This window comes from Rhamphochromis longiceps, linkage group LG7 (assembly GCF_057381845.1).
Source record: "Rhamphochromis longiceps isolate RC_006_pf linkage group LG7, R_longiceps_female_GT1.1, whole genome shotgun sequence".
Lineage (NCBI taxonomy): Eukaryota > Metazoa > Chordata > Actinopteri > Cichliformes > Cichlidae > Rhamphochromis > Rhamphochromis longiceps.
In genome coordinates this window covers 42,920,779-43,064,957 of record NC_140563.1, presented here as the reverse complement: position 1 = coordinate 43,064,957, position 144,179 = coordinate 42,920,779, and the positions used below count along the sequence as shown (strand labels likewise).

General features: G+C 39.6%; 1 protein-coding gene across 1 annotated transcript; it reads right to left on the bottom strand.

Moving 5' to 3' along the window:
• Nucleotides 1-69,522: 69,522 nt before the first annotated feature.
• Nucleotides 69,523-128,836, bottom strand: trabd2a (TraB domain containing 2A). The gene is made up of 7 exons (XM_085413750.1): nucleotides 128,110-128,836; nucleotides 126,225-126,785; nucleotides 100,928-101,074; nucleotides 100,276-100,450; nucleotides 75,225-75,315; nucleotides 73,193-73,465; nucleotides 69,523-70,894 (listed from the first exon to the last, which is right to left on the bottom strand). The coding sequence occupies exons 1-7, from the start codon at nucleotides 128,212-128,214 to the stop codon at nucleotides 70,687-70,689; spliced, it is 1,560 nt and encodes a 519-aa protein (XP_085269876.1). The 5' UTR covers nucleotides 128,215-128,836; the 3' UTR covers nucleotides 69,523-70,686.
• Between the last annotated feature and the right edge of the window lie 15,343 nt (nucleotides 128,837-144,179).

The window sequence follows — 144,179 nt, the reverse complement described above, 5'->3', positions numbered from 1 at the left end:
ATTGTTTTCCTTTAAAATGATGACGTCAACTTGCTGGTGATGGATGCTCGAATAGGTTGCGCGTGAGACTCCATTATCAGCAACATCTGGTATGAATGTGTAGGGAGGTATGCATGTGAATGGACTGTGATGGACTGACGACTAAAAGTTTTGACTAACTTGATACTGAGACAATGACTGCACCCACTTTAGGATTAGTAAATGCCAATAAACAATTCATAAACAATTCACCCAGCCGACAAGAGAAGGGTGGATGCTTCGCTTTGTTTTGTTTTGTTTTTTCAGGAGCAGGAGGATAAGAGAGACTGGAGGAGGAGACTCTAGCTTCACATAAGTATGAACTGCAGACTTAACACTGTGGTTGCTGATTTTGAGTTACTGATGTTTGCATTAAGAAAACTGTGCTATATTAGCTGTGTTTTGATTAAGGTATCATGTTATATTATTGGGAATGCCAAATGCTACAGTGGAGAAGACTTTTGATACCACTCATGACTGGAATATGTTATTATTAACCATAGCAGGCCACTGTAAAAAGTCAATTAAATGTTATAGAGGAAAATCGCCAAAATTGAACAATACCTATGAATGACTGGCCACATTCAGAATAGAGATATGCAATAATAAACATTGGTCCACATGATTTAGGTTCTCACTTGAAATAGTAAGTTATTAAATGTAGAATATAATCGACAGGGACATTTGATAGGATGTGGTACTGCAAAAGAACAAGAGCAAAGTAAATAAAGAAAATATTGTGTTTAGTTTGGATAAATTCAAATTAAAATGTACCATTACACTCAGAGGATCAATATGAAATAAAACATATGCAAAATTTGTAGGAAGTACATGACTGATAACTGTTCTGTCCTGAGCGTTTGTTTCTAGAGCACCCACTTGACCACACCAACAGTTTCTCGCCACCGAGGAGGGGTACTTGCAAAAAGAATAAAATAAAAATCTGAGTTTAACAAAACATTTTAAATGTAAATATCAAGCTTACCTTTCTTTTTCCATGAAATGTGCTTGTGGGCACGCCAGCCATTTTGAAAAGGTGGGCAAAACAATTGGCAAGGCCACACCCCCACACATGTGATATAATTTTAAAGGTACTGTTGCCCTCTCTAAGAAACATCAGGAATTAGAGGAGTGGCAAGTAGAGTATGCGAGCTACAAGCAAAAACTAAAATGTGTACTACAGTGTGCAAAAATGAAATACTGGGTCATCAGGGGGTCATGAGGGACATTTATAAAACTAAAAGTCCCACTAACCTTAAAGTGCACTTGAAAAGCCCACACAAGAAGGTTAACCTAGCTTACCTAGAAGACCTCATCAGGGGGAGCACACTCCCCCTCCTTGAAGAGCTCACCCACTCAACCCGCATCCCTAGAAAACAGCTAATCCCAGATAAGGCAGCGTGATGTATCCCGAGACAACAGGACTGGGACATCTAAATAAAGGTGTGAAACAATCGCCTTCAAAAGGTTATCAATTCACTTGAACCAAAATTAGGACCACTCGGTGCGGCAAGAGTTAATAGTTATTAGTCTCAACACCCAAGGATAACCAGAAGAGTATGACTGATATGATGGAACTGGGATTTTGTTACACTTAATTTTTGCAAAACACAAATAAAACTAAATTGAAACTAAGGATTTTCAGAAAATAAAAACTAAACTAAACTAGCAAACAATTGGTAAAAACTGATTAAAACTGATGAAAATTGCAAAACTATTACAACCCTGGTCCAGACTAAGATGGTGTTGGACATCTTCAGGGCAGAAAGGGGTTGGTGTGACCAAGGTGTGGTTTGGCTTGTTGTATGTACATTTCAAAATGTTACAGCTCTGGATGGACCAGTTACCGGGGCATGGAAGGATGACGGACTTTATTACATGAGGAGAAGGGACATTTTTGGGATCGAAGATCCTCAGGGATGACAAGGCTGGAGCAACGCTCCAATGAATTGACACATGGGAGTGTGTCAAAAAGGGGGAAGTTGGGTCCGAACATCAAACAATGGTGATATGAAAATTTCTATGAGTTTATTTTTGTGTTTAATAAATTAGCTATGGTAAAACTTAAGCTTATAATGTGTTAGACTTAGAAAGGGTTCACAAATTTTTGATTTCTTTTACACACACATAGATTATGATTAGAATAGGTCCTGAACATAATATTTTAAACCAAATTTGAATCATTAGAAGAACAATGGATAACAATATTAGATTATCAAGGCTAGGGAGAGAGGTGTTTTGGTTTTCTGTCTCTTGCAGAGAAAGGAACAGACACCAGACGGGGACCCGGAGATGTGAGGACCCTTCACAGCAGGGACAGATGTAGGGACTGCCGAGACAGCAACTGGGGTCAAGTGTCATGACGTTTGGGCTCCTGGAGAAGATGGATCCCACAAACACAGCAATAACCATGAAGGGGTTGGCGAAAACCAGGAACACCAGACCAACGAGGTTCGAGAGGCTCTTGGCAAAAAGGGGGACACGCCGGTGAACCCAAAACACACAGATCCTTGTTTGAAATCGGGGTAGAATAATCCCCAGAACTGTGCAATGACTAAAGGGTGGTCTAACCCCGGAGGTCGAAGAAAGAAGCTGAGAATCACCCAACTGGAAGACACTGGTAGCTGCAGCAATAAAAATAAAGGTTAAAAGCTCCTTAGACAGAGGTTCTAGTCTAAGTACATTTGAAAGGTATAAGGGGGCATTAAAATGGGAGTGGAAAACTGGAGCACCAAAATAAAGCTGTGGGAGAATTGGGGAGTGATGGGAGAGTCATCTGTAACTGCTGTTATGGTTGTAAATCTAACTTTGCTTGCATCTGAACTGCGTGAACACAGAGGTCATCCCACATATGGTCCACCCGTTAAAGGGGGACAGAGGGCCTCAGGATCAAGAAAACTTGGACCTTGCAACGCTGAAGTGCTTGTTATTAGTGATCTCTTTAATGAGAGATCAAAAGAGGGTATTGTGATATTATTCTGTTATTATATGTTACCTTATATATGTAATCAAAGTAGTTGAATTAGAATACTGCTGTAGATCATATTATACCCTTTAAAATAGAGTGTGGGATCTGTATGTAGTTTAGTTCTCATTATACTTTTGAGTTAACAGAACATATTCACATATTAGTTCATTAGATAAATGTGCATCACTCTGTATCCTTGATCTGCTGGGAATGTGTTACACTGTTTTCTTGACATGCTTAATTGTTGAATCATGAAGAGAAGGTTGTAAGCAGGAGACTCTGTGTCTAAAGACAGGGGAGATAGATAGACCACATTCCACACCCCCACCTTACAGAAAGCAGAGAAACAACTGCCGAGGTCATAACTTAGGCGCTGTAACAGAGAAAAAATGTGATGTTTTGGCTTTTACGACTAGCTGGGGGCCACTAGAGACTATAAAAAGCTGAGCAACCCGTCACCATTTTGAGACATGTGCCTGACCCTCTGGTAGCATCTCTCCCGTCCGGACGTTGTAATGCTCTGACTGTTGAATTGTATGGAAATAAATGATTGTTGATTGAGCATTGATACACCGAGTATTGTCCTTCCTTCAGCCCAAAGATTCAAAGAACTGCGTGTTTTCAACAAGACTTAAAAAAAAAAAATCATACTTTGCCTGCTTACGATCGTTCATCACTGGAGTTTATTTTTAGCTACAGTAGTGGCCTAAGTCAAAGTTTTACTCTATCAAATGAAATATCTCAAAATCTCTCTTACTGGCACAAAATTGTAACACAGCCATCGTCATTTTTTGATCATGCCCTTCTTCCGACTCTGAGGACAAAGCGGACATGGCAGCTGGACCCACTCATATTGGCTGATTCAGACTTTGTGAAGTTCATTACAGAACAAATAGATTTTTTTTGACAGGTAAATAATATGGATGGCATCTCAGCTTCGACCCCCTGGGAGACGCTTAAAGCGTATCTCAGGGGACAGATTATCTCTCATTCTGCTTATATGAGGAAGAAGAAGTATAAGAAGATTGAGGAGTTATCCTTAGAAATCAAGACCCTGGATGGACTCATATCTGGTTCTCCGACCCCTGATTTGATTAAGAGGTGAGTGGCCTTACAAACTGAAATTGATCTATTAACTACTGCCCAAGCAGAGAAGCTCATTTTAAAATCCGTAGTAGGTTGTATGAAGAGGGAGATAAACCGTCCAAATTATTAGCTAGCCAGCTCCGCAAAAAAGCAGCATCCTGTGTTATTTCACAACTTATCTTATCAGATGGCTTATCAACTGAGGATCATCAAGCTATTAACAACTATTTTAGAGAGTTTTATGCTAAATTATATTCCTCAGATTCAGCACCAGCTCAAACTAGGTTTTCTAATTTGAATATTCCTATAATTAACTCTGACTCGAAAGAACAATTGGAGCAAAGTCTGACACTGGAAGAAATTAAAAATGCAATAATGTCCTTTCAGAGTGGAAAAGCCCCTGGTCCAGATGGGTTTCCAACTGATTTTTATAAGAAATTTATGGACAAACTTGCCCCTCTTCTACTCTTGGTTTACACGGAAGCAATCGAGAATAACATTTTTCCGCCTACGCGTTCTCAAAAGCCATTACACTCCGACTTGAGAAAATTCTTCCTATATTATTTCAGGGGACCAGACTGGGTTTGTCCAGGGTAGACAATCCTATTTTAACCTGAGGCGATTGTTTAATATCATCTATACTGAGGCTGATACTCCATCCCCAGAAGCAGTAATATCGCTTGACGCTGAAAAGGCGTTTGATCGGATTGAGTGGGATTATCTTTTCACACACTTTGGTTTTGGTCCTAACTTTATTCATTGTATCAAGCTCATTTACACTAATCCGACTGCTTCAGTCTACACCAACGGTATCTCATCAGAACCTTTTCCTCTTGTCAGAGGGACCAAGCAGGGGGATCCAGTGAGTCCAATACTTTTTGTTTTAGCTATAGAGCCACTTGCAATAGCTCTTAGAAGCAATAATAGTATACAAGGTATCTCGCGTGGTGGCATAACTCACACTGTCTCACTATATGCAGATGATTTGTTGTTATATGTAACAAATCCAATCACGTCTACCCCTGAAATCCTCAGAGTCTTACAGGAATTTGGATTTGCCAAACTGCGCACACATTATTGGGCGGCGAATCTCAATACCATCTCTCTATGGCTACAGGACTGGAATGATCAGATCCCTGCGTGGCTACAGATTGAAAGGGTCACAAGCAGGCCACATTCACTCCCAGCTTTACTCTGCGCACGCCTACCACCTAATAATGTTAAAGATAACATAACTGTTACTCAATCGCTACGCATTGTAAATCAGTTTAAAAAACATCTGGGTATTCAGAGTATTTCTATTCACTCTCCAATAATACATAACCATCTTTTTCAACCATCCTTAATGGATAATGGCTTCAAACTTTGACATGACAGGGGCATTCACAGTATTGAGGATTTGTATATTAATGATACGTTTTCTAGCTTTGAACAACTATTTAAAAAAATTTGGTCTGACTAATAACTATTTTTTGCTATACTTGCAAATCAGAGATTTTATATGTAAAAAGGTTGCCAATTTTCCTACTCTCCCCCCTCCTTCCTGTTTGGATTCTATACTAAGGGTCAATGAGATGGGAAAAAAGGCAGAATGTCATTTATTTACTCACATATCATGGACAGTTGTAACATGTCTATTTCATACATTTGAGAACAGTGGGAGAATGATTTGGGTGCCCAGCTGTCTGACGAAGAGTGGGATATGGCTCTTATCAGGGTCCATTTGTCTTCTATATGGTCAAGACACTCCCTAATACAATTCAATGTGTTACACAGGTTACATTTTTCAAAAGCTAAACTAGCAAAAATATATTTCAAAACATAGACCTATCATGTGAGAGATGCAAACAGACTCTAGCTACTTCCCTTCATATGTTTTGGTCCTGTCCGAAAATTGCTGCTTTCTGGTCATCATTTTTTGAAGTCACCTTATCCACCACCACTGGATAAGTGATGTTATGCAAAATGTCGAACTGGAAAAAAATCAGATGTACTCTCAACGGATCCGTCAGCAAATTCCACACAACATGGGACCCTCTGTTAACATACATCAACAATCTACCTGGTCTGGAACTGGAATCTTGAATGTTTTGTTTGCCCTAGAACGGTCCTGTAAAAACAATTGAGAGGTGCACCGCCCTTTTTTTTTGTGCTGTTGTTGTTTTTCTGTTTGTTTGTTTCCCTTTTTCTGTCTTGGTATTATCTATCTTTATGATCTGTGGGGATTGTTGTTTTGTGGTTATCTGTAAAATAATAAGAATGCTATGTATGATAATTGGAAAACTACAAATAAAGCGTTGAAAAAAATTTGTAACACAGCCAAGTTTGTAATGAATGATTGAAGCTCACTTTTTCCATTTGCAATGAAAACAGCTAAAATTGGGGAAAATGTGTTTTCCACATTTTCTCAGTTCTTGGAATCATTATTGAAAACCAGACTGTAATTTCCTACATACAGATGTGCCCTGTGCTTAATTTATTGCAGTCATTGCAGACAATTTTTTTCCCCCCATGAACGCTCTTCTTCTCTTTGAAAGTGGAACTATTTTTGGCTAATAAGTTGTTTCTGTTCGAGGCACACACACAATTCAATCACAGTTGTTTATATGAGTTTTTCTGCTGCTTTTGCCTTTTACTAAACATTTGGCCACCAGTGTTAAGGTCGTTACAAAAAAGTAATGAATTACACATTACTTGTTGTTTTTCTTACAAGTATTATAGTATGATGCTAACCCTAACTCACCATAATACACTATCCATTATATAAATGAATTGTCTCATAACTACCAGTTAACAAAATAAACCTTAGGCTAATCTGTCCCACACACCAATACAAATCCCTAATCTAACGAAAGCACACATGTCGTCTTTTTTAAATAGTTGAACACCTGCTGTGTTCATACATAACTATATATTTGCAAATGTGTTATATATATAATGTTGTTCCTCAATGTAGTACAGTGACGTGTTACATAACTGAAAAATATAGCATGTGTACTTAATGTAAATGTAAAATGTTACTCCCAACACCGCTGGCCATAATATAAGATGCCTTGTCTGCTGTTACTGAAGGTGTGTTTTATTTTTTTCGCATTGTGACGTTTTAGATTAGCTTCCATCACAGAGGCGAGTCATAGACAAAAGTCATGACGACTGCAATGTGATGGGTCACAAGAGTCAGACAAACTGATCAATTATAAGAGAAGTTCTGCATTTAGCTTGCAGACAACATAAATTTAGAAATCCTCCTTTGATAAGGAGTCTTTCCACTACCACTCTGTGGTCGGCACTATGAGAACCGGCATTTCCTCCAGCTCCAGCATGAGGTTAAGCTTCTTTGCTTTGAGAATACACCAAACAATTGTTGGATGAATTGTGACAAAATTTGGTACAACATTCAGTTCTACACTGAATAAATAGCAATTGCAATCCCTTGTCCAACACGTTGATTTATGGCCCAAAACGAACACTAGTCTTTAAAGGTGTGCTTAAATAGGCTCTTTTGCGTGTTTCTAATTTGCTAATTCAATAGCTAATTTATTCCCAAGAATATTCAAAGGACAAAGATGCTGCTGGTCCAAGTAAATAAAGATTGTAAGCCAAGGTTGGCAAATAGCCCATGAGAGTCTTATTTCCCTCAAAGCTCACTATTAAAGCTGGGCCAGGATTACTAACAACACTCTCTCATGTTACTTCAACATATGTCCAAGCACTGTTAATGAAGCTACGCTTACACACTGAGCATGCACAATCTGCACGTTCAGTTCTATGAACCCATGTGATTATGTATATCATTAGCATAAAACGTCACTAGCTGCTATAGTTTGAATTAGAAACATGCTATCTTTTTTAAAATAAAACGAGAAAAACAGTACTACTTGGTAAGCCTGCTGCCATTCTCAGTCAACAATAAATAAAGTTTGGATCGTTTGACTAGCCACCACTTGTCACTTTCCATCTGCATATATGGATCATGTCTCATCCACCACTGGGAATGTATAGCTGTGTTACTGAATTGAAACCTTCAATTGGGTCCTCTGGGTGCCATTGCAGCCATCAGAGCATGTAGCTACAGAAAAAAGAAGGATATATGACAGCTCCAGCCAGGGCTGGACTGGGACAAAAAAATCGGCCCGGGCATTTTGACTAGAGACCGGCCCACCAAAAATGTGACGTCATTCAGGGGTAAAACCGCAAAGGATTCTGGGAACTTGTGGCAAGAGGTACTAGCGCATGCAGGCTTTCAATTGAATTTAGTTACACAGCGATAAAAAGAAACACAAAAAATGGCAAGAAGCTGTTGTATTATTAACTGCAATAGACGGTATTGTACCAAAAAGTGATTGTCTGCCAAAAACTGATTTCCGGTATTTGCCAAAAACTGATTGCTCGTATTTAAATTGCTATAAGTAACTTGTTGGGCTATAATATGTGAAACATATGTCAAATGCATCCCTCATGGATGACATAAAGTCATCTCTCCATCTCCATCTCTCTCTGCTGCTCTTCTGTCTCCTCTGTCACAGACTTCTCCACTTTTGATGATAAATCAGCCTGGTGCAACATGTAAGGATTAGCACAATTTGTTAAGATTTTGAGGAGTTTGAGAAACTAACCTTAAGCATAAAATAAAATTTACTATCAGTAACTTCATAGCACCCGCCCAGCAGTATATAAACTCCGTCATGCATGCCGTCATGTACGCAGTACCAGTTATTCTAAGCGACTATGTCACGGTCTGCGGAGGCAGACCGTGCGGAAATGTGTGTGGTGGACCCAGGAGCGAACACAAGCGAGGATGCAGGAGTGGAGTTAAACAAAAGCGAGCCTTTTATTCTGGCTGATGAAAGGAACAAAACAGAGTGAGGGCAGCATAAGAGTAATAGTTCAAACAGAAACCTAAACTGGACATAAACTAAGGAAAAGCTATGGCTGGAGATACGGAACACAGGGGGTGGTAACACAGACGACGCGACACAGACTACATGAAACACAGAGACTAAATACACAAGAGGGATGATCAGGGGAAGTGGCCACACATGGGAACACAGCTGACACAGATAAACATAACAAGACATGGCAGGAGTAAACAACACTGACGGGAGACTGTCAAAGTAAAACAGGAAGTACACAGGTGCAAACAGGAGGAGAGAGAGAGCGCGGGCATAGTGGGCTGGGGAAACATGGAATGAAACAAGGAGGGGAGATGAGGGCTCACAGATACATAGAGGGGCACACAGGGGATAAAAGTCACAAGGGGAAGTCAAATAAGGAACAACATAACAGGACAACTTAGGAAACATGGCCTAAATAAGGAACGAAATACAAAAATATAAGAAACTAAGAATACTGGGCCCACATGGCCCAGGACCATGACAGACTGTAAAAAGTCAGCACAACGAAAACAAACTACAGCTAAACTTGGCTTATATCTGACACAGATAGACAGCAGGTCATAACTTCTTTTTCTTTTTCTTTTTTTTGTGTGTGTCCCGTTTGGATCTTTAGCCATCAGAATTGTTGTCTTAAGGCCAAGAAAGATGCCAAGCGGATTTATTTTACCAAGTGGATCATCATGGCCTTGCCATATTGGTCCATTTGATTGACTTTTATTATAATTATGAATTTATTTTATTTTCAGTTGCTACAAACGGGACAGACATGACTGGGGGATAGGACAGGGAGAAAGAATGAAAGAAAGAGAGGGAGAGAAAGAAAACCAAAGGGGAGAAGAGACGGTGAGAAGGGGGGGAAGAAAGAAAAAAACAAACAAACAAAAAAAAAAAAAAAAAAAACACCTGGGTCACCTGTATGGAGAAAAAAAAACAGAAGAGAAAGCAAACAACAAAGAGCAACATAGTAAAAAAAAAATTGGCACCATCACAATAAACTAGCTAGCAGTAAATATCAGTAGATACTAAATAATAAACGATATTGTGCAGCACGCAAGATAGACAGCGCACAATGTGCTTTGAGGCAGCAGCCAAGAAAGCTGTAGTCCGCGTCTGTGAACACCCGCGTGTACACCTGTGTGCATACCTGTGTGGATCAGCATGCTTGCATTCCAAAGGTTTGTAACGATCTGCTAGGGAGCGTGGGGAGCCACAGCCCCGTCCTCCAGGGCATGAAGCAGGTATGGAGGAGATCAAAACTCCAGACATCCAGAGGCCCCCAGAACACAAGAGACCAAGGAAGACCAACAGAGGGGCAGCCGCGCCACTGTCCCAGTAAGAGCTGAGGAGAGTCCCAGATGAGAGCTCACTCAGCAGCTGCGGAGCAGAAGCCAGGGGGAGTTGCAGTGACGCGCCCGTGAGCTCCGCCGGCAGCCAGCCGCGCCTGAGTGACCGAGCCCCAGGCCGAGAGGCCGGGGGCACCCCACCTCCAAAGTGGCCCGAGCGAGCCCCAGGCTCCAGGCCCCGATAAGCGGCCGCCAAGGAGTGAGCCGGTGTGTACCCGGAGGCCCACCCCCAGACACAAAGAACCACCAACGCACCGATGTCTGAGGGAGTCCGCCACTGGCAGGGGAAGTGGTGGTGGGTGGAGATAGGCCTCCAAACCTTGGAGGGCCTGAGATGTCCCCAGAGAGGTGGCGTCTGACACCCAACCTGACATATAGACACAGACATACAGGCACACACAGATACAAACATCCATTCCCACCCTCATGCTCTCATATGCACTTACTCCACACTCAACCAACGTGGAGACAGACATAAAGAGACACTGTACACACGATCACACTCCCCAAGCGTACTCTACGAACCGGGTCTAGGTACCCTTGCCCCTGGAGGGGGGAACTGCACCCAGACCCAGGTGGTGTTACCCTTTTCCCTGCGGTGGGGAGAGGCAGACCGCCCCGACTCCGCAGCAGCAGGGAGGCCCCACACTCCAGACCGCAGTCGGACGGCCAACTCCTCCTAGGGATAGGCATTACAAGGGGGGGGGGGGGGGGGGGGAGTAATTTCTGGCAAAAAGAATAAAAAAATAGCCCATAGACACTGTCTGAAAGGATGGACATGAGTAATAAATTTCACCAAGAAATGACTGAAGTCCTTGCGGCTGCCCTCATGGTTGACTTGAGAGACCAGTGAGCTTAAAAATAACTTGTTTACAGTCAGTTAGAAGGTCTTCAGGTGATTCTTGTTTTGCACCGAGTCTGGCAATACTGACAGGTCATTAAAATAAAAAGGTCACAAATCATCATCCCATCTTCTTATAGGCACTTATATTTTGGCTTGGATAAATTGAGGCTTCAGGTGAATCATATTTATTAAATAAAAGAATAACATAATTTGACAACAAAACAAGTAGCTGAGCGCAACTGAGAATCTTTTGTTATTCTAATTAAATTTTATTTATGCTTTTGTGACACTTTACCAGCAATATTTTAATATACAAATAGGAGTAGCTGGGGATTAATCAGTAACCTTAAGGTCACAGTATTACCTTATTAATTATGCAATATCTCAGAGTCACTCGTTGATAATTAGTACAAATCCTCAAGGTTATGAAAGTAGGACATATATACAGGCGTATACAGTAGTATTCTGAGCTATCCATACATGATTGCAGGATGGTGAAAGCCCAACAGGTAATCATTACACATATTCATTCAGGTAATTTTGAATATGTGAGACTAATTTTATGAGTTGTTTAAAAATGAAAATGTGAATTTGTAGGATTGAACATTATTGATTTGTGCTTTTCCATCTTCAGAGATTCATGATCAAGACCTTTGTTTTTGCTGAGTACCAAACTGTTAACTTAAATGAATGCATATAACATAGCATGTAACATGAATGGGGGAAAACTAATAAAATAATAATAAATACTTTGACCAGTAAACAAATTTATTGGACAATTTATTGAATCCATCTATGTGAAAAAAATCAAAATTTAAATTACAATTTTAAAATAAAATAAGTTTAATTATTCAATTTAATAAAGTGTGGACCTTGAGCTTTCATTCAGCAGGATTTACAGAAATTTTGCATTTGCTATTTAGGAATTAGTTCCCCATTTTCAGAGGCTGAAAATTAATTGGACAGCTGCTTGACAAGCAGTTTTATAGTTAAGTGAGGCCTGCACCCTTGTTATTTCAAGACTAAGATAAGATAAGATAACCTTTATTAGTCCCACACGTGGGAAATTTGTTTTGTCACAGCAGGAAGTGGACAGTGCAAAAGTTATGAGGCAAAAATTAGAATACAATAAGAATAAATACAGTACACAACTGTACAGAATAGAATAAAATAAAATACTATATACAGTAGAATAAAATAAAATAAATATACAATAAGATAAAAATAGAATACAAATACAAATACTATATACAACTGAGTAAAAATACAACGATGACAGAAAGGATTATTGCACTTAGTATTATTGCATATGTATGGATGTGTGTGCTTGATCAGTTAAAGTCTTTATTATGGAGTCTGACAGCAGTGGGGAGGAAAGACCTGCGAAATCTCTCCGTCCCACACCGTGGGTGCCGCAGTCTCCCACTGAAGGAGCTGCTCAGTGCTGTCACAGTCTGCTGCATGGGGTGGGAGATGTTGTCCATCAGGGATGACAGCTTAGCCGCCGTTCTCCTGTCACTCACCACCTCCACTGGGTCCAGAGGGCATCCTAGAACAGAGCTGGCCCTTCGGATCACCCTGTTCAGTCTCTTCCTGTCCCCAGCAGAGATGCTGCCGCCCCAGCAGACCACACCATAAAAGATAGCAGAAGCCACAACAGAGTCATAGAATTTCTTCAGGAGTGGGCCCTCCACTCCAAACGACCTGAGTCTCCGCAGCAGGTACAGCCTGCTCTGCCCTTTCCTGTAGAGGGCGTCTGAGTTATGAGTCCAGTCCAGTCTATTGTTCAGATGAACACCAAGGTACCTGTAGCTGTCCACAGCCTCAATGTCCATACCTTGGATGTTCAGTGGTTGCAGTGGAGAATGCTTGTGCCTGCGGAAGTCTACCACCAGCTCCTTGGTTTTACTGGCGTTGATCTGGAGGTAGTTCAGCTGGCACCAGTCCACAAAGTCTTGGGTCAGACCTCTGTACTCCTTGTCGTCCCCATCAGTGATGAGGCCGACTATTGCAGAGTCATCAGAGAACTTCTGCAGGAAGCACTGGGTGGAATTGTGGGAGAAGTCTGCAGTGTAGATGGTGAAGAGGAACGGAGCCAGAACCGTTCCCTGTGGGGCCCCCGTACTGCAGACGACCCTGTCCGACACACAGCCCTGAGTCCTCACATACTGTGGTCGGTCGGTGAGGTAGTCCAGGATCCAGGTAGTGAGGTGATGGTCCACTCCAGAGTTCACCAGCTTGTCCTTTAGAACCGAGGGAAGAATGGTGTTGAAGGCACTGGAGAAATCAAAGAACATGATTCTCACAGTGCTTCCAGCGGTCTCCAGGTGAGTGAGGGAACGATGTAGGAGGTGAATGACGGCATCATCCGCTCCAATGCCAGGCTGGTAGGCAAACTGAAGTGGGTCCAGTGATGAGCTTATTAGGCGCCGAAGCTGAGCCAGGACCAACCGCTCCAGGGTCTTCATCAGGTGGGATGTCAGAGCCACCGGCCTGTAGCTGTTGAGGTCCTTGGGGCGTGAAGTCTTTGGCACTGGTACAACACAGGAGGTTTTCCAGAGCTGTGGGACTCTTCCCAACCTCAGGCTCAGGTTGAAGAGGTGCTCCATCACCCCACACAGTTGGTCCGCGCAGGACCTGACGACCCTCGAGCTGATGCCATCTGGACCCGCTGCCTTCTTGCCATTAATCCTCCTCAGTTCCCTCCTAACCTGGGTGGTTGAGAGACTAATCAAAAACCAAAGACTAATCAAAAACCAAAAAACAGAAATAATAACTACGGTATTTAAAGATTTGAATTCGTATTTTATATCTTTTCGGTGAAATTTCACATATGAGGCCCAGAGAAATATCAATGCACGTGTAAAAGGCCACCATTACACTGAAAAAACAAAATAAACCCATCAGAGAAATGCTAGATATTTAGGAGAAACCTGATGCTTTCTTAAAAAGAAGAAATGCACTGGCCAGCTCAGCAACATCAAAAAGCTTAAAAGATCACAGAGGACAACTAAGGTGCATCATGACAAAATAGGAAAACAACTTCACATCTAGCCAAGTCAAGAACACTCTCAATGAGGTCGGTGTAGCATAGACAAGGTCTACAATCAAGAAATGCCTTCAGGAATGGAAATACAGCTTGTTTACAACAAGATGCAAACCACTGGTTGCATTCAAGATCAACAAGGTCAGATCTTTCTGTAAAAAGATCTTTGGACAGATGAAACCAAGATTTACTTGTGCTACTATTCTGCAAAGAGAAAAGTGTATACCACATTATCCGTCTAACATGACATTCCACAATAATTACCTAATACAACAAAACACACCTTTCAGCTTTTCATGTATTTTGAAACTTTTTTTTTTCCAAGACCTGGAATATAAATGTGCCTGTGACTAAAGCGCTTTGGGTCAGCTTCTGTTGTTTAAATGTGCAATGGGCTATAAATAAAACAGATATAACTTTCAGCACAAAAAGGTTTTCGATCCAATACCATCATTGGTGTCAATAGTATCAATATTTAGATCGATCACCACCTCTACTGCTCAGTTTAGATCAAATGGTGCAGAACTGTTCAGACAGCCCTTCACAGTGCAAATGGATATAGACCCAAAGCATACTGCAAAAGCAACCCAAGAGTTTCTCAAGGCAAAAAAAAAGGATATTAGATACAAAACCTAAGAAAAAGAGACCCCAAATTAAGCAGAAATTGAAGTAAAGACCTAGCAGAGCGTCTCAGAGAAGAAACGTAGTATTTGGTGATGTTCGTAGGTTCTAGACTTCAGGCAGTAATTAACCTTAAAGGATTTTAATTTTAAAGTATCATAACATAAAACTGTGCTAGTCCATTTTGAGTCACTGATAATGAGACTGTTTATAAAAATGGACGTAATTCATGAACAGTTAATATAATATTAAATTGTTGTACAAAACCCTTAAATTGAAGCTGAAAGTTTGCACTTTAATCACATATTGATTCCTTGACTTGATTACACTGTGGTGGTGTGCACATCCAAACGCTTTGTTCCACAAAGACACAATTTTCCCCTTATTTTCTTTTTGGCATATGATCTCTTAAGTATATTTCTCTATGTTGTCATATAACAGTGACTTTAAATATCATAACATTATATTGTTAGAGAACATTTAATATGGGGGACTTCTCGACCCATTAAGCTACTAACAGAGGCCGTGCAGTTTTCTAATCATCTGATTAACAGGGTTCAGAAAATAGGTTGAAGTAAAATCGGAGTCAAATAAACAACCTAATCACATTGAGTTTACCTGCCTGAAAAATTCAGGGGCTGAAAATCTTTGAAATCTTGTGGAAAGAACAAAATAAGATAACAATGGTAAGTGAAAATCACCAATCCTTTAATATCCTGTCTCATTTGCAAAAAGAAATACACTTGGTTTATACATTTGGCTTTTGTTCCTTTCAAATATCCTTTCAGCTGTCGAAGTGTCTATGACATCGCACGTGTAATTATATTTTATATGCAGCTGTTGTGACACTCATACTCCAATTCATAATATACTGAACAGAAACTGGAAGGTTACTGGATGTAAGTGAAGATAATGTACTTTTTCTTCTGTGGCAAGGCAACCCTCTCAGGCCCAAATGAAGTTTATTGTTGCTAATGCACAACCAAGCCCTGCAGTGGTACTTCTGAGTAAAAAAAACTCATAAAATATGTATGTGAGGTAATCAGGTTGTTAGTTCTTAACTGTTGCAAATCTGCAACGTCTGCCTGGAGAGGGTTAAAACCACTGGGCACTTTATAGTTTAATAGTTTAATGGAACACCTTAGATTCTACTAAGAAATAATGGATGGATGGTCTGGAAAATTTGAGTGGCATTAAAAACAACAGCTTTTTAGGCTGGATACACAGCTCATTTGTCTCTAGTGCTTAAAAAAATATTTTTTGAGACATACTGGTGCATATCATCGGTTTATCAGAGTGTAATTCTAATGTTATCTTCCACAACCTTTGTATAATTACATCAAGTACCAATCTGTTTGTTTGGGTTGTGTTTGTTTCTCAATATGCTGCTCTACTGTTGCTTTTGCTGGCAGCAGCAAAGAGTCTTATAAGAATACATCACACAGCTTTCTTTGAGACACAATATGTGTTTTTGAGAGGTGAACTTTCTGAGCTCGCATCTGTTCTGGGACATAAACAGTGATAGATCCAACCCCAAGAATAATGGCAGATGGTCACACACACACACACACACACACACACACACACACACGCTTTTCTTGTAGTCCTTTTACAATTTTGCTGAATGGAATAATAACTAGTATTCCAAAAATGTTTGAATCTGTCATGAACTAGCTGTGTGGAGGCAGATGAGGACCCAAACACAAAACTCACAGAGACAGAAACTGAACTCAAAATCACTGCTTTATTGCAGGCTTCACAAAGAAACAGAACTAAACTGGGAATGCTAACAGAAGACCAAGGGAACACAAAAAGACACACAGGTTCAGGGGGGAGACATTGACGACGCGACACTGAACTGAGGGAGAAATGCACATAAATTCACAGAGGGTTAACGAGGGAAGTGGGAGCACACGGGGAACACAGCTGACACAGATAATCGTAACGAGACAGGGCAGGAGTGAACACAACATGACGCATACTGACGAGAGACTGTCAAAGTAAAACAGGAAGTACACAGAGGTTCAGACAGGAGGAGAGAGAGCACAGACATAACGGGCTGGGGAAAACATTAAATGAAACACGAGGGGGAAACGAGGGCTCACAGATACAGAGAGGGGCACACAGAGGGTAATCAAATAAGGAACATCTTTAACAGAACCTAGGAACCACAGCATGAGGAACAAAATACAAAAATACAAGAAAACTAAGAATGCTGGGCCAACATGGCCCAGGACCATGGCAGAATCAGGCCCATTTTGGGTAACAAAGCAAAAGGTGATGGAACCTAGCAACTCATACTAATCATATTTTAAATACTCGCATGAAAAAATCTGTTTCTTTTTATTTATTTGTAAGCTCCTCTTACATTTATCAGTGTAAGTGCTAATATTGCAAGAGGAACACTATCAGCACTGTTAATATTAGACAAAAAATAAGGTTTTAAATGATGACTTCATTTATTTAAGAGGAAAAAAATATTTGCAGAATTGTTTTAATTCACCTGCAGTGGAGTGTTTTTGAGCAGGAAGCCCCAGTTAAGGTCAGACTTTGACTGAAAACTTCAAAAACTTACTTTTTCACTTTTTCGCATAAGATCAGGTAGTTTTCTCTTGTGAGCAAGCACTTAGCGACAACGGCAAGGAAAAACTGCCTTTTAACAGGAAGATATCTCAGGCAGGGAGGGCTTGAAGGGACAGAGACAGGACAAAAATAACTATTAAATGCAGAGCTGTCATAAATTAAACCCTCTTTCTTTAACTAGGATGTATTTAAACAATTTTACAACCAGATGAGGATCAGAATAATTTCTATGACATGAAAAACATAAAGCTGTAGAATTCAAAGGTGACTTTCTTTTCTAAAATGACTATGTAACCCCTGAAGGGAGGGCACCGTCTTAAAACACCTTATAGCGGTGCAGGATAACATAGATCACTATGAAACACTTAGGGGTAAGCCTGCCCATTAACTTACATGTTTTTCAACACAACAACTGTTCTGTTTACTGATGCTGGCATCAGTAATGGCACCGTAGGCTATGGCCAACACAAATGTAAGTGGGCAGTTGGCAGTGCTGCAATCTCATTTCACAGAAAGCACAAGATTTCTTTTTGCTCAAGGAAAAAATATCTTTAAACTTTTTGAGCAAAGGAATTCACTTGGCTCCACATTTTAGTGTTAATATATTTTATCATTTACAACTTATGATTTCGAGCCTTTAAGTAAATAGTCCATGAGATACAGAATGCCTTTTGTTTTATAAAATACACAAATTCTACACTTGAAATCACAAGATGGTTTCGCTGATCAAACTTTACTGTTCATTAAGCTTTCCTTCTACAGATATTGGGGAAAACGATATGGATAAAAATATTTTAAGCATATAAAATTTATATTTATACATATTTAATCGCGAAGAGAATAAAGGTATAATATATGCAGCTTGTGTAGTGATACTGGATACAACAAATGATAAACCTTCATTATGATTCAAATTCAATGTTCAAAGCTGGACAAAATTTGGCCATTTTCACTCATTACTTCGCAAAACTTTTGCGAGATCCCGAGTTTGAAGTTGAAACTCGGGATATAAAAGATATAAAAGTTGAATTCCAACAATGGCGGCAGCTACTTAGTTGTAATATTACTCTTTCTGGGTCACAAAATACACTTTTAAGATATTTTGAGGCGTGAATGTAGTTGTGTAAACGTCCGATACCTGCTCGGTTTACAAGACATCACATATTTGCAAAAGTGCTCCGACGTTTTCGGAGATCTGACACCCACTAGCTCGAAGCTAACGGGAGGTCGAGACCTACTACAGCCGGGAGGAACACCACTTTCCCAGCACATCGTGCCTCGACCTCCCGGTCGGCTTCGAGCTGGCGGCCTCTGAAGAATGCGGCTAAAACTTTTGCGAGATCCCGAGTTTGTTTTGCGAGATCTTGCAAAAGTCCGTCTTATTTTTTTTCTCTCCCATGTCCCCTGTGGGGCTCCGTATTTTTTAGTATTTTGGTTTGGCATTTCTTTCTTTATTTTGGTTATGTGAAATAAAATATTCAGTTGGTTTACCATTTTAAATCTTTTAGGACAGCTGAATACAAAGCTGTTGCGTTTTTTTCTTTGTAATATACACAATGATGCATGTAATCTGAATCTATTAAGAATACACAGTACAAAAGTGTCTCTCCAATTTCAAATTCTCCTCTCCATTTTTCTTTTTTACAAATCCAGCACTCACTTGGATTTCACATAATGACAAATGTGACTATACTGATTACAACTGTAAAGGGATCATGTGGCTCACAGCAGTAACTGCACATTAGTGCCTCTGACAGGGTACCTCAAAGAATGAAGTTATAATCACTGAGAGCTGACTGATCAACTTTATGATGCCTGAATTACGGCATCTAAGAGAAGGCAAGATGCTGGTTGTGTAAACTCAAGAGAGGAAATAGTCCATAGTGATCTTGAATGTCATTTGAAGGTACAGGAGGTGGTTACACACATAACTATCTTCGTATATATCAAATGTGATGTGCATGTGTAGGTTTTTGTTGACAGTTAAACAGCTCACCAATCAGCCCCCAGCAGCTGAACTGCTTCAATTAATCACTGCAGAGTATGAGATGAAAGTCTTAGAGCACCTCCCATTGATACATATGTAGCCGAGTGGTAAATTAATAATAATATTTTCCATTTCAGTTAACCAAATATCCATTTAAGGTTCAAAAAGGGGTCTTAAAATGTTGTTTCTTTGTTTCCATGTATGGTAAGACAAGAATGTTATTGGGTAATTTAATGTTATTGCTTGTGCTATTTCTTTGGTTATCTGCATGTTGTGTGCACTTGAAGCTGTTAATTTTATAGGTTTGTGTAGTTGCATATTGTGGTCACTGGGGGGGGGGCAGTGCTTAAGGGTTAACTGCAGTTTTCCAAAAAAAACTTAACAAGAAATGCATCTTGGGACTTCCTGTTTACTTTTCTTTTTGTTGTGGATGTGGAACGGGAATGTTGTGAAGGAGTTAAATTGTTGGACCTGTATGTGCAGCGTGGAGCGGCCATTTTCTCCATGCAAGGGATAAGCTGCGAGATCATCTGTGTGCTCCAGTATTGCAAGTGAGCTGAGATTTCTGTGGAATACAGAGGCCACTGCCGTATTTTTGTATTTTGTATTTCATTTCATTTCTTTTATTCCTCGTATTGTAGTGGCGCATCTTTGTTTAATAGGTTATTCTGTTACTTTGCCACGTTACCTCTCGTGCTGTAGATGTTCAGTACAAGTCCATATGGCCGCTGTTTGACAAAAGTAAAGGTCAAAGGACATTTTTTTTTGTTTATCCAGTCGTGATTGACAATAAAACTGCACATTAAGAACCCCAGTAATTGTGTCCTGCGTGGCTAACCATTTCCCAGGCTACACATAAAATTTGCTTGGAGCATAAGTAATTGATTTTTTGCAATGGATGCATAACTCTTTCTTATGTATGGTCAGGCGAAAGCTGAGTTCATCTTCACTCTTCATAAGAGGCCTTTTAAGTGCACACAGAGAAACTAATCATCATAGTAGTACCTTTTATATTATTAATGCTTCTGCACAGCAGTGATAGAATGCAAAGCGAAATATAAATTCATCATGTCTTCAGAGAACAGAGCCCAACAAAGAATGCAAACCTGGAGACTTAGCTTCCATCATGTTACCTTTTTGTCAACCATTGACTTTTATGCATTGCAGAAGCCCCAAGAAGTGGCATGCCTTAATGTATTTTGTGCTTTCATTAATTTTCAGATGCACTGTTGACGTCGCCCCATTCAAATGATGAATATTCTGCTTTTCAAGAAGATTTCATGTCAAAAAAGAACCAAAAAGTAAAAAGTGTATGAGTGCAGAAAAACACTCCTCATCACTTTACATTCTCATTGTTAAATCATAAGTTGAATTTCCTTACTTGACCTGAGGTAAACACGCCTGCCTGTACTATGAACAAAGCCCAATATCTTACTTTAGTAAGTTATTTTCACCATGTAGTGGCTACAATGGGTAGCTCTGACTTAGCAGCAGGGTCAATTTTGACAGCAAATTTCCATTTAGTTTTAGTCATAATTTAGGCATCTAAATGATTTTCATTTTCTTAGACTAAATGTCATTACAGTAGACTAAATCTAAAGTTGACTCAATTAACTAACATATTAAATTTGAACGTTTGTCATGTTTTAACCGGTGAGAGCAAGCATCTTATTTTCCTTGTCCATATGTGACATACGTGTGATATGAAGTTTGTCCATATATCTTCTCCGTATTTTCCTCCCAGGAACAGATATTTTGTTGCCTTTTCATGAGAAACACAAAGTATGGGAGTTAATAAAGCTTGCTTTTGGTTCTGTAGCTATCTAGCTTCATGTTTTTGGTTATGGTAGAAAAACCTTTGACATTTTTTTTTCCTTTCTAACTTTTGTTGTTTAAATGTGTAATACCCAGAAATTCAGTGGTATTGAATGCTCTGATGAAGCAGGCAGAAGTAATGCCAGCCTAATTTAGTTATTACATTCAAAAATTTGCTGGCACAGACATTTGGATTGTCTTTGTGTATTTAATGCATTGTAAAATTGTTTATGTGTTGAAAAAGAAATCATCCACCGTAACCGTACATTTTTTTTTCTTTTTTCATATTATTTATTTATATATTAATTAAAGTTTAAGGGCTCCTCAACAGGGAATAGAAGTCAGAGGTGAACGGAAACCACCGCCAATAATTTTTGAACACTAGTTAGTTTTTGGAAAGACGCTGTTTCAGTTAGTGAATTTAAAGCCTCGTTTTTAAGCTATGAGCAGGGCAAGTATTCCCATGACAAGGAAGAAAGGCCATTCTTGCTCTTTTAATTCTTGCTCACTGGGGGCCTCATTACTCAGTGGTTGTAGTGAGAAAACACCAAGCTAAACAAGAAATGTCTTCTGCTTCAGCAACTTCTGCAACGTCTTTTTCAGACAGTTTGGCCACTGATAAGCCTGTTTAAATGATCTCCTGTTTTTGTGGCTTGGGTAATTGATGCATGTCTCATTACTGGCAAATTTTAGAGTACTTGCTGAGCCTGTTTTAGGGAACTAGTGAAAGATCTCTCATCTTTAATTAACCTATACAAATCAGATGCAGTGCGTGTCATGTAGCAGTGAAAGAGGGAGAATGTCTATGTCAGTGCTGTGAACAGGTGAATGTCATCAGATTGGTAGGAATAAGGATTAAAGATGTATTTTAGGAATACCCCTCTCCAATATATACAGTAGGTGCCCCCATTATATAATATTATAATGGGGAGCACCTCTGTGAGATTTTAGATTTTTAATCTGTTTGCTTGTAGGTTGTTTTAATCCCCCTGGTTTCCTTAAGTGTTAAATTGTTCTGTTTTTGTCTGTGTATTGTTTAGTTACTTCCAGTTTTATTTTGTTAGCCACCTGTAATGCATATTTTGCATTTAGTCTTTCTTCCCCTTTGTTTCTGTTCACCTGTTCTTCACTTGTGTGTGCATGTTCACCTTCTCTCATTACATTGTGTATTTTTTCAACACTGCACTTCTTTTATTCTCAATCAGATTGTCTGTGTATGCTCCCTGCCTGAATTTATTTAGCTGTTTCACTATTTGGGTTATTTTTTATGAATTTTGTTGCTTGGTTTGGACTATCCACTGAATTCCTTTTCAGTTAATTCAGCTTGTCTCCATTTGGGCCCTCATCTTGCATATGTCAAAGCAAGAGATGGATACGGCTGTAAAGTTTCTTAAAGCTGAAATTCTGTTTTAAACCTTGAGTGGAGAATTTAGGTAATAGTGTTTGGTCTTTTGAAACTGGACAGGAGAGGTGAGAAGAGCTGACAGAGAAACCAGGAACTGTCTTGGCTCGCTTAAATGAGCAGTAAGGCTCAGACATTGATAGTTGTCACTGACACAATATTCACACCCTGCTGTGTTGTGTTTTACTTTAGATGGCACCATAATTTACAAAATTGCCATCATTATTATCAATTACAATTATCATTATCAACCATCATTCTGTATGTACTGGCTCTGTAGTGCAGTGTGAATAAACGAGCTGTTTCTTCTCATCATTCTGTACATACAGTAATATGACTTAAAACTAAAGATTGAGACAATGAATGTGTTGCTAATGTCTGTATTGTACTGAGATAATTGTGGAAGTGAGAGGTACATTTTCTCTGTTTCTATACGACTAGAATCTTTATTTTTAAAGCCAAAGTATTTGTCCATTTTACTACTAGAAACAAGTGTGCTAGTACAGGTTTAAGGCACGTCTGCATTGCCTTCACATTTCAAACCCAAGGCTACATCCATTTTTTTATAGTCTAGCACAATGTACTACAATATGTTAACAAGATGCAGTATAGTCAGCCACAGATGTGCTGGATTTGTGCAGGAGGGCTGTTACTTTATTATAGGTGTGCTCCAGCGTTGTGCCAGGCTGTGTTGTATCACATCACAGACCATGATCTGGCAGTCTTTACATCATAAAGGTTCGGACCTTTCTCTGATTTGAGCCTGATAATAATCCTTTCTCAGTCGGTAGTGTGACAGGTTTTCGTCTGCTGTTCACAGACAGCTGAGCTTGTTTGTTTTCTGTAATCATCCAGCCACTTGTCCTTTATCCTAGACCTTGTCATTACACCAGCATCCATCAGGCCATCCATCCAATCCATTTATCCAGGGCCACAGTGAGGTAGTAGCTGGCACTGTAAAGAAGTCCAGCATTCCTCTTTCCAGCAAGGTCTTCCCAAGCTAGATAAGAAATCCAATCTGCCTAGTGTTCGGAGTCTATCCCAGAGTGTCCTTCCACACGGACGTGCCCAGACAACTCTATAAAGTACATGTAGGACTGCCTCCATGTACTTGTTCAATGCGTAACGATCTATTTTCCTAATCTTATATTGAAAAGTCAGATAATGCCCTTTCATTCAGTTGCACTTAGATCAAATCACTGTTCCACTGTTTGAAAACTATGAGAGGACTCAAACAAGACAACCCTCGATTAGAAGGCTATGAAAAGAGGACTGAGATACCAAGGAACAAAAAAACCAGGATGGAAACAACACGAGATGTCCTGAGTAATAGATTTCATTACCCACACTACACTGGGGAACAAGACGTTGGTTGAATATTTAGAATAATTGAGATTGTTCTTTGTGCTTAGGGGAGTTGTGTAATGATGTGGATAGATTGGTCGAGAGGCTGTCATCCATGGAGTCAGATGTAGATCACAGACGACCTCAACGTAAAAAGGACTTGACAGTGATGAAGTGACTTTTTGAAGCAATACCTGGAAGCAGATTTAAAAGGTATTTCTTTGTAAGTGAATGGGAAAACAGGGTGAGCTTCTCTGGATAAGTAGCCTTCACAACACTGCAGCCACCTTTTACCTTATTGCAAATGGTTAACAGCATAAATGTATATATTTTTTTAATATTCTGTGAACTAATTTCTATCAATGTTTTTTTTAAACGGGACAGAAAGATAACAGTTTAACTATATCTGAGGGTTTAGCAGATTTTTTTTTTCTGATAACCGGATTTTATCTGAGGTTATTTCACATTAAAATTAGTTTTTTCCCAGAATGACAGTATCGCCAATCACAGTTTGCGAGGATTCAAAATTTAAGATTCACCACTACTCACTACACAGGACGAACGTTAATTCAACCATTCAAGGTAATGACTGGTGTGCCATTAATGCAGCAAATACAAGCACTGAAGACCAAATCTTAACATTGTTTTCAATATGCTACTAAATTATATTAAAAAAGAAAATGGGTGGGAAAAGTTTAAGAAGAGACCCAAAAAACAGTCAGTATCAAAACTTCTCAGTTCTTTTTAAACATATAAATAACCTTTGGTGATTTGGTAATTAAAACTTTAATTAATTCAATATGATTGTGGGGGTCTTGTATAGAACACATTGAGCTCATTATGCACTAATTATGTGCAATTTGAAGTCTATTTCACAGTTGAGCAGGCTACTGAACTTTGTCTTTATCCTGCAGTTAACTGTTTACAACCACAATGAGAAGCTGTGGACTCTGGATAAAGTCTGGGGTGAGTGAGAACATTCATGACCATCATCCCAGGTTTGGTGTAGCTGGACAGATTAAGAGATATACTGTGCTTAGTTTAGGACTCCTTGCCTATTGCAATAATTAACAGATTGATTCTGCTCTTCTATTTAACACTGACTGAAATGCTGAAGGTTGGGGTCGGGGGTGGAAACATGACATTTTAAGGTGCAGGTAACTGATAAAGTTGTAGTAACCAACAATAATTTGAAATGGCATCTGTATTAAATAGGAACTGGAGAGTGTGCTTAGTTTGTATGCAAGTGTTTTGGGTGTGTGTATGCTGTGCAGATGAGTGTACATGTGTGACAAATTGGTAAAAGATGATGCTGTCATTTTAGATTAAGTAGAGTGACAAGCTTCAGAGCTTCATTTTACACAAGAATCCATTGGATCAAAACTCCCACATACCTGCCAGGTTTATACCATCTCTACCTCTGCTTCTCAAACACTGCAAAGAAACTACAATTGCAGGGGCTGGCAGTCTACATTCAAACAGAAAACATTTCACTCTGTAGAATCTGCCATAAATTCCTACACAGCATTGTTTTGGGGCTGTGGGGGCACATTATCACTCATTATTTAGCAGTGCATTAATTCTATTAGTTTCTATCTGTGAGTAGTATTGATGTCTACATCTATATTGACATGTATCACAAAGTATTAAGGTCTTCTACCACAAATCTTTCTGTGTGTGTCATCATACTGTTGTTTTTCTTCCGTTATTTATTTTGAATTTAGGTATCAGTCACCCAAAAAAGTAAGGACCCACTTAATACATGAAAGCTTTAGCCCTATAAATACTAACAGAACAGAATGAAGCTACAGCACAAAAAAGCATTTTCATTTTCATATTTAGAGCAAAAAATCCTTGCACATCCTCCTTATTTTTTGGGGCAGGTTTTTTGCCATATTTCAGAATTGTTCTGTCATGATCCTTGTCCATGTTGGCCCAGCATTCTTAGTTTTCATGTATTTTTGTATTTTGTTCTTTATTTGGGCCATTGTTCCTGGGTTGCTCTGTTAAGTTGTTTCTTATTTGATTTCACCTTGTGACTTTTACCCCCTGTGTGCCCCTCTGTGTATCTGTGAGCCCTCGTCTCCCCTCCTTGTGTTTTATTCCATGTTTCCCCAGCCGCTATGCCTGTGCTCTCCTGTCTCTCTCTCTCCTCCTGTCTGCACCTCTGTGTACTTCCTGTTTTACTTTGACAGTCTCCCGTCAGTGTTGTGTTACTCCTGCCGTGTCTTGTTATGATTATCCGTGTCAGCTGTGTTCCCCGTGTACTCCCACTTCCCTCGTTAACCCTCTGTGTATTTATGTGCATGTCTCCCTCAGTTTGGTGTCGCGTCGTCAATGTCTCTTCCCCGAACCTGTGTGCCTTTCTGTGTTCCCTCGGTCCTCAGTTAGCATTCCCAGTTTAGTTCTGTTTCTTTGTGAAGCCTGCAATAAAGCAGTGATTTTGAGTTCAGTTTTTTGTCTCCGTGAGTTTTGCGTTCGGGTCCTCATCTGCCTCCACACAGCCAGTTCATGACATGTTCTAAATGATGCAAACACAGACGTGTGACGGGAAATAACCGACAAACTAAACAAGACAATATGCTGAAAACTGTACCTTTTTGTTGTTAATTGTCAGTGTTGGGACTAACGCGTTATTAAGTAACGCGTTACAGTAACTACGTTATTATTGTGGTAACGAGCACGGTAACTAGTTATTATGCCAAAATCAGGAACGCGTTACTCGTTACTGGGATTTAGATAGGGTCGTTACTCGTTACTTCGTGTGGCGGCTATCGCGGAGTTTCCACAGATTCAGTAACATTAGCAAGTGGTGGAGGCCAGAGGCGGAGCCAGACATTTGAAACACCCGGGGCTTAGCCCAAAGAGTAGTATGCATGTGGGATTTTTTTTTTTTTTTTTTTTTTGGGGGGGGGGGGGGGGGGGGTGTAGAAATGACTAAAAGATTAATAGGCTCTGTTCAAAAAAGAATGACTTCATATAGGGAAAAATATATATCACATGTGCAGGACACCTTAAACTAGTTTTTTAATTAAGCAGCAAGGCAGAACAAGGTCAGGGCTGTATCAAGACACGAGGACTAAACCCCAATTCAACCAGACCCAGAACTGATCCAGAATTAAAACAGGACTACAACAGTTCAAAATCAGGACTACTGAGGACTTAACCAAGACAGAACCAGAATCAGAACTAGATGATAGCACTAAAAATCATCATAGACCTGCACTACACTTATTTTTTAATTCTACCAAAGTCCACTATTTAGATTGAGAAAAGTTTATATAATTATTTAGCCTTGTTGTGCAAACAAGCCTGCAGAACTTAATAAATACAGAATTTGAAAAATAACAAACCTAAAAAGAAACACTAGGTACGAGATACATGAGGACCTATGATACGGTGATACTTTTGGTAAACAACCATTTGACTAACATGTGTGTCTCACCTGCTCTTGTTCATCTGTTCTGTCCTCGTTCTCCTCTCTCTCCCTCTTTGTGCTGACAATCATCAAATATACAGTTGAAACCAGATATTTACTCTTCAGATAAAAACACTTTTTTAATTGTAACATCAAATCAGACTAAATGTTTATTTTTTTAGATTGATAAATATAAAAACATATTTGTTAACTTTAAGAGTAAAGAGAGAAACTATCTGTATTTCTTAATTGCAAATGGCACCAAATTGTATTCAAACTTGAGCCACATTTATGGAGCTCCACAGTTCTTTTCCTGGTGTTTTGGTTGATATCTCTTGATTTTCCCATGTCAAAGAAACAGGCTCTGTGTTTTGCCTTATATGCATCCACAGCTGTGCCACCAATTTACTCACATGGACTCTACTAACCTATCAGAAGCTTCTTCAGCTCAGAATGGAATCGTCTGGAGTTTTCTTATTAATTAACAATAAATTTAGTGTACATGTACTCCTAAATTTGATGAAAGTGATAAAAATAGCTCTGTCTCTCTTTATTCTGAAATTTAACTAATTCAAAATATATTTCAATATTTATCTAAAACAAAAATTTACTCTAAATTGATGTTGTACAGTAAAAATGTTTTATGTTTTCTCCCTAAAGTGTATGTAAATATCTGGTTACAAATGTGAATATCCTGCTGTGTACTGAAATCCCTCTTGTTTTGCATAGAAATATACTGAACAACATACAAAGCATAATATATAAAATAACATTTACCTGAGTTTTTTCTTTGAAAGAACCCTCGAATGTCCATTCTTATGTTTCAGTACATAACTGAAACCGATTTAGTCGGGGAGGGTAAGAACTGAAAATATGAAATAAACACACGTAAGCTAAGACTCTCTAAAAAAAATAGCATTTGTTCGGCTTTTCATTTTGCCATTTGTTGATTCACTTGAAGAGCAAGTAACGTAATATTGGTCAAGTGATCAGTTTCATATCAATCTTTCGTGATGCACCGTCATATTTACATTATTTGTACGGTACGAATGATTTGCTTTGGTACCTGGTCAAACTTAAGCTCTCCTTAGTATGGCTGGCTCCGTCTCTCCAACAGCGCACTCACGGGCAGCAGCTGCCCCGCCCCCTCGCTCAGTCGCTTAGTGCCTGAGCTTGGATCATACCAATATCAGGGGGGGATTCACGCACAGTCGTAAATTCCCACAGTGTGCACTATGTGCTTCGAATATTGTGTGTACTTTTTGTTTTATACAGTTGTCAGCCAGGCATCTAACTATGAAAAAATTACACTCCAAAATACCCCGGGCTTCTGACAAAACAACCCGGGCTTAAGCCCCGTAAGCCACCCCCCCGCTCCGCCCCTGGTGGAGGCAGCAGGTGGATGAAGGAAAAGGGACGCAGAAGGAAAAGAGACCCGAGGCGGCCGCCGGTCCAAGTGTGAACTGAACTTCAGGTAAGAAGTTATGACCAGGGGCGGAGCGGGGGGGTGGCTTACGGGGCTTAAGCCCGGGTTGTTTTGTCAGAAGCCCGGGGTATTTTGGAGTGTAATTTTTTCATAGTTAGATGCCTGGCTGACAACTGTATAAAACAAAAAGTACACACAATATTCGAAGCACATAGTGCACACTGTGGGAATTTACGACTGTGCGTGAATCCCCCCCTGATATTGGTATGATCCAAGCTCAGGCACTAAGCGACTGAGCGAGGGGGCGGGGCAGCTGCTGCCCGTGAGTGCGCTGTTGGAGAGACGGAGCCAGCCATACTAAGGAGAGCTTAAGTTTGACCAGGTACCAAAGCAAATCATTCGTACCGTACAAATAATGTAAATATGACGGTGCATCACGAAAGATTGATATGAAACTGATCACTTGACCAATATTACGTTACTTGCTCTTCAAGTGAATCAACAAATGGCAAAATGAAAAGCCGAACAAATGCTATTTTTTTTAGAGAGTCTTAGCTTACATGTGTTTATTTCATATTTTCAGTTCTTACCCTCCCCGACTAAATCGGTTTCAGTTATGTACTGAAACATAAGAATGGACATTCGAGGGTTCTTTCAAAGAAAAAACTCAGGTAAATGTTATTTTATATATTATGCTTTGTATGTTGTTCAGTATATTTCTATGCAAAACAAGAGGGATTTCAGTACACAGCAGGATATTCACATTTGTAACCAGATATTTACATACACTTTAGGGAGAAAACATAAAACATTTTTACTGTACAACATCAATTTAGAGTAAATTTTTGTTTTAGATAAATATTGAAATATATTTTGAATTAGTTAAATTTCAGAATAAAGAGAGACAGAGCTATTTTTATCACTTTCATCAAATTTAGGAGTACATGTACACTAAATTTATTGTTAATTAATAAGAAAACTCCAGACGATTCCATTCTGAGCTGAAGAAGCTTCTGATAGGTTAGTAGAGTCCATGTGAGTAAATTGGTGGCACAGCTGTGGATGCATATAAGGCAAAACACAGAGCCTGTTTCTTTGACATGGGAAAATCAAGAGATATCAACCAAAACACCAGGAAAAGAACTGTGGAGCTCCATAAATGTGGCTCAAGTTTGAATACAATTTGGTGCCATTTGCAATTAAGAAATACAGATAGTTTCTCTCTTTACTCTTAAAGTTAACAAATATGTTTTTATATTTATCAATCTAAAAAAATAAACATTTAGTCTGATTTGATGTTACAATTAAAAAAGTGTTTTTATCTGAAGAGTAAATATCTGGTTTCAACTGTATATTTGATGATTGTCAGCACAAAGAGGGAGAGAGAGGAGAACGAGGACAGAACAGATGAACAAGAGCAGGTGAGACACACATGTTAGTCAAATGGTTGTTTACCAAAAGTATCACCGTATCATAGGTCCTCATGTATCTCGTACCTAGTGTTTCTTTTTAGGTTTGTTATTTTTCAAATTCTGTATTTATTAAGTTCTGCAGGCTTGTTTGCACAACAAGGCTAAATAATTATATAAACTTTTCTCAATCTAAATAGTGGACTTTGGTAGAATTAAAAAATAAGTGTAGTGCAGGTCTATGATGATTTTTAGTGCTATCATCTAGTTCTGATTCTGGTTCTGTCTTGGTTAAGTCCTCAGTAGTCCTGATTTTGAACTGTTGTAGTCCTGTTTTAATTCTGGATCAGTTCTGGGTCTGGTTGAATTGGGGTTTAGTCCTCGTGTCTTGATACAGCCCTGACCTTGTTCTGCCTTGCTGCTTAATTAAAAAACTAGTTTAAGGTGTCCTGCACATGTGATATATATTTTTCCCTATATGAAGTCATTCTTTTTTGAACAGAGCCTATTAATCTTTTAGTCATTTCTACACCCCCCCCCCCCCCCCCCCCCCCCCCAAAAAAAAAAAAAAAAAAATCCCACATGCATACTACTCTTTGGGCTAAGCCCCGGGTGTTTCAAATGTCTGGCTCCGCCTCTGGTTATGACCTGCAGTCTCTCTGGGTCAGATATGAACCAAGTTTAGGTGGAGTTTATTTTCGTTATTCTGACTTTTTCCGTACTGCGTGCTAGCTAGCATGACGGAGTTTCTATACAGCTGGGTGGTGCTATGTTACTGATGTTGAACTTTATTTTGTTCATAAGTGCCAACCGTCCCGCCTGGTATTCAGAGAAAATATTACGCGTTTCTTATTGAGGTGAAAAGGAACAGTTTGTCCCGTAATTCAGCTACAATGAAAAAGGCACAAAGCTGGAGTTATTCTGTGTCTTTGCTGCACAGCTGCCTCTTCTCCTCTCATTCTCCCCCCTCCCTCTCCCGTTTCTACTTCAATCATGAAAACTGATCAATGATCAGCTGATCGGCTCTCTTGTTTGTTTATCGCTCACTTTGCGCCGAAAGAGGAAACCAGCGGATGTTGCGCTAAACAACAGCAGCACGTTTAAGCTTGATCAGCTGTTGTTAGAATTTATTTAATATTAATTTCTAGTATCAGCTGATGTTTGCTGGAGCCACAGCTGTAAACCTGCTGGTCATGATATGGTTTGGTTATCTGGTGAGAGGGAAACATGAAGATGAAACCAGGAGATGTCCTTACTGAATCATCAGAGCTGAACAGGTGATGGAGAAACAGGTTTACCTTTTAGGTGACATGAATGAGTTGAAGGGAAGTTATGAACTGTTTCTGAGAGACAAATAACACCAGGATCCTTTTTTAGGTAGCTGACAGCTGGTAACTGTGCAGGTGCGGATCTAGCAAAGTGTTGCCAGGGGGCATGTAGGGCATTAACAGGGAGAGGTGGGCACAAGGAAATACTTTTCTTTCTTATTCTCATTTAAAATGTCTAGCTTTTAAAAAATAATTATCTGAATCTTACAACAAACGATTGATAGATTGATGCATATATACCATCAAAACAGTGTACATCACTGTCACAACAGTGTTTGTTTTCATTCAAAGGCTTTAAGATTTTTCCTATAATGGTGGGCCAGTCTCTAGTCAAAATGCCCGGGCCAATTTTCTGTCCCAGTCCAGCCCTGTATGCAGCTCATCTGCAGTCTGGTGTTGCCTACATCTTCCTATTCAGAAGGCAGAATTTCTGAGTTCTGAGTACAATCGAAAGCACCACGACTGCAGTTTTTGTGTTGGATGTAAAAGGCGCACATGACTCTGTGACGTAGGCTAGAATCATGGCAACAGTCAATGACGGTCCAGGCGTGGGATTTCTCTCGTGGAAATGTGCACATTATCTTTTCCTTTCTATTGGTAGGTGGCACAGTGCACTTGTGGCAAGTAAGCAAGCTAGAAGACTGGCAACGTTATGGAAGAAACACATTAACAAGAGAATTCTGAGTAAAACCAAAGTTACTTTCCCTAGTAACTAGTTACTTTGAAAGTAACGAGTAACTTGAAGTAACTGAGTTACTTTTGAGAGAAGTAACTAGTAATGTAACTAAGTTACTATTTTAAAGTAACTTACCCAACACTGTTAATTGTAGATGTTTGGTGAAATATTTTGCTGGATCTCCGAGGAGAAAGAGCATTTTAAAATATCTATCTATCTATCTATCACAAATAGACAGTGTTGAGAAAAAAAGTGACATTTATGAAGAAGCATAATCCATTGAAAAGTTGCTATTAGATTTCACTGGAGGTGTCAGCTGACTAATGATTATGAATCCCATGGGGAGTATACAGGGAGAATGTCAAATTAAAGCATAATATGTGGCATAAAACTGACACTTCTGATGAACCCTGTAAGTAACCCCCACCCCCCCAAAAAATAGACTTAAGAGAGGTATGCTAAAAACTGCAAAACACTAACCTTCTGCGATTGCATCAATAGGTGATGAACAATACATTAGATTGTATTCTTTCTGCCATGGGTTGCAGGTTAGAGGAACCAAATACAGACGCGTGAAGCAGGTTGAGTAAACAGAAGGAAAGCCACTTATTTAGACCGGTGCTCAAAACAAAGTGAAAATAATAACAACATGTAATAAAAGTCAACTCAGGTGAGACAGCAGAAAACACCAGAAAAGCTGAACAAACTCTGCAACAAAGGCAGGGCTATTTATACACATGGGGAAAATAGAGAAGCGGAGACACCGGGGGCAAACTAGACAAAGGTGTAGACAATTAAGGCAATACGCGACAATTTACTACCAAAGTAAAATGCAAAGTCAAAGTCAAAGAATTACACAGAGACTATAGTAAACAAAAGGAACATACTGAGAAAACAAAGCACAAATAACAGACTGTATACACAGTAACAGGAACTCAAATAAAATAAGAACAAAAAGGATTAAAATAAGAGTGTACAAATAGTTCAAAACCCCAAGCAAAAACCAGCGAAACCATGTGAAAAAATACCAAAAAATAATCAAAATGTCAATACAATATACTAGGACACAAGTACAGTTAGAATAGTACAACCCGTAGTTTAATTTGTTCTATTTGACTATTGGCGCATAGACGGAAAGCTGCCCACACAAGAGCTTAAAATACCATGCTGCCTCACAACAACAAAACACAATAGTGGAGCGTTCGCACTAAATTAGAACAGTGTGAGAAGGAAGGACTACAACTGCCACTTATGGGGTGCAACCACGTCAGTAGGAAAAACACAATCTGAAGGAAAGTGGCTAGTTAAATAAAAGCCGTGTGAGCTATCTGTAAAGCTTAAAGTAAAATATTAATTGACTATTTTGACTTGCATGGATTGTGACTTTTCTTTTTTTTTAAAAGCTCCATTTGATGTTGTTGACCAATTTTCCTACACATCCGGCAGATGACTGCTGCAGACTTTTTAAAAATCTATTCGAACCTTCTGGGAGTCTGGATGGACGATGATGGAAAATGGTCCCTTGGAGACCGAGTATTTTTCAATCTTGTAGTTGATAGGTTTATAAAGCAGAAAGTCATGGTGTGATTTAGTATATCACTGCTTTTTATTTATCTGAATCCTTCATAAAAATTTACTTCCAATATGTCTGTGTATAGCAGTGGGGGAACACGCAGCCAATCACAAACAGATCTAGGTGTGCTGATATAAATTTACCGATCTTGATATGAAGCACTGTGAGTGAAGAAGACTGCGGTGACAAGGACAATGATAGGCAACAGTAGGCGCTTAGCACACACCTGTCACACACAATGAATCAGGGTTGACAACCCCTAAATTATTGGCAAGACGGGTGACAGAGCAGCAGAGAGACCAAAGAAAAAAGTGAGAAAAGAGTGAGAGGGAGGAAAAAAAGAATAAACAGAGATAAGAGTGGGGGTTGTAAACACTGGATAAACAATTGCCTTGTGTGAAATGGAAAGCACAGAGCAGCTGCAACAGTTGCATTAGTGACCCCATGAGAGCGAGTGATAGAGAGAGAGACTGTTGGCATCAGATGCTCACACTGTCAGCAGTAAACACAACTTTCAGCAACTGAAGATTACAACTTCTGCAAGTGCCAGGTCAAATACACAATCTCAGCATTGAGCTTGTTCTCCTGTGTTTTCCATTCAGCCTCCTTTGCTAAACACAATCATTTTCATGAGTGTAATGCATTTGCGTATCTAAGCATATGTATTATGTTGCTTTAACCTCCTAGGACCTGGCATCCACATATGTGGACATCACATTTTGGGTTATTTAGACCAAATTACTTAATTTTGCTCTACATGGGCCTGATATCCACTTACGAGGACATTATACTGCTGCTGTTCTATCAAAATTTCAAATGAATATCCTCATTTGTGGCTCTCATTTTTCTTAAAAACATAAATAAAGTAAAAACAAAATTCTGGTAATTCTTTGTTTTTACATTCATCGGGCCCCAATCAGCCCAAATATCAAAGAGAAATTAAAAATGCATGTCGTGGAAGAGTTCGGGTCTTAGGAGATTAAGTCATTTCCTTGTGTCATACATGACCTGATAATTAACATAATTTACAAGTGTTAGAATGAAGTGCAAGAAAATGCCTTTTCTTATCAGTCAAATAATAAAGGAGACGAGAAGATGACAGAAAATACAAGTCTTTCAACTAACTACAACCCAAAAAAGTTTAAGTGGGAAAATAACTGCAATATTTAATATACAACCACATTTCCTGGACAAAAATATGTGCATGAGAACAATAAATACACAGAGTGATTCAGCAGACCGGAGGAGGGGATAATAACAATCAACAAAAACACACTAGGCATGACATAATAACACTAATAACTCTGTCTTACCACCCCTACAATTTACAGTGCAAATGTGTCCCCTGGTCAAATGTTAATTTGTATTGTGGTGTCATGGTGCATTTGTGGCTCAGATTAGATAGAAATGCATTGGGTGTGCTTGTGGTATACAATCTGGCTACATGTGTGAGTCTTACTGTATAATTTGTTGAATATTGTGATTAGCAGTTATTTTTCAAACTTTTTAAAAAAAGAATCAGTGAGTGTTGTAAAACTGCAAAATTTAGCTGTGATTCAAAAATATTACTGATATAGTCAAAATGATAGTATTGTCATCCTACAACTTTCAAAACGAGTAAGTGACAGTGTTGTTCTTTTACCTGCCCCATCATAAACAAGTACAAGCCTATAATGCAGAAAGTGGAATAAATAAAAGCTACTGGTCTGTACCTTAAACTGCACATGCAGGGCAACATAAATGACAGACACTTTACTCAGACACCCATCGATCCATTTTCTGCCACTTATCCAGTTCTGGGTCACAGTGATAGCAGTCTAAACAGAGACACCTATGCCTCCCTCTCCCCGGCCACCTACTCCAGCTCTTCAGGCAGGACGCCATGCCATTCCCGACCCAGCAGAGCGATATAATCTCTCCAAGCGTGTCCTGAGTTTGCCTTGTCCCAGTTGGACATGCCTAAAACACCTCACGTACGAGGAGTCTCAGTCAGATGCCTGAATCGTCTCACCTTGCTTCTGTCATTATGGAGAAGTAGAGCTCATCTCTGAGCCCCTCCCCGAACAAGGTCCTACCATATCTGAGAGAGCACAGACACCCTTTGAAGGACACTCATTTCTGCCACTTGTGTTGTCAGTGTCATTCTCTCGGTCACTACCTGCAGCTCGTGGCCATAGGTGAAGGTAGGAACTCAGATCGACCTCGAAATCGACAGCTTCACGTTAATGCTCAGCTCTCTCTTCACCATAACAGATTGGTACAGTGTCCGCATCGCTGCAGACACTACTCCAATCCATCTGTCACTCCACTCTCCCCTCACTTGTGAACGGGACAATGAGATACTTGAACTCCTCTACTTAGGATGACAGATTGTTCCTCTTTATGTGTGACTGCACAGCATTTTTTCCTCCCTGTCCCCTTGCCTATCCCACATCTTGAGACAATGAACAAGATTTTGAGTAGTTCACATTTTTACTAGAATGGATTTTACCCAATGTATATGAAGGGAAGGCTTTATATTATAGTCGTAAGAAGGTTACTGTCTCTAACGCCATACTCAGGGTATCAGAGGAAGTTACAAGTCCCTGAAAATTCACAAGCTTTGCAAATTATGTCAAATATGATGGAAACTAGCTCACGAAAAATCAAGCTGCAGTACATTCTGAGAAATAGAGATTTTGTCTTTTTGTTCAAGTTATTTTTCAATTTCGCATGGGGGGAAAATATTTCATTTCATTTATTTATTTATTTCACACTTGGTACAACAGATCAAACAAACCAACCACACTTTCTATCAATAAAGCACTACAACCATGTGTGAAAAGGAGCAGGAAGAAGAAAATATTCTTATTAAACCCTGCCCCCTATCTACAATCCAACTTATATTACAAGTGGGCACCAAAAATCAGGGAACAAACTAATATTAACATTTCTCTCCGGTCCTAACCCAAACCAAACAACAAATATGAGTGTATGTGTGGATAATTGGATAAAAATTGCTGTCAGCTATAGCTCAAAAATCGTATGCCAATTTAAGGATACACCCAAAAAGTGTTCCCAGACAGAAGAGTGAAATAACAGTACAATAAAATTCAGACATCTTGGCAATTTGGCATTGAATTCAGACATAAAGCTCAGCAGTGTCGAGACTGCATCGACAAAAACACAGTGTTTGCCTCATATTCACTGTGTTGGGATACGGTCACCCCACCTCCACTTGAGTCACCAACTCAGAAGGAGCACTTACACCCTTTTCCAGCAGGCTTGGAAGTTCTAATTCTAATCCCAGGCACTTCATACTCAGTTGTAAATCACCCAAGTACGAGTTGGAGATCATCTCTAGAAGAAACCAACAGGACCACATCCTTTTCAAAAGCAGAGATGAAATACAGAGAAGATCTGATCATCCACCCTCTAGCTATGCCTAGAAATTCTGACCATAAAAGAATAATAGCCCTGGCAGAGTCCAGCATCCACCAGGGTTGAGTCTGACTCATTGCTGCCAATGCAAACTAAGGTGTCAGTACAGTTGTAGATGGACCAAATAGCATATGACAGCGGACGGATACCTCATACTCTTACTCCCTGAAACACCTACTGAATGTCCTCTCAGTCAAAAAAACACACATATATGAAACTTTTGTTATTATAATGAAGCTATGATAACACAAAGAACAGTACAGATGGTTGAGTAATATTTAAAAATTAAGCATTTTCCACTGAAAAATATCAGATGTTTACTATTTCTATCAAAATATTTCCACAGTGAAAACTGACATTAGCGTGTTGTTTTCAGGCCATATGCCGCTCCAAACCAACAAGCATGGAAAAGGAAAGTGGCTTATAAAATGCTTCACAGAATCTGTACTGATGCAGGCTTACAAACCATAAGCTGTGAATGCGTAGCACCTGTTTTGTCTCTGATATGGAGGAAACACTTCATGAAGAAAAGTGCTTCATAAATCATGTTTTTCTTTTTTTGATTTTCTTAATAAATCCATCTGACAGCAGCATAAATAACTGAAGACGTTGGTTGAAGTTCATTTCTCTGTTGCAGAAAGAAGAAGGCCTCTCCAACCTTGCTGTATTTCTACCATTTAATTAAAAGGCCCTTCAAATTTTACAAGTGTGACCCTAAGCCAAGTTACTCTCACCGTGGAGTGGGAGGGCACTGGTGCCAGACTGGACTTGGACCAGAAAGAAGTGCAGGGACACTTTGATGCAGTATTAATCTGGGATATTTCCAGAGAATAGTGCTTCTTCTTGATTTTTGCTCTTTTAGATAAATGCATTTTTAAACTCTTTTTAAACACTCACAAGTATTCATGTATTAGCATAAGGTTTTGTACATTCACATGACTGTATTTGGTGGATCTTGACAGAAGAGAACTGAACCAAATTTAAAGACAACTGAACTGGAAATTAAGCTGATCTGTCCATTCATTTCCCCTTTTGTGTAGTTTTTGTTCTGTTGTGTCTGGATTGATGCGCTCAATAGTTTGTATGTATTTGTGTTCATACATTAATGTAATGTAATAGTATTATTAATGACTAAGTTGGGGGCTGTGTGTTATATTAGGCTAAGCCACTGCAGATATTTTGGTACTTCTTGTTCAGTGTTTTTTTTCTGTCTTGCACTCTTTCTGCAGTCCTATGCATTTTAATGTCTTTGCACCAGGATCTTCTGCACAACTTGGGACTGAGCACTGGGAAAGTATGTATACTACAGTAATTACATCTGTGCAGGTTATTTTTTTTTCTTTTTACATTTATTTGCATTATTGACTGTAAAAGTGATTTTTACTTTCCAGGATAAATAACCCAAAAGATAACTCTGTGTTCTCTGCCAGATTATTATTTCCTTAAAAACAAAGCAACCTGCTAATGTACTAAAAATATTAGAAGTTTTACATTATGAAACTTCCTACCATTCTTCACCTGCATATGCATGAAAGGGAGGGAGATATGACTTATACCATTAAGTACTCATCAAATAATTTATAATTGACACAATGTGCCCTTTAGAACTCTTCTGTCATTGTAGCAGACAGATACTCATTAATCTCTACTGTATGTACTCGCACAGCAGCAGATTGAGGGCATGGCAATGAAGCATGTCTGCCAAAAGTCAGCAATTTCTGTTTGGATTTGGGGGAAGAGCAGGGGAAACAAAAACAATGTTGGGGTCTTGTCAATTCACCTAACAATGATAAACACGTTTAAAATGACAAGCTGTCCTCCATCACTGCAGCAGATCCAGACAGCCATCTGCGAGGAGTAATGCAGCCTGTCTAGTCTCTGCTCCCCACCAGTTACTCTTCTGCTCAGTTATTTATTTATTTATTTCAAAGTTGGGAGGAAAGTGCATTGTCATCCAATATTTGCTCTTTGGAAATATTATCAGTAAGGACAGACTGAAAAAATAACTCCATTGCAACTGTGTTCCAACAACCACATGATGCTGCGTGTTGATGCAATATGTGCAAGTCATGAATTTGTCCACTGGAAGGGAAGTTTCAGATTAGATTTTTTTTTTTAATGGAAAAGACCAACAAGTCTATCAGAATAATGACAGAAGTGATACAAAAACAGCACCTAAAATAGACCAAGCATGTAAATAACTGTAAGAATTTAGTTCAAATTGGGTGTACATCGCCTCTGGCCCTGTGGTAGCTGGGATAAGCTACCGTGATCAACCAAGTTACTGATCTAGAGCATAAAGTAAGCACCATTGTATTTGAGAGAGTGCCAGACATGCAGACAAACACATGGAGAATAGAAAAAGTGACTTTCATGAAAGGATTTGCAATACAGAGTTCAGGAAATAGAGTGTGATTACATTCGCCGAGCAGTGAGAACTGGATCCCTGTTGTTACTGCTTATAGCCTACTGTTTCCTGCCAAGCAGATGCAGGTGGGAAGTCTGTACCATGAAGAGAGCCAGCCGAGAAAATCAAAGACATCCAAAGAAATAGTTTTTACTGCTGTCAATCTGTCAAATATAAAGTATACATCAAACACCTCAACTGTGACTTTACATGCTGTGGGATTTAGAATTTGTGTAAGCAATTATACAAAGTCAGTCACTATCAGTACCAAGCAAAGAGGTCTTAATTAGAAACACAACAGCTTTAAACATGTTGCCTCCTGCTTGCTGGATGCTTGCTTGCTGTGCTCAAAATTAGGTTGTACAATTTTTAAAAGAGATTTAAGGCTCCTAAAAACACAAATGGAGCTGATTCACTTTGTCTGCAGCATTATTCTTAACTCAATAGAGAAGTGTAGCTCAATTTGGAATAATGACAGCTTAATAACATGTACTAAAAAGGATGGTTTTGACCACTCTGACTGACAATACTTGTAACCATGTCTCAAACTGCAATTATGATATTTGCTTGCCTGCGGTTTTGCTTTGATTGCGGATTATGTTTAGTTTCATTTTGCATTTTTCACATTTCCCTCTCTTGATTTTAGTTCTAAAGTTAAAAGAAGAAAGAAAAACCTTTTAAAGAGAAGAAGATAGATTTTTATTATCTTTTTAAGTTTCTTATGAGCAGTGTTCAACAGTAATGTATTAAGCATATTTTATTTACCATGAGTAATCTAAGAAATTACTATTTCTAAAACAGTTATGCTGCAGGTAGTACTGCTGGATTATTGCAGTAGCAGTTTTTATCAGATCTGTTTTTGTTTTTGTTCGTTTTCCTTGCCATCACCACAGGTCATGTCAGCCACACGGCAAAAAGCTAAATGAAGAATGCAAGAAGATGTGAAGGGAGAAAGTTGTACTTTGAACAGCTGGAAGTATTTTCAATATTTTTAGTTTGTCTCGCTCAAAAATGCACAGAATATTGTCAATTCTTTTTGAACTTTGTTTCAGCAGGAGCACCTTTCAACCGTGAAAGCTATCTGATTTGATAGCTCAACAATGTGAAATTTGCTGAAAAATACACTCGCGTTGACAGGAAGGCCTCTACCATCGGTAATGCACACTCATATAAATTGGATTTTAGAGCAGGACACGGAGGTGGAAAGACCTTAAGTGAACAAGATTTGAAAAGGCTCGGCACTTGTCAGGATTCATTGGCTTCAAGATAGCAGTTTGGGTGACTGTTGACTTCTCTAAGATCAATAAATGGAAATGATTCAGGCTTAACATTTTTTTAAAGGAGGATGGTTAATGAAAGCCATATAATAATAATAATAATAATAATAATAATAATAATAATAATAATAATAATAATACAGGAAAGTATTCTTTTTTAAAGAATTAGGTAACGATAAGTAACATTACAAAGTAATACCTGAGAGCTCGTGGTTTTTAAGCACAGCTTTACATGCGTCTAAGCCATGGCAGCTTATGCTCAAGTGGAGCTTGTTTCGCAGACAAGCTGAAACCGCACATCATAAATCTCATGTTAGTATAAATTTACACATCGAGGCACATGTAGACCGAGGAGTGACTGAATACACACGCCTCGAGGGAAACAAATGGAGAAGAAATGAAGAGAAGATGATCGTGTCATCTGTGGGTGACAACACTTCCAGAGGAAGCACGATGATGATGATGCTACACTCAAAGTATAACATTTGAAGAAGGCTCCGATCTCTCACAGCTCCATTGCCATGGTAACAGCAAAGTGATGCAAAAGCTGGATCTCGCTATAAACTCCTGAAAGTTCTTTAGGGTCAGAATGCTGCAGCGGATTTATATGTACTGTTTTATATCCTACATTTGAATTCTGTTTGCAGTGGATCAAATGATTAATTTTTAGTTTGTGACCTATCGATCTGCATATATGCTTCTTATTTGATGAAGAATAAAAATGCAGTAGAAGACACATCACGGTGGTAGTCATTAGTCATCTAGCTTTTGATATAGGGGCAGTGGAAAGGCAGCAGAGCTCTGATGTGTTTTAGCGATTTCCATATCTCTTAACCACACCCAGCAGCTCTGTTTTAGAAGTAGTACAGAGTCTTAAGGTGCATTTCCACCAGAGAAGTTATTCGAACCAGCACTGCTGTGGATAAGCTAGCTAGTTAGCTTGCACCTGCATTATTGCATACTGTATTATTGTTAGCCTGCCAAAATAAATGGATGATGGATATCAGTGGAACAAAGTTTAACATTTGATGGATTTTTTTTTCTTTCTTCTTTTTAATTTTTATTTTGATTAACTCGATTCAGGCTCGTTTCTCAGAACAAATATCAGGTTAATAGAAACTGTAAAAAGCTTACATATATAGGAAAGCTTAAGTGGTAGAGCTTGTGGTGATATCCAGATTCGACGTATTCATATGCAGTATTTCTAGGTTTTAGTTAAAAATGATTGATTACCACTTGTTTCAGAGCTGTTTTTAATCACTGGCTTTTCATCTCAGAAAACACTCACACAAAACACATTTTGTAAGAGTGTCTTCAGTAGGAAACAATACACATTTCCTACTGAAGCAGGAATGGGTGAAAGTGATTTAATCTTGGCACTATTTCAGCTTTTGCCATAAGCTGGATTTGAAATAATAGTGAGTATTTATAAAAAGAAACTAAAAGGGCCGATAACTGCCTCAGGAGTCAGTGAAGACCAATAAAGAAATGATTTGATAAATAGTAATATATCAGTGTTACTTACTATTAACGATTAAAAGTATATGTGAACTATGCACTAGCTATTCATTCAATGCCTTAAAACCAGTAAAACAAGGTCCAGTGTATTAAGCAATTTAATGTATTAAATGTAACAATCAGTCATCAATATTCTCATACAATAAACATTTGTATGAAGACTTTTACAGCAACCCACATTGTTCCCTGTCATCTTGGTTTACACCAAATATTTGGAAATATTTGTTTTACATTATTACATTTACATGAGCGATTTATCAGGTAAAATCTGTCAAATTTCCTTGATATTTATACTTTTACAAAGAAATAGTTTTAACTTGTCTTGGTAAACCTGAATCCAATAAATAAAAGTGCACTGAGGTGAGCAGCAGTAATGAAATAGGTTACATAATTGTTAAACTATGCAAAGCGGGGAGTCTGGAATGAAGAATCCACATGAGGTCTCACTTCAAAAAATATACTCTACAGATACTGTTGTTGAACAGACACAGGATTTACTTTGACTGGTGGTAATTAACAAGCACTATTTGATTTAATGCCTCTAAATCAGTTCTACATTTGCACTGGCATATATATATATTTATATAAAAATTCCCCACTCGCCCCTGTGGGCGGTCAATCCTTCAAGCTCGGGTCCTCTACCTGGGAGCTTGAGGGTCCTGCGTAGTATCTTAACTGTTCCCAGGACTGCGCTCTTCTGGACAGAGATCTCCGATGTTATTCCCGGGATCTGCTGGAGCCACTCGCCTAGCTTGGGAGTCACCGCACCTAGTGCTCCGATTACCACGGGGACCACCGTTACCTTCACCCTCCACATCCTCTCGAGCTCTTCTCTGAGCCCTTGGTATTTCTCCAGCTTCTCGTGTTCCTTCTTCCTGATATTGCTGTCATTCGGAACCGCTACATCGATCACTACGGCCGTCTTCTTCTGTTTGTCTACCACCACTATGTCCGGTTGGTTAGCCACCACCATTTTGTCCGTCTGTATCTGGAAGTCCCACAGGATCTTAGCTCGGTCATTCTCCACCACCCTTGGGGGCATCTCCCATTTTGACCTCGGGACTTCCAGGTTATACTCGGCACAGATGTTCCTGTACACTATGCCGGCCACTTGGTTATGGTGTTCCATGTATGCCTTGCCTGCTAGCATCTTGCACCCTGCTGTTATGTGCTGGATTGTCTCTGGGGCATCTTTACACAGCCTGCACCTGGGGTCTTGCCTGGTGTGATAGACCCCAGCCTCTATGGATCTTGTGCTCAGAGCTTGTTCTTGTGCTGCCATGATTAGTGCCTCTGTGCTGTCTTTCAGTCCAGCTTTGTCCAGCCACTGGTAGGATTTCTGGATATCAGCCACCTCCTCTATCTGCCGGTGGTACATACCGTGCAGGGGCCTGTCCTTCCATGATGGTTCCTCGTCTCCCTCCTCTTTCTTGGGTTTCTGCTGCCTGAGGTATTCACTGAGCACTCGGTCAGTTGGGGCCATCTTCCCAATGTATTCTTGGATGTTCGTTGACTCATCCTGGACTGTGGTGCTGACACTCACCAGTCCCCGGCCCCCTTCCTTCCGCTTAGCGTACAGCCTCAGGGTGCTGGACTTGGGGTGAAACCCTCCATGCATGGTAAGGAGCTTTCTTGTCTTTATGTCAGTGGCTTCTATCTCCTCCTTTGGCCAGCCTATTACCCCAGCAGGGTACCTGATCACGGGCAGGGCGTACGTGTTGATGGCCCGGATCTTGTTCTTACCGTTCAGCTGACTCCTCAGGACTTGCCTGACCCTCTGCAGGTACTTGGTGGTTGCAGCTTTCCTAGCGGCCTCTTCATGGTTCCCATTCACCTGCGGGATCCCCAGGTACTTGTAACTGTCCTCTATGTCTGCAATGTTGCCTTCTGGTAGTTTGATCCCCTCTGTTCTGACTACCTTCCCTCTCTTTGTTACCATCCGACTACACTTTTTTACAAAAAAACAAAATTATATATATATGTATATATATATATATATATATATATATATATATATACACATTTTGTTTTACTTTTTTTGTATCAAACATAACTGAAGAGGCTGAGTTGTTCAGGAATGTCTTGAAATATATACAACCGTATTGTACACTTATTGTGCATATTTCAGCTACTCCATGCTCATTTATTCTCTCTTTTACAGTTACAATTAAATGCTTGTCAGTCCTGAGTTGGTTGATTCCTTTATTACCTACTTAATGCAATTATCTGCACACACGCAGCTCCTTTTTTTAATCGTTCATGTCATCGTATCTGAAAGACTCCCTGGGCCTAACAGATTGAACAGTGTCTATCTGCATATCAATTAAAACTGTTGAATTGTCACAGTTGCATAACATTGTATTAATAATATTTTCCAAATCATTAAAACCATTACAATCCCCTCGCTAGCTCAGCAGTCATTATTTTGTCATTTCCTGTCACAGTCTCATGGTGTTTGCTGTTTGTAAAGCATTGTTTGAGTCTCTCCTTCCAGACAATCCTCTGCAGACTTTGGTTTCAAGATAAATGTGCTTCATGCCATTCAGTCAGAGAGAGACTCTCTAGTGAAATAAATACCAAAGCACATGTCTATTCATACCTCATTAAAGCTAATGTAATACTTACAATAACAGCATGGGCCAGCAAGAGCTTGACAACACAATTTTGAATGTTCATTAGAAGAATGCAATCAAAACACTCAGCTAATTGGCTTGACTAGTGTAATAGCATCAGATTTATGTGGAGAATCAGCTCTTCTTGTGGTCACTAATAACACTGGGGGGAAAAGAAATGAATAAAAAGGATATCCATGACGGTGTGCGCATTTGTGCACTGATCCCTGTGATCCAAAAGGTAAAACAGTGTTGCTGTATATGGGCTTATTTTTCTGCTAGCTCATTTAAATATCCAAGCTGAGTACTTGTATCTGAAAGACAAAAGCCAGAGCTAGCCTCCTTTGAAGTGTGATTTACTGTTGTGCTGGTTTTTAAGCCTCGCCTTTAGGTGCCTTTCAAAACACAAAGCACAAAACCGCAGCTCGAAATGTACAGAATAAAAAAACAATGATAATAAATTGAACATCAATAAATGCAAAGTAACTCTATTTTTCATTTTCGCAGCAAAGTTTCTCGGGTGATGGAAGTATTGTTGATTAGCAGGTGGTCACCAGCCAAGCAATTTGCATTCAAATTGTGTTTGTTTACCAGCTTAATCCTGGAAGAAGAACAAGATGCTTTATTAATTCTGCTTTGCTCGTCAGTTAGTAAACAGCTTTAGGCTATTAAACAAGACGGTAATGGCAGTTTGTTTTATGTAGCCCTCAACTATTGCCTTTGCTAATGACTTTTAATATTAGCTCTGTCTGTCTTCTTAGGAGAAACCCTGTGATGCCATGTGTGTTCCAAATATGAGCTTTCATATATTGTTATAAACAACATTATACTGTTTCAACAATTTTTAAGTCACATAGAAGTCAGATATGTTTAATTTTATATGTTGTTATTCAAAACACCCAAATGTGATTCAAATGCAGACTTTCAACTTTAATACAAAGGCTTGAACAAATTCAGGTTGCTATAACTAAAAAAAATAGTTATATACACTATTTTCACACAATCAAAAGTAACTGGACAGACTAAAATGGATTTTTTTTTTAAGAATAAAAGAAATGAGTGCCTGTAGTCTAGAACAGATGGGCATGAGCAAATGATGTGGTCCCTCCCTTGAGATGTCTTTCCCTAGAACTTTACTGCAGTCACCTTATTTGCTGCTTATTTGGGGTCTTTCAGCTTTTAGTATTGTCTTCAGTAATTGAAATTTCTGTTTTCTTGGTTTGCAAATTGCAATTAAGTAACTGACTTGACCATTTCTTTGCCTTTAGGAACTCTGGGGTTGCTTTTGAAGTATGCTTTGGGTCATTTGCGCTGTCAAGCATAAGAGAGTACAGCCCTGAACCCTAAACAATGGTTAACTTGCTCCATTGACAGCCATATGTGCCCATTCCATAACATTACCTCCACCATGTTTGACAGATAATGTTCTATGCTTTGGATCGGGAGCTGTTTCCGTGCTTCTCCATACTTTTGGCTTCCCATTATTCTGGTACAAGCTAATCTTGGTTTCATCTGTCCAAAGACTTTTTTCAGAATAAGGCACCTCTTGATTGTAGAATCTAACAATTCTACGGCTAGCTCATGAAGAGTGTTGTTAACAATATTGTAAAGGGTTTTTTTCTTTTTCTTTTTTTCTTTTAAATTCTACTTTAGTAATCTTTCGGGGTATTTCAGATCTTTTGCTCAGCACAGCGCATTCCTTCATTTCCAAAATGTAACCAATTATAGGTTTGGCCACTTTTCAAGTTTTTGCTATCTCTGATAGATTTATTTTGGTTTCTGAACCTCATGTTGAGAGTTCCACAGTAAAGCTACCAAATACAAAGTTCTATCCCTCCCTTTAATCGCTCAAATTAATGTTGAAAGTCTACAACTCAATCAGAACAAACCATCAGTAGTGGCTGTTTGATATAAAATCAACTGTGGTGGTGTACAGAGGGTAAATTACAAAAACTGGGTCATTTTCCAATCTCTCATGGGCCTGATTGCAGTCCCATTTGTTGGTGTTCCTGGTGTTTGATAGTTTATAGACCTGAAACCTCACAGTGTGTAACATTAAAGATCGAACACAAAAAATGTTGTTGTTTTTTTTTTAGCTACGATAGTCTCTATACCATTGTCTACTCATCAGATGTCTGATCAGTCCACCATTGTGGTCCTGATTAATCACATTCATAATTCTGAATCATGAAGTTTGTCGGCTGCTCCCAGCAGTTATTCTGTACGTACTTTCCTTTGTTGTTTTCTCAGATTAGACACTAAAACCACTTGGGTATGGTTAGAAAAAGCTTAAGAGTTAAAATTTACCCTTCAACAATGTTAACACTCAAGTTAATAATTGAACTAAAGGGTACCCCATGCATTAAAATTTCATGTTACCCATGCATTTGTATGTGAGGTCTGGGTAGAGAGATTAGCTATCCATTAATGATGCCGTATTGATTTGGAGTCAGAGAATCAAACAGCAGCTTCACACTGTAAACTTTTGAACTGGTAGAGCCCATTAAAATCATTTGATGGGCAACCATAAAGGACAGGATTAAGTGGGAAGTATAAGTGCTTTCATGAAATTAACCATTTCAGATAAGTCAATAAAATCCTGATTGTTATAAAAGGTAAAGTACAGCAGTATGATGCTGATTTTCACAGCCAAGACAGTTTGCAAAATAGAAAGGGAAACATGCTGAGAGAAAGCAGCAGACATACTGTATGATATGTTTGTTTGTTTTTAACATTTCTTCAGCACATGTACCTGGATGGAGTGAACCATTCAACACTATGAATCTGTCCTTATCACTATAGACTCACTGCAGACCTACGGGGTGAGAGGCCCACCAGGAAAATGTCTATCCAGATTGTCAGTCCACCACACAGTGTGAAAAATGGAAAGGATATATTTAAGGACTGTCTGGTGTGATGGTTAGGAAATTTAATATATGGATTATCAATAATGATTTGAATGAAATAATGACAAAAACAAAACAAAATAATCAATATATTACCTTGGATTTGTTTTCTTTTTAATCATTGCTTTTTTGTGTGTGTCTGCGCTGGAGTGGCAGCTTCAGCTCATGAATTGTGATTCACTAGCATAGAATAAATATATTTTCCAAACCCCCAAATCAAATTCAGTTTAAAGCCACCATTCGGTGTTGGGCTTTACTGCTCTGTCCCTATCATTTATCAGACACGTGTGTGGCAAGGGTTCACCAAAGTACAGCTTCTCACAGAGCTGGAAGCATCAACACTGCCACCAACAGGTCTTAAGCAGTACTCTAAATGTCAGTTTCTACCCCCAAAACCCCAATCATCTATGTGCAAGTGATTTAAACTCACATATATTCTGCCTTTGTCCACCTGTTTTTTTCTTTTTCTTTAAAGACAGAAAAAAGGGGGAACACACTGAAAAAAATTCCTTCTGTTTGTCTGATGTGTGCACTGAGCATCTGGTTTAAAAAAAGAAGAAGCTAAAAAACAAAACAAAAATGAGCACAGGTCGAAAAAGTAGACAAAATAAGAACAGTTTCAAAAATAAAATCCGACTGATTGTTACTCCTACTGCATCTGGTTTTAGGCTTTCTCACTGCCCCAAGGCTTATTTGAGATTCTCTTATGAAAATCAGAATTGCTGCTGGAGTTAATAACTGGAGGTTTGGACATACCACCTACACAGCTTCCTTTTTTCCCCAGGAAATTAAATCTAAATATGTGCTGAGAGAAGAGTTTAAGGACATAAGGAGAACTTTCATAAATAAATAAATAAACAGATGCAAAGTGCATAAAATGGAAGGTAAAAAGAAGGCAAGAGAAGTATATTGAAAAAACGCCAATGAAGAATGACAGTGATTTCCCTTTAGAAGATCTTGTTCACTACTGAATGCAATCTTTGTACTAAAAGATTGAAATCAGAATCATGAGCTGTATTTTAATCACGTCACATCAATCTATTCTTCTTCAGTTTTAATTTGCTGTCTGTACTGATATTGAACAAACATAAATGAAAACTCATACAGTGGGACAAAAAAGTATTTAGTCAGCCACCGATTGTGCAAGTTCCCCCACTTAAAATGATGACAGAGGTCAGTAATTTGCACCAGAGGTACACTTCAACTGTGAGAGACAGAATGTGAAAAAAAAATCCATGAATTCACATGGTAGGATTTGTAAAGAATTTATTCGTAAATCAGGGTGGAAAATAAGTATTTGGTCACCTCAAACAAGGAAAATCTCTGGCTCTCACAGACCTGTAACGTCTTCTGTAAGAAGCTTTTCTGTCCCCCACTCGTTACCTGTATGAATGGCACCTGTTTGAACTCATCATCTGTATAAAAGACACCTGTCCACAGCTTCAAACAGTCAGACTCCAAACTCCGCCATGGCCAAGACCAAAGAGCTTTCGAAGGACACCAGGAAAAGTATTGTAGACCTGCACCAGACTGGGAAGAGTGAATCTACAATAGGCAAGCAGCTTGGTGTGAAAAAATCAACTGTGGGAGCAATCATCAGAAAATGGAAGACATACAAGACCACTGATAATCTCCCTCGATCTGGGGCTCCACGCAAGATCTCATCCCGTGGGGTCAAAATGATCATGAGAACGGTGAGCAAAGATCCCAGAACCACACGGGGGGACCTGGTGAATGACCTGCAGAGAGCTGGGACCAAAGTAACAAAGGTCACCATCAGTAACACACTACAACGGCAGGGAATCAAATCCCGCAGTGCCAGACGTGTTCCGCTGCTGAAGCCGGTGCATGTCCAGGCCCGTCTGAAGTTTGCCAGAGAGCACATGGATGATACAGCAGAGGATTGGGAGAATGTCATGTGGTCAGATGAAACCAAAGTAGAACTTTTTGGTATAAACTCAACTCGTCGTGTTCGGAGGAAGAAGAATACTGAGTTGCATCCCAAGAACACCATACCTACTGTGAAGCATGGGGGTGGAAACATCATGCTATGGGGCTGTTTTTCTGCCAAGGGGACAGGACGACTGATCCGTGTTAAGGACAGAATGAATGGGGCCATGTATCGTGAGATTTTGAGCCAAAACCTCCTTCCATCAGTGAGAACTTTGAAGATGAAATGAGGCTGGGTCTTCCAACATGACAACGATCCAAAACACACCGCCCGGGCAACAAAGGAGTGGCTCCGTAAGAAGCATTTGAAAGTCCTGGAGTGGCCTAGCCAGTCTCCAGACCTCAACCCCATAGAAAATCTGTGGCGGGAGTTGAAAGTCCGTGTTGCTCGGCAACAGCCCCAAAACATCACTGCTCTCGAGAAGATCTGCATGGAGGAATGGGCCAAAATACCAGCTACTGTGTGTGCAAACCTGGTAAAGACCTATAGTAAACGTTTGACCTCTGTTATTGCCAACAAAGGTTATGTTACAAAGTATTGAGTTGTATTTTTGTTATTGACCAAATACTTATTTTCCACCCTGATTTACGAATAAATTCTTTACAAATCCTACCATGTGGATTCATGGATTTTTTTTTTCACATTCTGTCTCTCACAGTTGAAGTGTACCTCTGGTGCAAATTACTGACCTCTGTCATCATTTTAAGTGGGGGAACTTGCACAATCGGTGGCTGACTAAATACTTTTTTGCCCCACTGTATCTGAGGTTGCTTATTGGCTCAGGGACAAATTCTTTGTGAACAAAGTTCTTTCCGTGATGCCTTAAATCTTGCAGTATTTTTAATTGTAAGCAATTTTCCTTCTTATTAAATATATACACACATGAGTGCTGATAGAAAAAGGCAAATCAAATTTTTGTTGTGTTCCTCACGCACTGGGGTCCCTCCAGGTTTCTGGGCTGATGTGCCATTAGAGTTTACATTATCAAATCTCTTGTAGTTTACAATGAGGGTAGATTAAACGTTCTGCTGTTTTCATGCTGTTTTCCATTCACAGGTCTCAGCTGAGTGCAAAGACCTCTAACTGTGCAGCTTGTTATTATTATTAATATTATTTTTCTGAAGGGTCTGTTGAATAAATGTGCCAGCGGTTTAGAGAGGGAACAATGAATATGTTTTGAATTCAGTTCTGGTTTTAGCCACTTTTATATGGTCACTGTGTTCTCAAAACCTTCCCTAAGGACAGCTCTAAAGCTGGTTTGCGAATGGAAAAATGTGCAGTTATATCAACCTCTAGTTCAAACCCTTTGTTTAGTTTGTGTCTATTTGATTGATTGACTGATTGCAGTTCTGTTTAAAAATATTTCAGACAAAAGACAAACCATGCCACTTTATTATCGTAGTATATTTAGCTTCGTTTAGTTGTCAAACTGACAGGGGACGGACACTTGGGACCAGGAGAACCATGTGGTCACTGGAGATTTAAGAAAAATGTGATGAAGATGGGACTCTTAGTCTACTGTGTGCACTGAATGTAATGAAAACTTCAGGAAATAGCAACAGGGTATATACACAAAGCACAGAGGTGCTGTGGATGGATCACAGTGGAGCTGTGGAGTAGACATTTACCCTAGCCTGCCTGATAAGTTGACTTGGCCATGGTCACTGCTTGCTGCTGGGTATGAGGCTGAAATGGAGCATCAGATAAATACCAAGTTAGTCATCTGCTAATAAATACAGAGTCTGCCAGGTGAGTGCTCATTCCCCCCAGAGGGCTGTAAATGTCACAAGACTCTTTCCTACGCACATGGCCAAAAAGGTAAAGAAAAAAAATGTCTCTGTATGATATGCCAAAAACACTGTGCACACAAACAGACCTACAGCGCACGTTTCTCTCTGTGGATTGCGTAGTAAAAACTCAATAAAAGCAAAAGCTGTGAACCTGTGAAATTAATCTTTTTTTTTTTAACCTTTAGATAGTTTTTTGTTTGTTTCATCTTTTTTTTTAGAAACAGTGTTTGATTTAAAATAAACAAGGCGTGGCAAAAACATAAAAGTCAAAAGACTTTTCTGCCGTGATGCTCATCTACCTACACAAACACACACGCTAATAGAAGTGGGTTTTAATATCTACGAGATCATGAAATCACGAGGCTTAGGATAATCAAAATCTTCTCTTCAATCTGCATCACTAAACAACAACAGTTACAGCGTATCTGTTGGTAAATAAATTTATGCTTTGCAGCAAGGCATCCACAAAACAATAGTGTTCTGTGTCAAACTGCCATCTAGTGTTCAAACATTTCAACGTGGTAGCAAGTTCCCATAGCTGGTCCTCCTTTGCCCCCTTGGTAAAATGAAACCGCCTCATCTTTTTATGTTATGGATCACTGCAGTCTTCCACAGCCTTCTATCATCTTCATCAGCTCTACACAGAGGTAGTCTTACCTGCTTTGGGAGCATTTTACGTATCAGCACTGACATGCACTTTCACACCTCCAGTCTTCTGGTCTGTCTTCCTCCTCTCTCTCCAGCACTGTCGGGGTTGTGATCGGCGATGCCTCCAGGAGTCGATGAGGTTCATCTACTCCAGCTTTGCCTTGTCAGTGTCAGTTATCTCAGCCTCACTCTTGAATACCAGAGGAGCCTTGGGCTGTTGCATAAGGCTCAATCATCTGCCTCACCGTGCGAGCAAGATCAGCTCTAATAAAAGATCAATTCTGCCATACCGTTAAGCCTAGATGGATATGCGGCAAATGATTAAGCTATTAAAAATGATTCCTTTTGATTGATTGGATTATCCTTGACTCTTTCTATTTTTTTTTTTCGTGAGATTTTTCATGTCTGGATAAAAGTACCGATTTTTCTTCTTTTCTCTTATTATCCCAAAGCAATCTTAATTTTAAGTCAGACTGTCAACGTAAGAGCAACAGGCCAAGGTCCTAACATTGTAGGGTAAAGACAAGAGAAGGTTTGATACATAAAAATTACAAGATCATTTTGTTCAGTCTTTCAATAATGTACTATGTTTACTGGTAATTAGATTACTCTCACATGCTAAAGATTAAGGTCAGTCTTTCACAGAAAAACAGAGAAAGCACACTTCCTCTGAAGAGGCCAAAAAAGGTATTTTGCTTTATAATATATTTTCTCTGGTTTCTTTTTTTTTAAGTGCAGTTGTCATCTAGGCTTCTTTTGGCAGCTTGTTGTCAGCCAGGAATAAATTGCCACACCGCATTTGGATGAAAATTTCCCTAATTTCCCTCATGGATATGTGGATATGTGGATATCCATGACAAAACATGATGAGAATGGTTTTGGATCTGTGGGACCTGATGGACAAAAGAACTGTGCTTGGAGAGTGTTTCTTTTCTGTCCCTGTGAAACCAAATGAAACGGAGAAAAGTGTTTTTTCCTGCCAGGTGAACGTACAACAACACAGCAATCAAGACTGTGCCACTTTTTTTATAAAAAAAAGAAGAAGCTTTTACTTGAATGCAGAATGAAGAAAGACTGCGAAAGTTGAATGTCAGTACAAAAACATGCATTTTTAAATCACAACACACTGAACTATAGAAGCCTTAAGTGTTACAGTCACCTTTTCGGAGCTGAAAAAAGCTTCAGAATGACAAATAGCTGCATGCATTCCCCTCAAAAAGGCGAAGGTAACTTTTCATTTCATGCAGAATGCCTTTCTATCTATGTAATCTTATACTCAAATGCCAAGCAGAGAGACTGCGGCAGAAATTAGAGTGGTACGAAAGGCAGGGTCAAAACACCCTTTGTTTTAATTGCAGTCTCAACAGGGCAATGTCTGACAGCCAGGCAAACATAGACTATTAATTTGCCCTCTTGTGCTGTTTTGGAGGCTCGAGCCATCTTCACATTTCACTGCGATGCGTTTGTTTACACAGTATCTCAGGGTATAGTTGACCACGAGCACAACATTTATTTTATTTTCAAACAACTTAGAGATAGAGATCTTACATAGCTTATCTAGCAGAGGGTACGTGATGATTAGACCTTCATCCGCAATGGTTGAATTCTCCCTAAATTCAGTAACAAGCTCCCAGTAAATAAGACTTTTCAAGAGGAACCTCCATATTTATGGGTGTTTTGTGAGGGGCCGGGTGCTATTTCAGTTTCATTTCACAGAGCTTTCAGCTACTTTTTTACAGCTTCTGACTGGAAATTGATCTTGGTAGAGAGGGGGCCTGGTCCTAGGTAATTGTATATTTAATAATGTTATCTCCAGTTGCTTGACAAGAACCTAAGGTGAGGAGACAGGGAAGCTGGAAAGACTTCACACTCACATTTGGAAGGTGGGAAAAAGAAATGGTCAGGAATTTCAGAGGGGCTGGTAGCACTGCCATCCGTCTTTCAAAAAAAAGTAATGGATTCAGCCTAAAGTAAAAAGCTAAAAAAGTCTTGAGAGGGGTTATACTGCAAACTCTTTTTTTTTAGCCTCGACTCTTATCTGACAGGTAGTATTCATTGCCATTCTGTGCATCCTACTCTGCAATCAAAGCCACACATCAATCAGTTTGCTGCATGGCAGACAATTTAAAGAACATTGTTGTGTTTAGTTGAATAACAGGGTAAATGTAAAAACGATTAACTTCAGGCAAGTACATCTTGTAACGTAACCCTTTCAAATCATAATGCCCTTAGCAGCATGTAGCATGCTTAATGATCATATCTCTAAAGTGTTGCAAGTATGCCGCAAACTGTATTTAATGCACCTTTTTTTATTCTGTCTATATTCATTGAAAGTGGTGAGGTGATGGATATTAAGGTTATTTCTCACTTAAAAACAGAAAACTGTCTGTAATGTATATGAATTTAAATAAAAACAAAAATACAGCTTTATCCTGTATCTTTTGATACACTTTTACTCTGATGTTTATTTCCTCCGCCAAGGAGGTTGTGTTTTTTGCAGTCATTGCATGCACATGTGCCATTCTTGCTGTCTGTAAACACGATTGGTTGAAAAGTTTTGATTGAATACAGATGACACTTTGTAGGGGTGCCTTACATCCACCAGCTTAATGATTTATATGTCAAAAATGGACAAAACAAACTCTAGAAACTAGTAAGTGTGTTGTGTATTGTCAACATATAAAAAGAATCATATAAAAATTACAAATTTAAAATACCCCCATTTGTATTTTTATTTAAATTTTTTATTTAATTTAAAATTCCCTAATTTGACCTCTGACATCACTTTTACATCTCACATCCTTCTTTCTTTCAAAACACTCAGAATAAACATCTGTCATGCTTCCCTTGTCTAACTTTTACTGCTCTACAAACTTCCAAAGTAGGTATGAAAAGAACAAAAAAAAACCCAAAACAGCCTTGATATATACCAGATACAATATTGTACTGTCAAAAGTAAACACCGCCCAGAAAGTGTGATGCCTTGGCGGAGGTTGGTGTTTTGAAGTGCTTCTTGTTAGTCTAGCAGATGGATGACGGATGACTTCAGGTGAATCCCACTGAACATCCAGAATGAACTTGGATACGGAACAAGAAGAGGATCATTAAGCAATGGCTGTGGAAAAGCACAAAAAAAGATTCATGTATGTCGATGTGAGAAAAGAACAATGCAAATTCTATTAAACATCGCAGTTACAGTGTCACTTTGACTGGTGTATAAAGAGCTGTGGAATTTGACTGTTTGGCTTTGATGTTTGCTAAATTTTTGCACCACTTCTGTATTATTTATTGCAGGTTTTCCAAAATTCATTTGATGCAATTTTTTCTCAAAACAGAGCCTCTCGAGAAGAAATTGCAGTTGAATCCGTGGAAGAATATTAGACACGAAGAGCTGTGATAAATTTATGGTCACCTACTGCTTCACATGCATATTTAATGGCAGCATTTTTGGACTCCGTAGGCTACAAGATCAGTGCTGTTTTAAAAACTTGTTCCAATTCTCCAATTCACACCAAAAATACACTCTTTTAAGTTTGTACCTCTTTATTCTTGTTAAAGTCAACATAATATTGAATGCAGTTTATCCCAAATAATACTGCAGGGTTTTGTTGTCGTTTCAGCAATGGGGGTTTTTTTGGGCTTTCTGTGTTCTGTTTATGTGAGATTTAAGCGTAAGAAAGTTTCTCTGCAGGAATCCGTAAAGGTCATTACTTGAAGTGTTAAGTCCCTTTGCACCCACATGTATGAGTAGGAGCAGAGTTAATCTTATCAGCTGAGACAATATTTAGATGAGCAGGGATTTCATCTTTGCACTTGCCTCTGTGCTGCAGGGTCGTAAATAACTGCAGGATTAATGAGGTGTTTCGCATGTAGGGGCTTACATTTACTTCCCAATAAACCTGTGCCACGGACAACATCCCTCCCTTTATCTAATAATGGCATTTTAATAGGTACTCATTTCAAAACACCACTGCACCATTAACACAAGGGATGGTAGCAGGTGCGGGGGATGTGGAAGTAAGAAGGGCATTTACCTTTGTATGGCTTCTTCTATGCCAGTTAAGTAATAATGGGGGGAGGATTATAAAATGAGAGACACCACAGGAGACGAACATAATACCACTTTAAATTGTTAAATACTAAGTTCACAGGAGGCAGACCTACAGGCATGTATTTGAAATCTAATGGATTTACTTAAATGCGATACGTAGGGTGCAGAGGAGGCTACCCCCCCCCTGTCCCCTTCTGGCTGCCTCTGCCTCAATTTTATCCCACAACTTAGACATTCACATTACTCACACTCTCATTACACATACATATAGGATCTTGGGGGTGGGCACGATACACGGAATCCAAAGTACCATCGGGGTGTACAACCTCACCCCTGGCGTCGTTGCCCACCTCTCAATTTTAAATACACGTAGACATTGAGGGCTAGCAGGAGGGACCATGCGCTTACCTGCTGCTCTCTGGCAGGTAGCTCCATGCCCTCCTGGGTTTTAAATGCACCTTAGAACACACATGCATCAACACTACAATGAGCGGGTGGAGGGAGGTTTGGAGTCTTCTCTCACCCCCGTTCTCTGTGGCCTGCTGGAGCGGGGGGGCTAGGAGGAGGAGTTGGCCGTCCGACTGCGGTCTGGAGTGTGGGGCCTCCCTGCTGCTGCGGAGTCGGGGCGGTCTGCTTCTCCCCACCGCAGGGAAAAGGGTAACACAACCTGGGTCTGGGTGCAGTTCCCCCCTCCAGGGGCAAGGGTACCTAGACCCGGTTCGTAGAGTATGGGTGTTGGACTTCCTCACTGGCAGAACTCAGGTGGTGAGGGTGGGCAGGTGCTTCTCCAACAGCATCACCATCAACACAGGAGCACCTCAGGGATGTGTCCTCTCGCCACTGCTCTACTCCCTCTACACTTCAGACTGTGTGGCCACCCATGGCTCCAACACCATTGTGAAGTTTGCTGACGACACAGTGGTGTTGGGTGCCATCTCCAACAACGATGAGGCGGCCTACATGGATGAAGTGAAGAATCTGGCATCGTGGTGCCAGGACAACCACCTCCAGCTGAACGTCAGCAAGACCAAGGAGCTGGTGGTGGACTTCAGAAGGGGTCAGCACAGAGACTACAAGCCCATTATCATCAATGGAGCTCCAGTGGAGAGGGTGCAGTCCTTCAAGTATCTTGGTGTCCACATCTCCTCAGACCTGACATGGGCTGCCCACATTCAGGTCCAGACCAAAAAGGCTAGGCAGCGCCTGTATCACCTACGACAACTGAGGAAGTTCAGGGTCTCTCCAAAGATCCTCAGGATTTTCTATACAGGCGCTGTGGAGAGCATCCTCACACAGAACATGACATCGTGGTTTGGGAACAGCTGTGTGAAGGACCAAAAAGCTCTCCAAAGAGTGATCCGTACAGCAGAACGCTGCTGCAGGATTGCTCTCCCCCCGCTTCAGGACACCTACACCAGGAGATGCCGGACTAGAGCAGCGCAGATACTGAAGGACCCGTCCCATCCAGGCAACAAACTGTTCCAACTTCTGCAATCTGGTAGAAGGTTCCGCATCTTCCGGGCAAGGACAGAGAGACTCAAGAGGAGCTTCTATCCCCAAGCCATCCGTGCCCTAAACACACACACCCGCCCTCTTACAGGGCTCTAGACTAACTTTTTGCCATGGTTGCACTGGTGCGCCTAAAAATAAAATTTAGGCGCACCAGCACAAAATTTAGGCGTACAAGCACAAAAGTTAGGCGTACCCAAATTTTTAAACTGCATTACTTAACACCGCAGTTTTACATGTTCACGTTTTTTTTGATTTGTAAATGATTAACTAACAACCTTTCAAAATGATTAACTTGACACCCCCTTTGCTGCCCAAATTAACAGCAGCTCCATCAGCCCCCATAGCAATGATTTTATCCAACCAGTTACTGCACTGGTCCCCAAGAGCAGCAAATGCTTTCTTTGAGGCAGCATAAATTCCTAAACAAATTAAAAAAAAATACCATTTACTTATCAGATCAAGAGTTTACAATGCAGTCTTTTTCAGTTTGAGTTTCTATATTCATGTATTATTGCTATGTTTAATTTTCAATGATAAGAACATGCTAGATATGGTTAATTCAGTAACACGACGTAATATTATTAATCATATACATAGGCTACGTGACATGACATGGCTTACCTTGGGCATGGGCATGCTGGACCTCAATGTGTCCAATCAGTATATTCGCTGGTCTTCCTTTTTGCAAGATACGAGCGTACACAATGACACATTCTTTTGTGGCGATGTCTGTGTCTCCATCGATCAGGAAGGCCATGTATGTACTGTTCGCAATTTCCACTGACGTCTTTTTTTTCAGTGTGTCAGCGATTACGCCTATAAACTGGGCGCACGCAACATCATTGCTGTATGTGGGGTTTATGTCCAAGCCATTTTTCCTGTGAAGAGTTATTTCTGACTTGAACTTAGTAAACGGAACTTCTTCTTTTGCAATATTGTAGGCGATGTTAAACTTAATGATCATCTCGGCCTCCTCCGATGACCTGTTTACTCCTGCCTGCATTTTAAGTCGCATTTGCGACCAAAGTGGTCGCACTCTAGAGCCCTGTCTTACATCATCTATAATTGACTGAGACAGGACTCTTCCTGACACTAAACCAAGGCACAATGTACATTTCAATTCCTTTAATTTTAAATATGTTTATATTGTCTATCCTGTAAAATAGTCAGATGTCTATTCATATTAATGTACAGAATTCACCTGCTTGCTGCTACTACTGCACATTCACCCAATGTATATACTATATGTGTGTATATATATATATATATATATAATGTTTTTCCTCTACACCCCCCCCCCCCAATTTTTTTGCACATGTCGAGGAGCGTGTCAGGCTACATTTCACTGTGTGTTATACTTGTATAACTATGCATGTGACAAATAAAGAACCTTAACCTTAACTTTAACGCTTGGGGAGTGTGATCGTGTGTACAGCGTCTCTTTATGTCTGTCTCCACGTTGGTTGAGTTTGGAGTAAGTGCATATGAGAGCATGAGGGTGGGAATGGATGTTTGTGTCTGTGTGTGCCTGTATGTCTGTGTCTATATGTCAGGTTGGGTATCAGACGTCACCTCTCTGGGGACACCTCAGGCCCTCCAAGGTTTGGAGGCCTATCTCCCCCCACCACCACTTCCCCTGCCAGTGGCGGACTCCCTCAGACATCGGTGCGTTGGTTCTTTGTGTCTGGGGATGGGCGTCCAGGTACACACCGGCTCACTCAGGCACGGCTGGCTGCCGGCGGAGCTCACGGGCGCGTCACTGCAACTCCCCCTGGCTTCTGCTCCGCGGCTGCTGAGTGAGCCCTCATCTGGGACTCTCCTCAGCTCTTTCTGGGACAGTGGCGCGGCTGCCCCTCTGTTGGTCTTCCTTGGTCTCTTGTGTTCTGGGGGCCTCTGGATGTCTGGAGTTTTGATCTCCTCCATACCTGCTTCATGCCCTGGAGGACGGGGCTGTGGCCCCCCCACACCCTCTAGCAGATCATTACATGAAGGAACCTTTTAAAAAAACAAAAAACAAGCGCGTCCATGCTCACAGGTGTACACACGGGTGATCACACCCACAAACTACACCCTTTTTGGCTCCTACCTCAAAGCACACTGTGTTCTGTTGATCTTATGTGCTGCACAATAATGTTTAACATTTAGTATTTACTGTCATATTCCCATATATCATTGTGATGTTGTTTATTCTATTACTCTTGTTCTCTTCTGCTTGTTTTCTTTTTTCTTTCTCAGCAGGTGATCCAGGTGATCGATATATGCATATTTTTTCTTTTTTTTTTCTGCCCATTCTGTTGGTTTTTGTCTTTTGCCCTTCTCCCCCGTCCCTCTTCTCAGCTGTTTCTCTTTCCCTCTTTCTTTCTCCCCTTCTTTCCCCCAGTCAAGTCTGTCCCGTATTCAGCAAGTGAAAATAAAATAAACAATAAAAGGTGAATCAAATGGACCATTACGGCAAGGCTGGGATGGTCAGTTTGGTAAAGTAAATCCGTTGGGCATCTTTCTTTGCCTTTAGACAACAATTCTGATGGCAAAAGAGCCAAACGGGACAGGCAAAAAAAAAAAAAAATGCGATACGTAGGATGGCTATTGTTAAATGCAGCCTCTCAAAGTCAAACAAATCAAAAATATTTGGCTTCTTAATTGATTAGGTTTGGGGCAATCAAGCTACTGCACACAAACAAACTTATCTCCTGCATATTAAGCTCATAAATGAATACCATCTCTTGGCAGTGTGTTCAGCTGAATCTATGGGTGAACATAATAAGGCTTTACCTGGGAGTAAAGTTCATTTTCCCTCATGAATTCCATTCAGAGACCAAAAAAACACTGCTGATGTTATTAGGACTGGTGCGTGGGCAATTTACACACATGAATAAAATGTGGTTTGATTTTGATGAAGACAGTATCTCATCAGTCCCCTTGTTAAAACTGTTTTATTATCCCAAGGTTAAAGCAAGGTCCTTAAATTCTGTACATAATTTTCTCAGAACAACTGTACCAAGTAATAGTATTATTTGTGCTGTGTGTGAAACGTTTCTCCAATGCCCTCTTAAAAAGAACATATGAAAAATTAGCGATTCTTGTGGATAAATCCATTGGAATGAAACCAAATATATAAAAGAAATTACTTTATTTCTGTAGACATACTTCACCCAAGTCAGTTTGAAGTGCTTCCTGTTATAAAAGATAAATAAAAGCAAGAATTTATTATAAAACTCACCTAAATCTTTTTTTCTGTTGTTCAAAACTCCCCTATGAACAACTAATTCTTGGACATATTTTAAAATAAATTCAGGTTTGTAACTATAGAATTACTTCAGCATAAACTGCATTAGATATTTATTAAACATGTCCAAAGAAGTACATTTTCCTGCTGGAAAGGAGATCCAGGAGATGGCCAATAAAGATACTCAACACTGAGCCAAATGGGGTAAATTAAATGGTTTATAAAAATTGCTCTGAAGGAGAGAGATGTTGAGGAGAAGCAATGAGGATATAAAAGAGTAAGAGTTAAAGCAAACAAGATTTCATTTACATATTGTCCTCTAGGTTTAACTACAGGGTGACACACCCACCCCGTAACTGAACTTGGGAAATGGATGCACCCTTTTTAAGGATCCTTTGATGAGCCACCATAAACATGCAGGTAGAGTTTGCTGAGGCTCAGTGCCCAAGAGTCTACAGCTTTTATGGAGGACCTGACATTTGTCTCAAAGCTGGTATGAAAGGTTCCACATGTTCCCCTTTGCATTATCAGCATATATTTGATGGTAGATGAGAAGGCGTGGTTCGCAGTCTCCGCTTTAATTTATCCCAAAGGTGTTCTGGTGGGTTGAGGTCAGGACTCTGTGCAGGCCAGTCGAGTTCTTCCACACCAAACTCACTCGTCCATGTCTTTATAGACCTTGCTTTGTGCGTTGATGCGCAGTCATGTTGTAACAGGAAGGAGTCGTTCTCAAACTGTTCCCACAAAGTTGGGAGCATGAAATTGGCCAAAATCTCTTGGTATGCTGAAGCATTAACAGTTCCTTTCACTGGAACTAAGGTGCAGAGCCCAACTCCTAAAAAACTAAACCACACCATAATTCCGCCTCCAATAAACTTTGCACTTGACGTAGCGCAGTCAGACAAGTACTGTTTTCCTCCTCCACTGGATTGGCAGACAGAGACACACACAGACTGAGACTCTACACACTGTTCTTGAGATACTTTGAAGGCCATATGAAGTTTGAAGGTCTGTAGAGATCGACTCTGTAGAAGGTTGGCGACCAGTATCCTCCTCAGCATCCTTTGACTTCGCTCAGTGATTTTTGGCCTAACACTTTGTGGCTGAGTTACAATCGTGCCCAATCACGTTGAAGAATAACATTAACAGCTGACTTTGGAATAGTAGTGAGAATATTTCACACTGGACTTGTTGCACAGGTGGCATCCTTTCACAGTACCATCCTGCAATTCACTGAGCTCCTGAGAGCGACCCATTCTTTCACAAATGTTTGCAGATGCAGTCTGCATGCCTCACCTCTTGATTTTATACACCTGTGGCCGTGGAAGTGATTGAAACACATGTATTAAATACTTTAGATGGGTGAGTGAATACTTCTGGCAATATATCTGAGCATAAATGAAGAATGTAAGTTCACCCATAATAGGAAAGTATTGAAATGCTGAAAGTTCTGCAACTCAAAAGTCTCTGCGGCAGTTATTCATGTCTTCAAAGTATGAAAGGGGAGAACAGTAAAGGTCCTGGCTGTCACTCAGATGTAGCTAAGGCACAAGGTCTACTGGAGATGTCGAGATGTCACTACTTAAAAAAATGAAGGCAAAGAATGAGATTTTGCCAGTCCAGGATGAGTTGGAAGCTTCAGTCATAGAGGAGTCAGTCAGCAGGATGGCTGGAACGTGACAGCAGGGACCCTGAACAAGAGAAGAGCACTTGATGGACTGCAAAGAAAAGAAAAATGGCTTATACACTTCATAATCTTCTAATGATCCCTGTGCCAATTTATATCCTCAACTTTACTTTACTGTACTTTAAGTGTTTAATCTTATTCTGTTGTAGTTATGTACATAGACTCAAATTTATATAGTACTTTTCTAGTCTTAACTCTGAGTACTTTAGATTTTACATCACCCTATAGCTGCATGCTCATACAGTGCTTCATGCAGAATCTACCCAGGTCCATTGAGGATGTACAAAAAGACTTAAACTGACTTAGAGATTCTAACAAGGAACCGTCTTGCTGTCAGATGAGAGTGCCGGACTAGCCTACCAAGGTATAGCTTGTTCAGAACTAGTTGGTGTTAAGGTTTTAGGAAGGCAGACTAAGTTCATCTCAGCTTTTTGTACTGGAGTAAGGTTTATCAACAATATGTAAAGCACAGATAGATTTTTGCTTTTGCATATGTTTACACTGTTATAACGGCATTTGATGTTTATCTGTCCAAAAGCTTGGACACAAAAAGAGAATGAAAAAGAGAATTTATTCATATGAGCCAGACTTGACATCGATCAGTTGTAGTTATGCAGGTGGACATAATAATGTACCTACCCTTGAGTGACATGCATCGACATCCAGTTGCAGGAAACAGTAGGTAAGGTGCTATCAAAAATGTGACTATTCTTTTTATTATTATTTTTTTCCAGTAAAAAATTATGTTTTATATATCAATGGAGTTGCTTGTCTGCTTGAACAGCAGGCACAGTGGCATAAAAGCCAAAAGTAGTCTTGCTAACACTGTCCCCCCCCCCCCCAAAAAAAAATAAATAAATAAATAAAATTGAGATTTATTTGTTTATTGTTTTATTTAAACCCATGTCAAAAAATGTAAATATAAGCTTAATTATTTTTACATATATTATTACTGTTTTGCAGTAGTTGCACAGTCACTATGTCAGGAGAATCACAAATTAACTGAAATCCAGTACCTCAGTTCAAAGACAGAGGGCAGCATTGCACGCAAATCCACTGCTGTCATTCCCATTAAAAGAAAGATGCAGCTCAGTCCTTCAGTTCTTTAGTATATAATTGTAAATAACTACATGGCATTGGATGACATTATTCTAAAAATGAGGACAGGGATATTGTGTAATGCTTACTAAAAGGGGGGGGGGGGTGAAATAGCTCATAAATAGGTTATAAAGTAACAGGCTAGTAATGTGGCTTGTTGTTGGGGGGAGAATAGAAACACTGACACATGAAGTAGTCAAAAAATGTTCCTAAGTGGAATGAGGACAGAGTAGAGAGGACCACCTAGTGGTCTTCATACTTCAGCTTGGGGTGCATGTGCGTATGGCATAACTGGGAAACCTACTAAATGAATGGTTTAAAACGCATGTTGACATATGAGCAACAGGAAGACAGAAAGGCGTCTATGATACTACTTTATATATACTATCAATATTTTGATATCAACCATGAGTGTTTGTGTGCTTTGGTTTTGAGAAGCAGTGTTTCCAAATGCGTGCGTGCCATGACTCCAGGTTACAGCTCCCAGTGTGGGCTTCTTTCTATCCACAACACTCGTCAGGAAAATCACTCCTGTGAATGGGCTCCACTGATCCAAGCTGCAGCTGACTGACACCCTGTGGTGCAGTGCCAGCACAAAATTTTTTAGATTTGTTTATATGCTGACAATCATACTCTGAGCAACCCTGACAGGCAGTGAGACACATAAACAATGTTTTTGCTCTGAATCTCCAAATGAACTGAAATATGGATTTTAGGTGTATTGGGATGACCTGGCTGTTTTGATGAATTGAAGTGTATCAAAAACAAAGTAGAAAAATGTTTTATTTTTAATAATTGTTTTTTAATGATTAAAAATAAAGGCCTAAATAATTTGCAGTATTTCTACAGAAATATAAATGCTTGTTATACTTAATACACCACATAGTTTAAAATTGGTGTTTAGTTCCTCTTTAAATGCCCAATACTGGGGGAGTTATCACTCAACTTTTTATTTTATAAAGTAGTCAGTGGTGATGGTAGCTGGTGGTGGGAAATCAAATCAGTTTTTTATGGTCATATGATAATATTATTCACATTTTATGCGAATAAAAATGGGCTGATTTATAAAGCAGTTTAAGAAAACTGTTATGATCACCTCCTTACAAAATACTTGAACTCCTGGGCTTTCATATGTTTTATTCAGTCTGGCCTATTTCTGGGCAATTCCACCCAGTGAAAACTTCCATCTCTAAGCAATTCTTTTGGGCCCCTGGCAAAAATCATGTGTAATGTCACACATGCCCAGTTTGCAAAGGTCGATTTGCGATACATTGCTGCATTTAACAAAAGCAGGTTTTGTTCATCTGTGAAAGTTGATGAATTATGCTGGAACTGGCAAATATAAGAAAAATGTAGAAATGTAAATCAAGAGCAGAGACGAAATATACAAAATTTACTATTTTACTGATAGTTGATCTAAGAATTGACTGTTCTCCAATATTGCATGTTTACAATATGAGTTCCCACTGGTCAAAGCTCTAACCAATACTCATAACACATGTAACCACAGAGAGATTTAGTATGTAAATATATACTGAGGACTCAGGCAAAAAAGCACTTATTTCCATGGGTCGCAGCTAACACAGTGCAAGGACTCTTAGACAGATGCAGCGATAATAGCCAAAGACAGATCCACCTAACATAGGCTCAATTGTGCAAGAGCTACATCAGATAAACAATAGCATTCAGTGCTTGTTTTAACAGTGAGAAAGTGATTTGACCTTGTGTCACAAAGGCACAAATAGACTAGGGTAGATAAAAGCTTTTCTGGGTGATTGGTATTATGGGAGGAACTTAACAGAAATAACAAGCTGAGAATTTCTGATCAATTTGAACCAATACATTTTTAGTGCAGAAAATAGAACTTTTTGCGTCATGTGCAATAACAAATGGAGAAAACTCAAGGTTAGATCTTGTTTTCACAAGGGATTAGATATTTATTCTGCCTGTAAATAACAGGCAACCTCAGATTATTTTTTTTGTAAGCATGTTAATTTAAAAAAAAAAAAAAATTAAGTTGTGGCTGGTTTTACCTTTTAGGTTTCTGCTTTCCAGAAACAGATGGATGCATCGCCATCTGCTTTCAATTCGCATGGGTTTGTCCGATCTGGAAAGCGCACCTCAAGTTCAGTGTAGCGTGTATTTTTTTAAGACCTGCTTTCTTATTTGATTGTGTTTTCCCAAATCAATGTTTGGCAAGAGGATATTGCTTCATATAGTGATAAATAAGGGTATAATTAGATCAAAAATCCCCCAAACATGCTCAGAATCATATGTTAAAAAGGATCGGAATGAACAAATTCCTCATATTCACGTTGCAGGTAATGCTTTGCATTTGCCACATGTTACATGCATATCTATTGCACTATAATTACCAACTCTAGACGAAATGCTATTCTAATTCAACTCGTCGTGATGTGCAGTATTGAATTCTTGAGTTTGGTATTTGGTTCAGCTGTTATCAAATAGCCTTTGCATGCTTGTATTAATTCTTGGTTAAAGTCTTGAAATGAGAAGGGAACTAAAACATGTAAGAAAAAATTAAACTGAAATGAAAGAAATTGCCACTTGATGTGTGTATAAGCGGATTCTCGTCTTGGTTTAAAGTCTTGAATTGATTTTACCTTGACACTAGTTCACTCATATGGTCCACAGTTTGACTTATGTAATTCACACCATTCATTATACAGTGTTTTTAATAGTAAATGAGCTGTAACATCTGTCAGCAAAAGCACTCAAAGGGAGGCAATTAGCGGAGTGACCCGCACCTATTTGTTTGTTCTTTTATGTAATGACTGAGTGACTTACAAGGTCTGTTGTTTTTAAAGTTTTGTGTTACACGGAGCACAAGACAAATGTCGTTTGGAGTCGCACATCAACATGATGTAAGGTTAATGTTTTCGAGCTTTTGCAGTGGCTCCAGTTATGACTTTAGTTATACAATCAGTCTGCTTTTTCTCTCTACATTTCTCCAAACACGCATCACGCCATGAAAGGTAGCAGTGTTCAGTTCCACATTCTCGCATAAGGTCAGCGGCAAAAGTCTGGGGTTCATTTTCTTTAAGTTTAAAAAAAAAAAAAAGATTAATGACCTGACCTGATCAGCAAAAAAGTCAAAAGTAGGCCTAAATTGTTTATAGAATAAGAATTTAAAAAGCCCTCAGAGCTAAATATTATATCCCTGCATTCTGTTATTCTTGGCCTTTTGACCTATTTGGACAAACAAAGCAGATAAAGGCTGAACAATGACACGCAGAGAAATGTCTGTTTCAGGCTTTTAGTGAACAGAAGTTGAAGCTGAAGTATAATTCTTCTCTGTGAAAAGGAAGTGCCCTCTTAGCCTCAGAAGTTAACATTAGCTCTTTGAGCTAAAATAGCTCGTTGCAGCCATTTTGCATAATTGCATAGCAGTCTCTGATATAGCCTCTGAAAATGTTCACTACTTTTCCATGTTAAATTCCTTCAGTGCAAGATCTCAAATCCTGCCAACAACATTTCAATGGGATTCAAATCTCAGCTGTGATTACTCTGCTACATGACTTTATTCGTCTTCTAAGCTATTCCTTGGTTGTTTTTTAACTGAGCTTCAGATACCCAAATGGAACAAGTTCAGCCTTTGGACACCTTCATGTTATTTTTTAGCATTTGTTGATCCAATATAAGATTTAGAATTGAATCAGTGATTCAGTGATTTGTCTGTCCCGAAAAAGCCTGCAGTCTCCTTTATGAGAGAGTGTGTACGATCCATGCAAAGAAAATCTGCACGAGCACATAAGAGGAAATTGGAGTGAGGAAAAAAGACAGAAAAGGCAAGAAATGAATAAATCAAAAATCTGCCAGTCAAACAGCTACCTGCTGTGTGCTGCTCTTGTCAGTAAGAGCACATCTGAAAGTAGCTATGTATGCTGTGCTTGTAATGATAATATGTAGTGTAATAATAATTTTGGGAGATCTGTCTGCTGGCCTTGTTTCCTAACTGGAAATTTACATAATAGCTGTTATGATGCTATTACAGCTATTATATATTGCTGCTATACTGTAGTATAGCAGCATAACAGCACTATCACCTCACAGTAACAAGGTCCAAGATTTGAATCCAGCATGCAGGCTATGTGATCTCCTCCAACAGTCCAAAGGCATCCACGTTTTAAGCGATGAGTCTACAATATCTGTAAGTACTGAAAGCGAGTGAGTGAGTGTGCGTCTGTGTGAGACCTGCAAGAGACTGGCAAGTTGTTCAGAGTGTACCCCACCTCTTGCCATGAGACAGGCTCCAGTCCCCAAAACCCTGAATTGGGTAAGTAAAAGAAAATGTAGCGATGGATGGAAATGTTTTATCTTTTAAAAGGTTGTGATGGTGCTGATATTCCTGGTAAGAAGACAAAGTGTGTAAGAGCCATCACATTGTCTCCAGACAGTAAGACAAAAATACACATTATGCACAGACTTATAAGTGACACCCACGGCTGCCTTTCCTGTCACCTGCTGCATCCTGTCATCATCCTGTGATGCTGCTGTAAGTGCCTTCACCTTCTTCTTCCAGGACACCGATGCTGGTGGAGCCAGTCCTGAAAAAAAACAGCAGTTTGAATTCAACCCTGTAGCTGATATCACTTACAGAGTGATGATTTACTAAAGTATTTTTAGTGCAAGACATGCACAAATGTGTGAAAAGCTGTAAGGATGTGATTTACTTTTTCCATGCATCTTACTTTTTTGCTTTTTAAATAAAAACAAACATAAATTTGTCTTTAACAATCAGAAAGCATCAGATAAAGTTAGCATATTCCATGGGCTGTACTGTACTTGTTGTTACCCAATATAACACTTAGAATAACTCAGAATCACTGCCCTAATTTTGCTCATGCATGTCAGCACATCAAGCACATAGCCACTCCTAAATAAAAGCACAAACTAACAAGTCACTCAGCGTTTCCTGTTAATGTAACAAATCAATTATCTCTCATTTCCTGTACATCTAAAGAGCCAGTTTGCTCCGGTTTCCTGTTTGTGTCTCGAAGGAAAGATATTTGCCAGCAGAGCAGCTGTCTTGTTTGTGACAGACCACATGCACACGTCAAACAACTTCTAATAGCTGTCTTATCACATTAACATCACATAAACATGCCATGAACCCATCAGGAGGGCAGCATGTGTACGTGTGTGTGCCCACTCCTTTGTTCAGTTGATACTGCTGTACCTAAAGCTGATGGACCTAAAAAACATGTTAGCTAACAGATGGCTATTTATACATCCAGCAGACATAGGGCACACAGCATTAACATTAATATTCATACATCTCTGATGAAAAACAACAACTAGAAACAGATATGCGCAATTTAGCTGCTAAACGCTTGATCACTGAAAACAGCTGCCTGTTGGAACTGAGGGTTATACACATGATAATGGGACTGGAGCGTAAACCTGTTGACCATTAAATAAAAAGATTTTTGAAGGAATCCAAAAGGTTTTAAGTGTTGGGAAGCTGTTCGTTTGTTCGTTGTGATGAACATAAAATAATTTGATCTATACTTAATATAACACTGGTTATTTTGCTGTAAAAATTTCTCTCCCCTGACTTTCCACTGATTTGCTTCACAGCGAAGAACGAGCATCGAAGACCAATTTTACATCCAGATAAATATTTTATTGTTGCTATCTCGTGCCATAAATGAAATGTGAAGGTCGTAAAGCACTACGCGGTCTGCTCATGTAGTCAGTTTAATTATTATTGCCATGATATGCATTTGAAATTACACTGAAAGAACATTTGAAAAACAAGTCATTTTGGCATCATGGTGAGATGAAATATATAAAAACAAAAGCCACAGGGAATGTTTCACATGGCTAACAGCAACACTACAGTTTTAAATAAATAAAAAATGAATGAATGCTATGTAAAACACACGCGCGCACACACGCCCAGACACATCCACATAAATTCTTTCAGCAAACATATACATCAAAGCAGTCGATAACACTAATAAAGTACAATACAATCACCTGTCCCTTTCAAAAATGTAATTTCAGTGAGACACATGGCATGGGGCTATGGTGGTTAGTTCCTGATTTTGTTTTGAAAATATACTGCATATCTATTTATACTTTTCCATATAAACAACAATGCTTCTGATAATCTTAATTTTTTTAATAATTCTAAAATACTTCTATAATATTCAAAAGGCGTATGTACAATTTTCTCCCCGCAGCAGGTTTTTATGTAATCAAATCAGATTCTTCTAAAATAGAAGAATAAATTAAAGTCTGAGCACTTGTGTTTGCAAGCCCAGTGGGTTTAAGAGCCGATAGACGTTGTTTGTCCCACGCCCACGTACTCTCACAGAGATACTCAAAGGACATGTGGTCCCAGTTGCTGTTGGAGAAAATATTTAAGCTGAAAAATTACTTAAGTGATTTCTCAAATTTTCAGAGCAACTAATAGCTGTCTACTATAACTGTGTAACCCAGCAAGGCACTGATGAGTTGTGTAATTAGTGATAACACTACCTCAGTTTGAGCTTCTTGTTTTCCCTACTGCATACTCTGTGCTCACTCTGTGTAAATTAAGTGAAACTCAGACCTTTATGTTTCAAGTTATATGAACTCGCATGCACATCAAAGCCCAATCTGTAAAGAGATGAGCCCTACTGCCACACCTTTCCAGTTCACTTCCAACATAGCAAACTTTCTGTGCCCAAACATCCATGGAGTGAACAGCTAGACCAGACTTTTTTTTAAGAGCAGTATATTTGAAACCGCGTACGTGTACCAGTTTTATTTAGAGTCCTTATAACCATTTTACTAGAGGGCCACAGTCCATATCTGTGAGATCACTATAGGTAGTGTGAGGTGAAAGCTCAGTAAAGACAACGAGAAGATCGAAGGCGCTGGTGCTGCTGAAGGAACACGATGATAGTTGTACTGGCTTTGGATTCTGTCAGGCGGCTGCACCGTGATGTAACCATTGATGATGCGAACCATTGGGGGAGGCGGGGACTGCACCACAGAGCTGTAGAGAGAAAAGAGGCAAAAACATGGATTTAATAATGAAGATTTATAATATTTCTCAATTGAATGATGGGTCGTAAATGATGAACACAAAACAGAATGATTTTAATTGGTATAATTAACGAGGATCCTGCATTCATTCTGTATTTGCATTTCTTTCACTGGTTTGTGGGCAAAGGGAATGAGTATTAGTGTGGGTAATACTCCCCCCCCCCAGGCGCTCCCCAACTGAAAAAAAAATTGGTTGCACAATGACGCTGCGCATTGCACACTGACACAAATTAACACTCATTAATGCAAAATAATTTAATTTCTGTCAACTACATCATGGTTTAGCCTTTAAAGGGTTAACTGAATGACGGCTTTCACAATGAACCCATCTTCACTGCTGTGACATTAACGTTTGCTTACATTCATTGATTTTTTTCACTCTTTTTATTACAGGAAAAACAAAACAACATCAGATCTTAATTTCAGAGGCTTTAAAACTCTGTATGCTGCAATTAGTAAACTACACCATAATTTTTCTACAGGCACTGGCTCCCATTTTGCAATTTAGAATCACTACAGACTGGGTAGGGTCTTATTAATTCCAGACTTTTACTTTTTTTTTTTTTTTTTTTTAAACAAAAAGCATTTTGTTTTGTTTCTGCACTGTACAATTCTTTGGTACTGTAGGGGAAATTGTGGCAGGATCAGCAGGAAAACCAGCCTCTCTCCACATCCACACATTGTCAAAAATTGCCAGAGAAAATATGCAGACTGCAGAAAGTCAACAATGGAAACATTAATGATGATGAAAGCCACAAAGAAAAAGTTCTCTGACAGAATTTCTGGGTGCTCAAATCACTGATCGTCACATGACCAACTGCCAATAAACCTGAAAGCTATTATGCCCTTTGTTACTCTTCCTTCATCCCCAAATTACACAGACTGAAGTGTCTGTGAGGCAATAACTGCTTTGAGGTGGTCAAAACCACACAGACATCATAGCATTTCCATTTTTATTAAAAAGAAACACTCCTAACATAATGCCACTTTGCCCCAAATTTACATTACTCTTCATACTTATTTGCATTCAGCCAAATACTCAAGGGGCATAGTTTTAGAGAAATTAACTTTAGTTTGTGTGAAAAGGCCTTAAGAGGCGCAAAGAAACCAGGTGTGACATACCATGGCCACACAACAAAGAACTGTGAGACTGGAGTTGCTTCTTTTTCTCAAATTGCCTTACTTTCTCTTACTCAGCCACCTTTTTAGACATTAAAATATACAAGAACGTGCATAACATTGTAACGTCCATGCACAAAGAGTCCGTTTCATTTCTGCTCAAAATACAGGATCTTGCAGATTTAGAGAAAACACTTCTGCAGAAATAATGTACACAAATGTTCACAAACCTCCTCTGTTCACATGAAGAAGTGACACTATTTGTTTAGCTTTTTCTTTCCATCACTAATTTGGACTAGTGCATACTGCATATTGAAATAATAAATACTGGTAGCACAAGTTCAGTTTTACAAACTGCTGCCTGCAACAACTTCTTAAGTCCAGATCTACATCTGAATAACGCTAATGTTAGCTGTTCACCCATTCTCTGTTTCAATTAAGATAAAAATTTCTCTGTTTTGTGTCAAGATCACATGTTGTCCTTTTGTCTTTTCTCTTGCAACCCAAATTTGGGCAAGGCCATGGAAAATTTAAATTCCCCAAAGGTGTGACTGAATAGATTAGGACTGTTTATGTGTTGAAGTTCATATTAGCGTTACTGCTTCCAACCCAATGACAAAACTGTGTTTTGCCATTGCAAAAAATGCAGGGATGTTTCCACATGGCAGACCACACCTTGTGCAAAAGATTCTTCTTTGTCTGAAAGGTGATCTTATCGTGTTGTCCTGTGAGTTCCTGCCTGGAGCTACTGTGAGACCAAATCCCGATACTTAGCAGGAATTCCCAGGTCGCTCTTTTCATAACCAAGACACCTACACTAGCTTTGAACTAGTCAGGACTCATATACCACTGCAGGGCACATATGTGTATGTGCTGAAGTTTATGCAAACTGCATGAAGTGCATGGTGATGTGATATGGTGGCTGTTTGAGCCTGCAGCACTGCACCAGGAAGTGTCAGTTTTATTCTATATACAAGTGTGAGTTTCCCTTTACATCCTCTCTGGCTTGTTTCTGAGCTCTTGCTATCATACTCTCATTTCACCTGTGGCCTTTCATCTCTAGTCATTGATAACCCATATATAGAGAAGAAAGACCTTCACATCTTTACCCCTCTTTCTTTCATCTTACCTCTCCTCTATCCGAACCCAGAGGTCATTAAAATGCCTGTGCCGCTGTTTCTTCTGCTTATTCCTCCTCTTTTTCTTTAGCATTTTTCTCTCAGATTTCTCCAGAACCTCCAGGCTATCTGGTGGCAGAAGCATGTGGGGTAACAGATCCTCCTCCAGAGTATGCCCCTGACCCTCCTCTTTGTGAGGAAGCTCGTGCAAGAAAGGTTCCAGCTGAGGCAACTCATCGTAATGGTCCTCCAGCTCTGGTGAGACGGGTCCAGATGATGATCGCCTAGAGGATGCACATTACAGTAGGGTAAGATGCTTTAGAAAGAAAGAGAAAAGGGGTTCGTTGCATGTCACTTTTATAATAAAATCATCAACTTTAGTCTTTAATCATCTTTAATCCTGCCAACGATGGTGCCAAGCCTGTCTGCAAAAGAAGAAGAGTAGTTACCCTGCCTAGGTGATCAGAAGCAGAAAACTGGGGATACAAGGCAAGGAACCATATGAAGATTATAAGATGATGTTTGCCTGTCCGAAGCAAAAGCAAAAACTTGAAATCTTTATGCTGAAAACACATTTTTGGGGCTGTTTTAATCAAATCACGTGGGACAAAAAGAGATCACTGTTGAAGAACTCATCAAGTGTGGTGAACTATATGAGCTCCAATTAACAATGATCATGGATACGAAGGTGATGCTGGACTATACTGGCGATGAAGCCAGTGTTGGTTTCACACTTCACACTGCAGCCTGCCCACATTTCACCCTGCATATGATTGTCTGGAGGGCTTTGCCATAAATGGAACTTTCATAATGCACCAAAGAAGATGCAGATGAAACAAACTGAGCACATCTTACAGCCTCTGTGCCTTGTCCAAGGATATTGCCATGGACACCAAAGAATGTAAGGACAAGGTCTGTTTTGCTGTTACAGGCAAAATAAATATCACATTTTCCTGTGAGGTCACTGAAACATGGCATTATAGTCTCGTGGGAGAGTCTACAAGTGCAGAGAAAATGCTGAGCAAAAGTAGCAAAGTGCTGAAAGCAGGTTAGAGTGTTTTTATGCAGGCCAGGAGTTTATTCCACCTGACAGTCCTGTTAAAAAGCCTACCAATAAAATATTAACATGACAGTTTAAAGTGAATATTTGATCATAATAAGTAAATGGCAGTGAAACAAGCAGGAGAAATACACTTTCAAATCACGAGCAGAGCGAAGTCGAGAAAAAAGTATTATTAATTATTAATATTATATATTATTATAAACAGGTCTCCATTCTTTCTCCATTCAGGATGCAATGGAAGGACAAAAAACTAACTACAGTCTAATAGTTAACATAGCTTCTTTTTGTGGAAGAACAAATTACAAGTTGGGAAGCATGACAGAAAAACCTAAACTCTTCTTTTTGATACTATTTGACACTAGTTTTCCTTTCAAGACACGTTAATCACCATGAATAAACCAATACTGGTAACAAAGAGAGTAAATGCACTTAGACCTGAACAACTGTGATGTCAGATATACTAATGAGAAGTCGAATAATAAATTGTTATACATGGATATAATGAAGGCTGTCTGTTCTCTCAAGACAACATCAAGGTAGTCTATGAACAGGCAAGATGTGGGTTCATCTCAGGCTCATAATACCGTATCAAACACGGGGGCTGTGTGTGAGAAAGTAGAATTACCTATTCATTCACTCAGACACAGGAACAAGAACACAGATTTAAAGCGAGATTACCACCCTCAGTGTGCCAAGGTAGACTGCACTACATGCTTCACAGCAGGAGGTGAGAACCCTACTTAAATTGGCCTTTTCAACACCACTTCATTGGTGGCCAGCGGGGAATTTGTGACACTTATCTTCCAGTACAATCTAAGCTGAAACAAGAGAAGACTTGCAAAAAGCACACAGGCGGGGAGATGTTACCGAAAACACCATATAGTATATGAGAAACTGCATCTAAAAGCCATGGATGTCTTACGGTCCAGTCCTGTTAAACAAGCAGCATTATGATGATGATTAGACTGAAGCAAACTCACCGGTTTATGGGTTGCCCAGCAGGTGTGTGCTCCACCTCATATCCCTGGCGACGAAGCACGTCAATAACTGTGTTGTTACCCAGAAAGTGACCTACAACCAATAAGTAGAAAATGATAAATTTGCTGTTCTGAAAGGAGATGATGAGCCATCTCAAACTAAAATAAGCGGAACATTGTCAGGACAGCACCAGCTCTGTTAGTTCTCTTTCTCGTTTAACTTAAGAGTAAAACAAAAAGCAAGCCTGATATCACCAATCAAATTATTACGCATACATTTATATATCTGCTTCTGTCATCATTACAAAACTTATGATTCCTACATAAGTAAGTTCAGTGTTGCTTTTCTCTGCATCTCCTATCCACTTGTCATTGCCTCTCCTTTTCCCATTCCTCTTCCACGTCCTTTACTTCGAGCTTTCTTCCTCCATTCTTAATTAATCTTCTACCTTCCATATTATATCTCTTTTCTTCCCTTTCCATTTTCTTCTCTCTGCTCTCCTTCTTTCTTATGTCCAACTTCCCCTCTTCTCCTTTTTTCCCCTCTCATTCTCGTTGTGACCCTCTCAGCTAGGTGAAGTAGGGGCATTGAGGCTTCAGGTTGCCATGTCAAGAGGTCTCCATTCTTCCTCTCACTCTGACAAAAGGGAGCAGGGGTCCATTGTTTGGGCCTGCTCAGCCGTGGCACCACAGAGCTGTGTAAACAATGAGCCCCAGCACTTTAATCTGGCCTAGAGCCATCGATAGAGAGAGGTTAGCTTAGATGCACTATGGGTGTCGTGATGCTGCCCAGAGACTTGGACTGAATGCTGGTTAAAACAATGTCACATTATGTCCCAGCCATAGAAAAAGGCCAGAGAAGGGACTTCTACAATGTTTGCATATGATCTGCTAGAGTAAAACAGTTAAACGATTTGTGAGTGTGAACTTTGTGAGTTTAGTCTTAGAAGTCTTTTTGATCCCATGAGCCCTATTTTCTTCTAAAGCCTTTTCTTTTTCCTACGCTACAAGCTAACTGTATATTTCTAATGTATAAACAGAAAAAATACCATTAATTATGCTTTCATATCTTATGTTTTCTCTGTCTTAAGGCACATTTACCTAATTCAGGTTTGCTAAAATGTGTAGGAGAAAAAACGCAGTTGCCACATAAAAAGACATTTTTTGTACTTGTCCAGTAATCATTAGCATGGTCGGCTAAATATCCAGAAGCCCTTAAACTCACAATGAGAGCTGAACCAGAACGAAACAGAGACAGAGACACTGTTTTCCAGCTTGCCCAGGTTTAGAAACAACTCAGCGTGATTTATGCAAGTTTAAGTCAGGGGATTAAGGTGGGATAAATGGAGCTGTTGAGCACAATATAGAGCCATAGAGAGATGGGCGGACTTCAGAACTTCAAAGGAGCACAATTCACACACATACGTACACACACGCAAGCGCTAAGGAGGTAAGCCATCAATTCTGTCATGTCCCCAAAGGCCAGTGTGTTCACGGGGAGTGAGAGCATGTTTGACAAGATGAAAAAAAATTAGAGTTCATTTATTCCTGAGTTTAAAAAAGTTTTTTTTTTTAATCCTGTGGCACAAGAAAATAAAATAGAAAGTGACATTTGTGTGCTTTAAATAATAAATATTTTTTAATAACAAGCTATCTTATCAACATGTAGCCAATGCTTTAAAGCAGATTTTAGGGCATGCTTAATCAATATAATAGAAAACACAAGTGGTGAGACTTTAAACTTTCACATGCTTGTTTCAGAGGGACATTTTTATTTTAGGCGTTTTTTTGGATGCCATGCAGCAAACCCTTCACACAAAGACCATTTTATAAGTGTTCCATTTAGCATGAAACATGGGAAACTTGCACTCTAATCGTGCGCCCAACTCATGAAATTACAAACAAAAACAAAATGTAGACATCTTTGATTAAAAATGATTGATGCCCCAGGAAAAAGGTATAAAGTGGGAAAAGAAAATTATGTGTTAGGCCTGGATTTTGATGAAATATGGCCTGTGTATGCTGTAACATTTGGCCACTGGCTTTAACCTTATAGGCTGTTTCTTTTGTAGATACTAGTTTCATTTGTGTTATATTAATGTGAATTGTCCAGAGTAACAACATTGCTCATTAATTATATTTATTTTAATTAAGATAAATAAAATCTAAGATTCTTACTTTTGGATACATTTCATTTTAGTACACTCTGTGCCTTTTGATGATAAGATGAAGCAATATTTTCACTAATTTAATGGAAAAGGTTAGCCTACACGAACTTAACAAAACATACACAAGGCCACACCCAGATGTAAGCATATACCATAAAATATGATTCTTCAGTGAAAGCAAATTCTTCTTAGTATGTGTAATTTGTATGGATAAAAAAAATTACTAAAGTTACCACTGCCCTGTATAATGTACCCTGCTCTCGCCCTGTGACTCCTGGGATAGGCTCCAGCCCCCCAGTGATCCTGAATTGGATAAGTGGTTAAGAAAATGGAAATGGGTGGATGGACAGAAAAAAGGAAGGCAGTGTTCTACTGCATACGTGAGAGATAATATCTAAAGGTATCAACAAGCAGAGCTCCACTACGGCTGCCTCCAGCACAGTTTAACTCCTGGTTGTCTCAAGCTAAATCAAAACAAACATATCTTTGTACCATAGTTATAAAAGTTGGAAATGTTGGAGTCTACTGACTCACCATGTTTCTCATTACTAATTAAGTTTAGAGTTTTCTAAGTTAAGGTGTTGTTACGTGTTGTTTTGGGTTGGGTACATAAGCAGTAGTTTATATTTATAGGGTCCCATTCAAAACAGAGCTGCAGGCTGCCGCCCAGCATACAGCCCACGCCACAGTTTTAAGAGCACACTTCTAGAATAACATGTGTGACATCTGACATATTTTCACTGATTACTCATTTAGACCAATTTCATACATTTTACATTTATGAAATTGGCTTTTACTTTGTGTCCTATTGCACAATATATTCACTGTATGGTTTATTTTGTACCACTGAGAAGGGGGGGAATGGTACAGATAAAGACCTGTGACCTGAAAGCTTTCATTCACAGCTAACTTCCTTCGTGGAGCTACATGCATACATGAATGGACCTCTGAGTTGGAGTACCATGGACCAGTTCATGTTATGGTTATATAAAAGTGACATCTTTTACAATCATCTACCAGCAGAGTCTAACAATAAACATGAAAACTAAAATCTTTCAAAACACTCTTTAAACATTGTGTCTGAAAGCTGTTACAAGGTAGTCATTTGCATTGTTGCAAAGACTTTTGCTGGAAAGATGGATACATCAGCGGCTAGTCTAGTTCTTACATCCACTTTCCCACACTGTCAAACTCAATGCCGACATCATTGCTCTAGTCCAGTCATTTTCTTGTCTGGTTTCTGTAAGCCAGTTAGCCTCCATTCTGTGTGCTGTAAATATCACTGCTCATTTGTCATTCTGCCATTCAGGCTCTAATTTGTTCAGCCCATCTCCGCTTCACCGTAGTCACTCAAAACTCTATACAAACCTCCATCTTCACCTGCACCACGACTAGCGTCTAAACTCCAAGGGGTCCTGGGCTAAATCCTATCGTAGCCGGGACTCTGTTGTTATAATGGGTCATCTGAGTCTCATCACCACATAGAATAACTGAATTCTGTATCTCAATAAATTATGTTTCTCTTCATTGAACTTTTATTATGATATTGAGATAACATTACTTTCCTGGTTGACACTATAAAACCAGGAAAGTAACTCTATATAGTCCTGTGAAATACTAAGTACACCCTTAAAGCTTCCATAGGAATCAAGGGGGTAAGCAGATGCTGCTAATCAAATGCACACGATTAACCGATCATCAGCAAGTGTGAGCATCTCTGTATAAACAATAGTTTTGGCAGTTTGGTGGTCTGGAGCATGTGTGTTAACATAACAGGTTAACGTGAGGCCACATAATGCCACAGTCTTCCCTGCAAATTCCTCACTAACGTCATAACGTGGAATGCTCAAAGAAGCTGCGAATAAACCGGGAGCTATTTCTCAGCATGCCAAAACAGTTAGAAAAAAACTGAACAGATATGCCTCGTTTGGCATGGTTGCCAGGGGAAAGACTCTTCTCAAAAAAAAGAACATGACAGCTTAGGAATTGCAAAGTTGCAAATGAACAAACAACCAAACTTCTGGTAACGATTTTAGCTTGTTTTGCAACCACAGGGCCCGGAGTCTAGAGCTAAAGGCTAATTGCAAGGCAATCTATCTAACAGCTAAAGAATGGTCAACATTTGGGGATATAGCAGATACCAAGCACACCAGTAAATCTACAGAACAAACACTGGCAAAACAAATCAGGTTTGTTGCAATGACCCAATCAAAGTGAGACTGTGAGTCCTGTGGCAGACAGTGTTGGTCAAGTTACTTGAAAAAAATAATCATTAACTAATTTCTGATTACTTCCCCCAAAAAGTAATCCCGTTACTTTACTGATTACTTATTTTCAAAAGTAATTAATTACTTAGTTACTTTTTAAAAACACGATTTACAACCTGAATAGGTGATAAAGCGATAGATCTTTCAGCCCAATTCCACTTTTTCTGCATAATCCATCATACAAAATGTAATCAAATGGAAAAGTCTCTTTTTAACTTGTTTTATCAGTTTTAATCTTTTAACTTTACGCATCAAGCAAAAATTTAATTATATGCACCATTCTCTGACTTTAGTTTAACATTTAAGCCTATTTTCTGCACATTCTAGCACATAGGTAAAATAAAATATTTTTTGTGTTTACACTCAGTCTTTCAAATAGATGCAAGTAAAACACAGCAGAAATTAAATAAAGTCAAAGACTAGCAGTCCTGTTGCTCTATTTTCACCTCTAAAGCAGGAGTGGGGTAGGCGGAGGTGTGCTCTGGTGCAGGTGTGCTGCAGCGGTGTGGAAGAATCCGCGAGTTTCTCTGTGAATTTCCCATTATGTCGTTGCGCACTCGGTGCTTGTTTAGGGGTTTTTTTCGCTGTAAAAAGAAGTTTTCTTCCCACGCAGTGATCAGCGGACACTAATGTTTTTGTCATTTTTTATGGAATTAAACTCAAAGTAAGGTCAGTACTTCCACACTTTAAACGCTGCACGCTCATACTCTCTCCTGCACTCGATATATTATCCATTGTTGATCTGCACACAGCTGTTGTCACAAACGTCGCACTCACTTACGTCACTGTCATGAGACATTCTCGCAAGAAATCACAGTTTTAGTAACGCAGTAACGCAGCGTTCCTACGGGAAAGTAACGGTAATCTAATTACCGTTTTTGCGATAGTAATCCCTTACTTTTAGGGTTGCCAACCGTCCCTTAAAATACGGAATCGTCCCGTATTTAGAAACAAAAGTACACGTCCCGTATTGAGCTAATAAGGGACGCACTTTGTCCCGTAATACAGTGAGAATCAAAAGTAGTCTATAAATGTTAATGGAATTAACGCTTTGTTTGAAAACATAATTCCCAGCCCCTCTCCTGCTTTGTGACCAATGAGCTGACAGCACACTTATGACAATTCGAGTATGACAATTCAGATTACCGCTCATCTCATTGGTCGAGGAAAGGTCGCTTACGGAGAAAATACCGGAAGACAACAGATGACCACAACAAGAAGCATGGCCAACAGGGAAACAAACGCCGTCACTGCGGTGCAAGTCTCGGACGACAGTACACCTAAAGCTGGGCAGACACTGTGCGATTTTTTCAGTCACGTTATTCAGCTCCTGCTCAAACTGCACGATTGACTCGCAGGGGTTAGACGTTGGTAGGTCACGATGCAGGTCTCACACTATACGGCCCGATGCTCTGATGCGACCTGAGTGCTCACACTGTGCCTCCATAACATGAAGGTTATAACAGAAAATCTGTCGCTCGCTCTCTCTGTCTCTCACTCACACAGACACACCACCACCATCAACTTTGCTAAATTGCTAATGAAAAACATGATCAGGCAGCTGTGATTTAGCAGCGATGTAGATCCAACTATTTTCACGGTTGTTGTGGTCATGATAATTTTGTGATGCCACATGGAAAAGGCTCGGATGAGCTTTTCAAAGTTCTACAAGTTGTGCCTCCATCGCTTGTGTCCAGATCACACGCTGCACAGCCGTGCTGCTCCGTCTTTTTCACCGACGTTTACGTGTTTGCGCGCGAGCAGTGTGAGCGGCTCACGAGCGATTGATGATCGGGAGCTGGTCGTGAGGTGTTAATCACTTCTCGTTACCCCACGTATACTACACGATGAAGGCCAAAATCGGTCCGATCACTCAAAAATCGGCTCAAAATGGGCCTAAAACCGCACAGTGTGAGCCCAGCGTTAGAGCAGCAATGTTTGTTCCCCTCAGACAAAGGGAAGAATGGGAAAAGGAAAACACCTGGCTGGAAAAAGTTAATATGGGCATGTGCAGTGAATATCAGCGCTATGTGGCCAGAAGTGTGATAATATAATTTATTTTGTGTAATAAACGACTGCAAGGATAGATGATTACAAATAGATGACTAATACATAAAAGTAATACACAGATGAATAATGATGATGAGTTAAGATGCGTAATCATGGGAACAAGCGGGTTTACAAACAGGAGCAGCTGATTAGCATTAGAAAAGCTGAAATAATACCTCAGCTGAAGCCAATTGTACTAAATGCACTAAATGTGCACTGTTACAAGAATATTTTTCTTTCTATTGTTTTCTATTATTTTAAGTTAAGCAGGACAGAGTTCTTTTAAAGAAAGATTTACTTATATTCTCAAAAGTTAAGCATGACAGGCTTCTGTTTAAGAAAGAGACCTGTTTTATGTGTTAATGTTGTCATTTTGAGCTAAAAATAAATGGCTAAATGATCATTTGTTTCACATGTGTTCATATCACAAAGAATACACATCTACTTAAATCAAATTCAAGTCAAAGGGTTAAAAAAAATAATTTCACACACAAAAAAAGAGCTAGAAAATTCACCACACTGGGAAGGGTGAAGACAACTGGGTCGCCCGGCCCTGGCCATGAGGTGTCCCTTATTTATTTTTCAGGGAGTTGGCAACCCTACTTACTTTACTCGTTACTTTAAAAAAGTAATCAGATTACAGTAACGCGTTACTGCCCATACTGAATCAACACTGTAAAGAACAGTGGTCAAAATTCTTCCACAACCATGTGAAAGACTTAGAAAGCCATACAAAAAAATTATTACTTTGTTGTTGCTGCTACAGGTGGTGCTACTAGCTAGTTACAAGCTAGGTTCTACATGCCACAGGACCTTTTCACATGACTTTAAGTGCTAAATGTGAATATTTGTCTGTAACATGAACAAAATACAGTTTTGCTAACTCTAACAGAAAAGGACCACAGCAGTATTTGTCCTTAAACGCTTATCCAGTTTTCAGAATCAGTGTGTCAAATTATTAGAACATATGGTAAGCTTTAAATACTGTTCCTTTTCCATACACATCAATATTTACATTACAACTTGTAACTAAGGCTGAAGCAGCAGTTCTCATAACATTACAGCATGCTGGATAAACAAACTCTACACGTATAGGCACCGCTGAGGACATTCTGCCCTACATAGCCTTTTCTTTCCGTTTATGTACACATGTTCCTTGCTAGTCAGCTGGACCCAGCAGCCCATAATCATGACCACTGAGCACTGAATAAAGCCTTTTACTGAAGACGATGACAATAAGATATCTGATGTGTGGAGCGTTTGGTTTGCTTCTTTCGGGAAGATACTATTATTGGCCAAGACGTAGAGCCACAATCTTTGGCTCAAATGGTCATTTTCAGTTTTTCTATTCTTGTTCAGATATTTGACGCTACAGCGGTTTCCTGAACATCAACTGTGCATAAATTATAGCACAGAGACAAAGAGAGCTATAAAAACAGAGAGACTATTAAAATAACAAACTGAATTTCATGATCTGACATCTCTAGGACGTCGGAAGTACTAACCTGCCAAAGATTTTACTGGAAAATCACAGTTTTGGCTCTTTGAGCTGCTAAAAGTTGAGCAAAACCTCAGTGCCTTCAACTGTCAAGGAGACTTAGCCATCCATGGAGGCAACAGTCATGTCAAAGGCAAATGACAAGAAAATGACTGGTTATCAACTCACATAGAAATCACACAGCCATCCTGGTGTTTTTCAAACAATGCCAGCTCAGTATTAACACACATATCAAGTGTCTGGAAATACGGGCTCTGCTTACACTGCACTTTTTTAATCTCTGGTTAAGTCATAGATTTGCATGTCCTTGATGGACAGTCAATTCCTCCTTGTATTAAACTGAAACCTCATCAATTATCAGTCACATGCAATTTGGTTGAAAAGAACAGGACACCGTTGGAAGTAATATCAAACCACAGGCATGATGATTAAACACTGTCAAGCTAGTTAAGAGTAATTACACACAGTGCCTTGTAATACAGTCTATCAATCTTCACTTTATTATTCTATCATAATTTGTAGACGGATAAAACATTTCATTGGATACAGCTGAAAATACTGGATTTCTTTTTTGTGAATGGTTTGTTTCACTGATTTTAAAGCAGGCTTCACGACTTTTTTCTTTCTATTTTAAGGAAAAAATGAACAATTGGCGTACAACAAATGAAATCAAAAAAGCTTTACATAAAAGTGCTGCTTACTTTCAAGAAACTAAAATCTGACTCAAAAGTTTAGATTGGAGCAAAACAAATGAGTATTAAATAATTAATAAATATTGATGCAGTGATTTTTGTTTCTTCTTAAACAAAAAAAAGTTGCAAGGAAAGTTGGTGGCAAATCTACTTAACACTTTGAATAAGATGCATTTCTCATGTGATGCAGGTATTCCATCTTACTTTAACTAAAAAATGTTAGTAGTGACCACAGAAATAAAAGTACAGTACGCTGAGGGTGATGGGAAATAAAATCACTTTGGGTCATAAAACCAAAGTACTGGTCATATAAAAAGTTCTGGCATAATATGACTTGATATATTGTTAACTAAAATAATAGAATAGTATAATCTTATTGAACAAAACAAACTTTCTAGTGGCGTGGTCAGTCACTAGTTTTCATCCAGTTGAGACTCTGAGAATTTTACAATAGCAAATCAAATACCTACCCAGAGAAATGCATAGTTGGTACTAGAGCTACACTGATAACACTGCTGTTGAAGGTGACAGAATGGAAATACATGAAATAACCACTGAGTGTTTAATCTGAATACCACAGTGTGATTGCACAGCAACAGCTGTTGTTCTACATACATGAAACTTTCATAATCTTCCTACAACGCACAAAGTCACAACTCCTCTTATACATTCAAAAGATAAACAACCAAAATATTGCCAAGCAACCGTCTACAGATGATAATTGGTACAAATTTGTACCAATTATGCACATATTATACACATATAAAACCATCAAATCATTTTAATTTCACAACAAGTAGAATGCAATTTATATCCAAGGTACTTTTCGTGATGCATGACTTTAGCATGCAGCTTAGCAACCACCTAGTAATGGGCTAAACATTTGATTTTTTAAACATGAACTATAAAATGCTAAAGTACTTCACTTTATATATATTCACTTTATAGTTTTTGACATTTAATTTCTATCTACAAAAATGCTATTATGCAAGATATGTTATGATGCCACCATGGTCTAAAATCACAGCCCAAATAATCCTGTATCAGAGGCATACACTAGATTATCTCATGCAGCCAGCTTGTGGCGCTGAAACTCTTAATGTTAACATTATTCATATCCTTGTGGGCACCGTGATTTTTTTTTACCATTGGATGAGTCATGGAAAAAAACTTTTTTTAATGTCAATGTCATTGCCTGGAATAAATTTAGCATGATGTTACATGCAAATATGTGCTGTCATTTTGATCCAAACCCCCTGCAGGATAAGGGTACTCTTTTCGTGAAAGCATAAGAGAGAATGCCAAAACCAAGACAGCTTTGGTTAAACGGGTGTGCATACAAGCCAGCGGATTTAGTCTCCACCCAAGTCTCAAGCCTTTTATTGGAGTACATCAACTTTCTAACTGTAGATTATATTACATTGTAACTCAGTACAGTTTTATCTCTTGCAGGTCCTTCAAAAACATAACTTACCACAAAGACTTTAAAAATGGTGGACTCTGTAGCATCAGAGCAGTCCAGCACAGAGGACAGCAGTAGAGCTTCATGTGTTGTTTTAGTCAGACTCAACAACATATTACATCATTACAATCAGACCTCATTCATTCAAACTCCTCCAGGATGTGGTTTTGAAAGGGAGATGCCAGTGATAAGAGAAAGCTGTGATAAACGATGGTTGTGATACGGCTGTAAGAATTTGAAAGACTGATCATACACAAGAGAAAGCCACACACCACGTACCTTTATAGAGTTAGGCCAAAGAATGCTAACATCTCCACCAATACCAAAACATTTCTCCTTGTACTTCTCTCAGGCATGTTACTGTGTGACAGACAGTTCACTAATAGGCTTAATTCAGTGAAATAAAACAATTTACAATCAAACTGATAGCAATCAGGATTATGTAAACAGACACAGCTGTTGAAGTAGAGATGACAAAGAAAAAGCGAGACACACAGGGAAGGCAAAACAAAGAAGCTAGACATAAATGCAGACAGAAAACAAGGCAATTCAAGACAGAAGCAGAAACAAAAGAGCAGATTTATCCTTCTTACAAAAGAAAAACAGATTGCAAAGCAATACAGGAATGTCAAGACTTCAGATGCCAGACTGTGATAGCAGAGGACAAGAGCATCCTTTAAGGCCACAGTTTTACAGCTAAAACAAACTATTGAGATTCTGTAGACTGTATCTTGAAGCTGTGCCCACGCAAAGTTGGCTTACTACCACCAACCTGAATAAATGAGTGGGGACAAGACAGTTTGAAGCGCGGTGTTAGCTTGGTGGTGGTTTTCAAACAATTAACCAAATATCTTGAGCTCAAGCTAAACTAGGGAAAACGGAGATTAGGAAATGTGAATTTGAGAAGACATTACAACTAGACGTGAACTCCTCGTTCACATAATTTGGATCAGAAAGGTTTTAGGTGCTTCAGAGGAAATCGATTACATTGCCTTCATCTCATCTGACACTGTTTGTTACCACCAATTTGTTATTTAATGATCACCGTCTCTGTCCCAGACAAGTGTTTCGGAATAATGGTCTCTTTAATGTGGATGTTATTTGGGAGAATGTGAGAGAAAGTACATGGAGTTGCATTGCTTAGTGCAAATTTGCTGCAACTTTGTTCGCACTTGCAGAATTGATGAAGACGGATCATTAAATGCGTTTGTCATTTAATTACTTTGTCTTGCTTTGTGCATTTTTTTGTTTTTTTTTAAACATGAACCATGCTTATAATTAGTGTGATAACCGCTCAAGGGTCTGCAAGAAGTTTTTAAGGTTGTGCTGAGCAACTGCAGCTTTAAATTTATGCTGAGCCTAAATGAAAAACAGGGCACATAAGAGGTATGTGGTGTGAGGTTGTTTTTTAAATAAACCCTCACTTGAAAATTTGTGGTGGCACACAGCACTTTGGAGCCGTGTTAGGGATTACATCTGTCAGGCTGCAATAGTCTACACTCTCTCGCTCAGCGCAGTCCTCATTTTTAGCTCCTTCTGCCAAGACATTAAGGGACTTGAGTACACACCGGCTCATTCACTGTGAAAAAGTGATCAAAGTTGGAAAATTCTTTACAAGCGAGCAGTTCTGACAAAATAAACCGGAGCAATGCCAATTCTGAAAGTCCCTACCACTGAATGTCTCATTTTACAAATAAAGTTTCAGAGAATATTTAATAGGGGATGGTGCTGGGCCACCTGTCCACCTACAGCCTGGAACTGACTGTAGCATAAAGTGGAAATATCAAAGTAAAGCTCCTAAAAAACTGTACTCGTCACTTTCCAGTGCTTATATCCAGTTCAGCGTCTCAAGCGCCAAGAAGGAGAAAAAAATACCCGTGTGTTTGAATACCCGTGACTGAGAACGCTCTCTTACTGATATACAGTCTTTGGATTTCATGTTAAATTTAATTGTTTCTTCAGCTGCATGGTAGAGACTTTTTGAAACGGTAAAGTGAGACAGATGAAAAATGTATGCACAATGAAGACATTTATATAAAGAAAGAGAAGGCAATTTGATATATGCAGATATATTCTTTTGAGAAAAAGAAACAGGCTTTGTAAAAGATGCCTATTGCAACTTCAATATTATACAAGCTTACATACTCACCAGGTTCACCTAGCTAGTATTAGGTTAGGCCAACTTTTCTCTTCAGAACTCTCCTAATTCTTCATGGTACAGACTGAACAAGGTGCTGTACACATTCCTCACATATTTGGGTCCATATTGAAATGATATCATCAGAAAGTAGCTGTACAGTCATAATATAAATCTGCTGTTCTACCACACTGCAAAGGTCATATGTTGGATGTAGACCAGGGGTGTCCAACGTCAGGCCTCGAAGGCCGGTGTCCTGCAGGTTTTAGATGTGTCCTTGATCCAACACAGCTGATTTAAATGGCTAAATTTCCTCTTCAACATGTCTTGAAGTTCTCCAGAGGCTGGTAATGAACTAATCATTTGAATCAGGTTTGTTGACCCAGGGTGATATCTAAAACTTGCAGGACACCGGCCCTTGAGGCCTGGAGTTGGACACCCCTGATTTAGACTGATGTCTGTGGAGCCCATTTGAGTACAGTGAACTCTTTGTCATGAGTTGTCACAGTTTGAGATGATTTGAGATGACAAGGCGCATTATCCTGTAGAAAGCAACCAATCAGGAGATGGATACACTGTGGTCCCAAAGGGACGTGCATGGTAGGCATGCACCACACCATTACACCACCACCACTGGCTGGATGGAGCCACTCTTCCACCCTACTGTTGCTGCAGAAATTGAGACTCATCAGGCCAGGCATCAGCTTTCCATTCTTTTGTTATCCAACTTTGGTGAGCCTGTTGAAATTGTGGCCTCACTTTTCTGTTTTTAGCTGAAAGGAGTGGCATCGTCCGTCAAGGTTCGATGTGTTGTGTTCAGAGATACGCTTCTGCATAACTTGGTTGCAACAAGGCATACAACAGGCATTTTTGTATTGGCATCAACTGGGCATGTTCTCTTTTTCAGATCATTCTCTGTAAACCCTAGAGATCAGCAGTTTCTAAAATACTCAGACCAGCCTATCTGGCACCAACTATCATTCCATGTTCAAAGTCACTTAAATTCTTCCCAAATTCTGACGCTAAACAATTCTGACGCTGAACTGGCTGAAACCACATGCAAATGTATTTAGGCATGTACATGTTGCAGCCATGTGACTGGCTGATTAGATATTTGAGATTTGAGATATTTAATAAGCAGGTAAATGAGTGAGTATGAGTATGTAATTATTATTATCCTTTCTTCTGGGTCTGTTTGACCAGTGGTTCACAATCTCATGGTCAGGACACTGGAAGCTAATAAAAAGGTAGACGAGTGTACTTGTCAGCAAAGACACAAAGCTTTGTTCTGTGTGAGCAACACATACTGCAGACTTTGATTACCGTTATACTGAATCCAGAAAAGCCAGAAAGTTTTAAAGACTGTCAAAAGTTATCAGTTGTTGTTTTTTTACAGCAAAAGAATGAAAAACTGTCTACACAACATGGCCAGTTATGTTACACTCTGCCACCAGAATGTATTCCTGGAGGTTGCATACTGTAGCCTCAAAAACCACTTCCTCTCAAACAAAAACAAGACACGCACACACACAAACCTCTGCGATCCTGCTGTGAGTCTCTGCTCAGGTTTTCAACTGTTTGAGCACAGAAAAAAAATATACCAAGGGGAGTCGGATGCCCTCTCACTTTTTAAAAAGAATTCCAGATCGTCATTTTTCTCAGACGTTTTCTCACAGGACTTCCATCGAAAACATGTGGCTTGGAGTGCAATTTTGTGCCCATTTAGTTTGAGTAATCTGCAAGAGCGGTAGCAGTTGTCCACGAGGCCTGCATATTGTCTTTGCTTTAGGTCTGTGTTATAACTAGAAGCAGATCCACGGGACAGAGTATTTTAAAGTCTCCCCGGACGTTTGTGACTGCCGTGTTGCCTTTACAACACAATCACTTTTCTTTTTCTCCTTTTTTTGACAAATTCAAAAGCACTTTTTTCAGACAGTTTCCCGGTTGTTCGTCCTCTGTCTCTATTCACTCTTGTTTTATCCTTTACTACCTATTTAAAAAGATTGTGACCTGCATTGAACTGTGAGCCTACATCCTCCAGCTTTCTCATTTTAGCTTCATAAGAAAACATACCCACGTTTAACTTCTGCAGCAGCTAAAACATCCGAAGCAGCTTGGGCAAAACCTAAAAATGATGTTTTTCTGATTAAAACCTCTCATTCACTCCAGATCTTTTTAAATGCCAAACAGAAGTTATGACCCACAAAAGGGTAATTTCAGCACATGTTAATTAAAACCATACCATCTTAAGCTGATTATTTTGTTCTTTCTGCATCTTTAGCAGGAGGACAGCACCTTCATTTCCCTAATGCTTATAATTTAGGACACATGAAACTCACTCATTTATCAAGTCATTCATTTTAGGACTCTAATGAAGCTAACGACTATTTGTACTCTGTTCAACTAAAACGGTAGTTCATTAACTTCCTTGCTTCTTCTTTGCACAAACAGTATTGTGGGAACATTGTAAGACCAAGTTCTCCTCTTGCAGATATAATCTTTGAGAGGACACAGATGTAAAACACAAAATAAAAATGCATTTGTTATGGAAATGACATCAATCAAGTATTTCTACAAAAAAAAGATGAGCACATGTTAGGGCAGGCTAGGTCGTCCAGTTCCGTAGGCTATACTCTCACAGGGAGTTAGAGGACGGCCCCTCGCTTCAGAGTTTGTCTGTGTTTACTCTTCTTTCCAGATAAGATGATTTCTACTCCCCAGCTTCAGTATGCCTAACCTTCATACTTCTGCAGATGTAAATAGAAGTTGCATAGGCAGAGGTTCCAAGTGTCCAAGTGTCAGGTCCTAATGTTACAGAAAAGAATCCCCTGAGCATAAGGCCTCCCCCAAATAGTAAAAGCTAGAGTGACCTACATTTCTTGAGCAGAAATAATCTTTCAGCAATAAGCGGTCAGAGAAATATCATCAGTTAGACATTTTTTTTACATGTATGTTCATTAACATGCACTGTCCCAAATAAATTGAATTAAATTAGTAAAGTACAGCTCCCTTGTTCAGCCATGAGCAAAGGTAACCTCTCTGAGTGCCTCGTTGATCTACTCTCCTCCTCGCTCGGTTACTCTGTCAGCTCTGGTATGTGTTTGAACTCTTACTTAATCCCACAGACTGCAGATAAAAATTGAGAAAGCCACTGTGACATCACCCATTGGTTAGTTAAGTCCCATTGTGAAGCCTTAAGTTCCCAATCCGCAGACCTAGAAACCAGCTGGCAACTCCTTGGCAACCCCTTGTTTCTAGGGAAAAGTTTGTATTCCCCGACTGGTTGGTGAGTGGTTGCTGGCTGTCTGTGAAACTTAAAACTCCAGTTAGACCTAGAGATCAATCAGTGAACCCTGGTAACATCTGGTTGCTAAGAAAACATCTGTGTTCCCCAGACTGGTTGGAAAGTGGTTGCTGGCAATCTCAAAATGAAATAGGTCACCAAAAGACATATGGTGCTGCATCAAAACCCTGCTGGCAAATGCTTGGTTGCTGGCAGGTTGCTGCTGTCACTGTAGCTTGCATGGAAGATTCTGACTTGTAAAACAATGAATGAAGGAAACAGACACCATTTGCTTTAAAAGTAAAAGGTGCACGTTTTGAAACATCTTGGTTGCAGCTGCAAGGGGACAACTTTTACTTTGAAGGTGAAGATTCTCCATTTCTCGTTTGTGTTGCAGTAGTTTCACTGCAGCTCGGCTAGTAGTTCGCAAGCATCTTTGATTCTAACTGTGAGCAACCATGGCAACATAATCAAAACCATCACAAAGAGGTTTTTGGTGCTACATGCCAGCAATAGCCAGCAACCTCCAGCAAACACTTGCCAACCAGTTGGGTAATACATTTTTTTTCGCTAACAGCCAGAGGTTGCAAGGGTGTCCTCTACCTGTCTCAAGGTCTGTGTGACTGAAGCCTGAGCTGTGAGTTTTTGCCATCTTTCAAAATCAAATTAGACCCAAATTAATACGTCTCCTATGAGTTTTCCTACATCGAAGCCAATGTAGCATTTTCCAAAAGATTACTAAAAAATGGGCAGTGTAGTCCGTGCTGCAGGGAGAATGGACTGCCATACCCGTTATGTGTCTGTGAGCGAGGGAGCAAGAAAGAGAGTCGAAAAGTAAGAGATGTCACCGACCAGAAACAGGAGATGGAAGCATGTAAATATATAATATATATATATATATATACAAAGTTGACCCAGACAACAAAGTAAAGCTAGTATTCGGCTGCGATCCCGACACGGAACCCGACGTATTAGCCAGAGGTCTCTTTACGGTTTTATGCCGTTAGGGTTCGGAGCCGTGGACCTGTTTTATATACGTGCGGAATAGTTTTCTATACGAGATCGCTGCAAAAAGTGCAGCCTTACCTAATGTCCACCTACTGTTACTCACTTTATATTAAGATTTTAACATCTAGTTGGTATTGGTATGGCGAGTAACCTTCAGTAAAAGTAATAAATCACACAGCAATGTAGATTCATGTAGTTGTAAAAAGCATGATAATATATTAGGTAATCCAAAGTATTCAGAATACGTTACTCTCATTGAGTAACATAGCGGAATACATTACAAAATACTGTTTGGGGCATGTATTCTGTAATCTGTAGTGGAATACATTTTAAAAGTAACCTTCCCAACACTGTGTACAGGACACATAAAGCTAATCTAAGCCAGAAAAGAAGTTACTGAGGTCAAACCTTGCTTTGCTTGTTTGAATGTACAGAGTCACCGTACAGCCAGAGACAGACTCATTCATACAGGAACTGTACATGAGAAATTTCCACTCAAAATCATCAATAGATGCACTGCTGCTGCTAAAGATGTCATTTTTCTTTCCCTCTCCCCTTTTATATAGAAGCGAGTTACCTCTGGTCCAAATGAAACTGAGCCTCTGGGCAGGCATGTAAAAAGCCTTTTTCCAGGTGGATAAGGAAATACTCCTGAGTTTGAATGAGGTCAGTGGGTGAGGAGTTCAACTCTTTTAATAAATCACAGCAAACTGTTGTGACAAGCATTTAGTGCTGCAGCCGAGAGAGAAGCGTGAGCTGTAGGAAATATGTCTTTCAAGTACAGAGGCTGAGGCCTTTGACCAGATGACTTCAACAAAATGTATATATTTAGGAGCGCTTCACTCAGCAGCTTAACAAGCAGTTAGTTACCCAGAGGGGCTGACAGGTTTATCGCTCTTTTATCCTCATGGAAGAAGACATTGCATGTGCTAATGATACATTACAGATCGTGGTATCTTAACATCTGATTGCTAAAATGTTTTGTCTTTTAATCTGGGCTGAGTTTAATATTATACATGCAAACAGAAACTACTCACAGTTTTAAATAATAAGTAAAAGTCTGTCTGGCTGAACTCAAAGCAGCTAGTTGTTCCTCTCTTCTGACACAAAACCTCATCACAGTGTGTTTACCACTCTGGAGGTGGTAAACACACCGTGTCCACCTCTTCAGATTTGTTTTTAAAAAAAAAACACCTGATAGCTGTTGTTTTATTCGATCAACATGATTAAATATCTTAATAACTGATAATTTCATTTATCATTAAATGTATCATCATAAACTAAACCTTAAAAAAAAGGTTAGGCATAAAGGTGTCATTCAAACTTAAATCCGGGACTTAATGTAGGATTGGCAGATGGTCTGGCCCTAGCTGCCTGTTTCCCTAACCGGTGTGTGGTAGGTCTGGTCTGGATTTTAATGGTGTTGGATGACATGTGTGTTACTTGTGTCAGCGACTACCCCAAACAGTTGTAAACTGGCTGTTTATGAGTGTGAGGTTGCTGTGAAAAAAGCACCATATTTTTTTTGACTTTCACACCATCTGGGCGAGAAAAACCAAAGGGGCAGTGGCAGCGGTGATGCCGTGCATACAGTAAAAACACACAGCAGAGATCTGAGCCATGCATGTGGAAGATTTAACCTGGAGAAATCTCTAGTCAATCCTATGAAGCTACCATTTTATGTATGTAGGGGCAGTAGAGGCTTAGTTTATTTACACAAAAAAGTGTTGTAACAACAGTTATAATGTAATGCTTTTCAAATGAGCTGAATATGGTTTGATTGCAGTGTGTAGCAGGATCATAAACTATAGATTCTGCATCAATTTGTTTTAACTCTTCATCACAACTATATTTACATTGAGGGAAATATTCAAACCTATGTTTATATGGGGTTGGCACGGTGGTTAGCGCTGTTACTGCTGGGTTCAAACTTACTGACTCCCCAAGGCTCAATGTTATCACTGTGCCAGTGGTTAAGTCCTGCCACAGACTAAAGCATGCTTTGTAAGCTGGTGACTCTAAATTGCCTGTAGGTGTAGATGTGAGTGTCAGTGGTTGCTTCATGCCATATGATTAGCTGACAACCTATCCAGAGTGTACCCCGTCTCCCATATGACTGTCATCGTATCTGCTAAACCTAATCCTAATCCTACTCTGCACTTTGGGAGAGCAGCACCAACCATTGGCAGCAAATAATGCTTTAAAATATTAAACAAAAACAAATACCTGAATCCCAAATATCAATTGAGATTATCTATAACATTAAATGTGATACAGAACATTTTTGCTTCTGCATGTATTATTTCACATAATTGTGAAATAATAACTGTATCATTATCACATCATAAAATAACAAAAAAAAGCTTCTGAGTTATTTACAGTGAGATATGTACGGTTATCTTATTGGCTTCACTCTATTTTTGTGGTACAGCACTTATGTGTCAATAAAAGCCACATAACTTCACTGTTAACATAAAAACTGATATAAAGTAGCAGCTGAAAATGGTTACTGTCACGCTACCATCTTAAAATGGTAGTGGGATTTGGATTCACTGTCATGTCCATTGGCTCGAGGGGGCTCCAATTGGAATATGCCAGATATATTCTTATTATTTAAGTTGCTTTTAAATAGTTTGGCAAACAAATGCATTATAAATGTGGCTATGTTAGTACCCTTTGCTTATGTTGAAACTAGAGGACTCAGCAGTTCATCAAGGGATTCCAGTACCAAGAGCAACCCACATACTGACTTGTCAAGGTGCTTTGTGTGAGTTATGAGTTCATGTCAACTTCTGTCATGAGTTGCAGCTCATGAGCCAAAACATCCATTTATTACAGGCATACCCACAGTACTAAACAGCTCACTAACCAAGGGGTATTCACTTTAGCAAGGCTGTACCAAGCTAAACAGCAAAAGATCCAAAGTCAAACCTTAATTGTCTGTGAAAAGAGTCAAACATTTCAAAGTACAGTAACCGTTAGAGCCTGTCAACCACACTGGCTATTACACTGCCGCAAATATTTAAATTTGTGGTTTTGGAGCAGATTTTCAGGGGAATCATGGTGTGCTAAGGAGCTTCAGGCTGAAACATGGATGTATTCAAGTTCAGCCTGGAAAAAGAAAAAACATTTGAGAGCAGGCAGAACGTCGCTCTCGGCCTTTAGCGATATGTAAACACACCATTTTATTAAAGTCAAGCGTGCCAGGGTATGGCAGAGATTATAAAGGGAACAAGGGTTCAGATTGTATACATGGATTGGGTTACTGTACCTATGGAGCGGAGCAATAACCACTTCCATATGTCTGTCTGAACATATGGCACGTTTTCAACATCATCATTCACGTTGAGTGATGGGCGTGGTATTTCAGACAAACAAGTGGGGGGAAAAGACAAATTTCTAGGAGGTATTTACTTACAGTACAGTAAAGTACAAAGTTGTGACAGGATAGCTGTTTAGCTACGCAAAGTAAAACTGGAAAAACCTTCATAGTTTTACCATTATGGTCAAGACAAGGGCAGAATATATTGAGTCTAAAATCACTGCTCCTTCTAGGACTAAAGAACTGGCAAATATTATATGTACACCATTATGAGTTATGTTGTTAAAAAAACTTTTAAAAAATTTTTAAAAAGGCAAATCGCTGAAAGCTGGCTCAAATCCCAGTATAGTCAAAATCTTTTTATTGACATGTTTTTGTATGAGGATGACAGGAAAGACTGGGGCAATGTCTCTGTTACTCTAATAAGCCTGGTTTTTATGCTTTAGCAGAAAGATGGGGCACTAAGCATGACACAGGGTACTTTGTGCTGCAGGTGTATGAAACTTTTTTCTACCTTAAATTTTCTCATAACAACCAGAACTACTGGGTGGTCACAGAGGTCTGTGCACCATGAATGTGACTCTGTTATAACCGGCTCTTATCACCGCATCTCTTTTCCTTCTTCAAATCTTTACCCACTGCACTCTGTGAACTTGCATTAACAGGCAGTTTGCACAAGGAAAAGAAGAAAGGACTCTAGACAACAAAGTGTGAGGTGGGAGTAAAGAGAGACACAGCCAGTGTAGAGTGAGAGTGTGTGTATGTGTCTGCTCCATTGGGCCTTAAAGTGTAGTGTGAGGTACTGACCAGCGACCGCTACTGTTTGTTTGACTGCTGCCTTCCTGACCACTATTCTGGCCAGACTGCTGAAAAACAAAGTTTATCTAACAGTGAAAGCTGGGATGCAAACCAATCACAGGCCACATTCTGGTGAATTTTTAACATGAGTGTGAAAATGATGACAAGAAATTAAATAACAATTTCTCAGTTGACCAGTCAGTTTAGCCCCTACAGCTCAGTTCAGGTAAAAGACTTTGGCAGGGCCTCGTTTTCCACCCACGTGTAACAAAGCAATTCTTTCTTGGTGTATAAATCAGTGTGTATGTGTTCCTGTATGGGAAATTATTTAGGGTGCGAAAGCATTTTACTCTAGTGTGTGACTACGGTCCATTCATGGATTTATTTATTTTTTTCGTACAATGCAAAAACACCTAAATACTCACATAATATGGCTCACACAGTCAAAGATAACAACTGTGGGTCAAATCCAGTGCACGATTGTTCAATTATGACAGAAGGTATACATATCTGCACAAAACCTTTACGGGTTCCTTTGACTATGCGTCTCCTAGTTCGGCTTGTTCACCAGCCAGTTTGAAGTGTAGCCTCAATTTCTTGTTCTTAGCTAACAGGAGAGGCACCCGGTGTAATGTTCTGCTGCTGTAGCCAATCTGCATTAAATGCATGCATATAGAGGTTCTCTTATGCATACCTTAGTTATAATAAGTAATTATTTAAAGTATTGTTGCCTTGCTATCAACTTGAAGCATTCATAGCATTCTTCTCTGGCATCTGGCATTAACAAGGCAGTTTTATCCAGAGAACTGTTGCTCGCTATTTTCTCTTTGTAAGACAATTTTCTGGAAAACCTTGAGATGGTTGTGTAAGAAAATTCCAGCAAATCAGCAGTTTTTTGAAACGGTCAGACCAGCCCGTCTGGCACCAACAACCATGCCACATTCAAAATCACTTAAATTACCTTTTTCCCCATTCTGACGCTCAGTTTAAACTTTAGCATGTCTATATGCACATATCTGCCTAAAAGCACTGAGTTTGTGTCATGTGACTGGCTGATTAGGCTCAATTTGTGCCATGTACTACCCATCAGTTCCAGAAAAAAAAATCAGCTTTTCTGTCTCGTGTTACTTAAAAATTGACTTTGCTTTCTGTATCTGAACTTGTTAAGGTGCTCTGACTACAACGCTTCTAATCTCCTTTGTAGAAGTGCGCTTCAGAACTACTGAAGTATACCTAACAAAGTGGCCAGTGAGTGAATTGTCTTGCTGACAGACAAACAGACAAACTGCGTTGATCATGTAAATAAAAATTAAATATAAAAAAACAGCCATATTTCCTCATCACAGTTAACTTTGTACTATATTAGAATGTTAATGCTGAAGTTATTTTAGGTCATTATTTTATTTCCAGTGTACTTAAGTTGTTGTGGCAATAAAGCTTACTGAAAGCAAAAATGAAAACCCTCGACAATTTTCCACATAGGTCAGTCAGGAATCTGCAGGCCGACCTCTGCAGTCAAATGGGATCATTACCCGGGAAAAGAAATATGTCAAATATGCTACTGCTGTTTCAAAAAGCACAACTCTAATTCCTCTGAATCAAATTTAATCTAAAGTTAACATTATTCATAATCACAGATTACCTAAAGCTTTGAAAATGTGGAACATAAAAAAATCTTTAATCTGTTTAAACATTCTTTAACGAATCAGAGGGACATGATAAGGTCAGTGATAAGACAGATCTCACAGCTGATAGCAACAGGGAAACGAAGTACCCTGACATAATGGGCTCCATTGTAGCCGGTGTGTGTGCGTGAGTGTGCTTGTCCTCTGACCCCACCCGGGATAATTAAGGACACATTTTACCCAGATACCCAGGGGCCTGTGTAATGTGTGTGTGTGTGTGTGTGTGTGTGTGTGTGTGTGTGTGTGTGTGTGTGTGTGTGTGTGTGTGTGTGTGTGTGGACCATCGTGTGCCACATCCCATTCCTTGTACACAACGACCTAACCTGCCCTCCATATGTCTAAGACCAATGCTTCTGGGCTGATTGGCCATATCACTTTCACTCACCAGCTCACATGCAGACACACACATGCACAGTGAACACACATATAAGCACACACCCATACATACAAAAATACACACAGAGGCACACACCTTCAGAGACCAAGCCCTTGTAAAGGCACCTCCTTAGGGGATAGCTCTGAAATGTACTCCTTGTTAGGCACTGGGAGTGGGTTTTGTGTGTGTGTGTGTGTGTGTGTGTGTGTGTGTGTGTGTGTGTGTGTGTGTGTGTGTGTGTGTGTGTGTGTGTGTGTGTGTGTGTGTGTGTGTGTGTGTGTTCATCTGCTTTTCCTCATCTGTTTCCTGCAGCAGACCAATAGTCTGTGAAAGCCTCTCTCTTTCTGCTCAAAGCTCACTGCTGTTCTACTCAAAAATGACCCCCCAAAGGTTTACACAGTAACATTGCTTAAAAGCAAAAAAACACAAAACAAAACAACAAAATTGGATTAAGAAATTAATACAATTTGGTCCACTCTTCTCATACAGCTCTGTATAAGAAGTATGAAATGAACTGAAACTTTATGACATGCCAAATTCAGAATGTAATGGCGCTACTTTTCAATAAGACTCCCCTTATTGATGGCTAATAAATAGTTTATAGATGTGTTATTAATTATCTGTAAATGCTTTATGCAAAAATAAGCTGATTGTTGGACATTACATTAGAAAACTGTCCAAAATATAATCAATAGATCAATCAGTGATTTACAACAAAGACAAATTCAAAGGATAGAGAAAATGAATGAATCAATTGATTGTACATTTTCAAAACAGAATAAAGAAAGTCTGGCTGATGGACTTATGCACACATAAAGTGAACACACACACACACACACACACACACGCACACACATAGAAGTATGCTTGATTTCTGTTCTTATCACCGTCCCTGTTTTCATTGGATTCTTTTATTAGATGGGTGATACTTATGAGGTTGCTATGTAGTGTTAAAAGAATTCAAAGTATTATGCTGACATTTCTAAATGACTCAAACACACCACAAGTCTGCTTCTGGTTAACCCTGCATTGATAAAATTATGGTTTATAGAAGATCTCCTTTAAACTAAACTATTTGGACTCAAAGTTGATAAAGACCATCTATCAGTCAGTGAGTTATTCATTCATAGGGCTGATTAGCAGCATTTCCATAAATCCAATGCAATAACATCCAAAAAAATTGTTTTCTTTATTTAAAGACAACAGTAAGAGACACGAATTCCCACTTATATGTATAAATGTATATATATGTGTGTGTTTCTGGACTCTGCCCTTTCAGTTCTGGGAAGACAAGCTAAATTCAGCTTTTCTGGGGCTTCTGTTCACCTCTTCCTTAACCTCCTAGGACCTGGCGTCCACATATGTGGACATCACATTTTGAGTTGTTTAGACCAAAATACTACATTTTGCTCTACAAGTGTCTGATATCCACTTATGAGGACATTATACTGCTATTGTTCTATCGAAATTTAAAGCGAATGCCCTCATATGTGGATCTCATTTTTCTCAGAAACAAAAATCAGGTAAAAATAAAAATAAAAATCACGTAATTCTTTGTTTTTACATTCATCCGGTCCCAATCAGCCCAAATAGCAAAGAGAAATTAAAAATGCATGCCATGAAAGAGTTCGGGTCTTAGGAGGTTACGATGTCTTTGCTTTCTCTACCTGAGTTTGCTAAGCTGCTCTGACTAAGAAGTCTCTAATCTCCTTTGTAGGAGTGCTCTTCAAACAAAACTGGAATTAAAGTCATTATATTAAATGGATAAAAGTAATTATTATTACCCTGCCACCAAGGGAGCAAGCCAACAACCACACTGGAACATCCAGCCACGCACCCCAGAACAAACAAGCATCCACATCCCAAAGACGGGCAGAAGCATCCAGCCGGGAGCAGGACCATGTCCCACAGGGGTCAAGGCTTAGTGAGCCCCAGGCCCCGCCATGCACACACACACACACACACACACACACACACACACACACACACACACACACACACAGACCATTCACTCATTCAGTCATTTTGAAGGTAATTAAGTAAATTTGTGTCCAGGAGTTTTGGTCTGGACTGAAGGAAAGATCTCATTACCACTTTACAAATACACATACACATAGAAGTATCCACGGGGAGGAACTCGTGGATTTGGGATATTATACGTATATAGCGGCATTTACTGTATCTAATAACACACTAGTAAACCAACAACCCACACTGCATATTATAAAGCTGATACTCCAAACACTGATCACAGAGTTCACTGTTCATTTTTTTCTGTGTGTATTTTGTGTAGATTAGAGAACACCAACCTGCTCCAAAAGCAAAAAAGAAGCTCTTGTCTGGGTGTTCCTCAAGCAGAGCCTTGACCCTCTTGCCCATCCTTTCATTTCTCTTGTAGATGAGTTCCTGTCGGAAGTAGCTGTCTATTTCCTGGGCAGTGGCCTGCTCATTGGGTGGCAGTGTCACATTATTGAAGTTAGGGACCTATAGTTCCCAAGGTAGTTGGCCATGAAAGTAAAACACAGAAGACATGATTGTTTATTTATAGGTTATTTGCAAACCTTTGACTAAGGTTGAATCAATAAAAAATCTGAAATTCTTAAGACATATCGTTCAAGGGTTTTTACTTATTTATTTTCTTTACATGACTGATGGTACATTGACTTAAAAGCCTTTGGACTGACAAAGATCTCATGAGATTGGCAGGAGAAACATATAGCAATGGTGGCAAAGAAAGAACAGAAGTAGCTAAGTATGGAGAAAGTGCATGTGTGCGCTGGGGGTGTGTGGGGTGGGGGAAGAAGAAGGTGAGGTGGGTCAGTAGGTTAGGGGTGAAAGTAAAAGGTTAAGGGTTGTGCCAGTTGGACAAACCTAAGATCAAAATGAATCTAAGCTTATTAGACAGACTGAAAGTTACAGATAAGACAAGACAAGATAAGATGAGATTGTGGATGATCTGACCTGTGATGTGTCATGATTGAAGATAATGGAGTTGAGATCTCCACAGTTGTAGTGCCTGATGAGGTCTTCAGTGGTATATGGGACCTGTAGGCTTCCTGCCCTTAAAGACTCCTGTTGTAATAAAGTCTGGTTCAGGGCAAAGATCACCTAAAATAAGACAGGGATAACCAATTAATGAAAGATTTATTTCTACCTCCCTCTAAGACCCAGAGGTTTTTCTGGGGTCAAAAATATGAAGATCAAGCAAATTAATGTCAATTATATGTGTAAAATACAACTTCTAACAATCAAACAAGCAGCGAGTCAGCAACCTCACACATACATGTGAGCATTGGTATGTTCTGGTGTAATTACTGGATACCAGCAATAAACAGTGCCCTCTCAACTACAAGCCAAAGCAATCTTTGAACAGTTATTGGCTGTGCAGTGTGCCACTGCTAAAACTGCCATGCAGCTGAAGAATGCTATTGTTGGGAACCATTAATGATGACAGTTGTATTCAGGAGGCTTCATTCTGTGACTCTGAGGTTTTATTTCAAGGCCTGCCAAACAAAGAGACAATCAAATTGAGAGTTAAAGATATTCCCAGATCAGCTGTTGAGCAATGCAACACAAAAAAACAAAAACAACAAAGAAAGAGGATCAAGAGAAATGACAGCACATGTGGCTGTCAATGCAAGACAATGTCAATTATCCGTAAGAGAGAGGAGCTCTGCTGCTAAAAAAAAACACAAATGTCTGATAAAAGGTGAGAGGATAGCTCACCTAGAGCGGAAAATCTTGAGAAGCGAGGAATCCACATAAGGAAGATTTTTGCTGTGATGATATGTAGTGGTAACTGCCACAGTGGGGAAATGGAGAGGAGCTATCAGTTTCAACATAGCGCAGCATGCCTAGCCTTTTGGAGTCCAGCCTGGTTTAGAGTTAAAATGATCCATTATCTGAAAACTATTTTATGTACACTCTTTATAGGATTCCATTTAAAAGTTGTTGAGCTATACTAGTCTGACTGACAGACACTGTCAGCAAACAGCAAACATGTTAAATTTTAGGCAAGACTGGGCATAAAATTCTGATTTACGTGTCCTATTGAATTAACCACTTTAAAAAGGACACTTTTTTCTGCCTGGACCCCTTTCAGCTTTGCAGCACAGATTCAGCTTTTGTGTGAGCATGAAATCAGCCAGTGTTTGGTTAGAGAGGCCTGGTGAGATGAAAGACATATGCACACATGCACATGCAAATATAGATATACACAATTGCACATCAGCGCACGCACATGCTCAGAAAGCTGTACAGTCTACACATCAGACTTGAGACAGGGGTTCGTACAGAAAGCACCGCCAGTCACCTCAGTGCATGGTCTCCCTCTGATCTCTCACCGCACACACACAGACACATGCACACAAACGCACACCTTTCACCCTGGAAGCCATTGATCTCAATCCCAGTGACAGAAGAAAGTTTTGTATAGTTTATTTGCTTCTCAAAAGGAACAATGAGTCAAAGTGAATACGTTTTTGGTTAGCAGTGGAACTATGTAAATTTGTCCACAGTATGTCAGCATGTTTTTGCAATTCACCAGTTTGTGTGTGAAGCCTCAGCTCTTGAATTCTGTAACGATATGCGTATCTGTATGCAAGGCGGACCTGAGCGGCTATTTTTTTGTTATGTTTTTGCTTTTTATGTTCTGCTTTCTAAGGTGCTCCGATGACACTTTTCCCCCTCGGCTTCCCCTTTGTGGGAGCCTCCTTATAGCTGAAGAGAGCAGGAGAGGAGAGCAGCGTGGAGCAGATGCCTTCTTGTCAGGGGGACAAAGAACCCCTCCGTCACCCTCTCTTCTCCTCTCCTCTGTGCTCCCTCCAGCTTTCATCGGCCGCGCATCAAAGTGGAGCTCTGCATATGAAAAGGACCCCCGTCTTTATGCCACGCAAATTAGCCTATCGCCGCCCCTCCCCGACTCATTTCACAAAAACACCCTCACATCTGTGCCATCTCCGTGAAGGAAGGCCCTCATCTGCAGGGTCTCCCCTTTTTCACTGCTCTCCCTTCTCCTCTTTCTGTGCTCGCCATGCCTTTCAGCCCCTTAAATTATGGTAGTGAAGGGAGAGGAGGAGGGAGCGGAGGTGTGGGTGAGGGGGAGGATCAGTCATATATAGGCAGCTTAAAGTACAAAAAAAAATGCGGGGAAGGAATAAGACAGACAGAAAGAAAACACTAACCAGAAAGTGAGGAAACAGAAAAAAAGCAGTAAAGTGGAGGACTGAAAGGAAGAAAACCTTAACAAATCATTCCTTTCTTTCTGCTGTAATCGTCCTCTTCTACTACTCCATTGCGGGTCAGCGGGTGCTTTTTCCCCACTCGGCTCCTTTCATCAGATCCCCCTGTTTCTTCTGCTGTCCCCTAACCCGCCCCCTCCTGCACACACAGACAGACACACAGACACACCCCTTGCTGATATCAAAGAAAGCGGAGCCAATGAAAGTCAATAATTGTCCTTTGTCATGGAAATCTCCCCTCTTGTGGAGATGGAGTGGGGTGGGTGTGTGCATCTAGAGCAAACATCATCACGGTCAGATTCCCACATGTGGAGATTTGGAGTGTTCAAAAAACTCTTGCTGCTCTCGCCCTGGAGTTTGGAGTCTTAGTTTAAGGTTTTGAGTTTTGTAGAGTATTGTTAAGGTGTTACACCTCCTCAACTATTTAGTAAAAATTGTCATTTGGTTGCGAGCCAAGTGGAAAGATGCTTTAAATCATGTGAAGGAACATGTACCAGAGCCAAATGTTGATTTTCTCTAAAGCAGAGGTGTCAAACATAAGGCCCGGGGGTCAAAATCGGGCAAGCAAAGATGCCAGTCCGTTTCACTGGAAGGCTTTTTTAATTTTGAACTTTTCAGGATATTTTCATACGTTTTACAGCTTTTTTCTATTAATAAAGATCCCTTGTCATTCATTCTACACCAAAGTTAGATAATGGACAAACAATTAAATGAAAAGTTCCTGCTATAGATATATCTACTGAATCATTTGTCTAGGTGTCTTTCTTTAAAAGAAACACAATACTTTTTAAAAACAAATAATTTTTGCTATCTTGACAAACTAACATTGTCCATTAACAACACAGATGAGCAGGACTGATAATGTTTGCTCTCTAAAGGCCCCAGTATACCCACCAGGTTGCTGGCTTCACGGCCTCATTCATTTATGCTCTCTGTTATGGCAGCAAAGCAGGTAGCCGCTACATTATTTTCCTGATCAGAGAACTACATGTGCACTGATGTAGGAGAAGAAGAGATCAAAACAAGGAGAAAAAAACTGCTTTTTCCAGTTTTGTCCACAAAGTATCATCTTTTCAACTGTTCCACCATCTCCCTTTATATAATCTGTGAATGTTTGAGCATTTCTACTGATATACCATTAAAACAGCAGGGAAAAAAAACAACACAGTCATGTCTTCAAGCAGGTTACAAAACTTGATAAGTGCACGACCAAGAAACGGTGGCTAGTGACAGCAGATTTGACGTCAATTCACTGCACTGAATATAAAATATCCCTAAGTCCAAAATTAGCATTAGCATTTTATTGTTAGCCAAAGCCACTAGACCCTATTTTAATGATAGCACGCGGCAGCTCTGTAATTAATCAGGTAACATGTGTCCAGGCTAACATGTATGACAACTGTTGATAAAGAGTGGGCTGTTGGTCTTTTAATAAGCATCACCAAGTTTGTTGCACTACTTTTCATGTGTTCAGCTTCTAGTGAGGGGAAGGGCTGTGAGCCTGTCAGCTTACAGTGGGGCTGTGTAAAGCAGAGCGTCAGCTGGTGGAAGTGAAGAAAGCACTGTTGATTTCAATACTGCTGCAAATGAGTATCTAATGCGATATAATCTGTGCTTTTTCTTTATCAATTAGTATTCGAGTATCAGTGTTTTTTGGTTTGGTGTCAAAAGGTATCGAAACTTTCAGTTCTGGTGACAAACCTATTCAGTACTAATGTGATGGCACCATAAATAAGTCAGCACAATTAATTCCATAACACAGGAATAATATAGGAATAGGAATAGTGTCACAGTTTAGAGAAGGACCTCTTTTGTATCCAGGGAAAGACAGCGGCACAACAGCCAGCAGCATTCAACACTGGTCTGCTTCATGTTACTTTAGGTTCAGTATATTTTGGCCTTAATGCTGCCATCATAATCACCATAATCATAACAAGCAAAGATAAGATGACTTTACGTCTTTAATCTCGCGCTCTATCCGGCTATACTGGTCTGTATATAAATATATAGACTATGTAAACTATACGAGAGATCATGTCATAATATGAATCTGGCATAATGTGACCAACATGTAAACACAAAGCTATATTCCTTTTATGGCAAAGCCTCCAGCTAATTTATGTTATTCTGATTGTAAGAGCTTGCACTGAGATTTAGAGAGTGTTTGACTAGTTTAATTTTCAGCTGGGCTTTAATGAGACACTAAAGATGAGCATGCGTGCTGGTGCGTGCAAGCGTCTTTGTGGTTTTTTTGTGATTTTTCCAAATATTCTGTTTTTGCGTGCCTAAGTGAGCAGAAAAAGCATATGGAGTAACACACGTTTTATAAAGTAGGCTATCCACACTGCTGACAAACCATGTCCTCAGACAGATGCGTGCACACACACACAGAAAGAGAGAGAGTGAGACAGAGATCTTCCAGGCAATCTCCCAAGTACAAATGAAGACTCCCAACAGCTCCTCGGTTTCCTACTTGCTTGTGATGCTATCACAGTAATACAAGTCTCCTTTTCTCTTTGTCATACATGCACATAAATAAGACAGAAACAGGCACTGAGTATGATTTATACCAGCAACAGTAAGAGAAAGGTTCAGACCAATAATAGAGAAGAAAACAAAGAAAAAAAGGGAGAGAAAAAGAACAGTAGTGAAAAGACTTTCACTACTGTTGTTATCGATGAAACCTCAGGATGAGAGCAGTCAGCCCTAAAACAAGACCCATCAGGAGCACAGCAGCACTGCTAGGACTTCACAAAACAGTGATTCGGAGACCTTGTGCTGTCCTCAGGTAGTTAACATTTAAACACCAATGCCCTGTGATTTGATTGTGATGGGGTTCAGGAAGTAACGTCTATTTTTATCTGAGTTTCCAGACAAAACAGGGCTGAACTTCTAATACCTAAGATGATTTAAAAAATGTGACTGATTTCAAATTGATTGTTTTCTCTTTCATAATAGTCTCATTGTGTATTTTAAACTGAAAGTCTCAATTTGTCCACTCCACAGTTTCAGAGGTTTCAGAGGTTTAAAACCATGAAAAACGAACTTTCGCGTTTCAGTGTAACATCTAACAGTCTTGAGAAAAAAAAAATCAACATAACGTGTTTATTTTGTATTTTTCTGCTGCTTTCTGGTCAAATAAATATCCAATATTGGTTTTGAGCCAGGAAAAGGTGTATGAAAATAAAGAGAAAACCTAAATAAACTAAAAAGGTGGTTTAAACCATAACTACAAGCTGAAAAGCGAAAGAAAACATAGCAAGTTTCTTTTTCTATAAGACTGTGGTTAAAAAAAGTGAAGATACTGCCAGTTTTATGATTTTTGTCTTTATGTTTGTAAAGAAACGGCTGTTTAATGGCTATTGCGGCTGCAAAAGTGGAAATAAAGTGTTTTATTCAGCAGACATTCACTGACACTCCCACCGCACAGAAACCCACCGCACACACATAAATCTTTCACCACAGCGCAACCTTTTCACTTTCTTGCTGAAAACCCACCATTTAAACACAGATACGCACACCTGTCAGTTTGACTTATCCGTATTGTTGCTTCTTTCTTTCAATTCCCTCCTTCCAACTCCCCTGAGCATATTTTCTCCGACTTGCCTACACATCTCTCCCTCACACATTTATCCTCCCATCGTTTCATACCTCCCTTCTTCTCCTCTTTCATCCTGCATATTCCTTCACTCCCTCTTTTTCCATCCTTCTCTCCTTTGATCCTATAGATCCCCTCTATCAGATCTTTTTAAGATTTGACCCTTACATTCCTCGGGTCACTAATGACCTCCTCGCTCCGTGTGTATGTTTTCGTGTATGTACGTGTGTATAACCTGTACAAGATTAGGTCTCATCTTAGTGTGTTTATATGTACATGTATGTGTCTGTGCCTATATGTTTGTGTGTGTGTGTGTGCTTAAATGCTTCATCATCATGGATTACTGCCCGCTCTGCAGAACTCAGAGCAGACCTTTGAAGAAAGATTTATTAATTTTCCAATGCAACAAAAGAAGGAAAGTATTGGGCAAGGATTTCCTGTACAGGAAAGAAAGAGGAGAAAGTAAAAAAGTCCTCAGGCCCAAAGCTTTGAAAATAATAATGACCAAAAACGTATTCTCTCTCTTTAGGGAAAAAGTATCCTCATATACCATTTATATTTCCTAATCCTTATGATCCTTGTGAGTTAATGCTGACATGAACAACTCCTTTAATAGCCAGGTTAAGCCCACAGTTTCATTTTAAATCACTAAAATACTAAAATCATCAGCAAGCAATTTTTACTTCACAAGTGTGTTTATAAAAGCCAAGTCATCTAAGATGAGCAAGGATTTCACTAATAGCTGTTATCAGTAAAGTAATATGTTTGTTTTGTCTGCTTTTTAAAAATGTTTTCAATGAATAAGTTAATGTGCATGTTTTGTTTCCTCATAGATCTCTTGGGAGGCTGAAGTTTAAACTTAGAGTGTGTCGATACCAGTGGCGGCTCCTGAAAAAAATCTCAGGGGGGGCAATTTTTATGATATCGACTAAAATGACCCATTTAATGAGTACATCAAACAACACAATTTTAATTTAAATTTAAAATGAACAACCATATTCTGGCCATATTCTTGATTCGTTCGGAGAGGTGCTTTAAGTCGGTTTGTCCAGATTGTGTCCACGTCAAATCACACTTGTCACTTTTGAACAGTATGCACGGGAAACAAAAAAAGTGCATTAGCTGTTCCACAGCCTGTCAGCCACGACTTGCGCTGGAACCAACTCCGACAAAAAGTCCTGTTGTATGCTTTTGACTTCTCCTTCGTTGCCTGGGTTAGTTGAATTTCGGGCTTGTCAGGTCCCAACTCTTTAACTTGCAGTTTTTCTGCCATTGTCCTTCTGGCAAAAGGGTAGGTTAGAAGCGATCTAACCGAATTTGGGGGAGGCTGTGCCTCAACCGTTAACAATACCGCTGCCATCGTCTCTCTCTGACCTTATAGCTCACTTAGGCTACTGACTGAGGTAAAATTCTAGAACAGCAAATCTTCGCGCGTTTTCTGCAGGGGCGCAATTTTAAGCGCCCCCAAACCATTTAATTCAGCGACGCTGATAGGTCAAATATTTATTATTTTCCCCTGGCAACCATTTAATGATAGGCTATTTCGCTGCATATCAAGGGCGCTTTGACGAGCGCCCCAGAAGAAGAAAAACACCGTTTGTTGGTTGAACTTTAATGAGTCAGCTGGTGAAAATGTTAAAATACGCCTGGCTGTATATGGGCACACACATAGTAAAACTATCATTGATGAATTTTTTAAAAATATATATTTTTACTCCTCCACATTTGGGGGGGCGGAGCCCGAGCGCCCCCTATGGGCCAGCCGCCACTGGTCGATACAATTTCTTATTGATTAATTATTTGGAGTAGAGTTATGCCTCCAGACTTCAGCACATAAAAAAATGAGCACATGCTCCATGTACATCACAGAGAAACCAGCAGCCAGCACTCAGACCACATTCATATGAAACCGTGACTACACTTCTCCTTCTCTTCCTCTCTGCGTTCTCTCTCTTTCTCTATTTATCTCTGTCCAAAACCTATCTCTCGCCCTCCTCGCTTCCCTTCTGTCTCTCTCTCCCTTTCTCTCGCCCTGTAAAAACATTCTTGCGGGGTGCATTTACCTTGGTGCCTGACACAGCCAAATATTTAGGCTGTCACAGGGAATCAGCCTCAAACCAAATGGCTCGAGGTTTCTACACGCGCATTGTGTGTGTGTGTGTGTGTGCACGCGCGCGCAGATCGTGGGGGTTGTGGTGATTGAAATGTCAACTTCTCAAACCCCCGCGCTCTATCCGGCTATACTGCTTCGCTATACCCTGAACAAGCTGTACAGGAGTCCTAACAACACGCCGTTTGCACACAAGGGTCATTCTTAGTCTGTGATCAGCCCCTTGATTTACTGTAATGTCTTCTTATACCTGATTGACTGTCTAAGTAAAAATGCCAAAATGTCAAAGTTCAGTAACTCCAGCTTTTCTAACTTTTTATATAAATTAACATAACAACAGTGGCTTCTCTGTGCAAAGCTAATTTCCTAATCAACATAGAAGCACTGTAAACACACACTTTCCCACACACACATGCTGCCACCTGTCATCACACATTCTGACAGTGACCAAACAGGAGTGTCCACTATTCGCAAAATTTTCCTGCCTCTGTCTTCCTGCCTGTCACTCTTCCTTTCTCTCACACGTACATACAAAACAGGCCCACACAGCAACCAGCGAGCCACTCGGCGACTCGGTCCACCAAGACACAACACAAAGATCTTGAAAACACAGCGAGCCACAAGGAAAACAGCCATCAATCTCGACGACTGTCTGTTGACTGAAAGAACACTATTAATTCAGGACAGCACGAGTCAAGAACAACACTGCCAAGCTGTTTCATGCCGAGATTCAAGCCAAAACAGCTGCGAACACTTACTGCAGACGCACACTGACCATCTGAGAATGTATGTGTGTTATCACGCAAACAGGCAAAGAAAGAAGAGTAGATTAATTCAAGATTTTCCACACTCAAACAGGCAAAAATTAGCCGAAATAAATTGTTTTATCTTCTTTCATCTGGGAAAAAGTTGTAATATTTCGGTACAGCAGGTTGCTTCAATAGCAGAGTGTTGTATGCCATTGTAGACAAATGGCTGGCCATCGACAAACTGGGAATCGCAGCTGGACAAAAAAAAACAGCCAAGCAAGGATACAGGCAAGAAAAAGACTTTCCAGTATTTCCAATATCTGGAAATATCTCAGTGTCGAGTTTATAAAAAACATAGTTTTAGATGCATGAATTGCATTTTAGTCCGTGTGCTCTTTTGCACTCCAACCTCTGCAGAAACAGAAAAATCCCACTCAGTGCACTCATTCCACAAACTTTGCCCCCTTGGTGATGGTGGCAGCTATTTCATCCTTAGCCTGTGGCGATAACAATGCATAGATCAAGACTGCTTGATGGTTTCTTGCAAGGCCAGAGGAGTATTTATTAAAAGCTTATCCATTTACATCGCTGCCAAACCACAGTGATTCAAAGAATGGACGTAGTTTGTTATTTTCGAGTTGACAATTCTGTTATATTCTGCAGAACTACTCTCGTATTTGTAGTAAGGTTATTTTAACCAGCTTTTTGTCTTTATCAGTGTATGTACAGAGTAAACACAGACCAATCACATGCATTCTAAGTCATCCACATCATGCTACACAGATAATTGAACCTTTATTCAGCACACATGTGAAAACAGGAAACTGCAAAGAGTCAAGATGCAGAAGTCCAAAGAAATTATGGAAACATATGAAGACAAAAAGAGGCTGAAGGTGAAAAGGTTTACATGGGAAATGTAAATTACGGAAGAAGAGGAAAAGGGAAAACTCAAACTACTACTACTACATGCCCAAAACTTTAATCCAACAGCGTTGACTAAATTGCTTTGTTCCTGCCATCCTTTAAAAAACTCACACCCATCACCCTAGGGACCATTCTCAGCCACGCCATAAAAAGACCATATATCCATATTTTATTCCACTTTAAATTAGCCAACCTTGTAAAACTACTTCTCCCTGAAATATTCATGTAAAGTTTTAATTATATTTTCGTTGTTTTAACCCTTCAAATCCCAGTGTTATTACATGAGCGCCCTGTGTTATAAGCCCCAAAAACCAAAAAACGAAACTAAATATTTCCACAAAAAACCAGTTGAAGTAATATGTGATTGTCATTATAAGTAGGCCTTTAGATGGACCAAAGATTGGCACCAACATACATTTTGACCTGCCATTATTTTGTTTGCATTTTTTTTGCAATTTAAAAATTAAAACTTCAAGGCCCTGAGTCTTCATTGACATCCAAGAAAAGAAGAAAAAATAAAATCATATGATGATAATTTGGAGTTGAAAAATAGCGTTTATAATGGAAGTCAATGGGCAGAAAATGGTCCCCAGGGTGATGGGTGTGGGGATTTCTGCTGCTCAGCCATTTTAGGCTGATTTAAGGAATTCACACTGGAATATTAACATTGACAGGTAAAAACTATCCTGTGGCAAGTTTGGTTATATTCCACTGAACACAGTGGAAATGGCAGCCATTTAACACATAGCAGTGGCACAAAAAGGTCCCAAGAAGGCAGGAAGGTTAAGATGATTATTTTGTACTTTTTTGAATCTGTATATTAATCCCGTAAAAAGTTTGGACATTGAATTGAAATACACCAAATTCCTCACTGCACAGGATGATGGGGGCAAATGATGTTTAAAAAAACAACAACAGACAGCAGGATAAGAAATTGCTCTCCAAGTTCTCCAAGAAATAAAGACACAGCAGGAATTAAAAACCCACATAGTGCTATTTACCACTGGCCTAGACTCAGAACCAAATCACCGCGGGCAAACCAAACTGAAGAAGCCAGGCACATGCACAAGCACACACGCTTATTTACAGTAATATGCATGTGAACACTTTCAGTCAGCTTGCATCACTTCTCTTATTCTAAACAAAAACAGAGACTGGAATCCCAATAAACTCAACATCGACCTTTAACGCCATCAGCAGTATAAACGCTACACCTCCCAATCACCTACAGAATAAGTCTATGCAATGGAAAATGGGCCCTTGCATCCAAACCATCTGAGAAATGAATCTGTTTATTGTTCTGTCAGGCTGATCAGTACAGGAGACAAAGGAAGTAAAGGAGATAAACAGAGGGTGAAAATATTTTTGAGACAAACAGCGGGAGGAAAGAGAGAATCGTGTTTCCACGGAAAGAAAAAGAAATAGCGGTTAAAAAAAAGATAGGTAGGCCAAGTGAAAATCAGAGAGTGTGATGGTTGTTGTTGTCTGGACATCTACCACTTCCCACAGCTTCACAACCACAGATTTATGAACAGTCAACAAAATATGAAAAACATCCAAACATCACAAATGTGCTGGGAGTTCAGTTTTCAGAGAAGTGTCCCTCTGCAACTATTGTGAATGGTACAAATATAAGCATCCTGATATGCAAACTGACACCAAAATAGCAACTGTCAAAGCAACACAAATGATGAAATATACTGTAAAAACAGCAAGCGAAGAGGCTTCAACACGTTTTAGATAAGGGGAGGAAACTGTGAAATAAGAAACAGCCAATGAAAGATTCACACAGGGTCAAAGAGTGGTTTGCATACAAGTTTAGATGGTGAGGAATCAAACTTTGCATCATGTCTGTAAAGTTTCTTTATTATTGCAGACTCAGAAACAGTTTCAAAGTGTGTGACTTCAGAAAAACTGCAAATGTGAAAAAAAAATACAGCGTGCTTGTTTTTTTCCCCAACAACAAAGATACTGAGTACAAAATTAAAATAAAAAGCAACAAGTACTCACCTGAGCAGTTTGCATCAGAGTGAGTCTGGTAGGTTTTGCTTTCTAAATTACTTTGAAAATAGATAAACAAAATCGATGTTTGGGGGCAGAAAAAGTATCGCAAGTAACAGACCATGAAAATTAGTTATATCGATGGTATTGAAATACATAGGTTAAAAACCTTACCAAACAGTTTTGTTGAAGTCACAAAACCACCTGAAACTCAAACCTCAAAAGCCAAACCTAAAAACGCCTCAACTTCTGAGTAGAAATTCCACAAATGCTGGAAAAGTATGTGTTCACAAAGGCTTAGGTACACCTTAGCAGGTTTTTTAAACGTTATTTTAGCCTGGTATTTGAATGCAGCAATGTCAATAATGTAAAATATTTGACTATTTTCAAAAAATGATTCAAACACACATATAGCACGTCACGCAGACAAAAATGCACGGCACACAAAAACCACACACCGCATAAGTTTATACAACATATCTGTCTTCATCTACAGATACGAAACAAGTCAAATCACCAGACCATCACATTTGCCGTTGTATTCAGACCAATATGTGTCAGTTATCTTAGCAGCGATTTATCAAAAGGAGTGTTCCTCTGAAAAGATCTTATCGAAATCAACTACGGGCTTCCAGAATTGGAAAAATTGCTTTTACCATTTTTTTTTTCGTTCAGGTAAAGGGAAACTGTGCAGGCCGTGTGACACTCAAACCTCCAATTAGCTCTGTTCTCAGCCAAAAACACATATATATCAATTTTCCAATTGGGTAAGAAAATGAGGCAGGGACAGGTGAGGCAATGTTTAGTAGTTACTTTGACAGTCTAATGCTTTTCTTTTTAGAGTGTGAGCAGCTTAATTCCTTTTAGAAAAATCAGCTAAATAGTGTCCTAACCTGACATGTGCAGAGTGTCTGCAGCGCTATTTACTGTCAAATGCTTTCACCATAAGGTGTACTGCTTCACAATGAAAGAAGACCAGGTCTGCATGCAAGGCACCTAACAAAAGCCCAAGGAAAGACAGAAATTTTCCTGCCTCTCCTTTGGACAGCTTGACAATGTCTGTGGTGTGCTGCTGCCTGAGGTAAAGGCTATCTGATTACCTTTGCAGGTCCTGATTAGCTGTGGAGCATGTGTAGCTCGGTGTCTCTTTGCCAGCTCATGTCAGATATTCGTGTAAGTGATCACAACTGTCTAATCAACCATGGTTACCATGCCTAATTCTATAAAGAGTTAAATTAGAGTGTTTAATTATGCCCACACAAAGAAGTAAGTGCCAGATCTGAATCATGTGAAGGCTACCCACATGGCAATTTTTGTCAATACAAAGTTATAAAAGGAGGAGAAAATGTGGGCAAGGTTTTGTGGAGCAATTTTAGTCTGACAGTGGAACACTGATAATAAGCTAAGCTACAGAGTAACTTTTTTGGGCCTCTCCAGCTCATGCTAACCTTAAAAACCAGCACTATGAAGATGATTCTAATTGTCAAAGGCTACCTTAAACGATGACTGGTTCCTTCGTCATACACACATTGTAGCTAATCTTAAATTAATGAATGAATAAAGTTATTACCAGAATTCTCAGCAGAATACAGCAAAAAGATCATTTCAAAAGCATCTTCCTCATTTCGCTGCATTTGCAGCATGTGTAAGGTCCTGGCCTCCACTCCCAACATGACAGCTATTCGTCATTTACAAAACATTTCACTTTTTCAGCTAATTTGTAGAAATTGCCACGCAGCAAAAAATATCTCAGAAGCATCTAATAGTGGGTCGAGCTGTGTTTTCTGAAACTGAACACAGCCTGGCAAGTGACACGTTAGTAATGGCACGTAATGGTCAAAAAGCAGCTTTGCAATGTATTTAAGAAATCATCACCTAGCTGGGGGGGGGGGGAGAAATCTAGTGGATGCTCAAGGCAGCTATTCATTACAGACCTGCTGTGAATGAGGTGTGTAACAGCACTGAGACAGTTCAAAACATCTGTGCAGAACTCTCACAAAGTGTGCTGTGTGGCACTCACCTGTGAAACTTCACCGAAACCCCAAAAATGTGGACTGGAGCCAGAAGGACACAAGTGCATTTATGGTCATTTATCTCTTTTAAAAGTTTATTCAAACACATTAAGTATTATCAGAATCATTTACCTGCTTCATTTAATGGTCAATAACATCATTGTATTTTACAGACTGAAGCCGAAGCCAAAAAAAAAAAAATCTTAACTGGAAATACGTGCTACAAATGTTTAATCAACTTTTTTCTAAGTATGAGAAAGCTGACCTCAAAGCAAACATATGAAAATATAATTATCTGACATTCCTTCAAATTAAAAATGATAAATATATTATTTTCCTAATTTTAAAAAATGTCCTTTAGAAAAAAAAACCTTTTGACAAGTTCCAGGTGACACAGAAACTATTAATCCTCTGTGTGGGAGCTTGCGGACAGCTTTGGCCTTGTATCACTCGGCTGAAGTCCAGCCAGGTTTGGCTCACTTCGACAGGCAGTGGAGTAACTGGATTTAATCCAGACCAGCCACAAACCTCAGCAGCACACAGAAAGCATAAGCTTACCAGGCAGAATTTATGAGAAATCATGTCATACGGCGAAAGGTTAATTTAAAAAGCATCTCCATGTTTTTTTCAGCATTCAGTGATGATCCAGCTTGATAATACCTCCTTGAAAGGTGTTCCACTGTTTTCTCTAGGTCAGAGACCGCGGACACAACGGAAATTATTTCACAATCTTGTTGTTGAAGACAGAGGCCAGGTCTGTGACCACTTGCATTTAGTTGCCATCTTCAAAGCAGCTTTGGTGCACCAATTAAGAATTGTTAAGATGGGGCCAGTCTGTTATTAGTCTGCTGTAAGTTTGCGATTGAATGGGTCAGGTTGGCAATAGGGTTTGTTTGTGATGAAACAGCGATTAACTACCAGCAAAAACTGCAAATCTGTTGCACATCTACACACACAGAAATCCACATGAACTACTTGCATTCAGAGGCTACTTAGAACCTCACACATTTGAAACTGAAATCCAGATTTTCCACCACAAATAGTGATGTGATTCAAATTCAGGCGGTCAGCAACCTTGCTTTTATATAGTAAAATAACCAGAATACAACCAATGAAGACTGACTTAGATCAACTGCAGTGTGTTTGCAATATTTCTTTGTTCACGAATTGTCACTTTTCCAAAATTGCTAGCAAATCTTTGCCAATCTGTCTGCAGTCACAGTCGCACCGTGACTGTTTGGAGACACGTTACCTCGCACAATCACCTTGGTTGACTAACGTTTGAGGGAGTTATACCCGCACGCTTGCCTCGGACACTGAGGCACTGATTTTTCCTAGTCGCAAGGCAGTTGTGGACTTTTACTCTAGTGTGACTGAGCCATTAGCGATATTACAGCAATTTAGCTATCAAGTAATCCTGATCAATGGCTTCATCAGTCATGGGAAAACAAACAGGATAAAATTTACCAGAGTCAAGACTGAACCATGAGAAGCAACCTTTTATTTTTTTTTAACAAATCCTTTATCATGACACTTTTACTTCTAAACTGTTTTTACTTAGCTTGTATCTCTTTTGCAACACACAGAAATAAATTACACTAAAACAAGCATGTATGGGATTTCTTACTTTTCATCAGTCACATGCTAATTTAATGCTAATTGGTCACGACTTAGTATAAACAACAAACCCGGGGCCTCAACCACATACAGCCCGCAAAAATGTTAACTTACACTACAATAGAGGGATTGATGGGCACCAAACAAATTGAAATTAGTGTCGTAACGACTCCCGCAGCTCTTACATGTAACCTACATTAGCTTTAATTAAGCGAAGGCCTTAGTATGTGAGGGTTAAGTTCATTTGCAGATGCTGAGCTTTTCTTACTTAAATGAAGGCGGCGGTTCACTGTGAAACAACAAAATCCATGTTTCTTTGTGAGCTGTTTACTTTCAGTAAGGTTTCATAATCAGATGTTGGAACAGTGGATGGAAAACTGCCTATTAAAATAAGCAGTTTCAGAGATATCTTTCTGTTCATCTGAGTTATTTTTACATGTCCCAATTCAGTTATTATACATTAATCCTTGAAAAAGATCAAGTCAGCGATGAATTATTTCTAATGAAGTGTGTTTAACTTGTGTTACCCTGGATCAGGATTAGTGACTTGCATTTATTTGACATAAGTGGCAGCTATTATGTGCAGTTTTACATGTTTTCTTTAAGAGCTTATGTTTTCTAAAGCTTTGAGTGTAAGTGTTATGTTTTAATTTGGAGCATCCATGTATGAATGCAGTGTAATGTTCTCTGGAACCTGCAGAAACTTTCATGACTTAGCGTTAAGTCAGAAAGACAAGCTATTAAATCCCTAACTGAGCAGCAGAAGCTTGTGTTACACAACCAGGAAAAGCCTGCGGCAGTCTCAAAAAGTCAAACTCCGCTCGGCGGGAGTGTATTACTGTATATACTTTCAGGAATCAAAGCTCTTTTTCTTGGCACGCAGTTGGCACCATCCAGCTGAATCTCATCCACTTTGAAGCAAATATACTCAAAAAATAAAACTATGCAAATGGGTGGACTTACACAGGACAGGAAAATGGAATTTGTAACGTTTTTCTAGCTCGGTATGACGCCGGTTTTCTAATGATTCTTTTAAAAAGGTGTGCAGTGATCACACAAAGAATATCCTGACAACAAGAGAAATAAAAGAAATTCTCTCTAATATCTCCTCAAATATTTGAGACGTTACACGTGTAAACTTTAAAGCGAAGAAGGGAGCGCTGTAATATGAACATGAATATTTGCAATCACCAAAGCGAATGGCACCACATTCAACTCCTCAACCACCAGGAGAAAAACAAAATCTCTGGTGTTTTATTCTTTTCTTTTTTTTTTCTTTTTTTGCTGTTAAAATGAAAGCAGCCAATACAAACTACATATCAAGAGTCGATACAGACTGCTGATTTTTGATTTGTATTCTTTTCTGACTTGTTGCCAGGCTTCAGTTTCTATCTGTAAAGTGATTTGGGAGTAACAGTTGCCGCTTCTTTGTCTCTGGTGTCATGTATCGAGACAGATTGACAGATAATGTCTGAGGAAATGCCAGACATCTAATACGGGACTGTTTGGTCAACAGTGGGGAGGAAATCAAGCACCGCCATTTGACATGAAACCGAGGAAAGAAGCTGTAAGGGCATGTTCAAAGTTCAACCATAGAGCTGTATATGCACATAAACATGCACTTACGCATACACACAGATACAAACCATCATTCATATCCAACTCCTGCAAACAAGCACAGAAGTGCACATGTGCATGGAAATATTCACGTGCACATGCAAGCAATAATAAACGGATACAAGCAATTATATGAAAAAATATACACTGGACAAACACGCCCCAAGCTGTAATTAAACATGTGCAGTTTACTCCCTGTGATCAAAGTAGAGTGAAGCAAGATAATAAATTATTTTATAAACAATTTAGAGACGAAATGCTCGAGTTAATGCTGGGCATAAGAATACAAATGACTTTCTGCAATATGAATGAGATCATGCAGCTGCACTGCAACACCTGGGCAACAGGTTGCATGTAAATAAATGTTTTTCACTAGATCGTGTCCTCCTGCGCTCAGTCCATATCTGCTTTGTTGGCTTTTTGAAAATTGCACTGCATGTTTGCCTTTAATATTTCAAACAGTGATGTTTTGTTGCCAAAACCGTTTTAGCAAGTTATTTTAAAAATATGCACGATTCATCATTTCTCCAAAATAACAAATTAATATTCTTTAAGCCAAGACAATTATTTGGCAGAGCATTTAACTTCGACTTCAAGAGTACCGTAATGAGCCTAATAAATTCAAGTGCAGGTTAAAATGTTAAAATGCTGTTCTTTTCCCTTTATTTTGACTGCAGCCATAAGAGCACACACAGACATTTTTCTCGTCACATGCTCACTGCTATGACTTTTCAGTTGGACAAATGAGCTCTAATCAGATTTGCTCCTGTGTATTACTGTGTAATACTGTCATTATGACTCCATATGTTCTCTGTTTCTCAAACGAAAGAATTTTTGTTTTCCCAGCCAAAACCAATACCACTGCCCTGCCCGCAGTGATGATGATTCACTGATTCCGTGACCAACAATTACCTGCAGTGTAGCAATAGTTTTGAATTTTGCATTTTGATAAAGAGCTAAATTATTTTAACTTAATTTATCTAATTAAAAAAAGATTTATCTATAATCTTACCCCACAACATGTTTGAACAAAAACTCATAGGCAGGTCTCGTCCCATAGTAGAAGCTACTAAACAGCCTGGATGCCAGGCTACATAAAAATAGTTAACTTAAGTTGCCAGCCTTAAGCTAATTCTGGTACAATGCATGGTTCCTTTTCAAATAAAACCATTTTAATTTGGTGGCACGGTGGTTAGCACTGTTGCCGCACAGCAAGAAGGTCCTGAGTTCAATTCCAACATCAGTCCAGGGTCTTTCTGTGTGGAGTTTGCATGTTCTCCCCGTGTTTGCGTGGGTTCCCTCCGGGTACTCCGGCTTCCTCCCACCGTCCAAAGATATGCAGCTTGAGGGGATAGGTTAATTGGATAATCCAAATTGCCACTAGGTGTGAATGTGCGAGTGAATGTGAGTGCGAATGGTTGTCTGTCCCTGTGTGTTGGCCCTGCGACAAACTGGCGACCTGTCCAGGGTGTACCCCGCCTCTCGCCCTATGACAGCTGGGATAGGCTCCAGCACCCCCCGCGACCCTGAAAAGGATAAGCGGAAGCGAATGGATGGATGGAACATTTGAATCATTAGTGGCCTAGAATATGCTAGTCAGTAAATCCCTGAGAAATACATTTCTTTGCTTTCCGGTTGAGAGTTAGACAAACTGTTACGAATGCGCTCATATCTGTGCAGTTAATCTGAACCATGGAGGAAGTGTGGCTTCATGCATAAGTGACAAAGTCTTGTGCAGAGCAGCACACTGAAAGCTGAGAAATTACCAAAACAATTAACATTTATATTGTTTATTGCTTACAATAGATTCGGTTTTGACAGGCAAGCTCCTCCCATGGGCATTAATACTTTTTTTGTTCATGTAGTTGCTCTTTAGTATTATGTTCCTGTAACAGCACACTTCTGTTACCATATCTCCTTTTGATGCTCTTACATAAATGTAGAATTGTATTTAAAGTTCAAACAGTTTTGTAGAGATTTTTAAAAAAAAAAAGGATGCAATGGGTACGTTAGTGCAGTAAGAAGCCTTTTTGAATTTGAGGCCAGAAACAGTTGCAATTCATTTTCACACGTGAACCTCAGATATTCTTGGGTGAATCAGGTTGGGACACTGTCTAAAGTTGCACTTTCTCAAATGTAGCACACTGCTGTCAATGGTCTGAAACGGTTACATTCTCACTACAAGACATACTCTGGTTTTTTTTCTTAGGTGAGGGCACAGCCGGGTTAAAGTATGCAGGAGGCAGGACACTTGACACCAACTCGCTCACTGTGAACTCACCTGACAGTGACCTGTGCTATTCTCAAGTGGACTCGATTGAACAGCACAGAAACTTTGTAAGGAGACAGCAGGTTAAAGACGGCCTCATATCCGATCTACATTTGCTTTTCGTGTGCACCTCCACAGGGTGATGGCTCAAAAAGTTCAGGGCTGATGTGCATGTGTGAAAACAGCTTGGATTACAGACATGCAGGAAGATATGATAATTAGGTTAAAATCACTAGTGCTATTGAGCCTTGTCCGTGTTGAATTTCACATCAGGCAGAAGTTGTGTTTGGCTTTCCTTAGTAAAATATCTCTCTAATATCTTATGCTTCTCCTCAGGCAAAAAAGACGAGCCTAAAAAGAGGGAAGAGAGGCGAACTGAAAGTCTAATGAGAACTGAACTGCTCCATCGAAAGAGAAAACAGCTTCATTCTGAGTCTGTGATGTTATAAATGTGGGTTTTGTTCAGATATCATGAGGCCTCGACTTATGAAACCTTGCACATCCAGAGCTCAGTGGCTCGTCAGTTCTTGTGAAAAGAAAATACCACAAATGGAGTTTCAAGGTTGTCAAACAGAGGTAACGTCATGATACCTTTAATGAAGATGGAGTCACGCCTTCCTTCCCTAATGGCTCTTCTACTGATCTCAGTCTGCATCTCAGCTCTCCCTGTTCTCCTGGTCATGAATGAACCAAATGGGCTCAAAAAATTCTTTCTCTGTTCTCCTAGACGTACACTGAGACCCGCATTCATCACCTCTCCATGCACCATTACACCCAATGATGGAAGCAAAGAAACAACACTTTCATTAGCAGGTCCGCTCCACTGAGGTGTGGAATGTCTTGTGGGTATCCAGCAACAGTGACAGAGAAAGCCAGCCTTCATGCAGCTATTGTTGTCCTCAACAAGCTCACTTAGTGTAATGGGCAAGGCTGAGCTCGCTCTTCAAAAGACTAGGGGCACCACGCAAGAATAAGAGCAGTCATGCTTAGCCAGATTAGAGATGCGACAAAAGAAAGCATAATAAGTTGTGGCATGAAAATAATGACCTAAATGTGCTTAATTTATATTGACAAGCAAAAAAAAGCCGCATCTTGTCTTTTTTATGTAAAAAAGTTGCACCGGGTACCAATATTCTAGGGTATCAACAAATTGCCTGCCTTTAAGATCCATGAATCCAGTAATTTTTCTAAATTTCCTAAGCCATCGGTCCAAGAAGCATTCCTGCTGCATGCAGGAGTTCAACATCTAAACTTTTTCAAAATTCATATACTTTAGAGCTCAAATTTCCTTGCTTGATGCAATTACTTTATCTCTTTGTGAATGTCTCAAGTACAAAACCACTGAAACCTTTCAGGGAAAGATTTGTTCAAAATGTACAGCATTATCTTTATATGTAAATGACTGCATTATGTCATTTGCATTCCCCTCTGTGAATTTATCTGTTTGGATACATTCAGAGAAGGCAGGAAGCTGGCTCATTAGCTGATTATGGAAAGAGTTGAGATTATGAAAACTAAATGACAGTGAGATGATTGTGTAATTCTTTCCTTCTTTTTCTTTCATTTCTTAGAACAAATACCAAGCCTTCAAAACCCATTAAAAGATGTACTTTGGATGTCCAATTATACATGATTGCAAAACCTATTTGTCTTAAACTTCTTCAAGGTTTTGGTAAAATTCCTGAAGGGCAACCATGATTTTCCAGTGCGAAAGTCAGAAATAAAGCTAGTGGTGCAGTCATCCAATCAGCTGTGGAAAGGTTTTGTGTTGATTTTTCACAAAAGAAGAGAATGTCTACATCAACTGTGGCTTTGAAAATCAATTTTACTTCAAATGCATACCCATCTGAGTTGTTGGAAGTGAACAGGCCTACATGCTGGTTTGTCCTTAACAAAGGCACGAGGAGAGAACTTTTCACTGTTTCAGTGCATTAAATATTTTTATTTTCCATGCCAGAGCCAAATAGCCAGTGAAAACATTACAGAGACTATTACAAACCATAAATGTGCTTCTCTATTTGCAGCCTGATTAAACATCTCTGTCAAGACTGGTGGCTGAGGCGGCAGTATTGTTTCACCAAGCGTGTATCTCACTCATCACACTCTATCTGGACATCTTACAGTTGAGTTGAGCTAAAAGGCTTTAAATGGAATTGCCCTTTTCAACTACAAGGCAGAACTGTGAAAAAAGGTATAAAGCAGGCTGCTTTAAGCCAGCGGGGTGAAGGCGTCAGTTGAGCTGCTGGTGATTAGACTGAAACTGAGTGTGGAAATTACGGAGTGCCAAGCTGTGTGTTGTTTTGATAGGATCAGGACAGGGGTTGTTTTCAGGACACTACAATCCATTGTTGAGCCTTCTGGAGGTTTTATGGACCTAATTAAATGGAAGCTGCGATGATGGAAGGTTTAATCACTTTACAGGTCTGTTGACAAACCCAATTTCAGCCACCCGCAACCTTTCTCTGATATTAATAATGTCTAACAACCATGTCTATACAACAAAATAAGCAAAGTATCAATGTCTTTCATAACAGGCCAACTTTGATTCGGGAAATGAATTAGGAGATATGCCACCTCCCGTAAACGATTCTGGGCATTTAAACTTCTTTGCAAATGTTGGTGATAATGTCAGGTGCATACACCAAATCACCATTTGAGCAGTACAAGCAGTGCAAACTTCAGACAACTAGTTGTTACCAAAATGTCCTTCTGTTTTCTTTATCTTGTGTTAGTTATTTGTTTCATTATTGTGCCAGGGCAACACAGAAATCATCATAGAACATATGAAGTTGTTTAGGTTTTCAGTCCCTTCAAACATTTTATAAAACTGATGTGACGAAACAGATAACAATAGCCGGTTATGCTAGTTATACTCTGACATCAGTCAACAAGACCAACATGGGCCAATACCAGTGGTCATTGGATACAGAGCCTGCCGTAATATCAGTATATCGCCATAACAGAATGCTAGCCTCTGATGGTAATGTAGTACCTAAATAGGGAGCTACTTCAGCAACCTCCAACAAACTAATCCTGCTAAAGGTGGAAAGGGCAAACTTGCTTCACCACTCCCAACACAATCCAACAGTAAATAAAGTAAATGACTCAACTAGCATCCCTGGAACACTTGCTAGTCATGCTCAGTAGACAGAAAAAGGAAATGGTGGATGGAAATTACTGATGCTGTTACATGATGGAAAAGGTGGGATTTAGCCAACTAGTTAAAATGATCAACCCAAGACACAAAATTACAGGTTAGAAAATATTTTTGAATTTCTGCTTTATTACTACTTTATTACATAAAAATATTACATAGCTCCTGAAGGGTTTTAAGATTCCGTTATTTTAATTGCTGTTAAACAAAAGTGTTAAGCAGTTATGTTTCTAGTTTTATGCTTACATTTGTTTTATGTTACATCACTTTATATAATGCTTTGTCACAACTGCTACATTATAATGGGCTCAACTTTGTTCTGAATTGGGCTCCTCTCAGTTTTGCTGTTGTTCAAGGTCGTGGTAAGTAGGGGTGCTGCAGCACCCCCTGCCAAGTGCCAAAAAAACCTAGGTAAATGTGTTAAAAACCTTTATAGTGGCAAGAGTGTTCCTGTTATCAGCTGTCTAAGAAATGTGTGATAGGAAGTTGTAATATATTAAAAATGCCAAGTAATGATGTTTTTTTCTTTTCTTTAAACATCACCAGCTATCATGGTCAAATGACTTTACATAGTAGCCACTAATAGTTAAAACATGGTGCATTTTTTTAAATGACAGTAATATCAAAACACTTGTTTTGTTATCAGCTAGCTTATAAAAGAGCACAGCAAAAGACCAGCATATTATAGAGCATCATCCCCCTGATGACTCTCAGAACTGTTCCTGTTGGCCTCACCAGAGTGATTATTCTCCAGTGACGCCATGGTTACTGTTCAATGCATTACAGATGAAAATCACAGACCTGTTGCTGATGAATGCCTTCAAAGACATTTTGAAAACTTGGGACAATTTCTTCTGTAGAACTCGTGAAGAAATTCATTGCCTAAACCTCGGAGCACCTTTGGAGTATTATATTTGTGCACGCAGATGAAAGTAACCCTTTGGCCTATTATAAGCTGCTGCAGTTTAATATTGTTATTAGGCAGTGATTTTACAGTCCTACATTTGCTGCAGAAGGGCATTTGACCATATTGTATGCTGTGCAAATCTGGCTTTGGGGCGAGTATTATATGCTAAATCTGATAGGTTCTAGTCAGCAGTGTGCAAACAGGCCTGTTGTATGTCCCGACTGCTGTATCTTTAGAGACTAAACAGCTGCAATACCTGAATCCTCTTTAATGTTTTTATAATGGATTGGCTCACCTGTGTTTGTGCCTGATGTGTGCGCCCAGAAGTTTAATTATTGTAGTGCCTGAGTTAAGATATTGTAAATAACTGTGTCTCGTCTATGCGGAACAGTTGAGTTAAGTTTGGCTGTTTATTCTTGCCTGCTGTGTGCAGTGGGAACTATTAGTTGCTACGCTGACAGACTTTTTAGAGTTCAGCTAAAGCTGCTGGGAGCTTGTAGCAGTAGGTTCTCACTTCAAATTACATAGCTTGTAATCAGTGACAACAACGAATTGAAAATGGAAATTTTGGTAGCAGAAATCAATGTCACTGGCTGCAAGCTGCAATAACAAATAAAACATATTTTTTCTAAAGTGTCATAAATATCATTATTGCAGATTTCCTGGAAATATCGAAACTATATTAATATATCCACTGGCCATTGGATATTTTGTCTAATTACGAAAAAAGCATGCTTTCTAGAAAGGGGTTAGCAATTAGCTGATACTCCTGTAGTTCTTATTTATTAGAGGACTCTAATCAAAAACACTCACAGTTATTCAAAGCCATTCTTAAATCAGTCTTAGATGTTTAGAGCACAAGCTAATCACATGCTTTCACAGTAACTGTCATCTATCACTCACACGCCATGTGTTTATTAAGATGTAAGCACTGCCATGGGGAAAAAAGATTTCTATTAAACTGCCTACACCAACAAGTAAAAAAGCATAATTCATTTTACATATGACTGATTATATGTGCTGTGAGATTATTAAAACCCTTGTTTCCATCTCTAGAGAATGCTTATATAAGTGGTGTTGGGTGGTTTGAGTTGAGACTTATGGTGGCCAACAGGGCGTCCTTTAAAATAACAACAATTTAAGCTTCTGGGTGTTAGGCTAAATGGTGTAATCCCTCTAACTCCCGGCCAGCATTGGCAGAAATTCCACAGTAATATGCGACATGATTTCATAGTGGCTGCTGTCTTTGAGACATGTTTGTAATGCTGAAAGGGTCACCGAGGGGCACAGACAGATAAACAGAAAGGCTGTGAGAGAGGTTTGAGGAACAAGGTTCCCTTTTTTCTGATGATTTCAGACTTGAGTTATTAGAATCCATTTTTTCTTAATAACAAAAGGATGTAAAAAACAAGCGCTTGGATGTTTATACAGCTGATTACTCACACCACACCTTTCTCCACATAAGCTATGGGAAAAGAGGGAAAGGGACAGTCTCAATCATTTATATTACACATACTAGTGTCTTATGCTGATGTATTTTACAATATATGAGAGTGTTGGGGGGGGAGGTTGATGTTTATTGAAACAAGCAAGCCTGATGCATGAAGGCTGAAGCCTGAACCCACCAGCTGCTTCATGTAACATCACATCATTTGGCATCATCAGCATGAGATGGATGTTGTTCAGACTCGAAAAGACATAATCGCGTTCAGATAAAGCACACATCTTAAAATAATGTTTATCTTAAAAGTCCAATCAGTTGATCACTCCTCTGTGGAAGTTATTAGAAACTTATGTGCTGCTACACATTAAATGTTGACTATGGAGATAATTATAGCCCAGCGACCTTTTTATGCTTGTGTAAATTGTAACTGTAGGTTTGGGAAATAGCATTGCTTCAATGTGTCCACCTCACTCTCCTCATCATGTGTAATTTATCTGAAACAGTCTCTGCTGTAGGATTACAGCTGTACCACTGTGTTTCTGTTATTTTTGCAATATTGACACTTTCACACAAGCAAAGATGAGACGGTATGAAGAAGTACATCTCTCTAACTAACCTGGGAGAAGTTGAGCCCATTGAGTGGATGGCACTGTTCCTCCACCTTCTCGACAGCTCCTGTTCTCTTCCTCATCCTCTCCGCCTCTTGGGCCAGATACAGGTCCAGCACCGGCACCCCTCTCGTCTTAATGTCTGCCTCGGTTAACGAGTTCACCATCAGCATCACCCAAACGGGTCGCTTCCTCTCCCAGTTCCCAGCGATGGCATTGAAGAGGTAGTCTGCGTAGAGTCCCTTCCCTCTCTGATCCGGGGTCATCCAAGAAGGCATCATGAGCTTTACATACTCAAGGTGTCTTTTAAGCCTCCTGTAAATGTCTCTGGGTAATACGTCCTGCAGGTTCTCACCTTGAGGAAGCAGCTGACAGCTGGTCAGAGCTGAGATGGTGTAAGGGTCTGTTAGGTCCAACTCAAAGTAGACAATATTGCTCTCCTGGAAGGCCTGCTTGGAATTTTCTGGGATAAAGTCCCAAACACGTGTGTAGGGAACATGGATTGTACCGTAGAAATATGAAGGAGGGTCCCGTTTGATCATCCACAGGAAGGAGTTTAGGTCAGTTTGCTGTGGGTACAAGAAAAAAATATTAGCAAAGCTACAATCAAGATAGACAGACCCGTTCATGGGCCCTCTTCCACTTATCCAATTCAGGGTCACAGAAGGTCTGCAGCCTATCCCTAGTGTGATAGGGCGAGAGGCAAGATAGATCCTGAACACGTCGCTAATCACACACGGAGACAGACAAACATTCACAATTTAGAATCATCAATTAACTAAATCCCATGTATGTGTTTGGAGTGCAGGAGGAGGCCAGTGTAGACAGACATGTGGAGAACACGTAAACTCCACACAGTAACCACAAACAAACATAAACTGAGTGGTTCATAATAACGTGCTAAATATTTTACTTTTTATGTTTGTTCGATAGTCCTAAACCACAATCTCATGAAATATAGAAATCCTTAATGTAGGAGATTCCTGATTGTCTAATTAATTCTAATTGTGAGTTGCTCAAGTAATCAAATTATCACCCAAGCACGTAGCACCTAAACAATAGCAACTCTAAGAAAAGAAAAAAACATAGGAAAACAAGCGAGAAAGAAACAAAGGGGCAAATTTACAGTCTTTCCATTATGTTTACATTACAGCCTGTCTGACACCAACTGCCTCTTTGTCTGTGAGTGGCTGTTTATTAGACAGACCACTAACATGCTGATAATGACTTATTAACAGGCCACTTAGAGCCCAAGTGTCAAATGAACAATACACATGTCAGTGACTGTCAGACTACAGGCTGTTGCCCTGAATGTTTTCCTTCCTGTTGCTGCTGGATCTGACCTCAAATTGGTCTGAGTTACTCTGGGGTATGATGAACGGTGTTACAAGAAGACTACTCGCAAAGAGACTGAAAGGTTATTTTTATGAATGCACACATCTTTTTGTAGATTAGATAAAGATCTACAAATAACACAATCCCAATACACAAAAGGAGTGTTAAAAGAAATAGTTCATTGATTAGCTGACAGAAAATTGTAGGCAATCCACTTCTTTGTAAGATTGTTAGTTTTCAAGTTAAAGCTACATTAGAGATTTGGAAGCTTTTTTTCAGATTTCAAAGATCAGATCATCAATTTATTAATTAAACAAATAATGACGATAAGTGAGTAGTTGCACAAAAAACAAACTGGGCTGATTTTACAAGTTATAAAACCCTCGGAGGGTTTAAGTAAAAAAAAAACTAAATCCAAGACAGGTCCAGTCTGAGATCAACTATTTTATCTGTTATGCAAAAAGTGCAAAATTAAAAGCAAATGAAAAGACACAAAAAGCAACACTGTTGCAAACTGAAACAGTGTGATCACTCATACACTCTCTTCATACAACTTACTTTCCTGTTCAGCTCGCAGCTGGCGGAGTCCTTCAGCCTCCACTGGTCTGCTCGGACCAACAGTATGAGGCAGGACTGAATGAATGCGCCCAAAGTGCCCCGCATCGTAGCCGTCTCCAAACCGTGCACGGTGGCCTGTGTTTACTCTACCACAAGGTGTTTGCAGCAACTATACCAAAAAAGCATGGACCAAGTCCTACTTCCACAGCTTGGGCTCCGTGCGGTCACGTAAAATGAGATGACAAGTATCCGATAAACCGCCGGACAGAATCATGTTGACTTCAGCCTCCTGGACTCGACGCTGCCGCTTCACGTGTGTCTGAGAGAGAGAGAGAGGCGGTCATAGGAGTCTACACAGGGTCACATCATCCTCTCACTGCTGGTCATGTTGGATCCCCCTCCAACAGACACACACTCCCCTCTCTGTACTCCCTTCTGGCAAGAAAAACTGCGCGAGTTTATCCAAAAGTTGCCTGCAAAAGTTGAAGCAACAGGTCCACGCCGTGCCAGCACCTGAAGCTAAACATCAGAATAAAACTCGGGATTACGTTTTGACCTCTGTTTTCCTGATGTCTGGTTCGGTGAATGTGAGCGTGGTGCACGAAGCTGCACTTGCCAGATAGATATTTAAAAACCCCAAACTTTTGCGCACACTGCTCCGTCTATCCACGGAGACGTGCACTGTTTGTTTCTGCGTCTCTCTTTCTCTCTCTCTGACGTGTGTGAATGAGCACCTACCACCCCACCCCCTCCCCCAGGTTGTCTGCATAAACCCCACCGCCACCACCCTGCTGCAGTCCACCCTTTCCTTTCTCTCTCTCTCTCTCTCTCTCTCTCTCGCTTTCTCTCTCACACTCACATACAGTAATCTGATTAAACGTCACCTCGTCGATCACAATTCATATGTCAATGAATTCAGTGTGCATACCTTTACCAGACTTAAATCAAGAGCAATTTATCACCGATATGTGTGATTAACAAAAGCTACACTGATTACAGCATTTATCCCTGATTTCAATTATCGTTAGACTGATGAGGTCTCTTTTTGTCGCCCTAGAGAAGCAGGCCCCAAAGGCATTGTTTTTTTGGGTGCCGCTCGAGATCCCGTGGATAGATTATCATGTTCTAGTCCTTAATGCCTTACAAACAGGAGGCATTCGCATGAGAAAACCTGCCATAACACTGGCTTACATCTGGGACAGACAAGGAAACCGCAGAGCTTCACCTTTTCATGAAAGGCCAGCAGAGACATGCAGCAGCTGAGAAAAGGTCAGTCACCTCGCCCTGAATAAATAAGGACTACCAATATGACATTTTTACTATTCAGGGTCCACGCAGAAAATGTATTTGTAACCTATTTTTATATATTTATTAGGTCGTATTATCATTAGATCCAACACAGCTTTACATTTTCTAATGTTTTAGCAGTTTTTGACTGAATTTCCTAAGTAAGGCCTTGAGGTTTATATCTGCGTCTCGAGGCCGATCTGTGCGCTCTGGCTCGAAACCCCTGGTTCACACGGGGGCAGTGAACACATGTTGATGTTTTCAGACGTCTGAGTAAATACGAAATGGTTTATTGACGCGAGGAACGACCCCGGGGCCCGATTTCTGTCGCTTGCTGTTTGCATACAAATAGAACCGGCTGGAGAGAGAGAGAGAGAGAAAAGTGTCTTGCATGATAATTGGTTTCAACAGTGCAAGACATTAAGCTCACGGAGTCAAGCTCACCGAATGTAATTGACAGCGTTGACTCGTGCGATTTAAATCCGTTTAAATCATTTAGCAGTGAATGATGATAATCAGATATGTGGCTGCATGTGCATACATTTCCCCTTGGTACACTAATAATCTGCTGTGTTTTTGCATAGCTGTGTGTAAATAAACCAATTTTACCAATATCGGTTAAAGCGCCTCCTAGTGGATAGAGTCGTTTCTGCAAGTTCCAGAACTGGACTGAAGGAGAAAAAGGAAGCAGAGAGGATGGAAGATAGGATGAAGGGTGAGACGACAAATTCAGTCCAGAAAAGTAAAGACAGAAAAGAAGCAGCGGTGTCAGACAGAGTGTTACGTTGAGAAAGAAGCCGGTCCCTCTGAGTTTATTCTGCCCAAAGATAGTTTGGAGATCATTCTCACCATCTTTTTAGAATCCAGAATTGTAAATATAAATTATAACACATGGTTACTCGTGCTATTTTCGATCCATTTCGACTTCACTCATTTCTGAACATTGCTGCATTTGTCTAATGATGTTAGTGACTAACAGGAAACTGTCAATCATGTACATAAACAATCTACTGGAAATGATCTTTATCTTAAGCTAATTTGTCCAATCTGTTGGCAGGACACATTGAGAGAAGCGAAAACAACTTCGAATGTGTGTGTGTGTGCGTGTGTGTGTGTGTGTGCGTGCACGCATGTGTGTGTTTGATCATTTGTTCTGTGCATCTGTATGAAGATTAAAAGAACATCATCTGTGTGCGACTAAGCACACACCTGTTTTTTATCTGGCAAAGGCTGTTCGATCATCCTCCCCAGCTCAATGTAGCATCACATATGGCATGCCTGGTGTAAGAGCCCTTAACGTGTGCTTTTTATGGTTTTTTATTGCAGCAGAAGTCACAGTTTTAGTACCTCGCTTGGAGCGAGGATCAGAATGAAGTCTGGGGTTCATGACTCCTCAGAGATTAACTAACACGTTGCTAAAAATGTCACGTCAGTGCAAAATACCTTTGCAACTAAAAACCATATGACACACCAGCATGTGGGGAGATTAAACGCACCTAGTTTTATGTTCTTGTGGGTTGAAAAATGTTTTTTTTATTGTAATGATATAAGTTAAACCTTACCAGGTGACTTTAAAGATGATTTGGTTTTATGGTCAGATTTTTTGCACAAGTGAACTAAATGTTAAACCAGTAATCCACAGTTTTATTAGTTAAATTAATTTTGAATACTCCAAAAAACACTGACAATATTTTGTTCAAGTTGAGTGCAGTAAGTCTGTTTGAAATCTGGAATGGATTTCAGTGACCTCCTGTCAATACAGATGCAACATTACATCTGTATATTTCCACTTTAAAGTGGCTTTGTTTATGAAGATCAAACAGAACTGGGGTCTTCTGAGAGATCCTGAGCAAACATCCGATTCGGCCTCTTTAGAAAAATCTTCAAAAGCGTCTCACAGTATGGAAATGACCACATATGTTTCATTTTTACAGATGGGGTGGTGAATGCATTTGATCCTGACAGGTGACTCATACAACACTGTTTGGGGGTTTTTGTTTTCTAATGCAACAATATTGCAAAATGAGAAAAGAATATCATATATATATATATATATATATATATAGTGGGAGTCTAGTGGGAGTCACCGCACTAGGTGCGGTGACTCCCAAGCTAGGCGAGTGGCTCCAGCAGATCCCGGGAACAACATCGGAGATCTCTGTCCAGAAGAGCGCAGTCCTGGGAACAGCTAAGATACTGCGCAGGACCCTCAAGCTCCCAGGCCTCTGGTAGAGGACCCGAGCTTGAAGGATAAACCGCCCGCAGGGGCGTGCTGGGTGTTGTATATATATATATATATAAACAGTGGGGCAAAATAGTATTTAGTCAGCCACCGATTGTGCAAGTTCCCCCACCTAAAATGATGACAGAGGTCAGTAATTTGCACCAGAGGTACACTTCAACTGTGAGAGACAGAATGTGAAAAAAAAATCCATGAATCCACATGGTAGGATTTGTAAAGAATTTATTCGTAAATTAGGGTGGAAAATAAGTATTTGGTCACCTCAAACAAGGAAAATCTCTGGCTCTCACAGACCTGTAACGTCTTCTGTAAGAAGCTTTTCTGTCCCCCACTCATTACCTGTATGAATGGCACCTGTTTGAACTCATCATCTGTATAAAAGACACCTGTCCACAGCCTCAAACAGTCAGACTCCAAACTCCGCTATGGCCAAGACCAAAGAGCTTTCGAAGGACACCAGGAAAAGTATTGTAGACCTGCACCAGACTGGGAAGAGTGAATCTACAATAGGCAAGCAGCTTGGTGTGAAAAAATCAACTGTGGGAGCAATCATCAGAAAATGGAAGACATACAAGACCACTGATAATCTCCCTCGATCTGGGGCTCCACGCAAGATCTCATCCCGTGGGGTCAAAATGATCATGAGAACGGTGAGCAAAGATCCCAGAACCACACGGGGGGACCTGGTGAATGACCTGCAGAGAGCTGGGACCAAAGTAACAAAGGTCACCATCAGTAACACACTACAACGGCAGGGAATCAAATCCCGCAGTGCCAGACGTGTTCCGCTGCTGAAGCCAGTGCATGTCCAGGCCTGTCTGAAGTTTGCCAGAGAGCACATGGATGATACAGCAGAGGATTGGGAGAATGTCATGTGGTCAGATGAAACCAAAGTAGAACTTTTTGGTATAAACTCAACTCGTCGTGTTTGGAGGAAGAAGAATACTGAGTTGCATCCCAAGAACACCATACCTACTGTGAAGCATGGGGGTGGAAACATCATGCTATGGGGCTGTTTTTCTGCCAAGGGGACAGGACGACTGATCCGTGTTAAGGACAGAATGAATGGGGCCATGTATCGTGAGATTTTGAGCCAAAACCTCCTTCCATCAGTGAGAACTTTGAAGATGAAACGAGGCTGGGTCTTCCAACATGACAATGATCCAAAACACACCGCCCGGGCAACAAAGGAGTGGCTCCGTAAGAAGCATTTGAAAGTCCTGGAGTGGCCTAGCCAGTCTCCAGACCTCAACCCCATAGAAAATCTGTGGCGGGAGTTGAAAGTCCGTGTTGCTCGGCGACAGCCCCAAAACATCACTGCTCTCGAGAAGATCTGCATGGAGGAATGGGCCAAAATACCAGCTACTGTGTGTGCAAACCTGGTAAAGACCTATAGTAAACGTTTGACCTCTGTTATTGCCAACAAAGGTTATGTTACAAAGTATTGAGTTGTATTTTTGTTATTGACCAAATACTTATTTTCCACCCTGATTTACGAATAAATTCTTTACAAATCCTACCATGTGGATTCATGGATTTTTTTTTTCACATTCTGTCTCTCACAGTTGAAGTGTACCTCTGGTGCAAATTACTGACCTCTGTCATCATTTTAGGTGGGGGAACTTGCACAATCGGTGACTGACTAAATACTTTTTTTCCCCACTGTGTGTGTGTGTGTGTGTGTGTGTGTGTGTGTGTGTGTGTGTGTGTGTGTGTGTGTGTGTGTGTGTGTGTGTGTGTGGAAACACCATGAACAAGATATAACAAATAAAAAGAAGAAGAAGAAGTTTATATTGGGTCAAAAGAAGAATGCATAAAAACATAAACAAAACATGTCCTGTTTGGAGATGGGTCTCTCCACTGAAATCCACTAGGGCTCGTTAAACAGCGAAACCTGGGTGTGGAACTTTTCGTCTGTGAGATGGAACCATGCTAACCACTCTGCTGGGGAAGTACCCCGTGCTGGTGTGGGAGGTTGAGTAGTTGAGTTGTCTGGCTTATGCCTCCATTCTCCTGCAGTTCCATTTTCCAGAGTTTGTTGTGGCCTCTGGTGCCCAATGGACACTATACCTGAGTTGTGTGTTTTGTCTCTGGAGAATATTCCTGAATGTTTGTGAGACCTCATGGTTGGGTTCCGGTGCTAGAAACACCTTATTAGCAATCACAGGCTTACTTATTTGCAGCAAAACACTTAAGGTCAAAGTTCAAAGCTTGACTTTCTGATTGTATCATCAGATATGAGGTGCGATTTCTTGGACACTTGGGTGGGTGAACAGCTAACATGTAGTTGTGGCACATTTTTCCTCCACGGGACATTTTTGGATACACTGTGAGGATGTTAGAGACATGGAAGCAAAGAAAGCCACGTTTGGACCCAGTGCTGGTGGTTACTTGAATTGTGGTCAGTAGGCTGTCAGCGCCTGTTGGAGCTGCAAACTAAGAATCATCAAGGGGACACCGATGATGAAGGAAGCTGTCAAGCTGAAAAAGAAGACCATTTGGGCTTGGCTGACCTAGAGGCCTCCAGAAGAAGTAGACAAGTACCTGCGGGACAGAAGGACTACAGCTGTGATGTAGGAACAGTTCAGTTAACTTGAACGAGGTTTTGGCAAATCCACAGATGATTCTAGATGGGAAACCAGGGCCTGTCCTGAGCTGTAATCAGTCAGGGAGAAAAATAGCTGACCTAAACTGTGGATATTGGTAGTGGAAAGCACATTTTGATGAAGTGTTGAATCAGGCACGAAAAAAAGAACAGGAAGAGATGAGAATCATATGGACTGCATATGCAGTTCCAGTAATTGTCCGATTACAGATGGTCAGTCATATAAACCACTGTCTTATTGTGTCTAATTGAAAAGACCTGGCTCTAGTATCTGCGGCTTGTGTGCTGGCAGATGCCTGATTGCCTCCATGCTTGCATTGCCTGCCTGTAGACATTTTCACACATGACCTCCAGATAATGTTGGAGGAATCCGGCTGATAAATTATCCAAATATGCCCTTTTTGATATTTAGCACAGTAATCTTTGGAGATGTTCTCACTCCAAAGATTTCTTCGGTTTAGGCACGTAGGGGCCCAGATAAAGCCTGCAGGACCCAGGAGACATGACTCCCACTCGCGAGCTGGGATTTCTCGGGACAGTTACCTGCTTGATATTTTTCACATCAGCCCAATCAGGCATCACATGGACTTTTTACTAGGGAGCTGGCAGATTAAAGACTGTCCCAAGTGTTGTCACGTGTACCTTTGTGTGGTAATGTCTAGACAAGTTCAGAGCGGCAGTTCATGCGTGAAAATGGTCTATGTGGTTTTAGTGGAGGTGGCTGGCTTTTATTTCCAACACACATTATTATACAAAGCAGATTGTGTTCAGTTAAACCTGGAGTGGAGCTTTATGTGCAGATATGAGAGAAGTTTTGATATTCTCATAAAATATTAAGCCACAGGATATATATATAGTACACATTATATTTCGTTTTTAGCCTCAGACATTTTCAAGTTACAGATGAAGACTTTTAGTTTTCAAAGAGTTTTGTGAAGTTTAAAATAATATTTTCATTCGAATTTATTATTTAAAAAAGGGTGATAAATGATTTATTGATTGTCCTCTGAGCTCCTATAGATGATTCAATAACAAATGAGCCAGACCAGAAGTGACCTTCCAATACCATCTCCCTCCTTTAATGGCTGCAGATGCAGATGTTCATGCCAAAGTCTCACTGGATCAATTAAACTTACCACCAGTGTTGGTCAAGTTACTTAAAAAAAGTAATCAGTAACTAATTACCGATTACTTCCCCAAAAAAGTAATCCCGTTACTTTACTGATTACTTATTTTCAAAAGTAATTAATTACTTAGTTACTTTTTAAAAACACGATTTACAACCTGAATAGGTGATAAAGCGATAGATCTTTCTGCCCAATTCTACTTTTTCTGCATAATCCATCATACAAAATGTAATCAAATGGAAAAGTATCTTTTTAAAACTTGTTTTATTAGTTTTAATCTTTTAACTTCATGCATCAAGCAAAAATTTAATTATATGCAACATTCTCTGACTGGAAGAAATTAGTTTAACATTTAAACCTATTTTCTGCACATTCCAGCACATAAAAAATATTTTTTTGTGTTTACACTCAGTCTTTCAAATAGATGCAAGTAAAACACAGCAGAAAATAAATAAAGTCAAAGACTCAGCGGTCCTTTTGCTCTAGTTTCACCTGTAAAGCAGGAGTGGGGTAGGCGGAGGTTTACCCTGGTGCAGGTGTGCCGCAGCGGTCAGTGGAAGAATCCGCGAGTTTCTCTGTGAGTTTCCCATTACGTCGTAGCGCACTCGGTGCTTGCTTGGACGTTTAGGGGTTTTTTTTTCCGCTGTAAAAAGAAGTATTCTTCCCACGCACAATGGACACTAATGTTTTTGTCACTTTTTATGGAATCAAACTCAAAGTAAGGTCAGTACTTCCACGCTTTAAACGCTGCACGCTCATACTCTCTCCTGCACTTAACAGACCTCTCTGCATTGAATCATATCTGTTATTAACCTCTGTCTCTCTTCCACAGCATGTCTTTTATCCTGTCTTCCTTCTCTCACCCCAACCGGTCGCAGCAGATGGCCCCGCCCCTCCCTGAGCCTGGTTCTGCCGGAGGTTTCTTCCTGTTAAAAGGGAGTTTTTCCTTCCCACTGTCGCCAAAGTGCTTGCTCATAGGGGGTCATATGATTGTTGGGTTTTTCCCTGTATCTATGAAGCGCCTTGAGGCGACTTTTGTTGTGATTTGGCACTATATAAATAAAATTGAATTGAATTTAACTGAATTGAACTCGATATATGATCCATTGTTGATCTGCACACAGCTGTTGCCACGAACGTCGCACTCGCTTACGTCACTGTCATGAGACATTCTCGCAAAAAAAATCACGGTTTTAGTAACGCAGTAACGCAGCGTTCCTACGGGAAAGTAACGGTAATCTAATTACCGTTTTTGCAATAGTAATCCCTTACTTTACTCGTTACCTGAAAAAAGTAATCAGATTACAGTAACGCGTTACACGTAATGCGTTACTGCCCATCTCTGTTTACCACTTTGAACATCAGTCGATCAAGTTAGATCAGAAGTGAGTAATACATAGATGTCAGACAGATCATATACAAAGACAGACTTCATTATGTCTCTCTTACAGAAACTAGACCAAACAGAAGATCCAGAGGCTGAGGGACAGTTTGTGTGCTAACAAGATAGCATAAAATAAAAAACAAGGCTGTGGATGTTAAACTGTTTGTCACAACATGGCTTTTTTTTCCCTCATTGATTGCTTCACTTCATCTGTTTACCTGTTATAGATCTGGTATATTTTTGGTAAACACAGGACTCAGAAGATGCCCAGGAAAGTAACAAAGCCTGTAGTCTGTCTGTGCTATTTAGGGTAAAGGTATTTTAGGTCATTTGGGTATATTCTTACTGAAAGAGACTTCTTAATTTTTTTTACAATCTAGATGGTGACTCATAGTTTTTATTAACTATACAAACCACACAGAGGTACCTTGTGGAATGTCCTCTACAGGCAAATCCTGATCTAGGTTGTGTCCTGTGTTTGAGGTGGTCATATAAAATTGTGATACAATCAGAGTCATTTAGAGTATTTATAAATGAGTCCTGGAGGGTATTTGTCTTCGTCAGGCAGAGAAAATATGACTTTATTGCACAGATATTTGACTTTTATAATGACATCTTTTTGGGTTTTGGAAAGAAAAAGAAAGAAAAACACACATTTTCTTCCTATGACATGATAATTTGTCCTGCTGTTTTGCTCTGCTTACAGTAATCCCATCTATTCTAATCTGTGACTTCTCAACACAGAGTTTCTAGTTTTAGCAGGGACACAAACCACATGATGGTTGTGTTTGATAGTCACAGCACATTTAATTATCTGGTACTTGTAAACATCTATAGTTTCGCGTTTCAAAAACAAACATGACATTAATGGCAAATGGCACAGACAGCAGAAAAGGCATGACTGTATGGTTAGCTGTGATGGAAGTGGTTGTGTGACTGAGCCTTTAGTCACAGCTTCAAAGGCAGAAGTGGTGTTCAGGGTAAAAAGCACTTACTGGAATCCAGGGTGTCCCGGCGGATCTGTGGGCAGACACACATACCTTGTATACTTGATCCAAAGCTCTGATCCCAGCTTATGTTCGTAATTGTTCATCACCCGACCACCTTCCTCTCAGTGTTTGTTGTTGAACTCTGTTTTTCACGTTTTTCATATTTGACTCACATTCGTGCGGTGTGGTTTTCCTTAGGTGTAAAAAAGCAGAAAAATGTTGATCGTGTGACAATTTGAAGTAGTTTTCTGATTCTCAAAGAATTGTTGCTAAATAACTTGACTTAAAAACATATGTAGAGGATTGCATTTATACCAAGTCAAAAAAAAATCTTTAAAAAAGTTAATGAAGAACCAATCAAAGTGTGGTTACGACTGTGACACAAAAGGTGAAGGTGACAATATCTTAAATCTGCACTTTTGGTTTAATACTGACGGGTGCGGCTTCTCTGTTTGCAAGGAGGGTTTCCTGCATGGAAGTTAGCCGGAGGATGACTCTACCACTAAGATGATCTGTGACCTTACTGGACACTTTCTTTGTGGCCTTGAACTCTAGTTTCAAATCGATGTGTTTTTTTCTTCTTCTGAGGTTTGTATAGTGTTTTTGGATTTTGTGAATTGCAGTTTTTTAGGAAAGGTCGTTACTGCCGCTATGAAAAAAAAGTTTGTCTTCAATGAGTTGAGGTTTGGGGTTATTATGTCAGAGTTTCGACTTGATAACACAACATGTCAAGTTACTTTCTCAGAAATTTGAGTTGGTGGGTTGAGTTTTGGGATAATGGCTGGAAATTTTAACTTATTGGCATTGGCCAAAAGTCATGTTTGTTTCCACCACTGACCAAAAAAAAAAAAAAAAAAAAAGTGGTGGAAACAAGCTCCCTCGGTGTTTTCCTCACTGTAAAGTTGCTGACTATCTACCTCTGTATTTGTTAATTACTTTTATCTGTTTTATTTTTTATTTGTCTCCTGTTTGTTCCATTTAATATTTCTCCCCTTGCATGACCGTTTTTATTTGTTTCACCTGTGTTTCCCTCCTGTGTTCAATTCCCTGATTACCCTTTTTATTAGCGCTGTCTTCTCTCAGCCTGTGTACCTGCTCAACGTGCTTCCTCTCCTCACGGACTTGTGTATAGTGAAACAGATAATCTTTTCTTTAAAAAAATAAACACATATAAAAGAGCATTATTTTGGATGTTGGTAAAATCACTAAAACTGTCATTTAAACTGTTAATTTTATATCACACAATAGAAAGTTTGGGATTTCAAATGGCATGGTCTGATTTAAGATTTCAATTTCTTGGGAAATGAACATGTAAAAATACACGATATGTGTTAGGTGAGGCAATCTCATTAAAAACACCTAGATTAAGAAGTTTTAATGTATTTTTCTTTTCATTTTTTATTTGCAGGGTATTTTGTTTAGAATGATTGTGGAAAAAAATTTATTCATCCATTTTCTTTGAGGCTGAAATTAAATTAACTCAACCATCAGATCAAAACACTGATGCTAAGGCTTCAAAATACAAAGTCCAAAAGGTGACATCACAGTGGTACGTCCATCTTTTACATACATTACATGTTGTATCCACACTTGCTTTGGTTTTAATTATGTTGTTAAATAAAACAAGACTCAAAAATAAAAATACAGAACTGCAAAGCAACTTGATAAGAAATAAAGCAAAACTAAGACCAATGAAACCCATCCCAGAGCCTGCAGGGTCCACCATGCTGATGAATCATTACAGAAGTCAACCTATAATCCAGTATGGTAGCTGAGAGACCTCATCTGTTTTGAATTAGTGCTGCAGCAGGCACTACTCCTTCAGTGTTTTTTCCTCCTCAGGTTTGAAGCAGATTTTTTAAAAATGACTTGTTTCAGAGTTACATTTCAATTTTCCAAAAGATTCTCCTGAGATTGTAGCAACAAATACTCACTAAGGATGCAGTCATAATGGTGGGATATTAAATACGCACATGTTTCTTAAATGTTCCCCTAGCTCTCTCTTTTAAACCACTGTTTTATTTCAGGCAGTGTGAATAACAATAGGAAATACCTACATTAAAAAAAAAAAGCTAACAACTTCTCAAAATGAAGAGCCACCTGAAACTACCACCTGAAACCGCCAGTGTAAGCATCTCTGTTTGGTCCTGTTAACAGATGACTTCAAAGATGACACTTTAATGGAGAAACTGTGATGCTTCATTTCTTTTTCAGGATCTATCACTAAATGCCAGATGTAACATAGTTTGCATGGCCTGAAGTTGAACTTGTAGGCCCCCAAAGTAGGAGGAACAATGTCAAATGCCAGACTTTACTGATAAGTTGTTTATGTTGCTAAATACTCATGCAGAGTAGAATAAAACTGGCCTAGTGATCAGGATCATCACCCTAAGCATGCAAGTTAAAAATCGGGGCAGGAACGTGGAGGAAATATTGAACAGAAACATTAATATAATCATTACACATGATTGCACAGTAATATTAGGTAGTACTGTACAACGCATCCACTTAACACACTGTTTGCTGCTACAACTACACATGTTTCTTTTCCAACTATTTATTTATGAGTGACTTATGTATGTATGTATGTATATATATGTATATATTGTACTATTCTTAGTTAGTGTATTGTCTGTCTTGTCTTAATGTTGGTTTAAAATGGAGCACTGTAACAAAAAATAATTTCCCCCAGGGATCAATAAAGTATTCTGATTCTGATTCTGATACTGAACCAGTAAAATGTCAGAAACCTAAAACAAAAGAATTGTTTCAGTATGAGATTTGTCCATACCGCTCCAATTACCACGCCTGTCACTGAAAACTAAAGGCCTAACAGTAAATGAGTGTGGAGGAGGGCAGCTGTATATGTGAAAAGCAACGGCAGGTCGACTCACTCAGGCTGTCATGTGTCCATAAATCTGCTGCACTTTCTCTGTCTCATCATCACACTGGAACTCAAACAGACACCTTTTCATTATCAGAGGATGACTAAACTTGCTTGCACTCCTTTTCCATTAAGTTTGATCTCCATCACACCAGAACATGGAAAGGGGACAGGGTTTGGGTCAGCAGCAAAGCCAGAATTAGAATTACTGCACATCAAGAGAATGAGAGGATGAAGGGGTGTGAAGGAATGCAGCTGTTCAAACAGCTCTTTGATTTAGTGGTCACGGCGCCCAGTGTGACTCACTCTGGCTCAAAAACCATGGAGATCACTCAGACGTTTATCCCTCTGGCCCGGTGGATTTCTGCTCCCTGTTGACCTGTGTGTGTGTGTGTGTGTGTGTGTGTACTATCTGCAGTACCTGAACTTGATTACTTATACATGGTGTAAAGGTTAATGTTCATGTAATGTACTTACGCAGCTTAGAGCCTCTCGAGGACAAAGATTTTTAAAAAGCAAGAGCACTGGGGGGGTTTTTTTTCTTTCTTAATGTTTTGTTTCCAAGGAGCCAGACTTTCTTGTCATTTTAAAGTGGTCTTGTTCTCCAGGCTTTCTGAAGGTCATTCAAAGCTTTTCTTTGGGCATTGGCTACTTTTGCACTCATTTACAGTCCAGACCTTTTAACTGACCTTAAATTGCATCTTTGGGCACTTTGTTTTGTTACAAAAACACATCATCCCAAAGATTACACAGTTTAAATAGGTATAACATTGTATTTTTACATCAACAATGTGAGTCCCAAAGAGCTATTAGCCAAAAACTTAGCATATCTCAGCACATCTCTGATCTGTATGTGCAATTAAGAAATTTGAGGAAAGTGGAGGGCAAAGAAAAAGTAGCAGGCATTAAAAACTGTCTACAACAGATGAACAGTATCCAAAGTCACATTCTTAAGAAACAGGAAAAAATCCACCTGGACCTTCAGTTGATCATTGAGCTTTTTAATCTCAGTTCCAGTCTTGTGGAAGGAAAACAGGGAGAAAAGACTGAGGTTGCCAAATTACACAAGAACTGGACGGGAGTCATGAATTCAAATTTGACGTTTTTGGTTAAAATTGTCATCAGCATCAGGCTCTGTCATGGTTTGGAACAGCATTTCAGGCCATTGCATTTTGATCGACCAGGAAAGCATCTGATTGGCTTCATTTCTCACACTGACAGTGATCCCAAACACATTACCAATGCAATAAAAGCATACTTGGACAGAAAACACACACACAATGGAACACAATCAGTCATAGATTGGCCTCCCCAAAGCCCAGACCTCAAGATTACTGAAGCAGTGTGGGATCATCTTCACAGAGGTCAAAACAAAAAGCAGCCAAAGAAGAGCTTTGAATGTCCTTTAAGAAGTCCAGAGAACTACACCTGGAGACTACTTGAAGAAACAAAAAGAAAGCTGCCTAAGAGACTTTAGGCTGTGTTGAAGAATAAAGGCGCTCATACCAAAAATTGACTTACAAGCTCGTTAGAATTGTACAAGCTCTGTGTTGCCTTATATACTGTATTTCAATGTACCTTGAAATACCTACACATGCTTTAAATTTTCAAAACAAAATGAAGAAAGAAATGAGGCCTGGCTCAAGACTTTTTGCAGTCCTGTGCGAATCCCACTTAAAACATTTCAAACATTTTTCTGCATGTTAACCACTCATGTTTATGATGTGACATGCTGTTTCTGTGCTGACGATAGAAAAATTAATGAATTATAGAATCAAAGGTCCCATATATGTAGGAATACTCCACATCTCCTATTAGCATTTATTACTATGAATAAATAAATAGAGAAATGGGCATCAGTAGTAAAAGCCATGTGCTACTACTTGGAAAATAAGATTTTTCAAAGCATGTGGTTAACCAAGAACATCATATGGTACATACTAGTTTTATGACAATGAGATGCAAGTCAAAATCAATATATAAATTATGCAATGAAATTGAAGAGGTTAATGAGCAATCTGTATACAGGACACGAGGCCAATACATAAAAAGGCTGGAGTTTCATGTAGAGAAGAAGTGTTCTGTTTGTTTACTGAACTCTGTAACCTATCCCTCAACCAAAGGCATTTTAACAAGCCTGTGATAAGGCCAATAATATGACAGAAAAAAATAAATCTTCGTGGCAAATGAAAGCCTCGTGTCTCCAAAAAGCATCGCCTGCTTGGACCTTTTTTATAAACCGCAGCCTTTTGCGCACAGCAGCTGTCTGTCAAACTGATCCCTTCAAACTCTGCTCAGTTCTCCTTTCTCGCAGGGGTCAACACAATATAAAGAGCCACTCTGCCTTCCTTTCACTCTCTGACTGTGTCAACAGGCTGAGCATGAGGTTTCAGTTACACCGGTGCACTTCTCACCTATGTTTCACTGAAGTCATGCCAGAAATGATAATGGAAAATTGGAGGGCTTGCCTGTGTGTTAGCTGACAGTGATGGTGTGTGTGCCCATTGGTTTTTGTGTGCATGTCAAAATCTCAGGTCAGGTACCCACCAGGCTTCAATCCAAAAGTGCCACCACCTGATCCGTGTGTGCCTGCGAGTGTGTGTGTGCGTGTTATCGTTCGTGCATCAGTGAGAGCCTTGTGTTATCAGGCCTCTGCACCCCCCCAGCAGCCTGATTGAAATGTAAAATGAAAGTGTCATAAAGCCTATATTGTCAGCCAAATGCTAAGTTATGAAGAAATAGTAACAGGCTCTTTCATTAAGGAAATGACAGCTCGTATTTGCTCTGATTTTCCTTTCAATGGAATGTTTCCGTAATGACTTCAATACTGAGAAATGGAGAGAGGAAAAAGGAGGGGAGAAAAAACATCTGGCATCAATGACAACATTTTCTTTGGATATTAAAAAATGCTGTTTCTTTGACAGCATGTTAAGAGCAACAATGTTTTTTAAAATAGGTGTACCTTACTGTACAGATCACACTTCCAATGGCTCCACAGCCTTTAAGCGTTCAAGCTGTTCAACATTTTTAGAAAAATAAATTAAAGAGAGAGAATCACCTCATCCATGCCAACAACTTATAAAGTTTAACTGTAAAATTACAGTCGCCTCATTTTATGTATGTGAAACATTGTTTTTCTTTCTTTTTTAAAATTAATTCATCTCTGAGTTTATTATGTTTCAGAGAAGGTCTGACCATGATGGCATTATAATGAAGCAGACACTATGTATTTAGGTTTCAAAAGACAGAAGAAGAATTTATGGCATTTGTCTAATCCACACATTTTTTTTCAGTGCTTCTGGTTAGTCTCTATTCATGTTGTTCATGACTCGGTGTTTGTCTGTGACTTTCACTGGCCTCAGTTTTTCCTCTCCAATTCTTTGTAGTTGAATTATACAAAATCAAGTTTAGCAAACTGCAATACAACAATCAAAATGTGAAGTGTCCATACTTTCCAGCTCATATAAACTCAAACACTGATATATTGATTTTTAACATTTTCTCACGAGAAATTGTGATATGATATACAACAGATGAAATTTCGGTAACAAT

Excerpts from the sequence above, each read along its gene's own strand:
- trabd2a (XM_085413750.1), bottom strand. The coding sequence starts at position 128,214 with ATGCGGGGCACTTTGGGCGCATTCATTCAGTCCTGCCTCATACTGTTG. Across the intron at positions 126,786-128,109 it reads GCTGCGAGCTGAACAGGAAA|CAAACTGACCTAAACTCCTT; the intron begins GTAAGTTGTATG and ends TTGTACCCACAG. Across the intron at positions 70,895-73,192 it reads TGGGTTCGGATAGAGGAGAG|CTCTGTGGTGCAGTCCCCGC; the intron begins GTAAGATGAAAG and ends TTCTCTCTACAG.